We start from the raw sequence: 144,179 nt of genomic DNA, 5'->3' as shown, positions 1-144,179 counted from the left end.
TGCTTCACCACTTTGAGTGTTCTTGCGAAGGACAAAGCCCAAACCTGTGGTGGAATTCACTAACTTTTTGACCACATTTGCCATCGCTTTATTATCGAAAACTATAATGACTTCATCATTCAGTAACTACTTTGTACCGATATTTGTTTATCGACGAACAGCTGTGTTGTTAAATTAACGGAAAGTAAATTGGCTGCGTTAAAAATTACGGAATTAATATTTCTGGCAATTTTAGTTAAAAAAGAAAATCGGAACTTTAATTAAATACTTTCAAACACGAAAAGCTGCTTTATTTATAAATCATATGGCATTTGAGTACTTGGCGTGCGTTTTATGACAAGATGAACATTTCGGTCCACTTTTTGTCGCATTCGGCTTTTCCATGTAGCTTTAAAAACGTAGATCCCGCTAATCCTGAAGTTTCCATTAAATAGTCCACCATCTGACTTAGCTGCTCTGCTATGGTACGGCTTCTTCTTTGAGTGCTATTACTTGTTGACGCCATTCTATTTTAATGTGAGAAATTGGTTATGTCGGGAAATATGAAATTAATACAGCATTTACTTACCTCTTGTTAAATTAGGTAAAAACTTGCACAATAATGACTTTTAAAAGCAGTTAGTATACGAATTTATTTATTTTTGGCATTCCTTTTGTGCTTTTTGCATTTTTTAGATTTCGTTAAGCTGTGCTGCCGCCACCTTTCTACTATTAAAATGAAATTTAAATGTCAACTATTTCGAGTCGTTAAAACTAAGTTAGTGAATAGTACAATCGATAAGGCAAGCGACAAAATCGTTAATTAAATTCTCGACAAATCGCATCGTTATAACTTAGTGAATTCCACTATTCACATATGTAACAGGATCCGTAACGTGTAAGTGATATTCAAACTTAGTTTTTAGGCTATAATCAATGTGATTCACTCCAAGGGACTAGTTGGGATAGGGCCGCCAACTTTAGAAATGTCAAGCTGGGAGACTTGGGCGTTGAAAGAGGAAGTGTGAAAATCAAAATTAACATTCCAGACGCTATTTTAAAGTTTCGCAAATAAACAAAAGATGTTTGAATATAATGCCAAGTGATTTTTCAAACCCTTCTCATATTTACATATATATTTAACTTAAGTATGAGGTGAGAATCATTACAAAGGAGTGTTTAAACCCCTGAAACCACTAAAGAATTTTGCATCACTGAATAGGATATAGAAATTTTTTTAAAAATCGGCACTTAGTAACTTGATAACCTTTTCGACCATATCCGCCCAATTTTCGACATGAACAATAAATGGACTAGACAGTCTTAAATGAGTAGAAAATATAGGAACGCGCCGAACGCCGCCGCCGCGCCGTCATTTTTGACATTCGGCGGCGGCGTGCGAAAAAGGACGAAAATCGGCGGCGTATATCTCTAATACCCAGGACCCTCGGTGTGGTAGGCGGAGCACGCTACCACCACAACACGGCGGCGGCTTTGCTTAAGAGTTATGATTACTTATAGGATATCCAAAAATTTTCTTGTATTTATATTCAAAATAATTTTTTCTTATTCGTCCGGAATATTTTTTGTAAAGCAATTTTTTAGTTGACTTTATTATGTTTTCCATTGGCTTTGTTTTTTTATTAATACTAGCACATAATTTAACAACAAATAGTCCGCACCAATAGGAAAAAAGGTATTTACTTCACTTTATGGACATGGCGAAAAACAAAAAACCGATTGCTTGGCTGTGGTATGGTTATGACTAGTTATGACTATGATCGATTGCATTAATTATACTCAGCGTGCTTTGCACACAGCCTTTATCAACTTTGATTGGATAACGGTTGGTTGTACAGGTATAAAGGAATCGAGATAGATATAGACTTCCATATATCAAAATCATCAGTATCGAAAAAAAATTTGATTGAGCCATTTTCGTCCGTCCGTCTGTCCGTTAACACGATAACCTGAGTATATATTGAGATATCTTCACCAAATTTGGTACACGAGCTTATCTGCACCCAGAATAGATTGGTATTGAAAATGAGCGAAATCGGATTATAACCACACCCACTTTTTATATATATAACATTTTGGAAAACACAATAAACCTGATAATTTAGTAAATAATACACCTAGAATGTTGAAATTTGACGTGAGGACTGATATTGAGACTCTTGATAAAAATTTCAAACTGGGCGTGGCACCGCCCACTTGTGATAAAATCAATTTCACAAATATTATTAATCATAAATTATAAATCGTTAAACCTATGGTAACAAAATTCGGCAGAAAGGTTGCCTTTACTATAAGGAATGCTTTGAAGAAAAATTTACGAAATTGTTAAGGACCACGCCCACTTTTATATAAAATATTTTTAAAAGGGTCATGGACGAATAAAATAAACTATATCTTTGCAAAAAAGAGCTTTATATCAGTGGTATTTCATTTCCCAAGTGGAGTTATAACAATAAAAATTTAAAAGAATGGGCGTGGCACCGCCCCATTTATGACTAAGCAATATTCTATGTTTCGGGATCCACAACTCGAAGAAAAATTAACATATCGTAATGAAATTGTGTACACATATTTTCCTTGTAGAAAAGTAATTTATCTGAAATGAAATGTACAATTGAAGCTCACCCTGAGTATATAATGTTCGGTTACACCCGAATTTACACACCTTTACTTGTTTTCATTTATTTTGGTTATTCTCCGACAGGGTGGACAACTGATGCACATTGGAACGATTTTATGTTATCTCTTCATCAGTGTCATTGTTCTACAATTCAACGTAAAATCGTTTCAATATACATTAATTTCCATAAGGTTGGTTGGATTAGTTGTTCTATATGGGTATAGTGGATATAGCAAGTTTGCCTTTACATACAACATTTGACACACGGCCGTATAAATCTAAATAGCTCAGGTGATAAGCATTTTGGTTACATATATTTATTTATTTAAAAAAAGCTTAATGTTTCTGATTTTTATATTTAAATTTTGTTAAAAATTCTGATAACAGCACGAAAGAAATGATATTATTATATATGTATGAAGCTTTTCTGATTCGTCCGAACTCCAGTCGAAAAAGGTTGAAAGCGCCAACACAACGGTTCTGCGCACAGTGGAGAAAGGTTTTTTAATCAATACTGCCAATGCCTACACAGCTCGCGAGTGGACCTGTCCATACGGCGTATTCGTAATTGATTACCCATTCATTTTGGTAGCTTCAAAAAGAAAATGCTTCTTTCAGAACTGCAACATAAAAAACTCACAGTGCAAGATCCAGAAAAAATAATACTGTCATAAGACACAATCTAGCATAATTTTCTCAAAAGGAAATATAGGTGCAAATTAGATCGATTTTTTCTGTACATATTTAATTTTTTGTGTTTTGTTTGACGGCTGTTAATAATATTCTTATTCATTTGAAACACCCCAAGTGTTGACATTAAGCTTGAAACACAATGCCCTGACGCCGCGAAATAAACGCGACGAACATCGCCTTGTCAAAAATATAATCCCCATAATTATATGAAAGTGAACACAATGAACGCCAAAAGCGAAATTTACGCGACGTCATTTTGCGACGATAGATTTATTTCTATCGACGCACGGCCACCGTGGTGTGATGGGTAGCGTGCTCCGCCTATCACACCGTATGCCCTGGGTTCAACTCCCGGGCAAAGCAACATCAAAATTTTAGAAATAAGATTTTTCAATTAGAAGAAAATTTTTCTAAGCGGGGTCGCCCCTCGGCAGTGTTTGGCAAGCACTCCGGGTGTATTTCTGCCATGAAAAGCTCTCAGTGAAAACTCATCTGCTTTGCAGATGCCGTTCGGAGTCGGCATAAAACATGTAGGTCCCGTCCGGCCAATTTGTAGGGAAAATCAAGAGGAGCACGACGCAAATTGGAAGAGAAGCTCGGCCTTAGATCTCTTCGGAGGTTATCGCGCCTTACATTTATTTTTTTTTTTAATTCAAAGCTTCTCATTCGCAACGAAGAAGAACTTTACAAAAACAAATCTACATGGCATACAAATTAATATAGAGGCAAATGGTCTCAATTGTGTTGTTAGTGTAGAAATGAGAAAAACTGAATTAAGCATGAAAACAAATACCAGCAGGATAGCCTAGTGGTTAAAGGCAACTGTAGTTTCAACCTTCATATCAAACCTTCATAATAAGGCTAGAGGTGTTCTTTCATTCGTGAAACGGTGGTCCAAAGAATTTAGTGCCCCTGATGTACATAAATAAAGTACTTTTCACCACTTTAGTTAGACCAATACTAGAATACGGATCAATAGTCTGGAATCCACAATATCGAGTTCATGCAGATAGACTTGAATCAATACAAAAGCAATTTCTACTTTTCTCTTTAAGGAATTTTCAGTGGGACTCTGCGTAAAATCTTCCCCCTTATACTAGCCGGGTGAAGCTTATCAATCTTCCAACTCTTACATGTCCTAGAGTAATGCGAGGCGTGAAATATATGGCAAAACTACTGAATGGATTCATTTCTAGCCCAATTCTCTTGAACAAAGTAAACTTTAACGTCCAATAAAAAATGTCAAGACATTACAAACCTCTTCTTTTGAGGCAGTGTAGAACTAGTTTCGAATTAAATGAACCTTTTCGGTGTTTGTGTCATGATTTTAACAGTCATTCTAATTCATTTGATATAACGGATTCACTTTTTACCATAAAGAAAACTGTCCTATCCTATCTTACTTCGTAACAAAAACATATAAAAAATGAAAATTTTACGTACTAAAAATGTTCACTTACTTAACAATGTATTATATGTATAATTTCTAACTGTTATGTATAATAATCAGCTGATGATTTTTAATCTGTAACTGAGCAGTCTTAGATCTCGACGCTTAACAAACCTCCGCCTATCAACAACTCGGCAAAAACAAATCCGTGCGTTATGCGGATGCGCCCTCACGGGCGGGCTTTGGAGGGTATTAATCCGTTGGATATTATCTATATATTAATACGCTAACAAAATTTCCATACAATCAATTGACAGGCTGTTTCGCATACTTAGCATACGTAAAATCATATAAAAGTTATATGAATCGATTCGTATTGATCAGCCGCAGTGCATAGGCCTATTTTTGTTAACAAATGCTACTCTATTTGTTTATAATTAATAGAAAAAGTTTTTTGTAAATTCGAACAATTCATACAAATATCGTAATTCATTATCGTGCACAAGCGCGCCATCTTTGGGAACAATTATCTAAGTTTGTTAATGCGAATTTCAAAGACCTAAACCTTTATGCACAAGCGCGCCGTCTTTGGGAACAATTATCTAAGTGTTTAATGTGAATTTCAAATTTTATGTATCCCCGCTAAATTCGAAGGCACAAATGTTTCACCTACATACAAATATGGTTTCCCATTTTGCCACTTACCTATAATAGCCTCTGACAAAATCCTAAAAAATTATTCAAAAATAATTTATAGCGTACCATTGCGTCCATTAGTGTAGTTACCTATAATAGCCTCTAACAAAATCCTAAAAAATTATTCAAAAATAATTTATAGCGTACCAAAAATTTTAAATTGAATTAATTTTTGACCGGCCCATTTTTTGTGGCAAATTTTACCTACACGTAAATACATAAGTCTTTATTTAACAGATTCTTTGTTTTTTATTTTAGTTGTTTTCAAAAAAATATGAAATCACAAATAATGAGTTAACTTTTGTTGAAACTAACTAATTTATTTATAACAATTAATGGCAAATTTGCTCGAAAATGTTGTTGCATTTGCAGATTTAATCCTCATTTTAGATAAAGTACGTCTTATACTGAACAAAAAAGAAAAAGGTACAAAAATATAACATTACATTTTTTATATTGCCTTTTATGCTAATTACGAAACAAAAAAACGTCCCAAAAACTTTTTTGATTTTAGGTCAGAGCGGCAACCGGCATCATAGCGGCCGCCTTGCATAGGCAGTATATTACCCACTATATTTATTATTAGGCTAACTTTGTTGGATTATATATCCATTAATCGGATGCTTAGATCCCAAAACCCTAATTGATTTATGTCGCTTAAAGTTATGAAATCAATTCTATTTTAGTAAATATGATTGCGTGAATAATATCAATGTTTTTGTTTATTTTTCCTTTCTTCCTAATTTATTCAGCTCTGTTATATCTTAGTGTTATATTGTTCACAGACGATATTTTATGGTAGATATGGTCATATATATTCATGAAATGGAGTGTTTACAAATTTAATACAAATTAATTACGTACATAGATCTCAATGGGATCCCAACATTAAATATCCGAATATTAGAATCTTCATATTTCCACAATGATCACATTAAAACCCGGAAAAAAGTATAAGTGCACTTATTGCGTTATTATATGGAACTGTTTGTTCACTTCACTTAATTTTTCGCAATTTAAGTAGTTTATTTTTTTTTTTTCTTTAATTAAACATTTTTTTAGTAAACTCTGCTTCTTTCTCATTACATAATTTTTTTATATTTTTTAATTTTATTTTTATGAAGGTATCCTCTATTTTACTCGAAATTTTTGTTTTGTGTCACACTTACATATTAGATATGTATTTATACCAACTTAAACGGGTGGCGTGAAATAGGCTAAATTCCTTTAGCAAATTTCTTAATTTTTAACTAAAAGTTCGTGTTTTTTGAATTATGACACTATTGACGTAAATGGGCGATATGTGTATATGGGCGATATAGGCCTACTGGGGAACCGAGCTCCCAAAACTAACTTCGGTAGCGCGCCAACGGGGACCTTCCGGGTGGTGTGGAAAAACCTATTTTTCAATTCAATTTCAAGTAATTTCACCATAATTCTATGTCAATTTCATATGATTTTACATAATTTTTATATTTTTGTTTAAGGAGCTCCATACCAAAACGTTATAATTACATGTGAAAAGTTTGTAGAAAATTTAAGAAAATACAATCAAAAAGTACAAAGTCTTAGATCAAATTCAAAATTTTAAAGAAAAAGTTAAGTAAGTTAGACCAGTTTGCTATATTTTCAACACTTGATGCATAGACTGAGTTGAAAAAAATACACCTTGGTCGAATTTCGACCACAGGCGATACTAGTTATTATTATTATCCTAAACTTGTTGCATTAAACCCCACTGTACATGTACTATCTGCCACGATGTACTTATTTTAGTGTTTTCCGCCATTCTTGCTAAACTTCGCTCGATTCGCACCCATCCTTGAATATGTCAAGTTGATTTAGTTTTACGATTAAATTTGCTGCACTAACAAATGTTTCAGAAACGAAAATGACATCTTAATTTCCTAATTGCAAATAATGAATCTCAGTATATGGCTCATAATATTTAACATTTTCATCTTAAATATGAATATTAATTTTATGGCTCAATGTAAGTGAAATGAAATACAAATACTCATAAATGAGTACCCTTCAAAAAATGCTATTAGTGTAGGATAAATTCGGGATGAGTGACAAAAGAGCGTGCGACTGTAGTCTAGGCAGGATTGGCCCCCCTACGAGATAAAAAAGTTGGTTATTATACATCCGACTTTTAAAATTGATGTGTCATAATATTTGCCTTGCGAAGCTCTGTAATTCCTTTTAATGTCCTTTTGTAATCGATTTTTTTATAGTTTGGTGAAGAGAAAATCATACTTAAAGGAGCTACAAGTTGTTTAGCACACAAACGATGACCTCAGAGCTGAAATGGACATATGTAGCAATTATAAGGTTCTCAAGATAAAAATTATGACATATCACATTTGAAAATAAGATGCCTTAAAAACAGGTTACAACAAAAATAATTTCTGCTGTGTTTGCAAGTATACAAAAAAAAAAAAAACTCCGAGACCCTCCCAACATGAGTTTAAAATGTAGGGTCGTAAAGCAGCCAACTTTTTGTGCGGCTGGGCATAAAGAATACCTAATGAGCCGTGATTGCAGCTATTGCAGTACAACCGTATGTTCGTATGCCAAAAACGTCCCTCTTTGGAACCGTCGCCTCTTCGCATAATTCGGCGTGGTGCTCCATATTTCTTATTTTTTAAGAGCCTTCTGTTGTTCCTTCCTCTAGGTAGCGTTTTTATGCTCTGCATATTTGTTGTCATTCTGAGTACTCGTTTGCATCGCCGTAAACATACTTGAGATCTTCTGCCTTTTTATTCTGTAACGCTAATTTTTGTTGTTCCATGCCTCTTAACATCTGTGATTAGTTGCGCTGTCAGCGGTCTTGTGATTTTCATGGTTTGTGGGATTTTGAAGTTTGGTTTAAAACGATGCGATCACTGAATAACATTCGCAACCCAATCGTCAACCTCACCTACGCTAGGCGAATACTATTCCGAATATGAATGTATCATACACATATTAAGCAGCTGAGACTCTGGCGACCCCAAGTTCCTTATGAAACTTGGCGGTGGGGGCGGGATGGCCCAGAAGGTTTAATGTGGTCTTATTAAATCGTTCCCGAGATGAACGGGTTATTACCTTAATGGAGCTTGTTACCGGAACATACCGGATCTATATCCGAAGAAGGGCCATCAACATCGATACCACTCTCCAAAGCCTTCGGGAAGTATCTTTATCGCTACAACAACAACATGAGCAGTAGATAGCATGTTGTTGTGTTAACTTAAAATAGCTTGGACTTGGAATCGCTGCTCCAAGGTGTATTCCTCGTCCAAAGTTACAAGGAGGACAATTCGCTTGGATTTGGAATAACATTTCCGTGCATATTCTACGCTATTAAGGACATCTTAGGGCTGAGCACCTCGCCAACATACTTAATGATCTATCAATCTGGGCAATAGCCCATCAGGACCGACACCAGTAAGATCCTGATTATGGCATATAGTAAGAAACAGAAGGCTTCAGAGCTGGTGAAAGTATCATTCTACCACCTTAGTACGGAAGGTGAGACTTCCCGAAATACCAGGTAAGTTATGCTATAGACGACCCGTCCCCTTAAAACCCTGGCAGGTGTCCAAGACGTTATTAGTCACGTCGCTGTTAGCAAGGCCGTACAAGATCAGTTGAGATATACTCCTGATTAGCACTTGTTCTGGCTCTGTATGCAGGATCACATAAAGACTTGTTTCAATTCTATCGCGGCCTCCCTGGTCGCAAAGATAACCACGGAAAGACAGGGCTTTTCATACTAGGAAATGTAGCGGAACCGGTTATGTCTGGGCCCAATACCAGCATGCCGCAATAATCAGCTTCTACCTGACACCAAGCAATACCATACCGGAGTTTCAACAAACGATATCAAGGACACGGCCCGAGAAATGGACGAATCAGTAATCAAAGCAGGTGGCTTTAACTTCGGAGATAAGGAATTGGGAATGCCAACGACTTAGCCAAGAGGAAGACGGGTATTGCATATAGCTGCTAGACTGGGACTAACAGTCGTAAGCTCTGGCTCATCGACCACCTTCTGGAGACCGGGCTGCGAAACAATACCGGATATCACTATGACATCGGAGAGCATATACATAAGTATGGGGCCATACAAAAGTGGAAAGTGCTTGAAGACTTCACTGGCAGCGATCATCAATATATTTCTTTCCAAGTTGGGTCACAAGAAGCGTCTAGGGTGGACACAATTAGAAGCACCGGCATGTAGCAAATGTATGCCAATGCTACCAAATACAAATCAGACAAAATCGGTTTACTGGTGGACAGGAGAAAAAGCAAGAATAAGACCCGATAAGTTGTAATAATTTAAGGAAAAATTTGTTTGCCTATTGTAAAAAATCCCTCCAAAGTTTATCTTCTGAGGAAGTTTTTTTTTTTGTGTGTATATTTCATATTTGGCACATCGGTAGCTAGTGCTTAACGTATTTTGCTTAGAAAACAGTGAAATGAAAAAAAAAATTCAAACAAAAACTTATTCAAATGTATTTAATTGCCTAAATACAGTCGGAAAATAAAAACAAATACCTCACGAAAATGTATAGAAGACATTTTATGCACATCTCGCCCAAAAAAAAGCAGCGAATACTTCTTAGAAAACATCCAACAAATGGCTGCGAGTAACGGGTGACGTCTCTTATCATAATTTATCCTCTTTGATTCCACCATGATAAAAGTATATAACTTTTTTTATTTTTATACTGAAAGCACTGCTGGGCCGAGCACTGCAATTATCAGAAATTTATTAGAAAGAAAATTGTCTGCCAGAAATCCGCGGAACATAAATTTAAGCGCATTGCTAAAAGCAGTGGCGGATCTAGGATTTGGTACTGGGGGGATTGAAATTTTTTCACTTTCAAGCCCCTAGCCTTTGTTTTTTTTGCCCTCTTTAAAATGCTTGCCCTCTTTTGGCTCCAAATCTATTTGGACAACTCGGATTGTAACACTTGTAATTTGTGTATCAAATGACATCGAAATTCTATTTTATTTTTTTCGTTATGATGATGTGGCAGCTTGGTAATCAGCTGATAATAAAACATTAATCGATTATCAAGTGTCATCACTTACACAACGTAGAAATGAAAAGGTAAGGAAATATTTTGCATAAAACGCCACAAAAAATTTTTTTTATCAGATATTTAATAAAAAATCAAGTGCCAGAAACAGCAGAAAACTTCGAAAATGAAGAAAGCGATGAAAGTGAGTTTTTCTTATATTTGGCGGAACAAAGTAATTACTGCTTATTTAACGTATTTTTATTATTAAAAACTATAAATAGAATTATAACAAGTAAAGACGGGGCTGACAATATGCTGTTAAATTTTTAACGAGTAGAGCCGTATATGCCACTTATTTCCACTTTCAGAGCTTCCTAACCATAAGAAAGTGAGTTTAATTCAATTTCTGTAAAAAATGCGAGATACATTCGGTAAAATATTCACAATTTTTGGCATAAAAAATTTAAAACCATACCGTGTGTCCTCAGTATGCCGTTACGTGCAAATTGCACGTAACTCGCACGTATGATACCTCAACCTTGCACGTAATGACTTACTTCGAACGGAGGGGGGTGGCTTTAGACCCCCCGGAGCACCCCCCTAGATCCGCTACTGGCTAAAAGGATGGACTTTGCCACAGCGCACATTTATTGAATATAACGAAATGACGCAACATTCTGGCCACAGATGGGCGAATGGTATTCTTTGGTACTAATGCACGCCGCGATTTCATATGAAGACCTCTCAATATAGAGTACATACCTTAGAATACTTTAGAAAAAACACTAAATTGAACGAAAACGTCACTCAACAATCTGGGCCCGTATTACATGTTACAATCCGTGATCGAAACTCATTTTTTAAATCACAATAGCTCTGAAAAGGTGAATCGGATTGATGGCATATTTGAACTAGCGACAAACAATAATCGTTAGATCCATTATTTATTAAAATTAATAAAAAAAAGTTTGACAGTTTCATAGTTATAGCCTGAGTGAAAATGGTTTTCAGTCACTGATCGTAACACGTAATACGGGCCCTGATTTTAAAAAATGTATTGCCAAATTTATGATGCAAGCTTTTCATAATTTTGTTGGAGTAAGCAGCTTTTGTTTTTATTAACTTTTAGCAAGGGCGTATGCAGGGGGGAAGGGGGGGCGTTGCCTTCTTCGGAAACTAAAAACACAAAACTGAAAGTTAAACATCAACAACATAAAAGGGTTTTAATTCCTCACCTTTTGTTCAAATTATGAGCTTAATAATATTTATTTATATAAATTTATTAATAACTACATACACATACATGTTGTTGTTGTTGTAGCAATGTTTCGCCCCACCTAATAGCTGCGACCGATCACAAATTGTCATCAATATCCTCTAACGGGAGTCCAAGGAAAATTGCTGTTTCGACAGGGGTGGGCCATAATGAAAGGGGTGTTAGAGGCGTTGGTTCCACATTACAATTAAAGAGATGGTTGGTGTAATGTGGGGACACATTGCAAGCGGGGCATACATTTTGTATGTCGGGGTTGATTCTGGATAGGTAAAAGTTTAACCTGTTACAGTATCCAGAACGAAGTTGAGCCAGAGTGACTTGCGTTTCCCTGGGGAGTATGCGTTCCTCTTCCGCAAGTTTTGGGTATTGTTCACCGAGTACTGGATTCACCGGGCAATTCCCGGCATAAAGGTCCGACGCCTGTTTGTGGAGACCTGCTTGTGTTTTTGCTTCATACGGCTGAGTTCTCAGGTGCCTTATTTCCTCAAAATGCTTACGGAGATGACTCCCTAGGTCCCTAGGCGGTGCTGGCTCATCAATCAGATGTCTTTTGGGATGCGCACATGTATATTTAAGCATATATATGCATACAGTGGCGGCGCAAGACAAAAAATTTATGTGGGCGAGGTACATTTTGCGAGGCCCTATCATGGTGCAACAAAAAGGGAATTCAAAATAAAAAATCACTTGAAATGAGACGGTTTTTATTCGTTCAGAAACAAACATACATTTTTACATACATATAACTTTTTGAAATAATAAAAAAATTAAAAAAAATTTTTTTTTTAAATTAGTATGGTGAAAAAATTAAAGAAACAAACATTTTCTACTTTTGGTCTTACTGAACTCCTCAATGATTGGTTTGTAACTTAGATGCTATATCTACTTCAATAGATAAAACTGCCAAAGCCGAGAGTCTTTCTTGATCCATAGTATTTCTTAAATAATTTTAATTAGTTTCAATTTTGGAAAGCTCCTTTCAGCGGAAGCAGTACTTACAGGTATTGTTAACAATATCCTAATGACAATGTAAACATTTGGGTAAATTGTTCTCTATAATATATTGTAGCAAATGTTTCACGTCTTTAATAGAGTTGGGTAAATTTGGAATCATATTTAGTAACTCCTCATACAACTCATAAGGCTGGAAGTCACTGCTCTCACCTACTTGCAGAACACTGTGTAAATCCTGACAGTTTTTCAGTAGTTGCTCCTTTGGAATTCGTTTTAACTGGCTTAAGTCATATATAAAACCAAAATCTTCAAAATGTTGTCTTAAAGACATAAATCTCGATTCCATGCTACTGATCACAGAATCAATCATGGTATTAAAAAAATTGGTTTCATACCGGCTTTCTGCAGACTTTATAGGTTGATCGCTGCCTTCATAATCAAACATCCTTTTCTTTTTGGCTACTCTTTTATTTTTCAAATCTTTGGGCAAATCGTAACTGCTTTTCTCAATAAACTGACGAGCGTCAGACAAGCATTTTTCGAATCCAGTTTGTCGATATTCTTTTATCCATTCACAAGATGTACGCAAATGTTCAAGAGTAACGCTTAAATGGACTTGTACAGATTGCCACAATTTGCTAATGGTATTGACACGAGTTAATAGCTCATACCAGATATGTAATGATACGATAAATTCCAAACTGAACATTTCGTTCAAAATGGAATCGCAATCAGTGAGTGTGTCCGATTTTTCCTTTTGGCATTTTAAGTATTCTATACATTCAACAACATCATCAAATTGCAATAATACAGCCTTCACCACCTGGATTCTGCTTTCCCACCTTGTGTCTGATAAAGGCTTCATCGTAAGCTTTAATTTAAAAAATAAATAAATGTAAGGCGCGATAACCTCCGAAGAGATCTAAGGCCGAGCTTCTCTTCCAATTTGCGTCGTGCTCCTCTTGATTTTTCCCTACAAATTGGCCGGACGGGACCTACATGTTTTATGCCGACTCCGAACGGCATCTGCAAGGCAGATGAGTTTTCACTGAGAGCTTTTCATGGCAGAAATACAATCGGAGCGCTTGCCAGACACTGCCGAGGGGCGACCCCGCTTAGAAAAATTTTCTTCTAATTGAAAATTCTTATTTCTAAAATTTTTTTTTTTTTGATGTTGCTTTGCCCGGGAGTTGAACCCAGGGCATACGGTGTGATAGGCGGAGCACGCTACCATCACACCACGGTGGCCGCCAGCTTTAATTTATCTTTGATTATTTCCCAGCGTTTGCTGGAACTTGAAAAAAGCAAAGGAATCTTCTGAAGAAAACCAAAAAATGTTTTTGCTGCCACCGAAGAATTGGCTGCGTCGAACAACAAGAGATTCCAGCTATGACAACCTCAAGGTGTGAAAAGTACCCTGGGATTTATATTTAGAATTCGAGTTTTAACTCCATTATATATGCCTACCATATTAGCAGCATTGTCGTATCCTTGGCCATGACAGTTTTGAATATCTAAGCCATTTTTTTCAGTATTGCAATAGCCAAATATTCTCCAGTCGTTTCGGTGACAGCAAGAAATCCAATAAAGTTTTCTTCTATGGTTCCAGTTAATGTATTACAATATCTTAAAATAACCGGCATTTGTTCAACTCTACTAGAGTCTCTAGTGCAGTCGAGTAAAATAGAATAATATTTTGCCTCTTTTATCCTACCAATCACTTCACAGGTATTATTGGTGTACAGGTGTATTTGACACTAATGTAATCAATTCATTTTGAGTATCATGGCTTAGATAGTGGTGTGTAAGTTGTTTATTATTAATGCGGTTTAAGTGTTCTTGTAACGTAGGATCATAAATAGCTATCAATTTAAATAAGTGTACAAAGTTACCAGAATTCTTAGTGTTTTCGTCAGTTTTGAGAGATTCTATGTGACCTCTAAATGCAAATTATGAAAGGCTAAGAAGTTTATGATATCAATTAATCTTAATTTCTTGAGAAATGAAAATTAGAAAAGTGTCTATGATCATCATCTTGAGGATAATGTTCATCAAGATGACTTAACTTCATGACGCTTAGCAGCCGCCATGGGAAACGTCCACAATCCCACGTCAAAACTGGCAAATGTTTGCTCCACTACATCACTGGCTCTACTAGCAGATGGCGAACTTATTTCAATCATGCTCTCTTGATTTCTTTTTCCGAATCTCGTCGTTCGGTATCAATATTTGGTGCATCTGGAGTAATTTCCGAATTGTCGGATACAGACACATGTTGTTGAGAAGTGGAAGCAAGCGATTCAATTGATTCAGTACTACTAGATTCAGCTCGACTGAGAAACTTCATCATACCTGAACTTAAAACATGGTTTGATACAGCTCTTTCAGATTTTGTTTCTTTTTGCTGAACCGGATTCCCATTTTCTCCCTTTATCTCTATCTCTCTTAGTACTTAAGAGTGACATGATTGATAAATTATGAAGAAAGTGCCAATATTGTACCCGTAAAATTAGGCGGATTCTAGCGCAACAAATAAAAGATATAAAACAAATAATAACCTCAATTTTCAATCACATAACGGTTTCTTACCTATCTCAACTTTTTAAACACTTGTTATAGTTTTAAAAATATGTGACGCTATTATTTATTTAAAGGAACGAACAAGACTCCGTCTGAACGCGATTTGTACTTTCATTGGAAATGGCTATGCGTCAAATTTGACAGGTAACATATCATATGCATTTGTTTTGATACACAATGCTTTTTAATAAGGGAAAGTCCCGAGCAATGCTCTTTCTCTTAAAGGGGACTCCCCGCTACAGCAGCTTAACGCCAACTAATGTTGCAAGACTAAATATAAACAAATTGTCAGAAACGGAAGAGATGAGATTTCGAAATAATTGATTTTAACAGAAATATTGATTATTACATAAACATAAATTTGTGGCGCCGAAGATTGGAATATCTTTAAGTTAAAAATTTATTTTAAGTGAGGCGTTCAGTGCAACAACGGACACAATATTAACAATTCTCAACTAATGACATTAATTTAAATTTTAAAGTTTTATACAAAGATGGTGGGAGATTTGACATTCTATAAAGTGAAAAGCAGAAAAAGTCCACACATCTCAAGTTTCTTTTCGATAATTGCCATAAAATCATCTTCGGACTAAGCAAAATTAAGATCGGTCTCTTTAAAAAATTACCAGAGGTCCTTTTTTTAGTTAAAAGTTTTAAAGGTACAATTACGCAGAAAAACGCCTGAGGGGTCAGCTAGCTTATTATAAGAACAGCCTTGTGCCGTGTTCTTAGGTATTTTTCATACTTTTTCAATTATATGTTCGTTGTGGGCCGCGAGGCCCTTATCACCGCGAGGCCGTGGGCGGTGGCCCACACCGCCCACGCCTTACACCGCCTCTGTATGCATACATGTATATTATATTCAATGAATATATAGTTACGAACTTTAATTTATCTACACATTCATACAGATCAACATATGAGTAAATATGTTTACATAGACATATACATATTCTTCATAAATTGCACTAGTCAACAAGAGAAATTACTTTGAAATCTAACTATTTAATTTCGATGTATTATGGCCCCCTAAGTACAAAAACACCCAAAATTTAAAATTCTATGAATACGATTTTTGTTTTTTTTTTTCTAAAATCACGAATTTTCATAGAGGTCTTTCCATGTATTTTATCATATCTTGGAAATTACTTATCTAAATTCGTTGAGAGAAACACCAGTGGATTAACCGCAAAATTTTCTTCAAGTCTTGATAAGAACAGTTTTTTATAGGATCGACGGTTGTGGAGTTATTCACATAAAAATGTAAAAAAAATTTTTTTTTTGCAAAATCAGACTTTTTTTATTTTTCAAAAATTCATAAAAAATCGAAGGTTTTGAAAACTTACCAATTTTATTTCACGGTCTTAAGCACTGTGAAATAAAATTGTTTGCTGATGATACATTGCTGATGATAAGTGGGAACAATATTACTGAAATATATGCTAAGCTACAAGAAGATCTTAACAGCGTATATGGTTGGTTATGCGTAAACAGACTAAAAGTGAATGTCAATAAAACGAAATTTATGGTTATATCTAGACGCAATTTTCAAAACAATGAGCTACAAAACTTAAATATAAATAACGAACTAATTGAAAAAGTCAGCATTATAAAATACTTGGGAATAAAAATAGATGATAAGCTGAATTTCAACGAGCTCGTGGATTATACGGTAGGAAAAATAGCGAAAAAGTTATATTTTACACAACGAACCTGCAAATATTTAAATAGAAGGTATAAAATCATCGTCTACAGATCTATAATCGAACCTAATTTTATTTATTGCCCAACTATATTTTTCATCTTGCGAGATAGTCAGATATACAAGCTACAAAAGCAACAGAACCGCGCTATGAGATTCATTCTCAAAAAACGGTATGACACACCTATCAGAGACATGCTATGCTCTCTTAATTGGCTTAGCATTAGACAGCAACTTTTTTATTATACCATAAAATTTATTAAAAACATAATAGAAGGAACTTTGCCTGCGTATTTGAGGACTAATATAAAATATGTAAAAGATGTGCACTCTGTAAATACTCGTAATAAAAATGATTTTAATCTGCCGGCTTATAAAACTGAAGCAGACAAATGTAATCTGTATTATAAAGGTCTTAAATCATATAATGAACTACCGATTGATATTAAATCATGTCATTCCAATAAATTTAAACAAAAATTGTACAATTATTGCAGAACACTACCAATTTAGTGCTGGACAGGCGGACTTCCATAGCATCGATAGAAGTGCAGCGAAACTATACTGCTGTGTAGCGCCAAGACTTCCAAGCTCTTGTGCGCATACAAAAAAGGTTGCCGAAGCACATACTGAAACGGATCACTCGATTAACTCAGTGCATCGCCGTGCAGATGTTGCCTTCGCGCTTTACTAACATGCGTAAAATGCCTACATACTACATAATCGCAACGCTTTGTTCGCATGATCTGGAAGTCTCCCATCCATAGTACTCCAAGGTAGGACATAGATGTAACTATTCTAGATTGCATAGTCCAGAAGACAATTATAAACATGTAAAATAGATTTAAGTTAGGCTTAGGAAAGCCGTAATAAATAAATACATTACATTAAAACTGCAAACATTGTAAATAATTAAAACCTTATTTCGTAAAAATACATGAATAAATGTTGGTTTTATTGACAATAAAGTGAAAATACCCAATTTAGCGAAAATTTTGCATATCAAGCCTATTATAGTTTTTTACAAACAAATTATTTAAGTACGACATTTTGCGCAACTTTGTGAAATGAGAAAACTCCATAATGACACTCAAGAAATTTTTCCCCGTCAATTTTTCTTAAGGCAAAACGCAGATCATAAGAAAAAATGTCTCATACTCTATGGAAAACTTAAGTTGACAACGCGGGTTTTCGTAAGAAAGAAGTATGAACATATATATTTGTTATCAAATAAATACAACTTTTTCCTTGAGGCATTTCTTGCGATGTTCTTAGAATGCTTAAATCATAAAAACAAAAAAATCAAATTATCACTCCGTCATAGAAACTGTTATACCTACCTACTGAACATCCCAGCCTGCACAGGCCATTTCCCATAGCATATGAAGTTTTATTGAAAACCCCTTTTTTCAAACCCTTTCGTAAGTAGTGGTTAAAAAATTTACAGACTCATTAGATGCCTGCCCTGTATGGTATATTGTCGTCGATTGTGACAAACTTAACGAAAAAAAGATACATACTTTTGAAAATCGAAGTGGCCTGCCACTATTTAAAGTAATTCATTTAGTTCATTCAATGTTATTTAACTAGCATTCCTGATCGCGAAAAGTCAAGTTGTCAACAACTGTAAAAAACTATTAATTGGTTAGTGAATTTTAAAAAAATTAATAATAACAGTAGAAAATTTGTCTGCAAAATTTACCCGAATATATTTTGTTATGTATGTGGTCTTTACACTACAGAAAAAGGGCGGAGAAATTTCACTACAAAATTCATATAAGGATTATTTTAAAATAGATGTTGAGAATTTGAGCCAATATTGGACGCCAAATTCAATTTGTGATAGCTGTATATATATTTTAAAGAAATGGAAATCCTACCCTCAGTAAGCAACAATTACATTTATTAATTAAAAATATTTATGATACTCATTTTTCACAGAGAAAACATGCAAATTGAAAAACCTATGATGTGGAGAGAAACATGTTATCATGATGCTAACTGCTACTTTTGTTTAAGTAAAAAAAAAAGGATTTGGAAAACATATGATTTGGTCTTATCCCACGATTTCAGCTGGTGGTTTTACTCTTCCCGTGCTAGATTCAGATGGAGTTCCACGTCCTGAAAATCAACATGATACGTATACTGACGTTCCTCCATCGCCTATTTCTTCGTCTTCAAAAATCTTCAGCGTATCAGATGGATTTTGCCCAAGGCTTCTGACACAGTCCTTGTTAAACGATCTTATAAGAGACCTAGAGCTTCCAAAAGATAAGTCAGAGCTACTTGCATCCCGTCTAAAAGAAAGACATTTATTAGAAAAACAGGTTACGATAACTACCTATCGTGAGTGACATAAGCCATATGCTTGTTTTTATAGAAATAAAAACAATATATGTTTTTGCTATGATATAACTGGACTTTTTGGAAAGCTTGGCCAAACATATGACGCAAGTGAATGGAGATTATTTATTGGTAGTAACAAAGAAAGCCTTAAAGCAGTTTTATTACACAAGGTGGTTACACAAAACATTGTTGTTTTCTTTGCCTTTGGGATAGCCGAGATCGAGGTTCACATTATGTAAGGAAGGACTGGCCAGCAAGAACCAATCACGAAGTAGGCACACACAATATAAAATATGCTGCTCTAATAAAAAAGGAGAATGTGATTTTTCCGCCATTGCACATCAAGCTTGGATTAGACAAGAATTTTGTTAAGGCCCTAAACAAAAATGAAAAAGCATTCGATTATATTCAAACAATATGTCCAAAATTATCCGCTTCAAAAATTTCTGAAGGTGTTTTTGATGGTCCACAAATCCGAAAACTACTACAGAGCACAACATTCGAGACGTTACTATCACCCGATGAAAAGGCTGCTTGGAACTCATTTAGGCTGATTGTTTCAAATTTTTCAGGAAATAATCGGGGTCCAAATTATAAGGAATTCATTTCTGATTTACTAACCAACTATTCGAAAATCGGTAAGTAGGAATATAATATGATTTTTGTATATTCATCATAATTGTAACCTCTAAATTACATATACATATAAAATTTCAGGTGCAAACATGTCTCTAAAAATGCATTTCTTACACTCCCATTTGGATTTTTTCGCTTCAAATCTTGGTGATGTCAGTGACGAGCATGGAGAACGATTTCACCAGCAACTTAAGTCAATGGAGTAGCGTTATCAAGGATTCTGGAACGAAAATATGATGGGGGATTATACTTGGTTTCTTATACGAGAATCAAATTCAGAAAATCACAGTAGACAAGCAAAAAGCAGAAACTATTTTTAAATATTTCTATTACTAAATTTTGTAGAATTTATTTAATAAAGGTATCTTAAATAGCTAAATAAACAAAAATATTAGAAATACGTATTTTCCCTTCATTCACTTAATTGTTAATACTATTACCGTTTATCCATGGATTTTCATGAAATAAAGCTTGCCTGATTTCGAATTTTCACAATTTTACGATCATCTAATAAAAGTTGTAAGTTTTTATCTCCTTCGATTTTTTACGAATTAAAGAAAAAAAAAATGGAAATTTTTAATACAAAAAATCGATTTTTTATAATGCGATGCAAATAACTCTGAAACCAATAAGTATTTAAAAAAATAGTATTTGAACAATTTTAAGGTAATTTTATTTGCTATTAAATTCTGTTTTCTCCAACAAAATCGGAAGACCCATTCCAGAGATATGATAAAATTAATGGATATCCCTTTTCAAAAAAGGCAAATTTTATAAAACAAAAAAAAACAAAAAAAAAAAACAAAACGTATCCATAGAATTTTAAATTTTGACCATTTTTATAATTAGGGGAATATAGCAAATGAAAAAAAAAATAGTGGTGATCCAGGGTAATGCAAAAAGTTTAATTTTGTAGAGCAGTGTTATTAATATACACATTAATAGACACGTTCACAGATTTATAAAATTTGTTGAAATTTAAACCGATTGCAATCTACGAAAGGTGATTAAAGGTGTGTTTTTTTTATTTTCTGTAAGCAAAAAGCTTGGATAGCATTTTGAGATTCCCGGGCCCCTCCATAGCCCGGGCCTGGGGTTATGACCCCCTCAGCCCCCCGCCCCCCCCCCCCCCCCCCCTTTCGACGGGCCTGTATCAGTGTATTACCAGCGAGCAGTTTTTATACCTTATCTAGACTCCCTAATTTGTTCACTAAGTGAAAGGTTTTCGCATCAAAATAATCCTGCTTTTTGTTTGACTACATTGCATACAAATATTGTCAAAGCCCTTGACTTTTAGCCCTGCCGAGCAATTAAAACTAATTTTTCTTTTTACCACCATGTGCAAAAAGCAGTTTTGATTGAAATGTGTAATTTACTGCGGTCAAGTATCTTGTGTGGCTTAACACCAAAATTTCTTCAAAATCTCTGAACTTATTGATTTGCAGTCGTGATGTGAGCGTTCTCCGCCTACCCCACCGAAGTTTCAGTGTTCAAGTCCCGGGCAAAGCAACATCCGCACCGTTCGGAGTCGGCATAAAACATGAAGGTCCCGCCATGCCAATTCGTGGAAAAAAATTACAAAGGAGCACTATGCAAATTGGAGAAGATCGGTCTAAATCTCCTAAGCGGTAAATCGCAAAAATAAATAAATGCAAGGCGTGACAACCTCCGATAAGTTTAAGGCATAGCTTCTCTTCCTCTTGAATTTTCACTGAGAAGCTTTTCATAGCAGAAATATTCTCGGAGTGTTTACCAAATCACTCCCTAGAGGTGATCCCGCTTAGAAAAATCGTTACCTAATTAAACAAACTTTTTTCTGATTTTTTGATATTGCTTTGACCGGGAGTTGAACCCACGATCTTCGGTACGGTAGGCGGAGACCCTTATTGGAAGAGAAGCTCGGCATAAGGATAGTGTTACATTTCGTCGATATTTTCCTACACAAGTTCTCAATATCTTACGTATGTTGCCTCCAACTTATATAAGTAATGCTATTTTTTCCAAGAGGTCGAATTTCTTATTTAGCAAAAATTGTACTTAAATGACAGAGTAAACAACAAGTTTTATTTAAATAAACTACATCTGGCTTGTTTGTGCCTAAGCGCTGCTATTTTTGTGAATATAACTGTATTACGTATACATTCACTTGAAATACTTCTTGCAGAGGGTTGGCTCATCAAGAAAAATCGGATTCACCAATCAGCAAGTGCCAACGCCATTTTAAATTAGTTGCACTGTTATTATTTAATAGAGCTCCACTGGAATCTTAAAGCTAAGGACATACTAAGCGACAGACATTACACTATGCGGAAAAATATTATTTGCATGTTTTCTTATGGTGAAATTCATAATTAGCAGCAGCAGCACTACGCGACACGGCAAAGAGCGACAATGGGGCCCTGCCGCTACATGCCGCGCCGCGTACAGTACACGCACTTTAATGGCACAAGGTATGTATGGATGTATATTTAACGATAAGGTAGGTGTATAGTAGCATCCTATATGAAAGATTTTCGGATCTCGGAATAGCTGACATAGCGCAGAAACGTTTCATCCATACTCTTTCAAGTGGAAAGGCTGGGAGAGGTTGTAAGCTACCACAGGTTATGTTTCTACTTGGCGAAAAGTTTTGACGACCGAGTTTTTACATCATAAAATTAATCCCCTGACGAAATACTATACACAATCGAACTCGGACAAACGGAGAATAGTAATATCCCGATAAAAAAAAATATAATAAAACGCCGGACACTCAATCACGGATTCGAGTTTTTTACAATCATGCATCAGTTGTTATAGGAAATATGGTGGGAGAAGAAGAAAGTTTTCTCAGCCTAATCAATTTAAAAGGCGTTGCCATAACCACGCCGATTACTAATCAGCCTGCTTAAAATTCTATAACCTGCCCTATAGTTCGAAAGGGGAAAGTCCACTGACAACAAACCAAAAAACCAAAACTAAAAATTTTAGTCTAAATTTTAAACCCCCACTATAGCAGGCACCTTATCGTTGGTGCGAGGGCTTAGCGGAACCCTATAGCGCCCGACTATGGGGCTGAGCGGTTTAGGGGCTGCATCTACGCCGTTTCGCTTCATAGGAGGGCGGCGGTTATGGGGACCGTGCCTATTGGACTATTTGCAGCCAGGGGATTCATTCGGCTGTATTTGAACGGAGCCATCCCAATACCGGGCCATCTCGGGAAGTAATGATGGCCTTACCATAGCAAGTGGCGCTGTTGTGGCGGAAGTTTTTATCCCCCTTTTTAACATTAGACCGCAGAGCCCGCCTTGTGGGCGGGTGGTCGTACGGAAAAGATGAGCTCAAAAACTTTAAGAGCATGTAAGGTTGCGAAGGAAAAGGCGATGGCGTCGCAAGCCGGGGAAGAGGAAATCTCTATCAGCGCTGACTCGAGCGCGGATAGCGATGATAGTATGTAGTCAGTGCGCTCGGTAAAGGAGCGGCATACTAGCCGGGATAAAGAACTAATGTTAGAACGGGAACAACGCGATAGGGAGCTTAAGAGAACCCTCTCAAAATATAGACCTGCATTAAGAATTATGCAGCGCTTGGGCCCATTGGTTCGCCCAACCAACGATGAGAGCGATCGTTTGGCATGGCCCCTTGAGACAGTGGAAGAATGTCGACGGCAGTTCACTGACGAAAACTCTGCTACGAGCAACCCTCAATTTTGCAACCGCATCGAAGAGGAAGAAGCCCCGAGAGGCAAGAGGCAGCGATCGGCTGAACCTGACAAGCCTGCTTTTAAGAGGCAGAAAAGAAAGGGCAAACGCCCCAGTCCAAGAACCAGGAGGAGAGTTTGTCGGAATGATAGGAACCAAACCTCAAAATCTGCAAAGCGGATCGAAGAGGGAAATATAAGTACTCGAAAGCCATGTACCTCAAAAGCTGTAATACAGGAAGAGGATGGCAATAATGACTTAAGAAACAAAGACACATGTGTTCATAAGTTAAAGGGAGATAACAATCAGACTCCAGCTTACTCGATGATACTAAAGGGAGCTAACGCTGAAACTCCGGTTATCAAGGAGAACAAGATGAACGAAGTTGCGAAGCACACCCTGACTGTGGCACTAATAGATTGCAGCGTCCCCATGAGCAGATGTCAGCCGAAAGGTAGAGAGATCCATAGAAGGGGAGCTGATCAGTATAATGATCAAAATGATGCATAATGAACCGAGCAGACCGTTACCAACCTTCGAAACAGCTGGATGGGAAAATGGGGTTAAACTGATGACCTGCACCAATAACGCGACTTTAGAATGGCTGCAGAGAGTTGTTCCAGACCTTCAAAAACAAGAAGGCGCAATTTTGAAGTTGGTGGATAGAGCACTGATCCCTACGATACCAAAGACCAAGGTTTGGATACCCCGAGTGGTGAAGGCGGAAGACACGCTGAACATGCTGCAGCGGCAGAACCCGAATATACCAACACGGAATTGGAAGGTACTCCACGTATCCCGAACCGTGGAGGGGGGCCAGTAGTACATCCTCCAAATTAATCTGGAATCGGAGGATCTGTTGCCCTCACAGCTTGGGAAAATATCCTGTGGTGTAGGTAGTATATTTATGCGCCTTAAAAAGAGGAGTCCTCGTGACAATAATCCCAATACGCTAAAAGCAGGGGAGGTGGAAAACGACCACGAGAACCTGAAAGTAGAGGCAAATGACGGGAGCAACTGCGCAGTGGCAGAGATGCACGAGCAAATAAGTGGAGCTGCAAATCTTAAGAAAACCCAAAACATGCTAAAAGCAGGAGAGGTGGAAAAGGATAACGAGGGCCCGGAAGTAGCAGAGAAAGACAAGGGTATAAGCGTAGAGGCGGAGGTACTGGAAGTGGACAAACAGCTCAATGGTGCTGTGAGTCTAACAAAGACGCTTCGAACAGGGGAGGTAGAAACGGACCTCCAGACTCGGAAAACAGCGGAAAAATGCATTGCGTGAGCGCACTGGCGGAAAATTTGGAGTGAGACAAACAGCTAAATGGCGCTGCGAGTTTTACAGTTAAACCTCCAATATAGTAAAGTGGTATCGATCGAGCTCCTCCTGACTCTTGAGGAGGGTTCGTTTGATGTGTCGCTGATACAGGAGACATGGCTCTCATCTGGAGGAAAGGTTTCTGGACTCAGCGTTCGCGGTTTCAGCGTTTATAACGCAAAGACTGAAAGCAGGTCTTAGAGCTGCAGTCATGGTAAGGAAACACCTATACTCGTGCATTCTATCTAACTTATCCTGCTACATGGCCCATCAGAGGAGTTCAAAAGGCTTGTGGTTCAAGAAGTGTGCAGAGCACGGCTTGTCATAGGCACGGATGTGAATGCGCATCACGGCGTATGAGGGGACGATATTAATGATAGAGGCGAGTTCCTTTTTTGGTACATACTACAGATTAGTATACAGGTGGCAACAGGGGTAGCGTGCCTACATATGCTGGTCCTACGTCAAGCAATGAGCTTAATATCAATTGGAGTTCTGAACATGATATATCGGGGTATGAATGTCAGGTCCTTCACAGGCCATCATTCTCACACCATGCATATATCAGCTTCAAAATCCCCTAAAGAGATTAGAGAAGGCTAAAACCTTTAGAAACCCTATGACAACGGACTGGTACAAATTTCAGAAAGATGTATCAGGAAGACTGGGGCAGCGTAAAGAGGTTGCCACCGTAGAGGAGTTGGAGGAGTGCAACAACTTCTTATCAAAGGCGCTGACAACTGCGTACAACAGGGCTTGTCCTCTGAGAATATTCAAGGGGAAAGCAAAGCCACCATGGTGGAGTAAGGAGCTGAGTCTTCTTAGAGGGCAGGTAAAAAAGAGTTTTAAGCTGGCAAAAGTTGCGGAAAGCGAGGAGTGCTGGGACAAATTCAGAGATCTGTCGAGGATCTATAAACGTGAAATCAACAGGTCAAATCGGGTTTCATGGAAGTATTTCCGTGTCGACATAGAATGCTCCAGCGAAACCGCGAGGCTGAGGAAAGTGCTACCTAAAGGAGATGCAGTACAGGGACTGATAAAAAATGACGACGGGGAATGGTCACACAGTAGTGAAGAGTCCCATGGGGCGCTACTTAACACACACTTCCCATCAGGAGACGATGCGGAAGAGATAAGTACCCACGTCTACAGTCTTAATACGGAGCGGGAGGTACCAGGATTGGTGACAAAGACCAAAATTGAATGGGCAATAAAAACGTTTGCTATGTTCAAGTCGCCGGGCCCAGATGGGATATTTTCTGCTATGCTGCAGATGGGCGGTGGAACGATTATAGAATGGCTAAGAATAATCTTTGAGGGTTGCATAAAACTGAACCACGTCCCGCAATCTTGGAGAACGGCTCGAGTAGTCTTCTTACCGAAAGCGGGAAAGCCAGTCATCAGCACTCGAAAGACTACAGGCGCTATTAGTTTGACATCTTTTCTACTCAAAACCCTAGAGAGATTAATATATGTGCATACAAAATCATAAATGAACGTGGAATTATCCTCTTCAGCAAAACATCCCCACACCAAAGGCAGTCAGTCGATACTGCTTGCATTGGGTGGATATGAATAAAGAGAAGGCCTTGGAACACCAGGAATACGCCCTAGGTGTTTTCTGGACATTGCCGGAGCTTTCAACAATATCTCGAAAAGAGCAATCATGGACAGTCCTGACTCCATTGAAGTTCATCCAGCTTTAGCAAATTTGATCGGCTGCATGTTAAGCTGCAGAATGATCACATCACAATGGGGTCTGTTCGAGACAACGAAATCTGTAAACAGAGGAACGCCAAAGGGTGGGGTTTTATCACCAATGCTGTAGACGCTGGTTATAAACTAATTGCTTAGGCGGTTCGACGGAGGACCAGTCAAACTTACGGCATATGCAGACGACGTTTCTGTCATCATAAGCAGCTGATGCCTAACAACACTCAGCTCTCTGATGGATCAGGCATTTCGGGATGTACATGCCTGGGCATCTGGAGTCGGGTTAACCGCCAACGCGGAAAAAACCGCTCTAGTATTATTTACTAGGAAGTATAAGGTCCTCAATTATTTGCTACGTGAAAACCTAACTCGATTTCCAATTTTTGTTCTGCGTGACATTTAGATTTGACGTTTGCACACATGCTTTACATCAGGGATCGCCACAAGCTTCTTATGGAAGCGTGACCACACCTACTTGGAAATCCAAAAAAAAAAACAAAAATGGCGACGGAGCTAGTAAAAAGTACACTGTAAAAACTTCGAAAATTCATAAAATGATATTATTTTAGAAAGAAAATTATACATTTTGTAATCCTGATAGAAGGTAAATTCATTAGATTTTTTTTTTAATTAAATTTTTTATATTTTTTAAATTTTTTTTATATTTTTAGGTTTTTTAGAAACAAAATAATATAGATAATAATAATTTTGTAATTATGATAAAAGAAAAATTCATTCAGTTATTTTATTTAATCTTTTATATTTTTTGTTTTTATTTTTTGTATATTTATTTTTATATTATATTATATTTTTTATATTTATTTTTAATTTTTTTATTTAATAGTATTTCGGAAAGAAGGATTAAAGTGGAGATATTAACCTACTGTAAACTGTCCGCAATTAATTTTTCTATATCTATTTTTATGTTTGCGGTTGATAATTTCAGAAGCGCTTCTAAATGCTGATTTGTAACTCTATTTCTGTTATTTGTTTTTATTTGCTTAAGGAATGAAAAGGAGCTTTCACAAATTAAGTACTACCAAACATTGAATAAAATTTTAAAACTTCTTGACACAATAAGGGATATTTCTCCTTGCTTACAACTTTCCAAAAATCAATGCCTTTTAAATCTAGTAACTGTACTTCAGAGTCGCATTGTAAGTCGCATTTTTGGGCTCTACGCATTTGCATCGCTTGTCATGGGTATACAAAAATTGGTAAAATTTTCCTGTTGCTGAGAGCTTTAAAGTAATTTTCATTGTGATATTCGCTTTAGTCGCATCAACCTGTCAAAACTGATATATATGTATGCAAGCCGAAATAAAGACATGAATTAATAATACCAACATACCTATTTACATACGTCCAATTCGATTTGCCTGAAATGTGGTATATAAATTTGCCTATATTAGTATTTACGATCCTTTTTTCAGGGAAGTAGACCAGAGACAGACTGGGACTGGGATTAGGACTAGGACTGGGACTGAGACGCGGAGTGGTACTGGGACTGCGAGTCGTAATGGGACTGGAACAAAATACATACCACCCTCTGGGACTGGCAATAAGGGATGTAGAGGAATGAGAAGAACTTGAGAGAAGAGAAAAGAGAAAAGGAGAAGGAGACTGTCATCGGGTTCTGAACTATATTCCAAGTTTCAAGCTTGTAGCTTATCGGGAAGTTACTTAAATTTCGATTACAAAATTCTGTTTGCTACACAGAGTCAAGCTAAATAAAACCGTTTATAAAAACCCGGCTATTATTCATTATATTCTGTTAGATAAAGGAATGATAATCTCAAATTATCTTCCCCGGTTAATAATGGTGAAACAAAGCATGCATGTTTCTCAAACTTATCACTAATATGTATATTCTATATTCAATTTTTAAGTCAAGTGAGACGAAATAAAGTTTTGTCACTGCACGTCTATTCATCATTTTGTTTTCTAAAAAAATAGCTACAACCATTCTGCGAGCAGAAATGGCGCTGGCATGTACACAAACCCAGTCGGACTTGGTAGCTTTCAAAATTAACGCATTGCATTGTTTTCTTGAATGCATTTAAAAATTGAACATGCGTTCAATTCAAATTTAATTTAATTATTAAATAAACCAAACAAAGCTTCATTGTATTCATACAGGTGAAACAAAAATATACCCAAAAATATTACTTCAAAAGTAATTTTACACGAAATTATAGCAGTTGAGTTCCTAATAGGTACAGCAGAATACATTCGGTTGTGGGCGAGAGGATAGAATGCGTGCGAGCGGGGATGTGTGGTGCGCTTGCCTATGCGGTGCGCTTGCCTGAGCGTTTTACAAAAACAATTGCGTGAAAGCGCTTATGTAGTGACGACCCCTGCTTTACATTGTCGCAACGCATGCTTATTTCGGTTAGGGCAAAAAACGGTTGTTTGCGTGCGCTAAAAAAACGCAGTGCGGTTTTATTAGGTTCACATGTTAGGTATCATGATAAATGAACAAAGGGAGACAAGAGCGGCTTCTACGGTGAACGGGCAGATTTGGTTAAGCAGGTAAGGAGATAAATAAAAATGTCTCTCGCCAATCAAAAACTCTTTTCTGTCAGTATGGATCCGAATCATGAACGGTGTGGAAAGAAGATAGCATATTGGGCCTTGGAGTATTTGAATGAAAAGCTCTCTGAAAGATTTACTGAATTTCCATAGTTGGAAATTAGTTGGCACTGCGCTGCTTGGTGCAGGGGGTTGGATGACTTCAACGTTATCCTATCAATTCATTGCCGAGATGATCGGGCTAGTATCTTCATAGTGCTAATTTCCGGAACGTGTCGAATATATGTATATCCGACAAAGAAGCACCGGCATCGATGAAACTCCCCAAAACCTTGACTGAGCAGTGAAAAACATATGTGGCGAGACTTGATCTTCCTTGGTGCTCCTAATTGGCGACAGCAATTACTACAAAGAGACGAATGACGCACTTTGCTGCGCCGTCAAAGACACGGTTGTCAGATCTGAAATGTTCTGCCTCTTTGTCTGATGGCAAAGATATAGACTTCTTTCTCTAAACCAATATTTGTATTTCATTATTTGTGCCGCATAACTACAACAGGGCGGCCACCGTGCTGCGATGGTAGCATAAGGTTTTTGCTTCAAATCCCGGGAAAGGCAACATCAAAATATTAGAAAAGGTTTTTATACTTACGCGGAATTGGCAAACACTCTGACTGTATTTTTGCCGGTAAAAGCTTCTCAGCGGAAATTCGTCTGCTTTGCCTTTGCCGTTCTGAGTCGATGTAAAACAGTGTCCCGCCAATTTCTAGTAAAAATTAAAAAATGGCACGATGCAAACTGGAAGGGAAGATCAGAAGGAGGTCTGCCTAAAAGTATGTCAGAAATGCTCGAGTAGCAATTATCTTAAATAAAAAAAGGATCTTTGATCCTGTAGTCAGCAAATTCATTCTACTTTATGTTGATGAAGTTGATCAACTTCGCCACGGTTCGATATACCTACATACATATGTTTCTATGGGACATCGTACGCGATAAGGGAAAATAGTCGTCTGATTGTAATATAATAATAAATTCATATTTTAGCTGATAGAAATTGTACCGGCAAGTTCGGTGTATGAAGAAATATTCCAAGACCAAGTGCCGACCTGGTAAACGACGTCTCTAACGTGCTAGATAGCAAGGGACGGAATGATCCCTATATCAAAGAACTAAAACGGAGTGAAACAGAAACGGCTTAAAATTAATAAATCGCAAAGGAATCGATGGACTATGCCCGGAGATATTCAAAAACTGAAACGTAAAGTTGGTAAAGACTTTGTCCTACAACGCTTACGGTTCGTAATTTTGTACCTACTCTTAATTTAAAAAATCTAAATACTTGAATTCATTTCCTTCAGATCTGAGTAATATTAGCTCATAAACATGTATACATACATACACAAGTTTCCATTCATGTGCACCCAAATATATTAGGCGAAGGGGGCTTTACTTTTTTCGTTATTTATCTTTTAGTGAATATCTTTTCATCTTGCTAAACGAAATGTTAATTACCGATATTAAATACATTTAGCAACTCATAACAATTCCTTAATTGCGCTACTTGTAGCTCATTAGCCAAAATTCGTAGGTGCATATATGTATAGCTAATACGTAATTATCATAAGGGGGAAAATGTATCTCTTAATTCAGTCCGTGTGCGCAAATGTAAACTCAACGTCACGCCCACCATCGCTACTCAATGGAATCCGTTGTTTGAAGGCAGACCATTTTAATTACACTCAATCGCACATTCTGAACAAATACACAAAACTTAGAATATTTGAGAAATAATCTTGTTGTTGCCGTCCTGCTCTTATTCTGTGATGCTGCGATCTTCGTATTCAGTTTGATCACTGGTGCTCTTTGGTTAGTCCATATAATTAGATTTGTTGCATTACTTCACGAAGGATGCGGATTGCGCATTTCCGCTTATTTATATTACGTTTGGCTTTCGTTTTTAGTCGATTTTCGAAGCTCAAAGCAGTTGGAAGTTAACAAGACCTACTCTCGGAAGAATTTTTATATTTCCAAAATGGATACGCGAACCATCCTGCGTTGTTTTCAAAATAATTTTTCTATTGAGAATATTTTATCGAAACCAAATACCAACAAATGTGATTCATACTTAACGGTATTGAGTGATTCGAACCTCAGTTCTTCAAGAGCTGTGAAAATATGTGAAAAAGTAGAAAATGTTGAAACTGAAAGTGATAATACTGAAACACAAACAAGTATAGATTTGTTAGCATCTAGCCCTTCATCGAGTTGCATGGCAGATGGTCTTGAAGATTCGAAAAGTGAAGCGGCCTCTGATGATGGAAACAGTAAGTCGTTAATTTGGTAGTGAATAAGGTGATTATAAAAAAAATTTTAAATAATTCTGTAGGGTTCATTGAGTAGGCAAGGGTTTTCTTGCATGTGCTCCGGGAAGCATGGTGAAATTGAAGCCGAAATATATTTATCCATCACTCTCCCAATATCCACGAATGTGGCGCGCGGACGCGCGTATCCGTATACTCTGACACACCACTTGCGCTGCCGCTTAGTTCGCTTAAATCCAGTTCATCCCCATCTAAATTACGGCTGCTCATTGCTTCTAGCGCGCTACTACTACTTGCTCTACATTATAGGTGCCTCGTGAAGACAGTCCGCTGATCATCATGAGTTAATGAATTAAACTCACGTAAAACCCACATAAAATGAAATGAAGAACAGCGCCTCCGATGAAAACTATTATTTGAGAGTGTGTTCGGACCGTCTTAAGGGAAAGTACCGCTGCCAGGCAGGTCAATCACCAGATGAATACAAAAGTTAGTGTCACCGCTCGGTGGAAAAGGGGACTCAAGGAACAAAGCATTGAAAAAATCGTGCCTTGCAAAATATACTATTGTGACAAGAAATAGTCATCCCCGTCTGTCAACGACGGCGGTTCGACGGAGGACCAGTCACTTACGGCACATGCAGATGACGTTTCAGTCATCATAAGCGGCAGATGCCTATAAACAATCAGCTCTCTGATGGATCAGGCACTTCGGGATGTACATTAACCTGGGTCGATTTGTATGGACGAAAGTTAATCTATATCGCGACATCGATTTTTCGATAGGATTTGGGCTCAGGAAAAAAAGTTCCACTACGCATACCGAAAAAAATAATTTTGGAGCCTGCAAAAAAAATCGATTTTTCGACCAAAATTCTTCTAAATCTCCATAAAAGAATTTTTTTTTTCAAAAAACTGCATTTACGAATTTTGCATTTGCAAACTGACACGAAAAAAATATATAAAAAATGATTTGGAGCCTTGAAAATGAAAAAATGCATAAAAAATCGAAAAAATCGTTGAAATTTTGCAGGCTCAAAAATTATTTTTTTGGTATGCGTAGTGGAACTTGTTTTCCTGAGCCCAAATCCTATCGAAAAATCGATGACGCGATATAGGTTAATAAACCGACTCAGTCTAATGTACGTGTCTGGGCATCTGGAATTTGGTTAATCACCAACGCGGAAAAAGCCGATCTATTATTTACTTGCACATAAAATATCCCTATTTGGACTTAGCCTAAGCTTGGAGAGGTCGTGGAAACTCTATGTCGTGTCGTGGAAACTCTATGTGGAATAGAGAGCGAAGAAAGCCTCTGCGGGACTGTATGCATGCAAGAAGATGATGTTAGGATGCACGTGGGGCGTATCACCCAAACTCTCTCATTGAGTACTGTTAAACCCATACTTTACTATGAGGTCCTTGTTTGGTGGACAGCCACACAAAAAAGTACGTATACCAACAAGCCAAAGGGGGTATGCAGATTATCATTGATTGGCACAACTGGAGCCCTAAAAACTACCGCGACAGCAGCATTGCATGAAATTCTACACATCCCGCCTGTAGACCTAATGGCCAAAAATATCGCGTTAGCCACTGCAACAAGGCTTAAGGCAGTAGAGCGCTATATAATATCGGGAAAACGGAGTATATGGTCCCGAGCCTGAGCTTCGAACAATTTAGCCGAAGGGTGCAGAAATGGCAGAACATATTTTACACGTGTATGCCGATGGCTCCAAATTAACGGAAGTGGTGGGGTCTGCTGTTTACTGTTTCGATCCAGAAATGAGTAGATCCTACAGGCTGCCTGGTTACTGCAGCGTCTTGCCGGCGGTAATCATAACCGTGAAGAAAGCAGCAGAAATTCTGGAGGTCATAAGCTGCAGTCGTACTTCATCAACAAGTGTCCTGGAATGCAAGGAAGCATTGGTAAAACTTCGCTCAGACCGGACCATACATCTGAACTAGATTCTCGTTCATAAAGGGATAAAAGGCTGCAGAAAGAAATGGTTGAGCACGTTCTGTGTTCGTGTCCTGCGCTTGCCAGGTCAAAGCTCCAGCTAATAGGAGCGGCAGAGTTTCCGGATCTCGAGGCAGTATTTAAGCAAGGTTTTAAAAAACTTCTAGCATTTGCCAAAAGGACAGGTCAGAGGAAACCGAATTCGTAACATCGTGATTGACACTAGGCACAGCACATATACCCTGCGTGGTGCAAATATCACCCCGGACCCTACCAATATTATAAGGTCCCAGTGAGCCCGAAAAACGTGAGAAGTGCCGCGGCGTCACTGCCTACAGTCAAGTTGAATATGGGAGACAGAAGGTTTCAAGACCGGAGAAAATTCCTGCTCGAACTATAATCGCAACCTTGTAACCAATGTACATAACTTACTTAAAGGCCCAAACACATTCGACTTTTGCATCATTTTGTCATTTAACTTGCGTCAACAGCTGTCTTTGAACACATACCTTTTCATTTCCATGTTCCTTATCCACAGACAACGACCACGCCAAAAGAACTCATAAACTTACGTTTAGCTGACGTTGCCTATTAGTTCGTGAAATTTGTAGCCATTGATGAAAAATCTTCAAATATCCCTGGCCATTTAATTTAATTTTAAATATTATTTTGCATTTCTGGTTGGATGGCTGTTTTTAATTTTTCATAATGACAAAATCAAAATATGACTTTTTCTTTTGCATTCATTATGGCAGGCAAACTTTCAACGAGCTTTATTCCAGCAATTTTCAGATAATTTTATCTTCTACCGCCAAGAAGTAACTAATTCGATACGTCTTGCAGTGGGTACACAATCCCGACAATATAATCCTGACAGGCCAAATTCCAGACATAGAAAAATCCCGACATAATGTAATTCCGACAAGGCAATATCCCGACAACTCCAAAAATCAATAACACTCTATCCAGACAAATCAGTGTTGGAGGGTTATTTTTATTATTTTTTTGAAGCGCGGCAGAAAGCCACCTATGCAGAAGAGTATTCTGCGCAGACCTACTTTAGATCGACTAGCCGGTGTTGATTCGGTAAGTGTTGTGCAGAGAAGTCTAAAATAATAGACAATAACGAAGATGTGAACTTTTTATGGCATCTTGTGTGGTTTTCCAATTTGTCGAAATTTTTGTGGGGATTGGTTCATGTTGGGACTATGAATGGTCGGGATTCGGTCCTTTCGGTACAATGAGTTGTAGGGATTTTATATTTCGGGATTTTGTAAGTCGCGATAACTAATTCGTCTCCTGAGGGGCACCGTTCTGTGCAGTTGTCGACATAGGAAATGATGGTAGCTCCTTCAAGTGGAGAAGGCAGCTTTGATATGTAAAAATTAAATAGAAGCGGGGATAGGACACTACCCTGCGGAGAGGCACGTTTGTGTACCAGCCGCATAATATCCATGTTGAGGTTACTGGGTGTGACGATCGATCAGGATCTATATTTTGGTAAGCATGGAAGTTAACACAATATTTTGTGAAGTCCATTCCCACACACTTAGCTTAATATTTTGCGATTCCGTTCCCAAACAATTGTACCGGCAAACCGGTCGCATACTTTGGAATCATATTGCAGCCAAAAATGTAATTACGCTGCACGCGCATCTGCGGTTTCTTAGTTGTTGAAACTAAGCACATTTAGTTAGAGAAACACGCGCAACCGTTTATTCGCTCACCTAATGAAATACTTCAGACGACCGCTACACGCGCAAAACTAATTTTGCTAACCAAGCATCTTTGGTCACTTAGGCAGGCTCAGGATAGGTTAGCTTTTAGAATCATAGATTTAAGTTAGTTTTTGACTCACTCGCGGAACTGAAGGCACATAGTGCCGCTAAATAAAGTTTAGGTTTTATAAACATCTGCAATTGTACCTAAAACCCAGAGCCGCAATAAAATCCTCAAATCTCTTGCCTGCAGCACTTGGGGTAGAGATAAAGGGACGCTCATTACTATTTCCAAAGCAATGGACCGGCCGCTTGCATGCTACGCGTCCGCGATATATGAATTTTGAGGAAATTCAGCACCTGAGCACCCAACCGTGTGTAAAAGAAAACCACAAAGAGGTCCTCAGTGTTATCCACAAAAAGGCATCGGACCTCTATGAGAGGAATCGCCCGGCGAACACCGTTCCCAAATCAATCATTCGCTTTCCGCGAATAAATCACTTCAGCTTCGCCTCCCTTGATGTTGTTGTTGTTGTAGCAGTGCTTCGCGCCATTTAAATGGTGCGACCACTCACGACACGTTCTCAAAGTCTTCTAATGAAACTTACAGTTCCAACAGTGGTGGACCATTGGGAAGTTGGTTCCACATTACAATTTAAAATATGGTTGTTGTCATTTTGGGACATGTTGCAAGCAGGACATGCATTATGTATGTCGGGCTGATTCTAGATACGTAAGAGTTTAACCTTTACAGTACCCAGATCGAAGTTGAGCTAGAGTGACGCGCGTCTCCCTTGGCGGTATACGTTCTTTTTCTGCAAGGGTAGGATATAGTATATTGATAACGAGGTTCACCGGGCACGTCGTAACATAAGAGTTCACCGATTCTGTCATTTTGCCTAGGGCCTCCTTATGCTTGTTTGGACCAAACAGCTGTGTAGGCAGGTGCACAGTGCTTATGGAGATATTTCCTTAACCCTCTTGGAGGCGGGGCTAGATGAAGCAGTTGTTTGCTAGGGTGTCCTAGTTTGTGACAACTAAGCAAAAACTGTCTGTTCAGCATTTCGTTGTGCTCTTTAATGTTGAGCGAGCTATTTGTCCCACTATCTAGGTGATGTTCAGGGGTCATTTAAAAAATAATACTTAGGAAAGGTTTTGTTTATACGTATTTAAGGAAATCGACGTTTTGGCTCCCACGGCAACCGGTTCCATATTCTGAAGTGATGATCTGAGGCTTTTGCCAGGATCACCGGCCGACGCGGTTCAATTTATCGCAAATCGTTCAAAAAAATTCTGGAATAGATTCTTACGGAGGGATTGACCTTCATTCACTTACTCCAGGTAGGCTTCGAACTTAACCCCAGTCCTTGGGACTGGTACTGCTGCGTCTACTGAAAAAACCATACAAATACTTAAAATGGTCACACTTTTGTCTGTGTGTCTCGGTCAAAGCGTAGTTTCACCGAAGGAGATGTTCTGGGCTAACTTCTAATACTCGTCTTTGACGCGATTTCTTCAGATCAAAGGCAACTTACGACCTCTATAATTGGACTATTAGTCGTCATGATTCTCGTAGTACAGTGTATATCATTGTGTAACTCATGTGTGAAAGTCGTATAGTCCTCGGCGCATCTACATAACTTCAATTTTACGAGGACCCTGGATAAAGTTTTAAAAATGTAGGCCAAAATTCGCAGACGTTTGTGCCCTGCCCGAAATATTGATTTCAATAGTCTTCATTAAACCAAAACGATATTTTAAACTGAAATTCGACCAATGTTAAGTTGAAAGATGTTAATGGTTATATGCCCAGTCCACACGTTTCCCCGGCCTTATGATATAAGAGTTCATTGTGGATGATCGCGTATCTTCAGTTTTCCGACTAGGTCGACTGTCCACTACGCTAGGGTAGTTCATTGTGAACAACAGAAGATTCAATATTACGCCAAGAGATTTTTCAAACGCTTCATGCGTACTTACATATATCTTAGACCTAAGGATGAGGTGACAATCATTTCAAAGGGGTATTTAAACCCCATTGAGTCTCCGAGCGAAAACCTGTGGGTTGGCAGCCCAGGTTTGTGTAACTGTAGAAAAATTGTGTCCGAACAGAGATTAATCTGTGGTAACCTTTTTTAAGAAAGAGTTACACAATTTTTGGCAGGAGTGAAACCATACAAATGCAAAATGCTTCCAAATGCGTACTTCGTATTTTGTACGAGGATATGGATCTTTCTTGCATCACCGATTTCGCTTGTTCTTTTAGCTAATTGGGATGTAGAATTTTTGAAAAAATCAACACTTTTTTTGATAACTTGTTTTTTTAAAACTTGAAGAAATTTTTAAAACATGTTGGACTTTGGTCATTTTATTTGAATTCCTTGTTCTTTATTAATTTTATAAAAAAAAAAATGCAAAGTGAGCATTTAAATTTTTTATATAACTTTTCATTTAGTGTTTTGTTTCAATAACTTGCTGAAATCGAAGATGCAAAATCTGTTGACATGTTGAGCTGGCATTGACTGAAAGCACCTATATTTTTAAATAACTTTTGAATGGGTAGAAAAAGTTAAATTTTGCAATTGGATTCTTATAACTAGCAGTGATGGGCACCCGTGATACCCTTTTCGTACATATCGGACAAATTTTCGCCTAGATAGTCTTAAATGAGCAGAAAATATCGTAAAGCGCCGGACGCCGCAGTGTCGATAATTTTGACATTCGTCGACAACGAGCGAAAAACGATATATCTCTACTGGGTAAAGCATTTTGGCAGGCTTGCCGCCTTTTCCAGCGTGTGGTTTTAAGACCACGCGAACAAACTGGCGCGCCGTAGCACATGAGCGGCCGGCCAATTGCTTTGTACGTCGTTACCACATTTCTTTATTTTTTCCCAAGTGCCGCCGGGAAGCGACTTGAGGATTATGTTGCTGCTTTGTACTTTAGACCAAATTTCGGTGGCATGTGTCTCGAAGGTGAGAGTGTTATCGAACGGAAATTGGCAGTCGGTACCTAGCACCATCGACCTGAAGGTCCATTATTTGCGCCATCTGCTTCTTCCACGTCGAAAACAGATTGGCCGTGGATTTGGTCGGCGATAGTACGAGGTCGCGCGAGTTGAAGAAACTAGAATGACTAGGGAGCAGGGTTGAGTAATTTTGAAATGAAACAAATCAAAATAAAAAATAAAAAAATATTCATCATTTTAAATTTTCTAATTGATGAATAAAAAGTTATTTTTTATTCAAGCATTTCTTGAATAATGAATAACATTTTCTCGTTATTCAAAATATTCTGATTGATGATAACCGCTCATTCTTATTTTTGCAAAATTTGAATAAAGAGTTGAGTTATTATTCCTTATTTACAAAATATGGAATAACAATAAAATTTTAGTTTTTATTCAGTTATCCAAAAATAAAAAAATAAACCATCGAGATGCCTTGAAAATATACCCATATGCGTAACCAGTTCGTGTGTAGTTCTGAAGCTTCTTAGGGTAATATTGAGATGATTTTGGAGAGTATTCGTGGGGTTTTTTGGGGGCGGTTTGGGGGTAATTTCTGGGCCACCCTGCGGATCCTCCCGTGGCCTATTGGGGTCCATTCCAGGGGCTCCCTTGCGATCCTTCTAGGGTTTTGGGGTAATTTCGGGATGACTTTTGCGACTCCCTCGAGGTCTTTTGAAGGTCATTTTGGCATGGTTTAGGGGAGTACCACGGGGTCCTCCCGGAGTCATTCCGTGATCTTTTTGGGACTCCCTCGGGGTCATTTGGGGGTCATACCGGGTTGATTTTGGGGGCTTCCTCGGGGTCATTTCGGGATGGTTTTGGGGACTCCCTCGGGGTAATTTCGGGGTCATTCCGGGATGGTTTTGGGGACTCCCTCGGGGTCATTTAGGGTAATTTCGGTATGGTTTTGGGGACTCCCTCGGGGTCATCTCGGGGTCATTCCGGGATGGTTTTGGGGACTCCCCCGGGGTCATTTCGGGGTCATTCCGGGATGGTTTTGGGACTCCCTCGGGGTCATTTCGGGATGGGTTTGGGACTCCCTTGGGGTCATTTCGGTATGGTTTTGGAGACTCCTTCGGGGTCATTTCGGGGTCATTCCGGGATAGTTTTGGGGACTCCCTCGGGGTCATTTCGGGGGCATCCCGGGATGGTTTTGGGGACTCCCTCGGTGTCATTTCGGGGTCATTTCGGTATGGTTTTGGGGACTCCCTCGGGGTCATTTCGGGGTCATTCCGGGATGGTTTTGGAGAGTCCGTCGGGGTCATTTCGGGGTCATTCCGGGATGGGTTTGGGGACTCCCTCGGGGTCATTTCGGGGTCATTCCGGGATGGTTTTTGGGACTCCCTCGGGGTCATTTCGGGGTCATCCCGGGATGGTTTTGGTGACTCCCTCGGGGTCATTTCGGTATGGTTTTGGGGACTCCCTCGGGGTCATTTCCGGGTCATTCCGGGATGGTTTTGGGGACTCCCTCGGGGTCATTTCGGGGTCATTCCGGGATGGTTTTGGGGACTCCCTCGGGGTCATTTCGGGGTCATCCCGGGATGGTTTTGGTGTCTCCCTCGCGGTCATTTCGGTATGGTTTTGGGGACTCCCTCGGGCTCATCTCGGGGTCATTCCGGGATGGTTTTGGGGACTCCCTCGGGGTCATTTCGGGGTCATTCCGGGATGGTTTTGGTGACTCCCTCGGGGTCATTTCGGGATGGTTTTGGGGACTCCCTCGGGGTCATTTCGAGGTCATTTCGGTATGGTTTTGGGGACTCCTTCGGGGTCATTTCGGGGTCATTCCGGGATAGTTTTGGGGACTCCCTCGGGGTCATTTCGAGGGCATCCCGGGATGGTTTTGGGGACTCCCTCGGGGTCATTTCGGGGTCATTTCGGTATGGTTTTGGGGACTCCCTCGGGGTCATTTCGGGGTCATTCCGGGATGGTTTTGGAGACTCCCTCGGGGTCATTCCGGGATGGTTTTAGGACTCCATCGGGGTCATTTCGGGATGGTTTTGGAGACTCCCTCAGGGTCATTTCGGGGTCATTCCGGGATGGTTTTGGGGACTTCCTCGGGGTCATTTCGGGGTCATTCCGGGATGGTTTTGGGGACTCCCTCGGGGTCATTTCGGGGTCATCCCGGGATGGTTTTGGTGACTCCCTCGGGGTCATTCCGGGATGGTTTTGGGGACTCCCTCGGGGTAATTTCGGGTCATTTTGGGATGGCTTTGGGGACTCCCTCGGGTCATTTCGGGGTCATTCCGGGATGATTTTGGGGACTCCCTCGGGGTCATTTCGGGATGGTTTTGGGGACTCCCTCGGGGTCATTCCGGGATGGTTTTGGGGACTCCCTCGGGGTCATTTCGGGGTCATCCCGGGATGGTTTTGGGGACTCCTCCGGGTCATTTCGGGTTCATCCCGGGATGCTTTTGGGGACTCCGTCGGGGTCATTTCGGGGTCATTCCGGGTTGCTTTTGGTGACTCCCTCGGGATCATTTCGGGGTAATTCCGGAATGACTTTGGGGACTCCCTCGTGGTCATTTCGGGGTCATCCCGGGATGGTTCTGGGGACTCCCTCGGGGTCATTTGGGGTCATTCCGGGATGGTTTTGGGGACTCCCTCGGGGTCATTTCGGGGTCATCCCGGGATGGTTTTGGGGACTCCTTCGGGGTCATTTCGGGGTCATTGCGGGATGATTTTGGGGAATCCCTAGGGTTCATTTCGGGGTCATCCCGGGATGGTTTTGGAGACTCCCTCGGGGTCATTCCGGGATGGTTTTGGGGACTCCCTCGGGGTCATTTCGGGGCCATCCCGGGATGGTTTTGGGGACTCCCTCGGGTCATTTCGGGGTCATCCCGGGATGGTTTTGGGGACTCCCTCGGGGTCATTTCGGGGTCATCCCGGGATGGTTTTGGTGACTCCCTCGGGGACATTCCGGGATGGTTTTGGGGACTCCCTCGGGGTCATTTTGGGATGATTTTGGGGACTCCCCCGGGTCATTTCGGGGTCATTCCGGGATGATTTTGGGGACTCCCTCGGATCATTTCGGGGTCATTCCGGGATGATTTTGGGGACTCCCTCGGGGTCATTTCTGGGTCATTTCGGGATGGTTTTGGGGACTCCCTCGGGGTCATTCCGGGATGGTTTTGGGGACTCATTCGGGGTCATTTCGGGGTCATCCCGGGATGGTTTTGGGGACTCCCTTGGGTCATTTCGGGGTCATCCCGGGATGGTTTTGGGGACTCCCTCGGGGTCATTTCGGGGTCATCACGGGATGCTTTTGGGGACTCCCTCGGGGTCATTTGGGGTCATTCCGGGATGGTTTTGGGGACTCCCTCGGGGTCATTTCGGGGTCATTCCGGGATGCTTTTGGTGACTCCCTCGGGATCATTTCGTGGTAATTCCGGAATGACTTTGGGGACTCCCTCGTGGTCATTTCGGGGTCATCCCGGGATGGTTTTGGGGTTTCGGGGGAATGACCCCCAAATGATCCCGAGGGAGTCCCCAAAACCATCCCGGCATGACCCCGAAATGACCCTGAGGGAGTCTCAAAAACCATCCCGAAATGACCCCGAGGGAGTCCTAAAACCATCCCGGAATGACCCCGAAATGACCCCGAGGGAGTCCCCAAAACCATACCGAAATGACCCCGAAATGACCCCGAGGGAGTCCCCAAAAGCATCCCGGAATGGCCCCGAAAAGACCCCGAGGGAGTCCCCAAAACCATTCCGTGAAGACCCCGAAATGACCCCGAGGGAGTCCCCAAAACCATCCCGGGATGACCCCGAAATGACCCCGAGGGAGTCCGCAAAACCATTCCGGAATGACCCCGAGGGAGTCCCCAAAACCATCCCGAAATGACCCCGAGGGAGTCCCCAAAATCATCCCGGAATGACCCCGAAATGACCCGAGGGAGTCTCTAAAACCATCCCAAAATGACCCCGAAATGACCCCGAGGGAGTCCCCAAAACCATCCCGGAATGACCCCGAAATGACCCCGAGGGGTCACCAAAACCATCCCGGGATGACCCCGAAATGACCCCGAGGGAGTCCCCAAAACCATCCCGGAATGACCCCGAAATGACCCCGAGGGAGTCCCCAAAACCATCCCGGAATGACCCCGAAATGACCCCGAGGGAGTCCCCAAAACCATCCCGGAATGACCCCGAAATGACCCTGAGGGAGTCTCAAAAACCATCCCGAAATGACCCCGAGGGAGTCCTAAAACCATCCCGGAATCACCCCGAAATGACCCCGAGGGAGTCCCCAAAACCATACCGAAATGACCCTAAATGACCCCGAGGAAGTCCCCAAAACCATCCCGGAATGACCCCGAGGGAGTCCCCAAAACCATCCCGGAATGACCCCGAAATGACCCTGAGGGAGTCTCAAAAACCATCCCGAAATGACCCCGAGGGAGTCCTAAAACCATCCCGGAATGACCCCGAAATGACCCCGAGGGAGTCCCCAAAACCATACCGAAATGACCCTAAATGACCCCGAGGAAGTCCCCAAAACCATCCCGGGATGCCCCCGAAATGACCCCGAGGGAGTCCCCAAAACCATTCCGAAATGACCCCGAGGAAGCCCCCAAAATCATCCCGGTATGACCCCCAAATGACCCCGAGGGAGTCCCAAAAAGATCACGGAATGACCCCGGGAGGACCCCGTGGTACTCCCCTAAACCATGCCAAAATGACCTCCAAAAGACCTCGAGGGAGTCGCAAAAGTCATCTCGAAATTACCCCAAAACCCTAGAAGGATCGCAAGGGAGCCCCTGGAATGGACCCCAATAGGCCCCGGGAGGATCCACAGGGTGTCCCAGAAATTACCCCCAAACCGCCCCCAAAAAACCCCACGAATACTCCCCAAAATCATCTCAATATTACCCTAAGAAGCTTCAGAACTACACACGAACTGGTTACGCATATGGGTATATTTTCAGGGCATCTCGATGGTTTATTTTTTTATTTTTGGATAACTGAATAAAAACTAAAATTTTATTGTTATTCCATATTTTGTAAATAAGGAATAATAACTCAACTCTTTATTCAAATTTTGCAAAAATAAGAATGAGCGGTTATCATCAATCAGAATATTTTGAATAACGAGAAAATATTATTCATTATTCAAGAAATGCTTGAATAAAAAATAACATGTTATTCATCACTCAAGTTTTCTGGAATAATGAATAAAAATGAATTTTTTATTTTTTTGTCAATGGTTATTCAAATTTGTTGATAACGCCCATCCCTGCTAGGGAGATAGCTGTTTATTCTATAAACTAATTCTTCAATTTGAAGGCCGTCATGTTGATGGGTGGCTAGGTGAAGATTCGCAGTGAGATAAGGGAGTAGGGAGGTTTCCAATATCTTCCCTATTGGCGAAAGGAGTGATATCGGTCGATACGACTCACCTTCTGGTTTTCCAAGCTTTAGTAGTGGAATTATCCTTGCGTTTTTCTATTGTTCGGGAATGATAAAGGACTTCAAGGAAGGATTGAAGGCGTGCGTCAGTTAGCATACTCCCAAGCGTCAAGGTGTTTTAGCATTGGTATGGCTTTTCCCATTGGGTCTATTCATTTAGAGGGCTTGGCCTTTTTAATGGCTTCTTCAGCCTCTGTGGGGGTGATGGTAATGGATTTCACGTCGTGTTTGTGCTTATGTGCCCATCTGTTTGCATGACGCCTGGCCTTGTCTACTGAAGGATGAATTAGAAATTGCCGACAAAAAGAAGTCGCACATTTCCTCGAGTCCGACAGTTATATCGCCTAAGTCTATTGATATTTTATCATTGTATTTTGACGGGTTAGACAAGGGTTTGATGGTTGACCACAGTTTACCGACATTCGCACATGCAGTTTTTTAGATGCTCTTCCCATTTGGCACGTGTGGGTTCATTTGCCAGCCGCATAATGTCCAAGTTGAGATTCTTAATATGAGGCTCTCTAGGGTCGAGTTGTCTCGTCACGAGCTCTTGCTAAGTTTACAGCTTCAGCCGGGAAATAACGCATTATGTCAGGTATTCGACCGGCTGTGACAAAGGGTGCCAAAGCTGAAGCGATGACTTTACTGAACGCGCCCTGTCTGTCTTACCGTACGTGTAGGGAGCAGAAAAATATTGACTTGTGGAGGTTGTATAGTCTTCCCAGTTAGTATTTTGAAGTAAATAAAAAACCGATCTCCACAGGTGATGAAATTAGCTGGTCGCTGTATTGAACGGAGTATGAGCAGGTTTATGAGTCCTGCGCTGATGATGGAAATGTCTGCAGAGCTGTGACAGTTTCCTGGGCATCGCCATTTATTGGGCAGAAATTCATACTGTATATTTGCTGTGCTAGCTGCCTGCCTCTGGTGTCGACTGGCAGGCTGGAATGCCAGAGGTCTCTTCCGAACAAAGTGGCAAGATTTTAAACTCGCACTGAAGAACCAGGCATAAGTCTCCTCGGAGGCGTATCGCGTAAAGTTTTTATATTTTTTACATTCTTTTTTAACAATTTAAAAAAATATGGGCCCCAACCGTTATTCTTAGCCCCCTGAACTCTTAATATAGCCGTGTAAACGTACTAATGTATTTATATACATATCGCTCATTTACTTCAATAGTGTCATAACTAAAAAGCATGACTTTTGAGTTAATAACATTTAAACGTACCCAATAACATGATCTATGTTGTATAAAAAAATCTTTGTGATCCGTTTAAAATTTACCACGTGCTATACAAATGAAAATATGCCTTTATATGCGCAACATATGGCAGTTAAAATCTTTGAATAGCTCTCCTGGAAAATTGTGTTTTTTGAGTTATGACACTATTGATGTAAATGAGCGATATGCTTCGCTGCTAATGAAGAAAGTGTCAACACTGAGTGATTTTTGGCACTTAGTCGATATTTAAATAAATTTGTTAAATCATTTGTTGTGGCAAAAGTGCCGATTGTGTTGAAAATAATGGTCAATTAGACTTTTATTTTTGGCAACGAATACTCGTATATACATAATACATACTTATCGAACATAGGACAGAGAACACTGAACATCTGCAGTCAATCATGGCATGTACAAATGACTTTTATCAATATTTCATTAGTAGAAATAATGAGCTCGATATAATAAAATCTACAAACTGCAATTACATTAACTTTGGACTTTGTGTGCCGTAGTCTGGGCTTGAAAAATAAAATGAAAATTATTTGCATAGTTCTTTAATTCCACTACGGACGATCCGATCTGAGAATAAGCGTAACGAAAAAAGTGTATACCTTGCTATAATTTTTTAAAAAACAAATTTGTTTCGGAAGCCAATATCGTCGGTAGGGTTTAATCTGGGCTCGTATCGTGTTCTACGATCGTAGATCGAAGACCACTTTTAAATCACAATAGGTTTGATATACATAGGATTAATGACGTACATACATCCAGGGTCATTGCTTTAGCGCACAGTGAAAAAGTATACTAAGAAAAATCTGTTTAAAGGACTATAACCAAGTGTGTTCGGCAATAACGTATTTAAAACTTCATTACAAACTATGGCTAGGGTAAATTGAACCCGCCGGTCAATAAAGACTCCGAGCAGATTGAATGTGTTCATAGTGGCACCAGAATTTGTTTTAACACCAAGCGGAAAAGCAACAATTAGGTACCAAAACTTGTGTTATAAAATAACTATGCCCTCTTGGCAAATAGTAGAAGTCTGACAACTCTGCCGCCGCTAGTAGATGGAGCCAGAAGGCACAGTGTACATCATGGGCCTGTTTATTGAGGAATGGCAGGGAATATACTTCGAGAACATATCGCAAACTATCTTTGATTATCCCGAAAGCTGGAATGATGCCGAAATGGTTGTTGTTGTGTTAACAGTGCTTCACCCCATTCTATGGGCACTACCACTCACAAATTGTCACCAAAGTTATCTAACGGCAACCCAAGGAAACTCGCAGTTTTAACAGGAGCAGGTGATATGGAGATTGGCGTTAGAGGCGAAGGTTCCACATTACAATTGAAAAGATGGTTGGTGTCATGTGGGGACAAATCGCATCCAGGACATACATTACGTATGTCGGTGTTGATTCTGGACAAGTAAGAGTTTAACCTGTTACAGTATCCAAAACGAAGTTGGGCCAGGGCATGGTTCAACTATATAGTTGGCTCATCTCTACAGCAACAAGATACCTCTGTTCAGATTGTACAAATCTACGTATTGGTGTTAGGCGAATGGAATGGAAAGAAAACATAAAACTTTGCATATCGTGTGTGTTGTTGGAAAATAATGCGCCGTATTAGAAGCATTTGTTAATAAAATAATTTTAATAAAATATTTACAACCACGGCAATAAATAACTGCCAATGTGTTGGTTACATTTTGCGTTTACCCTCTTCTTTTGACAATCTACGCCAGTGCAATGAAAACAAAAAAAAAATAAAATCAGCTGATGAGATGACCCAATTATATAATTTAGCCATTGGCCAAGGTGACTCCTGTATCCCTTGGTAGTGTGCTTTATTATTCTGCAATAGTAGGATAATATATATTAATAACAGGGTTCACCGGGCGCGTCCTGGTAAGTGCGTTTACCGATTCTGTGTGGATTTTGCTTAGGGCTCCCTAATGCTTGTCTGGATCAAACCGCTGCGTTGGCAAGCGACTTGAGGATTTCGTTGCGGCTTTGTAATTTAGATACAATTTCGGTGGTGAGCTCCTTAAAGGTCAGAGTATTATCGAACGTTACCCTTAAGATCTTTGGGTTACTGACAGTCGGTAGCGTGAGAACATCGACGCGAACGTCCACTAATTGCGTCATCTGTTTCTTCCACGTCGTAAACAGAGTAGATCTCGTCGGTGATAATGCAAGGTTTCGCAAGGTGAAGAAACTAGAAAGATCGGGGAGAAAGCTGTTTATTTTAGAAACTAATTGATCTATTGAAGGGCCAGGTCCCGTTGCTATAGACGTGCAGTCATCGGCATAGGAAATGAATGTAACCCCTACTGGTGGGCAAGAGCGTTTTGATATGTGTTAATTAAACAGAAGCGGAGATAGGACCTCACCCTGGTGTACCCCCTGTTTAATTTTCCTAGGCTTTGAGATTTCGTTCCTAAATTGAACCGACGCTTGCCGACCATTCAGATAATTGCGGTCCATATTTTCAGACAAGGGGGAAGATGTGACCTTGGAGTAGCGTGACGTGGTTGACTGTGTCAAAAGCTTTGACAGGTCAAATGCGACGAGCACCGTCCTGTGATGAGATTTTTCTTGATTTAGGCCTTAATTTATCTTAGTGTTTATGGAGTTTAGCGCGATGGTGGTGCTATGAATTTTGCAAAAGCCATGTTGGTGGGTGTCTAGGCGAAGATTTGCCGTGAAAGGGAGCAAGACGGATGCCAATATCTTCGCTACTGGCGAAAATAGTGATGTCGGTCGATATAACTCGCCTCGTTATTTCGTTTACCAGGCTTTAGTAGTGGAATTATCTTTGCCATTTTCCATTGTTCAGGAATGAAAAAAGACTTTGGCGACAGGTTGAAAACGTGCGTTAGGTAATTTATTCCCTCAGCGCCGAGGTTTTTTTAGCATTGGTACGGCTATTCTGTTTGGGTCTTTTGATTTAGGCGCCTTGGCCTTGTGGATGACTTATTCAACCTCTGTGAGGGTGATGGTAATGGGTGGCACGTCGTGTTTGTATTTATGTGCCCGTCTGTTTCCGCGACGTCTGGCCTTGTCTACTGAAGAATGTCGGCAAAAGGCGCTCGCGCAATTCTTAACTGCCCGTGTAAAAAAAATCTAAAATTTAGCAGTTATAATGTCGTTCTCCGGCTTCTAATGATCTCCGGGCTTCCTAATTCAATACTATCTAACTTTATACTAATCTTAGTATTCCTTTTACTAATCAACGAGATAATATTGTAACCATTTTACTGCAAATCCTCTTATTTGCAACCTTCTGCTAAGTTCGAATCTCTAAACTGTTGAATAAATAACACCACTATTCAGTAATGCAAAATGGTCTTTATTGAAATACTTCACAATAAATAACTCTACTATTGCTCGACAGATAGCGTGCTTAATCAAAACTGACTCTCGCGCCTGTACCGTTGGTGCTTTTATACTCTGTGATTTCCTCGTTGCATCTTCTAGGCGCTTCCAGAATTTACTTAGTTACTGCTATATAATTATAACTACAGATGCACGTGTATAGCTTCTCATATGCACGTGTATTTATGAGCGACACTTCCACAATTACAATTGCATACTTTTGGGAGCATATCAGATAAGATATCTGCAAGTGTTTGTGCATCTCTTCTCCGCTGCGTGTACGTACATATGAGTAGACATAAAGATTGATTCGTTTATGTAGATACATAATGATTGATTTATGGATGTGCATACAAGTCACTCTTAGCATCGGCTTAGAGATGACAGTACCCCTTAGTGTTGCTAATATTCGTAACACTGCCCTCCACTTAAGTCTGATCGTCCCTATCAGACAAATCTCTCGATCTGACCACTGCCAGCCTTTCCAAATGAACCACTTTCATTTTGGTTCGTGGTTTGCCAATGGTTTGTATGCGGTACACTACATCGTTGATCCGCTTTACAACTTTGTATGGGCCTTCCCAATTACACTGCAATTTCGGGGACAAACTTTTTTTTTGTTGTGAGTTGTATAACAGCACCAAATCCCCTTCCTGAAACCCTTCCGAATTAATTGCTTTATCGTACCTCGCTTTCATCTTGTCACTCATAGTATTTGATCGTTGCCTTACAAGATCGTGTATCTCTCTCAGCTCTTCTTCCAAGACACCAGTGGATTTCTTTACATTTCTCTCTGCATCGGCATCTATCCCAAACTTCAGCTGGGAGTCGAAGGTCATTGCCAAAAATTACCTTTCCGTGAGTTTGGCCCGTTGTCTCATGCACTGCCGATCAGTAAGCCATCAAGAATAATGATATATGTGTATCCCACTCCTTATGGTACATGTCTACTACTTTCCATAAATGCTCCTCCAAAGTTCTATTGAATCGTTCTACCATACCATCGGACTGAGGGTGCAATGCAGTTGTCGGTGTTTTTCGAATTCCCAACGATTTTCACATTTCCCGGAATACAGCTGATTCGAAATTCCTGCCTTGGTCAGAATGTAACTCTATTGGTACACCATACCTTGCTACCCAATTGTTTATAAACACTTCTGCTACTGTTTCCGCTTCTTAATTTGGGATTGGGTATACATCTGGCCATTTGCTGAAATAATCCATAATCACCAGTACATATTTGTTTCCGCAGTTGCTAGTAGGAAATTGACCTGCGACATCCATAGCGATCCTTTCAAATGGCGCACCTGAGTTATATTGCTTCATCTGGCGGTGACTTCGGGTTTTGGGCCCTTTTTCTCTGCTGCAAACCTCGCAGTTCGCAATCCACTCAGTGACCCACTGACGGCAACCAACCCAATAGAATCTCTGTTTAATCTTCTCGAGCGTCTTCGTGATTCCAAGATGACCTCCGCTTGGACCATTATGCAGCTCGCTGAGCACGTCAGGAATCCTCTTTCTGGGAACAACTATCAGCTTCTTCTTGCATTGACCATCCTCACTCTCCCATACTCGATGCAAGCAACCCGATATCGACTCTAAGCTGTTCCACTGTGCCCAATATGACTTCGCAATGGGACTATCTGCTGACATCTCCTCTATATTCGGTCTTTCGTTTCGTTCGATCCCTTGCATAACATGTGACAGATCTGTATCTTCTAGCTGACACTTCCGTAGCTGTTCCTTGTCCCATTCATCTGTACATGTTATAGTCATTAGCCGGACATCAATAATATCTGCTTTAGCATCGGCCTTTGAACAGTGATTGCATTCCAAACTACATGGTCTTCGTGACATTGCATTAGCATTTCCATGGGTACTACCTCTTCGATGCTCAATGGAAAAGTCATAGCTTTGTAGTCGCTCGATCCACCGTGCCAATTGTCCTTCCGGATTGCGGAACTGCAGAAGCCATTTCAACGCTGCGTGATCTGTCCTGACGCGGAATCGCTCGCCGTAGAGGTATTTGTGGAAATGTTTAATGCACTCTACCAATGCCAACAGCTCTCTCCGTGTAACGCAATAGTTCCTCTCTGGTTTTCCAATCGAACGGCTGTAATATGGAACTACCTTCTCCTGTCCAGCGACCAGTTGTGATAAAACGCCTCCTATAGCATATCCGCTCGCATCTGTATCTAGAATAAACGTTGCTCCTGGAATCGGATATGCCAACATTGGGGCAGTGCACAAACGCTCTTTCAATGTTTAGAAAGCTACTTCTTGCTCCTTCTTCGATTCAAAAGCTTTATTTTTTCTTGTTAGCTCGTGAAGACTATGGGCTACGCTGGCAAAATTTGGTACAAATCGGCGGTAATATGCGAACAGCCCAAGGAAACTTCTCAATTCATGCAGATTCTGTGGTCTTGGTCAATCCTTCACTGCTTCTATCTTTTCATTCGCGGTGCAGATGCCCTCCGTCGTTACTTTATGACCCAAGTAACTAACTTGCATCTTGAACAGAGAACATTTTTTGGGACTAAGTTTCAGACCAGCACCAGCTATTCTTTGGAAAAGCTCCTCCAAGTTCTTCAGATGTTCTTCGAAGTTCTTTCCCAATACGATGATGTCGTCTAGGTACACTAAGCATGTTTTCCAATGTAGTTCTTTCAGTACCTGATCCATGAGTCTTTCAAAAGTAGCTGGTGCATTACATAGTCCAAAAGGCATCACTGTAAATTGCCAAAGACCATCACCGACACTGAAGGCTGTTTTCTCTTTGTCTTCCTCCTTCACTTCCACTTCCAGTAGCCGCTTTTCAAGTCCAGCGTGGAAAACCATTTCGTACCAGATAGCGAGTTCAAAGTATCGTCAATTCTTGGCAATGGGTAGCTATCCTTTTTCGTTACGTCATTCAAATTCCGGTAGTCCACGCAAAACCTCATTTTTTCCATCTTTCTTCTTTCCAAGTACTACCGGTGAGCTCCATGGACTAGCTAATGGTTCGATGACGCCGCTGTCGCTCATTTCTTGTATGATTTGACTCACAACTTCCCGCTTCGCCAGTGGAACACTACGTGGAGCTTGACGGATCGGCCTCGCATCTCCAGTGTCAATTTGATGTTTCACAACGTTGGTGCGGCCGGGTTTAGAACCATCCTGGTCAAATATGTTCGCGTACTTTAAGAGCAGTTGTTTTGCCTTACTCTGATAGGCTTCCTCTAGCCCCTGCGTCCATGCCGTGATGCCATTTTAAAGATCAGTAGTACTAGATGAAACGTTTTCCTTGAGCTGTTCACAGTTAATGACTATTCAGCCTCTTGGCATCTTCACAAAATAGCTCCTTTGGTCAGTTTGAGTGGTGACTTGAACTCATTGAGTACTCTTACCGGAATACGTCCATCTTGTTTTGTCATAGCCAAGGTTTTTCCTACAAGTATGTTCAGTGCTGATTTGTTTGCTGCTTCGACAACCCACAATTTGTTTGTCCCACAATCTCCATCAACCTTTGCCCAGATGACATCTTCGGATTTTGGTGGTATTTGCTGGCTCTCTTCCACCAGCACTCGTTTACTGCTGTAGCCTCTCTCGTAGCCGAAATTAAGTGCTACATCCATGTTCTTATATCGCATCGTCTTGCTTTGCATATCGATCTTGATGCCTTGGTCGATTAAGAAGTCCACTCCAATTATGATTTCATCAACAATCTCTGCCACTATAAAATTGTGTAGTACCGTGACGTTCCCAATTGCTACTTCACATGCTACTTCTCCAATTACCTGGGTGTCCTCTCCCGTAGCTGTACGTAATCTTGCTCCAAGCAATGGTTTTATCTTCTTCTTGACTAAATCTGATCGAATGATGGAATGGGATGCATCCATCCACATGCCCTCCGACAGTAAGATTGCTTAACCTTCTTCCAATTTGCGAGACAGAGATTATGGGGAATTCAATTGAGGGAGCCAGCTGTCGCCCCTTGCGGCTTGGACTTGGATATTTGCTCATCTCCTTCAGCTCTGCGTTTACGACGACCCACGTTGTTGGAACTGTTAGGGTTGGAGTAGCAATACCGCGCAATGCGCCCTGGCTTTCCACACTTAAAACATTTGACTGCATCATTATTCTTTTGCTGCGTACCCTTCAATGCTTCCAAAATTGTGTCTACCCACTCTGGTCTTTCTACTACCACACGATAAGCCTTATATGCTGGTTTACTCAATAGGGAGGCAGTTTTCTGAGTCAATGCATGTGATACCGTTTCAGTAAATGTTGGCTTTGGGTTTGCGTATGTTGCTCGCTTCGTTTCGACGTCCCGTATGCAATTTATAAAACTCTGAATTTTTACCCTCTCGGTGTATTCCACGGGTGCGTCCGCGTTTGCCAAATGAGCCAACCTTTCAACATCCGAAGCAAACTCTTGCAAAGTCTCATTAGCTTTTTGGTAACGGTTTTGCAACTCTATTTGGTGTATCTGCTTCCTGTGCTCGCTTCCGTATCGCCTCTCTAGAGCACTCATCAATGTTTCGTAGTTGTTCCGTTCCCCCTCGGGAATAGTCTGTAGGATTGCAGCAGCAGATCCTTTCAATGCCACGAATAGTGCAGCAACTTTATCTTTAGCGCTCCAGTTGTTCACTGCTGCGGTCTTCTCAAACTGAATCTTAAACACCTGGAAAGGAACAGAGCTGCCAAAAGATGGAGTTTTTACCTTCGTATTGCTTGCTGAAACAACTGGGCGATTTAGTTGCAACTCCTGTATATGACCTCGCAATGTTTCAATCTCGGCATCGATTTTGTTCTCAAGTTGCAAAATTTTTGTGTCTTGAACCTCCATCTTCGAAGAAATACGTCCTTCTTGCTCTTCCAGTTGTGCAGAGGTCTGCGCTGATATTTGTGCCGACATTTCGGATACTCGTGCCTCTTGTGCTTCAATCTTCGATGTTATACGGTTCTCCTGCAATTCCATCTTGGATGTAATCTGTGTCGACATTTGTGAAATACGCGTTTCTTGTGCTTTAATCTTTGACGTTATGCGGTTCTCCTGCGATTCCATAAATGTCTTCTGTTCTGCCCGTTGAGATGACACTGTCGATGGTTGAGCAGATATTGCAGCTAAAATCATGCTCAAGTCTGTGCTCGTAACTGTCTGCGATGTTTCACTTTTCTCTTCAATTTTTGTTGTCTACTCGCCATCAAGAGGAAAGACATACTCTTCCACATTAATTCCCTCTAGTTCCATTGCCTTTCGTAGTTGTGCCTGAAGTTCGAGTTTATTGCCGGTTGTATTCAATCCGCGGCTCTCCAACTCCTTCTTCAGTTGCTGGATCTTCAATTCACTCCACTTTGCCATGTCCAAGTTGTATTCGAAGTCTTCGGAATTTATTCAACAATTCCTCTTCTGACACCAATTGTAACGATTTTACTGCAAATCCTCTTATTTGCAACCTTCTGCTAAGTTCGAATCACTAAACTGTTGAACAAATAACACCACTATTCAGTAATGCAAAATGGTCTTTATTAAAGTACTTCACAATAAATAACTCTACTATTGCTCGATAGATAGCGTGCTTAATCAAAACTGACTTTCGCGCCTCTACCGTTGGTGCTTTTATACTCTGTGATTTCTTCGTTGCATCTTCTAGGCGCTTCCAGAATTTACTTATTTACTGCCATATAATTATAACTACAGATGCACGTGTATAGCTTCTCATATGCGCGTGTATTTGTGAGCGACACTTCAACAATTACAATTGCTTACTTTTGGCAAAGATTATCGAAAATAAAGATGTTGCAGGGACGAAAAATCGTGTGAAGCAAGCTTCACAAAATTCTAGTAGGTCACATTCACCACTTACCACAGCAGAATTTGTTAAACGACCACTGTCTGTATTTGTTATTTAACAATTATTTGTACACTCTTTATTCAGCTAATGTGTTCAGAATTTTAAATTTTACTCTCTCAAACTCCAATCAGTGCAATTTCTGTGCTTAAATTATATTAAAAATTGTGTTAAAGTTTTTGGTGTGGTGAAATTGACCTACTAGAATTTTGTTACGCTCCGCTGCTTTCCACCGAAGTTTGCGCCTGCAACATCTTTATTTTCGATAATCTTTGCTTTTGGGAGCATCTCAGATAAGATATCTGCATGTGTTTGTGCATCTCTTCTCCGCTGCTTGTACGTACATATGTGTAAATATAATGATTGATTTATGGATGTGCATACAAGACACTCTTAACATCGGCTCAGAGATGACAGTAACCCTAAGTTTTGCTAATATTCGTAACAATATTTTGAATTGCCGTATAGGGGAGGGGCGACTGCCTCACGCTTTCTGAACATTTCAATCTTTTGAGTTGTTAACTGTTTGGATATAAGTGTGCGATATATATATTTTTTTACAAATCTCTCCCTGCTCATAACTAAAAACATAAGTATTTTTAATTTCAGGTATTAATGACGATCGGAAAAAACGACCGCGAACAGCTTTCTCTGCTTCTCAAATCAAATCATTAGAAACAGAGTTCGAGCGCGGCAAATATCTATCTGTAGCTAAACGTACCGCGTTAGCAAAACAACTAAATTTGACAGAAACACAGGTAATATTCTAACATAATTATGAACGAGCTTCTCTTCGAATTTGCGTCGTGCTCCTTTTAAACTACGGTTTTTCATGTTACATATTACATTTTTTTTCGCTGCTGAGAAACTTCAAAAAAATTTAAGTGTGCACGCGGTACTACTTTAAAATTTTTTCAATATGAAAAACCGAAACGTAAATAAAACTACAGTGCAAACAGTTAAGGTTCAAATTTGAGATTAAATAAATCCTAACAGTTAAAGCTGTAGGTGGGAATATGCTATTATCTAATATCTAATCTAATCTAATCTAATATTATCTAATCTAATATCTAATATATATTATAAATGGCAAAGTTTGGATGTGAAGATGTTTGGATGTTTGGATGTTTAGATGTTTGGATGTTTGGATGTTTGGATGTTTGGATGTTTGGATGTTTGTCCAGACGTTTGTCTTTGTGACTCAATCACGCAAGAACGGCTGGACCGATTTGGATGAAATTTTGCACACATATAGCCAATAGTCCAGAAGGATCTACTAGCTATATATTTTTCAAAAGGGGCGTGGCCTCCGCCCCCTAGGAACAGTTATAATTTAATTATTATATTTTTTGGTCTTTGCGACTGAATCACGCCAGAATGGCTACACGGATTTTGATGAAATTTGGGACACAGACAGTAGTATACTAGCGAAATTTTATTCGAACATGGAAAGAGGGGTGGGGTCTCACGACCCCTTCGAGAAATTATTTTTCAATAATTTTTACACATTATAACTTTACGTATACTGGCCTTCACCAATATCACAGACTTAAGGGGTCAAATAAGTTGAGGGCTTACAAAGTAAGCAGTGACACCCTCCGCCCGCCCCCTTTATCTCCCCCTCTGGTGTAAAATCTATAAATTGTTATAACTCAATATAAATTTTCTCCTAAATCAATAATTTTTGATATCTGGTACATACAGAACGAGATCTAGACAATTTTGGAGGAACGATCAGTGGTCCTCTCCTCTACTCCCGCCATCCGCCCTCCATCAATTGTTTTTATTAGCACGCTTTTATTAGCTTTACCTGTATGTTTCTATGTAAATTTTTATTCGCTCCAATGCGCCTGCTGCCTTATTAACATGGTTTTATAATTAGCTTCACCTTATTTGTAATCCCGTAAGGGTCATATCGAGACCCTTCCGGGATGATTTCTGTATGGTTTTCGGGATCGGTCCGGGATTACGCCGGGGTAATTTCGGGACTTTTTCGGGACTATTTGGGGATCATTTTGGGACCCTACCGGGATCATTTCTGTATAGTTTTCGGGATCCGTCCGGGATCCCGTCGGGGTTATTTTGGGACATTTTCGGGACTATTTCGCGATCATTTGGAGACCCTTCCGGCATCATTTCTGGATGGTTTTCGGGATCCGTCCGGGATCCCGTCGGTGTACTTTCGGGATCATTTGCGTAACTTCGAGAGATAAATTCATGATGGTATCCGGGATCATTACGGGACTTTTTCGGGTTTATTTTGGGTCCCTTTAGGCATCATTTCTGGATGGTTTTCGGGATCCCTCCAGGATCTCGTCGGGTCATTTGAGGACTTTTTCGGGATCATTTGGGGGCTCTTCCGGCATCATTTCTGGATGGTTTTCGGGATCCGTCCGGGATCTCGCCGGGGTCATTTGGGGACTTTTTCGGGATCATTTTGGGGCTCTTCCGGCATCATTTCTGGATGGTTTTCGCGATCCGTCCGGGATCTCGTCGGGGTCATTTGGGGACTTTTTCGGGATCATTTGGGGGCTCTTCCGGCACCATTTCTGGATGGTTTTCGGGATCCGTCCGGGATCTCGTCGGGGTCATTTGGGGACTTTTTCGGGATCATTTGGGGGCTCTTCCGGCATCATTTCTGGATGGTTTTCGGGATCCATCCAGGATCTCGTTGGGTCATTTGAGGACTTTTTCGGGATCATTTGGGGGCTCTTCCGGCATCATTTCTGGATGGTTTTCGGGATCTCGCCGGGGTCATTTGGGGACTTTTTCGGGATCATTTTGGGGCTCTTCCGGCATCATTTCTGGATGGTTTTCGGGATCCGTCCGGGATCTCGTCGGGGTCATTTGGGGACTTTTTCGGGATCATTTGGGGGCTCTTCCGGCATCATTTCTGGATGGTTTTCGGGATCCGTCCAGGATCTCGTCGGGTCATTTGGGGACTTTTTCGGGATGTTTTGGGGGCTCTTCCGGCATCATTTCTGGATGGTTTTCGGGATCCGTCCGGGATCTCGCCGGGGTCATTTGGGGACTTTTTCGGGATCATTTGGGGGCTCTTCCGGCACCATTTCTGGATGGTTTTCGGGATCCGTCCGGGATCTCGTCGGGGTCATTTGGGGACTTTTTCGGGATCATTTGGGGGCTCTTCCGGCATCATTTCTGGATGGTTTTCGGGATCCGTCCAGGATCTCGTCGGGTCATTTGGGGACTTTTTCGGGATCATTTGGGGGCTCTTCCGGCATCATTTCTAGATGGTTTTCGTGATCCGTCCGAGATCTCGCCGGGGTCATTTGGGGACTTTTTCGGGATCATTTTGGGGCTCTTCCGGCATCATTTCTGGATGGTTTTCGGGATCCGTAAGGGATCCCGTCGGGGTCATTTCGGGACTTTTTCGCGACTAATACGGGGTCATTTGGGAACCCTTTCGGCATCATTTCTGGATGGTTTTCGGGATACGTCCGGGATCCCGTCGGGGTCATTTCGGGACTTTTTCGCGACTAATACGGGGTCATTTGGGAACCCTTTCGGCATCATTTCTGGATGGTTTTCGGGATACGTCCGGGATCCCATCAGGGTAATTTCGGGACTATTAGGGGATCATTTGGGAACCTTTCCGGCATCATTTCTGGATAATTTTCGGGATCCGTCCGGGATGCCGACGAGGTCATTTCGGGACTATTTCGGGGCTAATACGGGATCATTTGAGGATCCTCTAAGGGTCGTTTCGTGACTTTTTCTATTTTATTTCGGGATCATTTGGGGACCCTTCCGGCATAATTTCTTGATGGTTTGCCGGATGTTGTTGTTGTTGTTGTTGAAGAGATTTACAAGGTTTGCCGGATCCATCAGGGTCATTTCGGGACCATTTTGGGATCATTTGGGGACTCTTCCGAGATCATTTCTGGATCCGTCCGGGATGCCGTAGGAGCCATTTCGGGATTTTTTGTTACTTTTCCGGGATAGTTTTTGGATCCTTCCGGAATCATTTCTGTATGGTTTTCGCGATCCGTCGTTGATTCCCTCGGAGCCATTTCGGAACTTTTTCTAGAGTATGTCGGGGTCATTTGGGGACTTTTTCGGGATAATTTGGGGGCTCTTCCGGCATCATTTCTGTATGGTTTTCGGGATCCTTCCGGGATACCGTCGGGGTCATTTCGGGACTTTTTCTCGACTAATACGGGATCATTTGGGGACCCTTTCGACATCTGGATCCGGACGGGGTCATTTCGGGACTATTTCGGGATCATTTGGGGTACCTACCGGCATAATTTCTGGATGGTTTTCGGTATCCGTCCGGGATCTCGTCGGGGTCATTTGGGGACCTTTTCGGGACATTTGGGGCTCTTCCGGCATCATTTCTGGATGGATTTCGGGATCCGTCCAGGATGCCGTCGGGGTCATTTCGGGACTTTTTCGCGACTAATACGGGATCATTTGGGAACCCTTTCGGCATCATTTCTGGATGGTTTTTGGGATTCGTCCGGCATCCCGTCGGGGTCATTTCGGGACTTTTTCTCGACTAATACGGGATCATTTGCGGGCTCTTTCGGCATCATTTCTAGATAGTTGTCGGGATCCGTTCGGGATCCCGTCAGGGTCTTTTCGGAACTATTGGGAGATCATTTGAGGACCTTTCCGGCATCATTTCTGGTTAGTTTTCGGGATCCTTTCCGGGTCCCATCAGGGTCATTTCGGGACTTTTTCGGGATCATTTTGGGTACCTACCGGCATAATTTCTGGATGGTTTTCGGTATCCGTCCGGGATCCCATCAGGGTAATTTCGGGACTATTAGGGGATCATTTGTGGACCTTTCCGGCATCATTTCTGGATAATTTTCATTATCCGTCCGGGATTCCCACGAGGTCATTTCGGGATTATTTTGGGATCATTTGGAATACCTACCGGCATCATTTCTGGATGGTTATTGAGATTCGTCCGGGATCCCGTCGGGGTTATTTCGGGACTTTTTCTCGACTAATACGAGATCATTTGCGGACCCTTTCGGCATCATTTCTGGATAGTTGTCGGGATCCCGTCACGGTCATTTCGGGACTATTAGGGGATCATTTGAGGACCTTTCCGGCATCATTTCTGGATAGTTTTCGGAATCCTTTCGGGATCTCGTCAGGGTCATTTCGGGGCTTTTTCGGGATCATTTAAGGATGGATTTCGGGATTTGTCCGGAATGCCGTCAGGGTCAATTTGGGACTATTAGGTGAGCATTTGAAGACCTTTCCGGCATCAATTCCTAATGGTTTTCGGTATCCGTTCAGGATCCCGTCGGAATAATTGCGGGACTTTTTCGGGATCATTGTGGTCCCTTCCGACATCATTTCTGGATGGTTTTTGGGATTCGTCCGGCATCCCGTCGGGGTCATTTCGGGACTTTTTCTCAACTAATACGGGATCATTTGCGGGCCCTTTCGGTATCATTTCTGGATAGTTGTCGGGATCCGTTCGGGATCCCGTCAGGGTCTTTTCGGAACTATTGGGAGATCATTTGAGGACCTTTCCGGCATCATTTCTGGTTAGTTTTCGGGATCCTTTCCGGGTCCCGTCAGGGTCATTTCGGGACTTTTTCGGCATCATTTAAGACTGGTTTTCAGGATTCGTCTGAGATCCCGTCAGGGTAATTTCTGGACTTTTCCGAGACTATTTCGGGATAATTTTGGGACCCTGCGAAGATCATTTCTAGATGGATTTCGGGATCTGTACGGGATGCCGTCAGGGTAATTTTGGGACTATTAGGTGATCATTTGAGGACCTTTCCGACATCACTTCTGGATGGTTTTCGGTATCCGTTCAGGATCCCGTCGGAATAATTGCGGTACTTTTTCGGGATCATTTGGTGTCCCTTCCGGCATCATTTCTGGATGGTTTTTGGGATTCGTCCGGCATCCCGTCGGGGTCATTTCGGGACTTTTTCTCGACTAATACGGGATCATTTGCGGGCTCTTTCGGCATCATTTCTAGATAGTTGTCGGGATCCGTTCGGGAGCCCGTCAGGGTCTTTTCGGAACTATTAGGAGATCATTTGAGGACCTTTCCGGCATCATTTCTGGATAGTTTTCGGGATCTTTTCGGGGTCCAGTCAGGGTCATTTCGGGACTTTTTCGGGATCATTTAGAGATGGCTTTCAGGATTCGTCCGGGAACCCGTCAGGGTAATTTCTGAACTTTTCCGATACTATTTCGGGATAATTTTGGGACCTTCCCAAGATCATTTCTGGATGGATTTCGGGATTTGTCCGGGATCCCGTCGGGGTTATTTCGGGAGCTTTTCGGGGCTAATACGGGATCATTTGGGGATCCTTCCGGAATCATTTCTGTATGGTTTTCGCGATCCGTCGTGGATCCCTCGGAGCCATTTCGGAACTTTTTCTGGATTATGTCGGGATAATTTAGGAACCCTTCCTGGATATTTTCTGGATGGTTTTTGAGATCCGCCCGTGAGCCCGTCAGGGTCATTTCGGAACCTTTTCGGGATCATTTTTGAACACCTTCAGGGATCATTTCTGTGTGGTTCTCTGTATACGTCTAGAATCGTGTCGCTGTCATTTTGAGTTTTTTTGGGACTATTCGGGGAACTTTTGGAGACCCTTTCGGGGCATTTCTGGATGGTTTTCGGGATCAGTCCGCGATAGCGTGGGGGTCATTGGGTTGCTTTTTCTGGATAATTTCGGGATCATTTGGGATCCTATCAGGTTATCAGCTCATTTAGTTCTTTTTTTTACTCAATTACAAAAATAAAATGCATTAGACAGAAAACAAAATTTTAAACAGATAATAAGCAGGCTAACGCGAATAGCCCATATATTTAAATTTCTCCTTGCGGACGGGGCCGCTGGTAAAGGCTAGTCTAATATATATTATAAATGGGAAAGTTTGGATGTTAAGATGTTTGGATGTTTGGATGTTTGGATGTTTGGATGTTTGTCCAGACGTTTGTCTTTGTGACTCAATAACGCAAGAACGGCTGGACCGATTTGGATGAAATTTTGCACACATATAGCCAATAGTCTAGAAGGATCTACTAGCTATATATTTTTCAAAAGGGGCGTGGTCCCCGCCCCCTAGGAACAGTTATAATTTAATTATTATATTTTTTCGTCTTTGCGACTGAATCACGCCAGAATGGCTACACGGATTTTGATGAAATTTGGGACACAGACAGTAGTCTACTAGAGAAATTTTTTTCGAGCATGGAAAGAGGGGTGGGGGTCCCACGACCCCTTCGAGAAATTATTTTTCATAATTTTTACACATTATAACTTCACCAATATCACAGATTCAAGGGGTCAAATAAGTCGAGGGCTTACAAAGTAAGCAGTGACACCCTCCGCCCGCCCCCCTTTATCTCCCCCTCTGGTGTAAAATCCATAAATTGTTATAACTCAATCAAAATTTTCTCCTAAATCAATAGTTTTTGGTATCTGGTACATACAGAACGAGATCTAGACAATTTTGGAGGAACGATCAGTGGTCCTCTCCTCTACTCCCGCCATCCGCCCTCCATCAATTGTTTTTATTAGCACGCTTTTATTAGCTTTACCTGTATGTTTCTATCTAACTTTTTATTCGCTCCAATGCGCCTGCTGCCTTATTAACATGGTTTTATAATTAGCTTCACCTTATTTGTAATCCCGTAAGGGTCATATCGAGACCCTTCCGGGATCATTTCTGGATGGTTTTCGGGATCGGTCCGGGATTACGCCGGGGTAATTTCGGGACTTTTTCGGGACTATTTCGGGATCATTTTGGGACCCTTCCGGGATCATTTCTGTATAGTTTACGGGATCCGTCCGGGATCCCGTCGGGGTTATTTTGGAACATTTTCGGGACTATTCCGGAATCATTTCGGGACTATTTCGCGATCATTTGGGGACCCTTCCGGCATCATTTCTGGATGGTTTTCGGGATCCGTGCGCGATCTCGTCGGGGTCATATGGGGACTTTTTCGGGATCATTTGAGGGCTCTTCCGGCATCATTTCTGGATGGTTTTCGGGATCCGTCCGGGATATCGTCGGGGTCATTTGGGGACTTTTTCGGGATCATTTGGGGGCTCTTCCGGCATCATTTCTGGATGGTTTTCGGGATCCGTCCGGGATCTCGTCGGAGTCATTTGGGGACTTTTTCGGGATCATTTTGGGGCTCATCCGGCATCATTTCTGGATGGTTTTCGGGATCCGTCCGGGATCCCGTCGGGGTCATTTCGGGACTTTTTCGCGACTAATACGGGATCATTTGGGAACCCTTTCGGCATCATTTCTGGATGGTTTTCGGGATCCGTCTGGGATCCCGTCGGGGTCATTTCGGGACTTTTGCGCGACTAATACGGGATCATTTGGGAACCCTTTCGGCATCATTTCTGGATGGTTTTCGGGATCCGTCCGGGATCCCATTAGGGTAATTTCGGGAATATTAGGGGATCATTTGGGAACCTTTCCGGCATCATTTCTGGATAATTTTCGGGATCCGTCCGGGATGCCGACGAGGTCATTTCGGGACTATTTCGGGATCATTTGGGATAGCTACCGGCATCATTTCTGGATGGTTTTTGGGATTCGTCCGGCATCCCGTCGTGGTCCTTTCGGGACTTTTTTTCGACTAATACGGGATCATTTGCGGACCCTTTCGGCATCATTTCTGGATAGTTGTCGGGATCCCGTCACGGTCATTTCGGGACTATTAGGGGATCATTTGAGGACCTTTCCGGCATCATTTCTGTATTGTTTTCGGAATCGTTTCGGGATCCCGTCAGGGTCATTTTGGGACTTTTTTGGGGCTAATACGGGATCGTTTGGGGATCCTCTAGGGGTCGTTTCGTGACTTTTTCTGTTTTATTTCGGGATCATTTGGGGACCCTTCCGGCATAATTTCTTGATGGTTTGCCGGATCCATCAGGGTCATTTCGGGACCATTTTGGGATCATTTGGGGACCCTTCCGAGATCATTTCTGGATCCGTCCGGGATGCCGTAGGAGCCATTTCGGGATTTTTTGTTACTTTTCCGGGATAGTTTTTGGACCCTTCCGGGATCATTTCTGGATCTGTGCGGGATCCCATCTGGGTCATTTCCGGACTATTTCGGGATCATTTTGGGATCCTTCCGGAATCATTTCTGTATGGTTTTCGCGATCCGTCGTTGATTCCCTCGGAGCCATTTCGGAACCTTTTCTGGAGTATGTCGGGGTCATTTGGGGACTTTTTCGGGATCATTTGGGGCTCATCCGGCATCATTTCTGGATGGTTTTCGGGATCCGTGCGGGATCTCGTCGGGGTCATTTGGGGGCTCTTCCGGCATCATTTCTGGATGGTTTTCGGGATCCGTCAGGGATATCGTCGGGGTCATTTGGGGACTTTTTAGGGGTCATTTGGGGGCTCTTCCGGCATCATTTCTGGATGGTTTTCGGGATCCGTCCGGGATCCCATCAGGGTAATTTCGGGACTATTAGGGGATCATTTGTGGACCTTTCCGGCATCATATCTGGATAATTTTCGGTATCCGTCCGGGATGCCGTCGAGGTCATTTCGGGATTATTTCGGGATCATTTGGGATACCTACCGGCATCATTTCTGGATGGTTTTTGGGATTCGTCCGGGATCCCGTCGGGGTCATTTCGGGACTTTTTATCGACTAATACGGGATCATTTGCAGACCCTTTCGGCATAATTTCTGGATAGTTGTCGGGATCCGTTCGGGATCCCGTCACGGTCATTTCGGAACTATTAGGGGATCATTTGAGGACCTTTCCGGCATCATTTCTGGATAGTTTTTGGAATCCTTTCAGGATCCCGTCAGGGTCATTTCGGGGCTTTTTCGGGATCATTTAAGGATGGCTTTCAGGATTCGTCCGGGAACCCGTCAGGGTAATTTCTGAACTTTTCCGAGACTATTTCGGGATCATTTTGGGACCTTCCCAAGATCATTTCTGGATGGATTTCGGGATTTGTCCGGGATGCCCTAAGGGTCATTTTGGGACTATTAGGTGAGCATTTGAGGACCTTTTCGGCATCACTTCTGGATGGTTTTCGGTATCCGCTCAGGATCCCGTCGGAATTATTGCGGGACTTTTTCGGGATCATTTGGTGTCCCTTCCGGCATCATTTCTGGATGGTTTTTGGGATTCGTCCGGCATCCCATCGTTTTCATTTCGGGACTTTTTCTCAACTAATACGGGATCATTTCCGGGCCCTTTCGGCATCATTTCTAGATAGTTGTCGGGATCCGTTCGGGATCCCGTCAGGGTCTTTTCGGAACTATTAGGTGATCATTTGAGGACATTTCCGGCATCATTTCTGGATAGTTTTCGGGATCCTTTCGGGGTCCAGTCAGGGTCATTTCGGGACTTTTTCGGGATCGTTTAGAGATGGCTTTCAAGATTCGTCCGGGACCCGTCAGGGTAATTTCTGAACTTTTCCGAGACTATTTCGGGATAATTTTGGGACATTCCCAAGATCATTTCTGGATGGATTTTGGGATCAGTCCGGGATGCCGTCAGGGTCATTTTGGTATTAGGTGATCATTTGAGGACCTTTCCGACATCACTTCTGGATGGATTTGGGGTCCCTCCCAAGATCATTTCTGGATGGATTTCGGGATCTGTCCGGGATCCCGTCAGGGTCATTTAGGGGTGCGTTCGAGATCCCGTCAGGGTCATTTCGGGACTTCTTCAGGACTATATCGGGATCATTTCTGGATGGTTTATGGGATCCGTCCATGACCCCTTAAGGGTCATTTCGGGACTATTAGGTGATCATTTGAGGACCTTTCCGGCATCACTTCTGGATGATTTTCGGTATCCGTTCGGGATCCCGTCGGAATCAATGCGGGACTTTTACGGAATCATTTGGGATTCCTTCCGGCATCATTTCTGGATGGTTTTCGGGATTTGTCCGGGATCCCGTCGGGGTTATTTCGGGACCTTTTCGGGGCTAATACGGGATCATTTGGGGATCCTCTAGGGGTCGTTTCGTGACTTTTTCTGTATTATTTCGGGATCATTTTGGGACCCTTTCAGCATAATTTCTTGATGGTTTGCCGGATCCATCAGGGTCATTTCGGGACCATTTTGGGATCATTTGGGGACCCTTCCGAGATCATTTCTGGATCCGTCCGGGATGCCGTATGAGCCATTTCGGGATTTTTTGTTACTTTTCCGGGATAGTTTTTGCACCCTTCCGGGATCATTTCTGGATCTGTGCGGGATCCCATCTGGGTCAATTCCGGACTATTTCGGGATCATTTTGGAATCCTTCCGGAATCATTTCTGTATGGTTTTCGCGATCCATCGTGGATCCCCTCGGAGCCATTTCGGAACTTTTTCTGGAGTTAGTCGGAATAATTTAGGGACCCTTCCTGGATATTTTCTGGATGGTTTTTGAGATCCGCCCGGGAGCCCGTCAGGGTCATTTCGGAACCTTTTCGGGATCATTTTGGAACACCTTCAGGGATCATTTCTGTGTGGTTCTCTGGATACGTCTAGAATCGTGTCGCTCTCATTTCGGTTTTTTTTGGGACTATTCGGGGAACTTTTGGAGACCCTTTCGGGGCATTTCTGGATGGTTTTCGGGATCCGTCCGCGATAGCGTTGGGGTCATATCGTAGCTTTTTCTGGATAATTTCGGGATCATTTGGGATCCTATCAGGTTATCAGCTCATTTAGTTCTTTTTTTTTCTCAATTACAAAAATAAAATGCATTAGACAGAAAACAAAATTTTAAACAGATAATAAGCAGGCTAACGCGAATAGCCCATATATTTAAAATTTTCCTTGCGGACGGGGCCGCGGGTAAAGGCTAGTATATTATAAATGGGAAAGTTTGGATGTTTGGATGTTTGTCCAGACGTTTGTCTTTGTGACTCAATCACGCAAGAACGGCTGGACCGATTTGGATCAAATTTTGCACACATATAGCCAATAGTCTAGAAGGATCTACTAGCTATATATTTTTCAAAAGGGGCGTGGTTGCCGCCCTCTAGGAACAGTTATAATTTAATTATTATATTTTTTCGTCTTTGCAACTGAATCACGCCAGAATGGCTACACGGATTTTGATGAAATTTGGGACACAGACAGTAGTCTACTAGCGAAATTTTTTTCGAACATGGAAAGAGGGGTGGGGGTCCCACGACCCCTTCGAGCAATTACTTTTTAATAATTTTTACACATTATAACTTTACGTATACTGGCCTTCACCAATACCACAGACTCAAGGGGTCAAATAAGTCGAGGGCTTACAAAGTAAGCAGTGACACCCTCCGAGATCTAAATAATTTGGAAAAACGACCGGTGGTTCTCTCCGTCTCCTTCCGCCATCCGCCCTCCTTCAATTGTTTTCATTAGCACGCTTTTATTAGCTTTACCTGTATGTTTCTTTGTAACTTTTCATTCGCTCCAACGCTCCTGCTGCCTTTTTAACATGGTTTTATAATTACCTTCACCTTATTTGTAATCCCGTTAGGGTCATATCGAGGCCCTTCCGGGATCATTTCTGGATGGTTTTCGGGATCCGTCCGGGATCCCGCCGAGGTAATTTCGGGACTTTTTCGGGAATATTTCGGGATAATTTTGGGACCCTTCCGGGATAATTTCTGTATAGTTTTCGGGCTCCGTCCGGGATCCCGTCGGGGTTATTTTGGGACATTTTCGGGATCATTTCGGGACTATTTTGCGATCATGAGGGGACCCTTCCGGCATCATTTCTGGATGGGTTTCGGGATCCGTCCGGCATCCCGTCGGGGTATTTTCGGGATCATTTGCGTTCCTTTGAGAGATAAATTCTTGATGGGATCATTACGGGACTTTTTCGGGGTTATTGTTGGTCCCTTGCGGCATCATTTCTGAATGGTTTTTGGGATCCGTCCGGGATCCCGTCAGAGCCATTTCGGGACTATTAGGGGATCATTTGAGGACCTTTCGGGCATCATAGTATATAGTTTAAGGGATCCGTCCGGGATGCGGACGGAGTCATTTCAGGACTATTTCGGGATCATTTGGGGTACCTACCGGCATCATTTCTGGATGGTTTTCGGTATCCGTCCGGGATCCCGTCGGGGTCATTTCGGGATTTTTTCTTGATCATTTGGGGTCCCTTCCGGCATCATTTCTGGATGGTTTTCGGGATCCGTCCGGGATCCCTTCGGGGCCATTTCGGGACTTTTTCCTGATCATTTGGGGTCCCTACCGGCATCATTTCTGGATGGTTTTCGGGATCCCCTCGGGGTAATTTCGGGACTTTTTTGCGACTAATACGGGATCATTTGGGGGACCATTTCGCCATCATTTCTTGATGGTTTTCGGGATCCCGTCAGGGTCCTTTCGAGACTATTTGGGAACCTTTCCGGCATCATTTCTGGATAGTTTTCGGGATCCGTCCGGGATACCATCGGGGTCATTTCGGGACTTTTTCGGGACTAATGCGGGATTATTTGGAGACCCTTTCGCCCTCATTTCTGGATGGTTTTCTGCATCCGTCCGGGATCCCATCGGGGTCATTTCGAGACTTTTCCCCTACTAATACGGGATCATTTGGGGACCCTTTCGCCATCATTTCTGGATGGTTTTCGGGATCCGTCCGGGATTCCGTCGTGGTCATTTCGGGACTTTTTCGCGACTAATACGGGATCATTTGGTGTCCCTTCCGGCATAATTTCTGGATGGTTTTCCGGATCCGTCAGGAATCCCGTCGGGGCTATTCCTGTACTTTTTCGGGACTAATACGGGATCATTTAGGGAGCCTTTCGGTATCATTTATGGATGGTTTCCGGTATACGTTTGGTAACCCGTCGGGGCCATTCCTGCACTTTTTCGGGACTAATACGGGATCATTTGGGGAGCCTTTCGGCATCATTTCTGGATGCTTTTCGGGATCCGTTCGGGATCCCACCGGGGTCATTTCGGGACTTTTTCGGGATTATTTGGGGTCCCTTCCGGCATAATTTCTGGATGGTTTTCCGGATCCGTCAGGAATCCCGTCGGCGCTATTCCTGTACTTTTTCGGGACTAATACGGGATCATTTGGGGAGCCTTTCGGTATCATTTCTGGATGGTTTTTGGGATCCGTTCGGGATCCCATCGGGGCCATTTCGGGATTTTTTCGGGATAATTTGGTGTCCATTCCGGCATAATTTCTGGATGGTTTTCAGGATCCGTCAGGAATACCGTCGGGGCTATTCCTGTACTTTTGCGGGATTAATACGGGATCATTTGGGGAGCCTTTCTGTATCATTTCTGGATGGTTTCCGGTATCCGTTTGGGAACCCTTCTGGGACATTCCTGTACTTTTTCGGGACTAATACGGGATCATTTGGGGAGCCTTTCGGCATCATTTCTGTTTGGTTTTCGGGATCCCAGCAGGGTAATTTCGGGACTATTAGGGGATAATTTGGGGACCTTTCCGGCTTCATTTCTGGATAGTTTTCGCAATCCTTTCGGGATCCCGTCGGGGTCATTTCAGGACTTTTTCGGGATCTGGGGTCCCTTCCTGCATCATTTCTGGATGGTTTTCGGGATCCGTCCTTGATCCCATCGGGGTCATTTCGGGACTTTTTCGGGATAATTTGGGGTCCCTTCCGGCATCATTTCTAGATGGTTTCGGGATCCGTCCGGGATCCCGTCGGGATCGTTTCAGGACTTTTTCGGGCTCATTTGGGGTACCTTCCGGCATCATTTCAAGATGGTTTTGGGGATCCGTCCGGAATCCCGTCGTGGTCATTTCGGGACTTTTTCGGGACTAATACGGGATCATTTGGAGACCCTTTCGCCATCATTTCTGGATGGTTTTCGGGATCCGTCCGGGATCCCATCGGGGTCATTTCGGGAATTTTTCGGGATCATTTGGGGTCCCTTCCGGCATCATTTCTGGATGGTTTTCGGGATCCGTCCTTGATCCCATCGGGGTCATTCGGGACTTTTTCGGGATCATGGTTTGGGGTCCCTTCCGGCATCATTTCTGGATGGTTTTCGGGATCCGTCCGGGATCCCGTCGGGATCATTTCAGGACTTTTTCGGGATCATTTGGGGTACTTCCGGCATCATTTCAAGATGGTTTTGGGGATCCGTCCGGGATCCCGTCGTGGTCATTTCGGGACTTTTCGCGACTAATACGGGATCATTTGGAGACCGTTTCGCCATCATTTCTGGATGGTTTTCGGGATCCGTCCGGGATCCCATCGGGGTCATTTCGGGAATTTTTCGGGATCATTTGGGGTCCCTTCCGGCATCATTTCTGGATGGTTTTCGGGATCCGTCCTTGATCCCATCGGGGTCATTTCGGGACTTTTTCGGGATCATTTGGGGTCCCTTCCGGCATCATTTCTGGATGGTTTTCGGGATCCGTCCGGGATCCCGTCGGGATCATTTCAGGACTTTTTCGGGATCATTTGGGGTACCTTCCGGCATCATTTCAAGATGGTTTTCGGGATGCGTCCGGGATCCCGTCGGGGTCATTTCAGGACTTTTTCGGATCATTTGGGGTATCCTCTGGTATCATTTCAAGATGGTTTTGGGATCCGTCCGGGCCATTTCGGGACTTTTCCGGGACTAATACGGGATCATTGGAGACCCTTTCGGCATCATTTCTGGTTGGTTTTCGGGATCCGTCCGGGATCCCGTCGGGGCCATTTCGAGACTTTTCCCCGACTAATACGGGATCATTTGGGGACACTTTCGCCATCATTTCTGGATGGTTTTCGGTATCCGTCCGGGATCCCATCGGGGTCATTTCGTGACTTTTTCGGGATCATTTGGTGTCCCTTCCGGCGTAATTTCTTAATGGTTTTCGGGATCCGTCAGGATTCCCGTCGGGGCCATTCCTGTACATTTTCAGGACTAATACGGGATCACTTGGGGGGCCTTTCGGTATCATTTCTGGATGGTTTCCGGGATCCGTTTGTAAACCCGTTGGGGTCATTTCGGTACTTTTTCGATACTAATACGGAATCGTTTAGCGACCATTTGGGGACCTTTCAGGGGTCACTTCGTGACTTTTTCTGTATTATTACGGGATCATATGGGGACCCTCTCGACATCATTTCGGGATGGGTTTTGGGATCAGTTCGGGATCCCATCAGGGTTATTTCACGACTTTTCGGGACTATTTCGGATTCATTTTGGGACCCCTCCTGTTTAATATCTGGATGATTTCCGGGATCTGTCCTGGAATTTTAGTATCATCTTGGGACCCTTCCGGGATCATTTTAGGTCTCTTCGCAATCGGTAGTTCAGCACACATGCCTTTTTAAATTATGAGCTTTTATGGCCGTAGATTTGCTGCTAATTATTCGTAATTGAAATTCCGTATGTTTTATCTTCAATCTAACACAGCTTTTTCGTTCTATTTTTGAGTTTTTTAAGTGAATCGTGTAACGAATTCTTATAACTATAATTACACTTTTTGTAATATTTTAACCAACTAAATACTCGAAAAAGCAACACTATTTTCATGTAAAAAATTCTCTTTGGTTTTAGCTAATTGGAGTTTCACTCCTTTGTTCTATGAGTAGTAATTCTTTCACCCCTCCCATATCAGTTAATTTAATTTAAAAACAAAATGTATTTTTTTTTAATTCGATTCATGAAAGCGCGCCTTTCAGCTTATCTTCTCACTTAGTTCTTTTTTTTACTGAATTACAAAAATAAAATACATTAGACAAAAATAATTTTTAAACAGATAACTTGATAAGCAGGCTAACGTGAATAGCACATATATTTTATTTTCTCCTTGCGGACGGGGCCGCGAGTAAAGGCTAGTATCTAATATATATATTATAAATGGGAAAGTTTGGATGTTAAGATGTTTGGATGTTTGGATGTTTAGATGTTTGGATGTTTGGATGTTTGGATGTTTGGATGTTTGGATGTTTGGATGTTTGGATGTTTGTCCAGACGTTTGTCTTTGTGACTCAATAACACAAGAACGGCTGGACCGATTTGGATGAAATTTTGCACACATATAGCCAATAGTCTAGAAGGATCTACTAGCTATATATTTTTCAAAAGGGGCGTGGTCCCCGCCCCCTAGGAACAGTTATAATTTAATTATTATATTTTTTCATCTTTGCGACTGAATCACGCCAGAATGGCTACACGGATTATGATGAAATTTGGGACACAGACAGTAGTCTACTAGCGAAATTTTTTTCGAACATGGAAAGAGGGGTGGGGGTCCCACGACCCTTCGAGAAATTATTTTTCCTAATTTTTACACATTATAACTTTACGTATACTGGCCTTCACCAATATCACAGACTCAAAGGGTCAAATAAGTCGAGGGCTTACAAAGTAAGCAGTGACACCCTCCGCCCGCCCCCCTTTATCTCCCCCTCTGGTGTAAAATCCATAAATTGTTATAACTCAATCTAAATTTTCTCCTAAATCAATAGTTTTTGGTATCTGGTACATACAGAACGAGATCTAGACAATTTTGGAGGAACGATCAGTGGTCCTCTCCTCTACTCCCGCCATCCGCCCTCCATCAATTGTTTTTATTAGCACGCTTTTATTAGCTTTACCTGTATGTTTCTATCTAACTTTTTATTCGCTCCAATGCGCCTGCTGCCTTATTAACATGGTTTTATAATTAGCTTCACCTTATTTGTAATCCCGTAAGGGTCATATCGAGACCCTTCCGGGATCATTTCTGGATGGTTTTCGGGATCGGTCCGGGATTACGCCGGGGTAATTTCGGGACTTTTTCGGGACTATTTCGGGATCATTTTGGGACCCTTCCGGGATCATTTCTGTATAGTTTACGGGATCCGTCCGGGATCCCGTCGGGGTTATTTTGGAACATTTTCGGGACTATTCCGGAATCATTTCGGGACTATTTCGCGATCATTTGGGGACCCTTCCGGCATCATTTCTGGATAGTTGTCGGGATCCGTTCGGGATCCCGTCAGGGTCTTTCCGGAACTATTGGGAGATCATTTGAGGACCTTTCCGGCATCATTTCTGGTTAGTTTTCGGGATCCTTTCCGGGTCCCATCAGGGTCATTTCGGGACTTTTTCGGCATCATTTAAGATTGGTTTTCAGGATTCGTCCGGTATCCGTCAGGGTAATTTCTGGACTTTTCCCAGACTATTTCGGGATAATTTTGGGACCCTCCCAAGATCATTTCTGGATGGATTTCGGGATCTGTCCGGGATGCCGTCAGGGTCATTTTGGGACTATTAGGTGATCATTTGAGGACCTTTTCGGCATCACTTCTGGATGGTTTTCGGTATCCGCTCAGGATCCCGTCGGAATTATTGCGGGACTTTTTCGGGATCATTTGGTGTCCCTTCCGGCATCATTTCTGGCTGGTTTTTGGGATTCGTCCGGCATCCCGTCGGGTTCATTTCGGGACTTTTTCTCGACTAATACGGGATCATTTGCGGGCCCTTTCGGCATAATTTCTAGATAGTTGTCGGGATCCGTTCGGGATCCCGTCAAGGTCTTTTCGGAACTATTAGGTGATCATTTGAGGACATTTCCGGCATCATTTCTGGATAGTTTTCGGGATCCTTTCGGGGTCCAGTCAGGGTCATTTCGGGACTTTTTCGGGATCATTTAGAGATGGCTTTCAGGATTCGTCCGGGAACCCGTCAGGGTAATTTCTGAACTTTTCCGAGACTATTTCGGGATAATTTTGGGACCTTCCCAAGATCATTTCTGGATGGATTTTGGGATCAGTCCGGGATGCCGTCAGGGTCATTTTGGTATTAGGTGATCATTTGAGGACCTTTCCGGCATCACTTCTGGATGGTTATCGGTATCCGATCAGGATCCCCTCGGAATCATTGCGGGACTTTTTCGGGATCATTTGGGTCCCTCCCAAGACCATTTCTGGATGGATTTCGGGATCTGTCCGGGATCCCGTCAGGGTCATTTAGGGGTGCGTTCGAGATCCTGTCAGGGTCATTTCGGGACTTCTTCGGGAATATATCGGGATCATTTCTGGATGGTTTATGGGATCCGTCCATGACCCCTTAAGGGTCATTTCGGGACTATTAGGTGATCATTTGAGGACCTTTCCGGCGTCACTTCTGGATGATTTTCGGTATCCGTTCGGAATCCCGTCGGAATCAATGCGGGACTTTTACGGAATCATTTGGGATTCCTTCCGGCATCATTTCTGGATGGTTTTCGGGATTTGTCCGGGATCCCGTCGGGACCTTTTCGGGGCTAATACGGGATCATTTGGGGATCCTCTAGGGGTCGTTTCGTGACTTTTTCTGTATTATTTCGGGATCATTTTGGGACCCTTTCGGCATAACTTCTTGATGGTTTGCCGGATCCATCAGGGTCATTTCGGGACCATTTTGGGATCATTTGGGGACCCTTCCGAGATCATTTCTGGATCCGTCCGGGATGCCGTAGGAGCCGTTTCGGGATTTTTTGTTACTTTTCCGGGATAGTTTTTGCACCCCTCCGGGATCATTTCTGGATCTGTGCGGGATCCCATCTGGGTCAATTCCGGACTATTTCGGGATCAATTTGGAATCCTTCCGGGATCATTTCTGTATGGTTTTCGCGATCCATCGTGGATCCCCTCGGAGCCATTTCGGAACTTTTTCTGGAGTTAGTCGGGATAATTTAGGGACCCTTCCTGGATATTTTCTGGATGGTTTCTGAGATCCGTCCGGGAGCCCGTCAGGGTAATTTCGGAACTTTTTCGGGACTATTTCGGGATCAATTTGGTACCCTTCAGGCATCATTTCTGTGTGGTTATCTGGATAAGTCTAGAATCGTGTCGTTGTCATTTCGGGTTTTTTTGGGACTACTTCGGGAACTTTTGGAAACACTTCCGGGGCGTTTCTGGATGGTTTTCGGGATCCGTCCGCGATAGCGTCGGGGTCATTTCGTGGCTTTTTCTGGATAATTTCGTTATCATTTTGGGATCCTATCAGGTTATCAGCTCATAAAGTTCTTTTTTTTACTCAATTACAAAAATAAAATGCATTAGACAGAAAAAAAATTGTAAACAGATAACTTTATAAGCAGGCTAACGTGAATAGCCCACATATTTCATTTTCTCCTTGCGGACGGGGCCGCGGGTAAAGGCTAGTATATTATAAATGGGAAAGTTTGGATGTTTGGATGTTTGTCCAGACGTTTGTCTTTGTGACTCAATCACGCAAGAACGGCTGAACCGATTTGGATGAAATTTGGCACGCATATAGCCAATAGTCTAGAAGGATCCACTAGCTATATTTTTTTGAAAAAGGGGGAGGTCCCCGTCCTCTAGGAACAGTTATAATTTAATTATTGTATTTTTTCGTCTTTGTGACTGAATCACGCCAGAACGGCTACACGGATTTTGATGAAATTTGGGACACAGACAATAGTCTACTAGCGAAATTTTTTTCGAACATGGAAAGGGGAGTATGGCACCCACGACCCCCTTCGAACAAATACTTCTTAATAATTTTTACAAATTATAACTTTACCTATATTGACGTTCACCAATATTACAAACTCAATGGGTCAAATAAGTCGAGGGCAGTGAGCAGTGACACCCTCCGCTCCCCTCCCCCCTTCACGCTCCTCTGGTGTTAAATCTATAAATTGTTAAAATTCAATATACATTTTCTCCTAAATCAATAGTTTTTGGTATCTGGCACATACAGATCGAGATCTGAACAATTTTGGAAAAACGAGCAGTGGGTCTATCCTTCTCCTCCCGCCATCCGCCATCCGTCCTCCTTCAATTGTTGTTATTAGCACGCTTTTATTAGCTTTACCTGTATGTTTCTTTGTAACTCTTCATTCGCCTCAACGCGCTTGCTGCCTTATTAACATGGTTTTATAATTAGCTTAAAGTTATTTGTAATCCCGTAAGGGTCATATCGAGAATCTTCTGGGATCATTTCTGGATGGTTTTCGGGATACGTCCGGGATCCCGCCGGGGTCATTTCGGGACTTTTTCGGGACTACTTCGGGATCATTTTGGAACCCTTCCGGGATCATTTCTGTATAGTTTTCGGGATCCGACCGGGATCCCGTCGGGGTTATTTTGGGTCATTTTCGGGACTATTTCGGGATAATTTCGGGACTATTTCGCGATCATTTGGGGACGCTTCCGGCATCATTTCTGGATGGTTTTCGAGATCCTTCCGCGATCCCATCAGGGTAAGTTCTTGACTATTAGGGGATCATTTGGGGGTCTTTCCGACATAATTCCTGGATGGTTTCAGGGATCCGTCCGTGACCCGTCAGGGGCATTTCGGGACTATTAGGGGATCATTTGGGGACCTTTCCGACATCATTTGTGGATAGTTTTCGGGATCCGCGCGGGATCCCGACGGGGTAATTTCGGGACTTTTTCAGGACTATTTCGGGATCATTTGTGGTATTTTCCGGCATCATTTCTAGATAGTTTTCAGGATCCAACCGGGATCCCGTCGGGGTCATTCGGGACTTTTTCTCGACTAATACGGGATCATTTGGGGATCCTTTCGGCATCATTTCTGGATGATTTTCGGGATGCATCCGGGATCCCATCAGGGTCATTTCGGTACTATTAGGGGATCATTTGGGGACCTTTCCGGCATCATTTCTGCATAGTTTTCGGGAACCGTCCGGGATCCCGTAGGGGTCATTTCGGGATCATTTGGGGAACCTTCCGGCATCATTTCTAGATGGTTTTCGGGATCCGTCCGGGATCCCCTCAGGGTCATTTCGGGACTATTAGGGGATCACTTGGGGACCTTTCCGGCATCATTTCTGGAAAGTTTTCGGGATCCGTCCATGATCCCGACGGGGTCATTTCGGTACTTTTTCGGGACTATTTCGGGATAATTTGGGGTATTTTCCGGCATCATTTCTGGATGGTTTTCGGGATCCAACCGGGATCCCGTCGAGGTCAATTAGAGAATTTTTCTCGACTAATACGGGATCATTTGGGGACCCTTTCGGCATCATTTCTGGATGGGTTTCGGGATCCGTCCGGGATCCCATCAGGGGCATTTCGGGACTATTAGGGGATCAATTGGGGACCTTTCCGACATCATTTCTGCATAATTTTTGGTATCCTTCCGGGATCCCACCGAGGTAATTTCGGGACTTTTTCGGGCCTATTTCGGGATCATTTGGGGACCCTTTCGGCATCATTTCTGGATGGGTTTCGGGATCCGTCCGGGATCCCATCAGGGGCATTTCGGGACTATTAGGGGATCATTTGGGGACCTTTCCGGCATCATTACTGGAAAGTTTTCGGGATCCGTCCATGATCCCGACGGGGTAATTTCGGGACTTTTTCGGGACTATTTCGGGATAATTTGGGGTATTTTCCGGCATCATTTCTAGATGGTTTTCGGGATCCAACCGGGATCCCGTCGGGGTCATTTCGGGAATTTTTCTCCACTAATACGGGATCATTTGGGGACCCTTTCGGCATCATTTCTGGATGGTTTTCGGGATCCGTTCGGGATCATTTCGGGATTATTAGGGGATCATTTGAAGACCTTTCCGGCATCATTTCTGCATAGTTTGCGGGATCCGTCGGGGATCATGTCGGGACTATTAGGAGCTCATTTGAAAATCTTTCCGGCATCATTTCTGCATAGTTTCCGGGATCCGTCGGGGATCTCGGCGGGGTCATTTCGGTACTATTTCGGGATCATTTCTGCATAGTTTCCGGGGTTCGTCCGAGATACCGTCGGGGACATTTCGGGACTTTTTCTCGACTAATACGGAATCATTTGGGGACCCTTTCGGCATCATTTCTGGATGGATTTCGGTATCCGTCCGGGATCGCGTCAGGGTAATTTCGGAACAATTGGGGGATCATTTGAAGACCCTTCCGGCATCATTTCGGCATAGTTTCCGGGATCCGTCGGGGATTTCGACGGGGTCATTTCGGGACTATTTCGGGATCATTTCTGCATAGTTTCCGGGGTTCGTCCGAGATACCGCCGGGGTCATTTCAGGACTTTTTCTCGACTAATACGGGATCATTTGGGGTCCCCTACAGCATCATTTCTGGATGGATTTCGGTATCCGTCGGGGATCCCGTCTTGGTCATTTCGGGACATTTTCTCTACTAGTACGGGATTTTTTGGGGACCCTTTCGGCATCGTTACTGGATGGTTCTCGGGATCCGTCGGGATCATTTCGGGACTCTTAGGGGATCATTTGAGGACAGCTCCGGCATCGTTTCTGCATAGTTTCCTGGATCCGTCGGGGCTCTCGACGGGGTAATTTCGGGACTATTTCCGGATCATTTGGGGTACCTACCGGGATCACATCTGGATGGTTTTTGGTATCCGTCCGGGATACCGTTGTGATCATTTCGGGACTTTTTCGGGATCGTTTGGGGTCCCTTACGGCATCATTTGTGGATGGTTTTCTGGATCCGTACGGGATCCCGTCGGGGTCATTTTGGGACTTTTTCAGGATCATTTGGGTTCCCCTCCGGCGTCATTTCTGGATGGTTTTCGGGTTTCGTCCGGGATCCCGTCGGGATCATTTTGGAACTTTTTCGGGATCATTTGGGGTACCTTTCGGCATCATTTCTGGATGGTTTTCGGGATCCGTCCGGGATCCCGTCGGGATCATTTCGGGACTTTTTTGGGGTCCCTTCCGGCATCATTTCTGGCTGGTTTTGGGGATACCGTCGGGGTAATTTCGGGACTTCTTCGAGATCATTTGGGGTCCCTTCCGGCATCATTTCTGGATGGTTTTAGGGATCCCTCCGGGATCCCGTTTGGGTAATTTCGGGACTATTTCGGGATCATTTGGTGCACCTTCCGGTATCATTTATACATGGCTCTCGGGATCCGTCCGTTATCCCTTCGGGGTAATTTCGGGACTTTTTCTCGAATAATACGGGATAATTTAGGAACCATTTCGGCATCATTTCTGGATGATTTTCGGACTCCGTCCGGGATCCCGTCAGGGTCATTTCGGGACTATTAGGGGATCATTTGAGGACTTTTCTGGCATCCTATCTGGATGGTTTTCGGTATCCGTCCGGGATCCCGTCAGGGTCATTTCGTGAATTTTTCGGGATCATTTGTGGTCTTTTCCGGCATCATTTCTGGATGGTTTTCGGGATTCGTCCGGGATCCCGTCTGGATAATTTTTGACTTTTTCGGGACCATTGAGGGTACCTTTCGGCATCATTTTTGGATGGTTTTCGGGATCCGTCCGGGATCCCGTCGGAATCATTTCGGGACTTTTTCGGGATCATTTGGGGTATTTTCCGACATCATTTCAGTATGGTTTTCGGGATCCGTCCGGGATCCTGTCGGGGTAATTTTGGGACTTTTTCGGGATCGTTTGGGTTCCCTTCCGGCATAATTTCTGGATGGTTTTCGGGATCCGTCAGGAATCCCGTCGGGGCCATTCCTGTACTTTTTCGGGACTAATACGGGATGATTTGGGGAGCCTTTCGGTATCATTTCTGAATGGTTTTCGGGATCTGTACGGGAGCCCATAAGGGTAATTTCGGGACTTTTTCGGGACTATTTCGGAATTATTTTGGGACCCCTCCTGGTTAATTTCTGGATAATTTTCGGGATCTCTCCTGGAATTTTAGTTTCATCTTGGGACACTTCCGGGATCATTTTAGGTCTCTTCGCAATCGGTAGTTCAGCACACATGCCTTTTTAAATTATGAGCTTTTATGGCCGTGGATTTGCAGCTAATTGTTCATAATTAAAATTCGGTATGTTTTATCTTCAATCTAACACAGCTTTTTCGTTCTATTTTTTGAGTTTTTTAAAGGAATCGTGTAACGAACTGTTATAGCTATAATTACACTTTTTGTAATATTTTTTTTAACCAACTAAATACCCGAAAAAGCAATACTATTCTCATCTAAAAAAATTCTCTTTGGTTTTAGCTAATTGTAGTTTCACTCCTTTGTTCTATGAGTAGTAATTCTTTCACCCCTTTCATATCAGTTAATTTAATTTAAAACAAAATCTATTTTTTTTAATTCGAAAAAACTCTATTGTACTATTCATGAAAGCGTGCCTTTCAGCTTATCTTCTCATTTAGTTCTTTTTTTACTAAATTACAAAAATAAAATACATTAGACAAAAATAATTTTTAAACAGATAAATTGATAAGCAGGCTAACGTGAATAGCACATATATTTTACTTTCTCCTTGCGGACGGGGCCGCGGGTAAAAGCTAGTTATAAATAAATGCCAGGCGCGATAACCTCCGAAGAGATTTAGGTCAAGGTTCTCTTCCAGTTTGCGTCGTGCTCCTTTAAATTTTTCTTTCAAAATCGCGGGACGCGGCCTACATGTTTTATGCCGACTCGGAACGCATCTGCAAGGCAGATGAGTGTTCACTGAGAATCTCTTCATTGCATAAATACAGTCGGCGTGTTTTTGGCATGGAGGGAACACTTCTCTGCTCTCCTAAATGAAGACAGCGATTTACCGCACGGGGATTACAACCCGATTCGGAAATCGAGTACGACGGAATAAATGTCCACCCCCACCCGATTATGAAGAAGTTAAAATAGCAATAACCAGATTAAAAAACAACAAGGCCGTGGGCTCTAATGGATTGCCTGCGGAGCTAATCAAATACGGCGGCGAGGAGTTGGTAAGGCGCATGCATCAGCTTCTTTGTAAAATATGGTCGGACGAGTGCGTGCCCGACAGTTGGAATCTAAGTGTTCTTTGCCCAGTCCACAAAATAGGGGATACAGCAAACTGCGCCAACTATCGCGGAATCAGCTAGCACGAAAAGGAGCTGCCTATATGCTGATATGTCTGAATTTGGTTTGCCCGCAAAACTTATTTGGCTGTGTAAAATGACGTTGAGCAACACCATTAGCTCAGTCAGAACTGGGAAGGACTTTTCCGAGCCGTCCGCATCTAAACGAGGTTTCAGGCAGGGTGACCCCCTATCGTGCGATTTCTTTAATTTGATGCTGGATAAAATTATACTAGCTGCAGAACTTAACCGCTCTGGAACAATCTTAATATATAAAAAACACGTGTCACAACATTTTTGGGCGCGATGGACGCTTAAATTACTGAACTGATTTTGAATTTGTTTTGCACCCCGTGTGTAGTTTGATCTAACTTGAGAGATAGGATAGGCTATATCTCAGTTTATAGTCGCAATATTATTTTATTGCAAATTTTTTTATTTGTTTATACGTAATAATAAAATGTTACGTATACGCATTGGCACTTATATTTTCAGGTGGTGCGGATATACTTCCGTGTAATTGCTTGGTGTTTAATTAAACAACCTGCTTATCAATAAAATATATTGTAGCGAATGATATCAAGTATAGCACATCACCAGGCCCGCCGAGAGGGTGGGGGTGCGGTTTCTGATGGGGCCCGCGATTTAGAGGTACTATGACATCCTTTTTAATTCAGGAGAGTCTTTAGTTGTGTGGAGGGTAATTTTCATACCCCTGGGTGACTAGGGTCTCGAGATATAGGCCAAAACGTGGGCCAGTGAATGCCTAGACAGTGTTTATACAATATGGATATCAAATGGAAGCTGTTGATGAGTACTTTAGTACAGAGTAATATAATATCCAGAGACGGACTGGGATTAGGACTAGGACTGGGACTGATACTCGTAGTGGGACTGGGACTGGGACTTGAATAAAATACATACCACCTTCTGGGACAGGCAATAAGGGATGCAGAAGAATGAGAAGAATTTGAGTGAAGAGAAAAAAGAGGAGGAGAAGGAGATTGAGAAAGAGATAGAATGCGACGAAGATGGAGATAGATGAAGCGAAAAAGACGGAGGGAGGAGTGAATAAAATGATTAGGAAAAAGTGAAGAGGGGGAGGGCAGAGTCAGACGGAAAAAGCTTATTAAAATGTATGCAGATAGGCCAAATTTAGGGCAGGACAACGTCTGCCGGGTCTTCTAGTATTCTATAAAAGCGTGCAATTGCTGGCATATGCTGATGACATCTCTACAAGTCACTTATCGTACCCGGCCTGCTATATGGTGCAGAAGCATGAACAATGACAACATCAGATGAAGCGGCTCTGGGAGTGTTCAAGAGAAATTCTTCGAAAGATTAATGGACCTCTACTCGTTGGCGATGAAGCATACCGAAGAAGATTTAATGATCACTTGTACGAGCTTTACGCAGACATAAACATAGTCGAGCGAACTAAAACGCATTGGCCATGTTATGCGAATGAAAGCTGATGGTCCTGCTAAGAAAGTATTTTTATCGGAACCCGCCTATGGAAGTAGAGGAAGAGGGCGGCCCCACTCCGCTGGAAGAAACAGGTGGAAAACGATTTCAACTTCCTTGGTGTGACCAATTGGTGCCAATTGGTAAATGGAAGAAGCGACTGGCGTGCCTTGTTGGACGATCATAACCGTTTAAACGGTTAAACGCCAATTAAGTAAGTAAGTGTTTACCAAATCACTTTCGAGGGGTAACCCCGCTAAGAAAAACTTGTTTCTAATTGAAAAAACTTGTTTCTAAATTTTCGATGTTGCTTTGCCCGGGAAGTAAACCCAGGATCTTCGGTGTGGTAAGCGGAGCACGCTGCCACCACGTCAAGGCGACCGCCAGAGGTATGATATTAGAGCACAAAACTGTCTTTTCAATGGTAAAAATATAAAGTAATATGCTTTTATATGATTCAACTAATACAAAGGGGGTTTGGCTCCTAACTCCAGATTTTGAGGGTGCGTAGAAATTCCGTTTGCAGTTTTTGTATACTCGACTAGACCTACAACTTGTGATATGTCTCACGAAGGGTATACATACATATTGTGGCGAATATTAGCTTTTCGATACATCACTATGCTGCTAGTAAATAAAGTAAATAGGCAACATCAAAGCAATCAGTCACACATACATACATACATGTAAACATCAAAGCTAAAAACGAAGGGAATATTTCACATGCATACATTTATCAGCAGCTAAGAGTGAAGAAGAAAGAGAAATATTCACACATCATGTAATCATCAGTTCCGAGCGAAGATGACATTACTCACACATATACATGTATACAGCTAAATAAGCAACTATGAGGTACAACTGTTCGAGAAGGCCTTTCGCGAAAAGTTTAGACCCTAGGAGAAATAGGCAAACGAGGAACCTAAGAGTACAAAAGCAATGCGAACTGAGGAATAATCAGTCAGTTTGATTTTAACTCGCTATTAGCGAAGTACGCAAGTATTGTAATTGTGAAGGATTACTACAAAAGTAGTTCTTAATTATAGTTATTTGTTTACAAAACATTTTGCTATACAGAATATTGGAATTATTTATTCGACAGGTCAGAGATTCGAACGTTAACAGAAGTTGCAAAATAATTACAAGTTTCCATAAATTCGTAACAATTGGTGTCAGAAGAGGAATTGTTGAATAAATTCCAAAAGAGCAGAGGACAACAACGGCATGGCCTAGTTTGATGAATTGAAGATACCCCAGCGGGTTAGGGGATCAGAATATACCCGCGGTAGGTATGCCTGCCGTAAGAGGCGACTAAAATACCAGATTCAAGGGGCTGTGTAGCGCAACCTTTCAGGTTGCCAGCGCAATATATAGCTTCTCCAAACCCAATTGTCAACCTCACCTATCCGCGGCGAATCCTGTTTCACTAACAGACGAGGCTCTGGCGACCCCAAGCTCCTCATGGAACTTGGGGGTAGGGAGGGAGGGAATGGCCTGAAGGTTTAATGTGGTCACATAAATCGTTCCCGAGATGGTCGGGCTAGCACCTTAATGGTGCTATGGTACCGGAGCGTGCCGGATTTGTATCCGGCAAAGGACCATCACATCGATAACCCTCCCCAAAGCCTTCGGGGAGCAACCTTATCGCTACAACAACAACAACAACATGAATTGAAGACCCAGCTCCTAAAGAAGCAGTTGGAGGACCGTGGATTGAATACAACCGGCAATAAATAGGAACTTCAAGCACGACTGCGAGAAGGAATGGAGTCGGAAGGAATTAATGTGGAGGAGTATGTCTTTCATCCTCTTGGGGAAGAGGAAACAACAAAAATGGAGGAGAAAAACGAAACACCGCAGACAATGACTCCCTGTTACATGATATTGGCTACAATATCTGCACAAACGTCTACAATAGTATGCCAACTGGAATCGCAGGAGATACGTATAACGTCCATGATGGAAACAAAAGTGGAAGAACAGAAGACATACACGGCATCCCAGCTGGAATCATAGGATACGCGTATTTCAGAAATTACATCTCAACAGGAAGACCAAAAGACATATATGGCATCTCAATTCGATGAACAGAAAACACACATGACGTCAAAGATTGCAGAATAGGTGAAATAACAAGGGACACACATAACATTACAACTCGAATCACAAAAAGAGCATATCTCATCAAAGCTGGATGCACAGGGAACAAAGATCTCATCACAGTTGGAGGCTTTTAGTGAAGTTACAATTGAACCGTCCTATCACTTCCACGTCCACTCTGAAGGTAAAATCTCCAACGTTTGATGGTTCTGTTCCTTTCAAGGTAATTAAGCTCCAATTTGTGAAGACGTTAGCAGCAAACAACTGGAATTCTGAAGGTAAATTTCCTGCATTATTCGTGGCGTTAAAACCACCTGCTGCTGAAATTTTAAAGATCATTCCAGAGGGAGAACGAAACAATTATGAAGCACTGATGGCGCAGTGGAAAGACACTAAGGAAGCCAGCATAGATGATGAAATCTCCAAGTCCACTCAATCGTTAAACTAAAGCGAGTTATCCGCAAGGGGTGAGAGCTGGCCTCCACAATTGAATGCACCATAATCTTTGGAAGATGGTCGGTCAATCTTATTGTCGGAGGGCATGTAGTGGAAAGGAACGTTTCCGGAATGTAGATATGGCCTCATCTCATTCCATCATTCGATCTGGTTTAGTCAACAAGAAGATTACGTCTAGCTACTGGAGAGGACAGCGAAGTCCTGGGAGAAGTAATCTGGGCAAAGGTTGAGGGAGATTATGGGACAAACAAATTGTGGGTAGAGGAAGCGAATAAATGAACACCCAATATTGAAGGAAAAACCCTGGCTATGACAAAACAAGAAATACGTATTCCGGTAAGAGTGCTCAATGAGTTCAAATCACCGCTCAAACTAACCGAAGGAGTAATATTGGAAAGTTGCGAAGTGGTTGAAGTAGTTATTAACTGTGAGCAACTCCAGGAAAACGGCTCAACTACCAAGATTGCTCTTTCAAATGACATCACTGCATGGGCAGAATACTATCAGAGTAAGGCAGGCAAATTCTCCTAAATTTTGGACACAAATTTGACACTGCGAAAAGTTGTGAGTCAAATCATACAAGAAATTAGCGACAGCGGCTTAATCGAACCATCAGCTAGTCAATGGAGCTCACCTGTGGTAGTTGTGAAGAAGAAGGATGGAAAAATGAGGTTTTGCGTGGACTACCGCAAGTTGAACGACGTCACGAAGAAGGACAGCTACCCATTGTCAAGAATTGACGACACTCTGGACTCGCTATCTGGTACGAAATGGTTTTCTACGCTGGACTTGAGGAGGAAGATAAGGAGAAAACAGCCTTCAGTGTCTGTAATGGTCTTTGGCAGTTTACAGTAATGCCCTTTGGACTATGTAATGCACCAGCTGCTTTTGAGAGACTAATGGATCAGGTATTGGAATTACTACATTGGAAAAAATGCTTGGTTTACCTAGACCACATCATCGTATTGGGAAAGAACTTTGATGACATCTTATGAACTTGGAAGAAGTTTTCCAAATAATATCTGGTGCTGGTCTGAAAATTAGTCCCAAAAAGTGGACAGGATTTGCCACGGATAGGTGAGGTTGAAAATTGGGTTGGGGAAGCTATATATTGCGCTGGCAAGCCCTTGAAAGGGTTGCACTACACAACCCCTTGAATCTATTTGGTATTTTAGTCGCCTCTTACGACAAGTAGCTATGTTGTAAGCTTCCTAACTCGCAGCTATACGGACGTTGTGCCGCTTCATGAAATCGACTATCTCCGTCATCTCTCCAGTTAACCAATCACAGTTTAACTGCAGTATTCTGAAGTGTAAGAGGGAAATCTCATCACTCTTAGGGTAGGATACGAGCGATTGTCTAGGTTGTATACAGTTTCAACAGGGTTGGACCAAAGTGAGAGGGGTGCTAAAGGCGTTGGTTCCACATTGCAATTGAAGAGATGCTTGGTGTCATGTGGGGAACAAGTAGGACACACATTATGTATGTCGGGGTTGATTCTGGATAGGTAAGAATTTAACCTGTTACAGTACCCAGATCGAAGTTGAGCTTTAAGAACTGGCATACAGGTCCGACGGCTGTTTGCGGATATTACTGAAGACCTGTTATCCCAGCGGGTTAGGGGGCTTAGAATATACCCGCGGAAGGTATGACTGTCGTAAGAGGCGTATATTCTAAGCTCCCTAACCCGCTTTGTTCCTCCATAATCAAAAGAAGGATTTTGTCGCAACTGGTCGTTGGGCAAGAGAAAGTAGTTGCCTGCTACAGCCTATCAATAGAAAAACCAGAGAGGAAATATTGCGCTACACGGAGGGAGGTGTTGGCATTGGCATAGTGTATTAAACATTTTCACAAGTACCTCTACGGGCACCGATTCCGCGTCAGAACAGATCACGCACATTATAGATGTACGGCTAATGAGAATAACATGCACGGATGAATGAGAAAGGGAACAACTAAGGAAGTGTCATCTAGAAGATATAGATCTGTCACATGTTATGCAAGGGCTCGAATGAAGCGAACGACCAAATAGAGATGAGATGTCGGCAGAGAGTCCTAGCGCTAAGTCATATTGAGCACAGTGGAACAGTTTACAATCGATATCCGGTCGCATGCATCGAATATGGGAGAGTGAGAATGGTCAATGTAATAGGAAGCTGATGATTGTTCCAAAGAGGATGATCCCTTACGTTCTCAGTGAGCTACATAACGGTACAAGTAGAGGTCATGTTAAAATCATGAAAAAGCTGGAAAAAGTAAACAGAAACTCTGCTGGGATGGTTGCCATCAGTAGGTAACTGAAAGAATTGCCAACTGTAAGGTTTGCAGCAGAGCAAAAGAGCCCAAAGCCCGAAGTCATGACCAGATGAATCAATAAACCTCTGGAGCACCATTTGAAAAGATCGCCATGGATGTCGCAGGTTCATTTCCTATTAGTAACCGCGAAAAAAATACGTACTGGTGATAGTGGATTATTTCGGCAAATGGCAAGAAGTATATCCAATCCCAGATTAGGCAGCAGAAGTATTTACAAACAATTGGGTTGCAAGTTGTGGTGTTCCAATAAAGTAACATTCTGACCAACGCAGGTATTTTGAATCAGCTGTTCCAAGAAATGTGTAAGGCATTTGGCATTCGAAAAACTCGAACAGCTGCATTGCATCCTCAGTCTGATGATATAGTGGAACGATTCAATATATCCTTGAGGGAGCACTTAGGGAACGCTTCGGAACTATATACAGGTTCCATAAAGAGCAGGATATAAACATATCTTTGTTCTTGAGGGCTTTCCGACCGGTAGTGGATGAGAAAACGGGCCAAACTCCCGCAAAGGTAATTTTTGGCAATGACCTTCGACTGCCATCTGACTTGAAGTTTGGGATAAATGCCGACGCGGAAAGAAATGCCAGGAAATCCACTGGTGTCTTGGAGGAAGAAATGAGAGAAATACACGATAATAATAATAATACGAACCAGGACTATATGTGGTAAGATGAAAGCCAGATACGATAAAGCAATTAGCTCGGAAGGTTTTCTGGGAGGAGATTTGGTGCTGTTACACGATCCACAACGAAAGAAAGGTTTCTCCCCGAAATTTCAGTGTAACTGGGAGGGCCCATACAAAGTTGTAAAACGGATCAACGATGTTGTTTACCGCATACAAACCATTGACAACCCACGAAACAAAATGAAAGTTGTTTATTTGGAAAGGCTGACAGCGTTTAGATCGGGAAGACTTACGTGGAGGGTATCACTATGCTGCTAGTAAATAAATTCACAACAACATCAAGGCACAAGATATAAACATCGAAGCTAAAAGCGAATAGAATATTTCACATAAATACATGGGTAGCAGTAGCTAACTAAGAGCGAAGAAGAAAGAGAAACATTCACACGTCATGTAATCATCATCTAAGAGCGAAGATGGCATTACTCACACATACACATATATATAGCTAATTAAGTAACTATGAGGTACAACTGGTTGAGAGGTTCGCGAAAAGTCTAGACCCTAGGTGGAATAGGCGAACGAGGCAACTGAGAGTATAAAAGCAGGGCCAGCTGAGGAATAATCAGTCAGTTTGATTTTAACATTGTGAAGTGCGCGAGTATTATAATTGTGAAGTACTACTACCAAAGTAGAGTAAAAAACATTTTGCTGTACTGAATATTTGTGTTATTTATTCGACAGTTCTGAGATTCGAACGTTAAAAGAAACTGCAAAATAACCACAACTTCCCTAAAATTCATAACAATACATTAATCACATTTCTTAAAATTTGCGGACAGATATCTTAAATCAGTTTATTTTGAAGAAAACTGGGGCACTTTAAGGTTAAATCGGCACTTTTTATGCTTTTTCTGATATATCTGGAGTCTAAAAACGGGGTATGCCTCGGAAAGCAGTTTCGTTTATCAGCCCTAAATTTATGTAAATTGTATATGATAAATCAAGCAGGAAGATCGGTGATAGAACGGGCTGCAAAATTCATAAGATGATGTGCAAATCCTACGATTTTATTTAATAATTTTGGGAAAAATTTTGACAAAAGTGACGTCAGGACGGACGAGGCCTCAGCTGTTTCGATTATATCTTGCGAGTCTCTTCAAAGCTTTTCCTACGATTTTTAGACTTACAAAGTTGCTCATATCTCTTAAGAGAGAAGATTTAAGGCTCGCTATGGGAGTACTAACTGGACACTGCCTTCTGTGGTTCATGATTTTAAATTAGGCTTCGCTATTGAGAGCAGATATAGGAAAGTGGTTTGCAGGAGGGATTTTAGAAGAAGCAAATAACACGGGTCCTAGAAAGCTTCTAGTATTTGTCAATAAGGAGGTAATTCACAAAATAGGTCCTGGTTTTGGATAGAGTTTTTAGTTTGGTCGTTGAGCAAGCTTCTGGTAACACTATGAACTCTTTCAGTCTATGTTAGGTCCTCACGGACCGCCCCGTTCAGCTTAACCTAACTATCAGAATACTTGTGATAACTTAGTAATCCAAATAAACTATTCAACTCTCTTATGTATATTTTCAGATAAAAATTTGGTTTCAAAATCGACGCACTAAATGGAAACGGAAGTACACTGCCGATGTTGAAACGCTTGCATCCCATTATTATGCGCAGCTGGGTATAGGTGGACTGGCTCGGCCGATGGTAGTTGGTGATCGTCTTTGGCTTTTCAGTCAAACTGCAACTGGTCCTACACCATTTCAATCGATTATGTTAAATGGCGGTGTAACGACAACTCCAATGACTGCACCATTGCGTCCGTACAACAACAATTTGCCAGCATCCGCATCTTCATCCACTACGCCCCCACTTCTTCCACCATTACCAGTGATAGAGAGTGCGCGTAACGCTATCTTAGCACGAGGTCAACCGTTAAACTTCGCTTTACCATACAGTTTAGCGGTCGCAAATAACGGTAGCACAAATTGCAATGGTACGCCCACACAGCTAACGTCTTCGGCAAAACACTTCAGACATTCGGGTGATTTCGCCGATCGGTTTATGGACTATAACACCCTCCCCTTGATCCCAGGGCCAACTAATAGCAATGGGTATGGCCGGAGTGAAAATTCGTTAATGCACTCTGTGCCGAATGATACTTATTTATCAATAAAATATGGAGCTATGCCTCTTGAAACCGAGACGACAACCTCGAATGGTCTGGCGGAACTTGAACGCGTTTTCGGCGATACAAATACAAATTTTCTACAAAAACGAATCAATAACAATGAAGCTGAAAACGAAAAAAGCGGAAATCGCAAACATCACTTGGCATCGTCAAGATCCGATTCGGATTGTAGCGAAATAGATTGTGAACAAATCGATGATGTTGAAGTTTAGTTGTTCAAATTTGTTTTAATTAAAGTTTAGATATGTACATATATCAATCATTTTAACTAACTTATATTATAATATTTGATATTTAAAAAATATAAGACAAAAGTTATTTATATTTATATTCCTCATAGTACTTATTTATGTATGTGTGTATATACGTGTGTAATTATATCTATATTAATATCGATGTATGGCTTGCTCATCAAGAAATTAATGTGGCACAATAAATTAATTTATTGAATATTTCTATTGAATGTAAAACTTAATCTTCAGACATTTTTTCCAAAAATATAAAAAATATTTAACATCAGCACAAACGCACAAAATCATGGAGGTGGAAAACTTAGGTGCAATAACGGGAAAAAAACAAAATGTCATAATGCAAAAATTCATTTCGATAGAGTATTAAATTTTAGTTGACAATATTGATGCCTTCTAAATCAGCGTTCCCGGAATGGTGCACAAATTTTATACGACATCCAGTTACAGCTAATAATGTTTGAAAATTCTTGTACACTAATGTGTATACAAATTTAATTGCTTTTTCTAATAGCCAAGTAGTTTTGAAACACGTGCAGTTTTGCCTTGTAACAACACGTTACCACATATTTTTGTGGTAGTGTTATTACCCCCAATCAGATTACCAAAAGTTTTTTTTTTTTAATTTTCGTAAACGGTTAGAGAAATTTTGCTACCAGGCTAGATTAAGGGCGTTTCGCTGATTTTATTTTCCCTAACCATATTAGTCAGTTTAAACAAAACATGGCGACTGATTCATCTGTCAAAATATTTTTTAGAAACCCATCGGATAACTTTTACATCATATCCATACCACCACGCTTTCAAAATATATTTTGTTATATACCTACTTATTGTAAGAAGTTATGATAATAATTACTTAAATTTAATATCTTTTGACGTGTTATTTACTCGGTTGAAGTTCGTTTTTTGGCTTTGGGACGCCTTCCCGAAATGATTTTTTAAGCACTTTTCCTAGGAAAAAATTGGATTAGAAATGAATTTAACTAAAATTCTTAAATGCATCAATATAGCAGTTACGTTAAGCAGAAACCGAGATAAATTCTCCACTTCACTGATTATGTACCATAAATAAATGAACTTATGTGCCGGTCTATGAAAAGGTGGCTTATGACTCAAAAAAGAAATTGCGAGAAACAGTAGTTAAAGATAAACAATGCATTTCTTCAGTTTCTTAGTATTTTTTCTTTTCCATTATGAACAGTCATGCCAAAAGGCAAGGCCCAAACCAGTTGCTGACCGATATTTTGGCTCCACTGCCATCGAAAAAAGTGCTACCAAAAAATCTGAGGATGATTCACCAGCAACCAAAGTGGCATCGAAGGAACCAAAGGCTTCATCGTCTTTCATTTGTGCTCTTCTTTCTCTACATTTTTAGTACACTTCTAAGCAGGTTAGGACTTTCTAGTTCTCACCACGTGAAAGAGCGTCTCAAAAACTATCGAAACCAGAAAAAAGGTGGAAACATTTTTTTTAGTCATAAGCCAATTTTTCATAGACCGGGCCACATATACTTATATATATGTATATACATACGTATATATACATTATGGTGGGTAAATTTGTCTGTCGGCGGCCGCCTTGGTGGGGAGATAGGCGTTCTTGAAAAAAGTTCTGGCATAGGGGGTTTTTCAAAACTTTTCTGGGATAGGGCGTTTTTGAAACAGATTCTGATAGTGCATTTTTGAATAAAAAATCAACTTTTGCGTCGTTTTGGCGCTGGCGTCACTTTCAAATAACACACGCTGGAAGTTTACCTGCCACAATGAAAGACAATTTATCAATAAATTAAATTTTAAAATTACAAATTTTTTGCCATGAATATGTAAATATTTTTCAAAATAAAAATAACAGTGAATGGATAATCGCATACAATTTAGGAGATTGGAATAGGGAATTGACAGCGCATGGAAAAACCCAAGCTTTTGAACTCTTTTGATGTTACTTTGGCGTTCCCGTTGCGTTGCCTGTGTTTCAAGGCGAATTCAGTACCTTGTGTTGTTATCCCAACTGCGGATTGCTTCTTCTTGGTTATTTTCCATACAACACCTTGTACAACAATATGCCAGTTAATCGAAATAAATGAAAATTTTCTTTCGACTTGACATTCTTCTGCACGGCGAATTGGTTGAATTCGCTTATGCCATCACCTTGTATGGATTCGCCTTACCTGTGGTTTGAGAACAAATCAAAAAAGACGTGTGTGTTTTTATCGGAACCCGCCTAGGAGGCAGAGGAAGAGTGCGGCCCCCACTTCGCTGGAATGACCAGTTGGTGGTGTGACCGATTGGCGCCAGTTGGCAGAGCGTAGAAGGAACTGGCACGCCTTGTTTGACGGCCATAATCGATTCAACGCTTAAGCGCCAATTAAGTAAGTAAGTAAGTGTTCAAAGCCAGGTGTTGACGCAACGTAAACGCCAAAACAACGCGAAAGTCGAATGTGTTTGGACCTTTTCTTCAATGTGGGGTATACATTGCAGACTTACGGTCCGAAAAGGTATGTTAACGGTCATGGTAATTGCTAGGATAATGTGGGAGTGCTTGTCGAATTGGTTATCTTGATACGGCTAGAACTATTTACAGGACTTATACAAGTATACCCATGTATAGAAAGATCTGTGCAGTAATGAAATATGTACTTGGTAATTGTCATTGGCCAATTACAAATAACTGGTAATTAAACAGTTTAATTAGCAATTACAATTGCAATTACTTGGTACTGAATACATCGGTTTTAATTACGGATCAATTATTTCAATTATTGGCTGATATTAGCATAACGGAATGCTGATTATTTTGAGATGTAAAAATCAGAAAAGAATAGGTCCGTTCCTTACAATAATTACCTTAACCTCTGAAATGATTTTCCAGGTGGCATATTTCACTTTAGTTTTATAGTTTAAAAATACATGTTTTTTATTTAGGCAATTAACAAGGTCTCCTATTCGCTACTATTCTTTAATGAAATTTTATATTGGAACCACGGAAACAACTCAAATCTTAAAATTTTACATGAATACTGATGTGAATTGCCCAAATGAATTAAGATTATGCCGCTTCATACATTCACATTATATAACCTTTGATAATTGAACACCCTACGAAACTAGATAGACAGTTTTTTAGAAATAATGGCAAAACCAGACAATTTTTTTTTTTTTGCGTACAAACTATATGTTAAATTTTCCACTGGATGATACTTTATTATAGTCCAGGAGCTGGAATAGAATAATTGAAAGATTTTCAGAGAATATATTTTTTTCAGAATTGGTTGCATTTTAGTTGTGAAAGCAGTGTCTTAAATCAGAAGTCTCAGTACCGTGACAACTAGCGCGAAGATGCATAATTAGCGGAAAAATAAAACTGTTTTAGGAAGGATGAGCATTGGTATTGGCAAGGCAAATGGTCATGATCAGACTGCTGAGAAGCGCCACATTCGCGGTCAGCGCTTCCTTATAGACCAAAGGGCTAGGCCGTACCGTAAATTTGAAATGGCTCTTTCTTTCACATTACGTTGTAGTTCAGTAATAGAAACTGTGTTATGAGGCTCTCGGTACCACGATATGCCGCATTGACATGATCGCGAAGTTGCCAAATTCAGGTGTTTCGTGAAATTTATTTTGCAAAAGCTGAGTATTGGCACATAGCCTGGGAATATAATGTTGTACGAATATTAGTGACACTAAGTGATACTCACATCACTAGTCTGATGCTAAGTAAATGAAGCCACAACAACAATAAAGCAGCCAGTCACTTGTATCTACATAAACGAATCAGTCATTATGTCTACACATATGCACGTACACGCAGCAGAGAAGAGACGCACAAACACATGCATATATCTTATCTGAGATGCTCCCAAAAGGAGGCAATTATCTGTGGAAGTGTCACTCACATATACACGCGCATATAAGAAGCTATGCACATGCATCTGTAGTTATAATTTTATAGCAGTAACTAAGTAAATTCTGGAAATGCCTAGAAGTATGGAACGAGGAAATCGAAGAGTATAAAAGAGCGCAATCTGAGCAATCAGCAATCAGTTTGATTTAAGTAAGCTATCAGTTGCGAAGTATAAGTGTTATTGTGAAGTACTTTAATAAAGGCCATATTGCATTATTGAATAGTGGAATTACTTATTCAACAGTTAAGTGATTCGAACGTTAGTAGAAGGTTGCAAATAAGCGGAATTGCACTAAAATCGTTACAATATTAAACAAGAATTCCATGATCCAACAGTGGAAAACTGGAAAGTCCCTGTCAGCATCTCTTTGTAATCCAAGAGATCCGTGGTGAGGTGGTAGCGTGCTCCGCCTACCGCACCGAAGGTCCCGGGCAAAGCAACACCAAATATTTCGAGGCACCTTTTTAATTAGAAAACAGGTTTTCTAAGCGGTATCGCCCCTCGGCAGTGGTTCGGCAACAAATATGTAAAATAATGCATTAATTTGCGCATCACTTAATTTTTCGTAAAATGAATGCAGCCCATTTTTTTATCCTTTAACTAAGACTTAAAAAATGAAGTCACCATTCAGACTTCATTTTGTGACTTCGTATTCTTTTTCTTTTAACTTTTTTGTGTTATTCATGTATTGCAATCATAGAATGAGAAGCCTTTTTGAAGTCATTTGCATTCTTTGAAGTCAATTCACATTAGAAAGTATCGAGGCATAAAGTATATGATAATTAAACAATATATATTTAAATGTGTAATATATTCTTAAAATAGAAATTAATTATAGATTTTTTTAACCAACCTTAGTCACAATTTGACCTGCATCATCAATTCGACTTAAAATTTCAAAGCTTTTGTGATTTAAAACCAGTTTTCTATCTGGGTACGGCCCCTGTATTATCTTAATATTAATAATAATATACATAATGCCGCATATTTATTTACTTTTTATGTATCCCCTTCTAAATTCATGCAAAGAATACATTTTTAAACGGTTTTATTTAGTTTGACTTAATTTGTTTGACTTAGCAAGGCTGGCCAACCAGCCAGCCATGGCCGGCACGAATTTTGTAATTGACATTTAAGTAACTTCCCGATAAGCTACAAGCTTGAAACTTGGAATATAGTTCAGAACCCGATGACAATGCAATAATAAGAAAAAAAACTCTGCTAGGTGGCGCATGTAATATTAATACTAAATGCTAGAAAATAATTAGGTAGGTCCTAGGTACTAGTCATCACACTCCCCATTAATCTAGGGCGTTGATCAGACAATTAAATAAAAGCGTTGGACGCGTCAAATTTCTATTGATAGTTATAAGTAAGACCAACTGAACCTCACATTTTTAGAAATTAATAAAACCGTTTACCTTAAATGTTTTCTTTAATTATTATTATTTTTTTCATACAGTTTTCTTACATAAGCGGCTTGCACTTTACAAGACAGTCATTGAGTGCACCGGGTAATACGTAATACGAGGATTGAAGCTTATATTATTCGCCTAATAACAAAAACAGTAAAACAATATAAGAAAATGTGTCTTGAAGAACCCAAGGTTCAATTTGAGCTTCTTGAAGAATCGCAATCGTCTATTGAAGACGAATTTATAGCATATATGATCGATAAGTCCCCAAAGAGAGCCATCTTGCACCGCTATCCTACAATTAAATGGGCGTACATCAAATACAGTGGACCTCTGCTTACTTCAGCCGCCGTGAACAGACTATTTTCGTTTGCTTCAATACGTCGAGGATGTCTATCAGATGGCATCTTCGAAGAGCTGTTGCTGGTGAAAATAATTTCCTAAAAGTTGCCTTTATTTGTAATTTGCTAATAATTCAGGAAATTTTCATGATTGTATGCAATTTGTATACATTTTTTAGCAAATAGTGAGAGAATTTTCAAAATGACTTATAAGTCACACGCTTCCCAAGGCAGCCGGTTCTATGTACCCGAGCGACCCGGGATTTCTCCCGTCCAAAGGCTCTCACTTCAGTATAACCCCATTTAATTTGTTGGCGTCCTTCCCACAAATTGTCATTCTCCCAGCAAATCCTTGCAGCGGGGCTGCGCACATTCTCCTGCTCCGGGAAGGTATCGAACCCAATCCCGGTCCAGAGAAATGGTTTCGCTTCCTTGCACGGTCCACTTTCCTGGATGTTCTGGTCTCAGCGACGGCACAGGTTTCATCGCGCCATGCTTCCACGCCGCAAACCCAACTACACCGGGTACCCCAATGCTTACTCAAGGACGTGTAGTCTCAGCAACACAACAGCACTTGCGCGCTGGCCTCCCTCAACTCAGGCGTAGTCACCCGTCACTTACCCCCACAGTGAGGACGTGTTCCCCGTTGCACTTCAGAATACGCCAGTTAAATTGTAGTGGGTTAACTGGGAAGATCAGTAGCACAACATCCGCATTGCTGCGATCCAAGAGACTAAACTCACGGCAAGAACTGCTTTGCAGACCTGCTCTGGGTATAACGTAAACAGAAAAGATCGCGGCATTGGAAATGGAGGCGCTCTCGCATTTATCACTCACCACTCAGTGCAATATAATCTATTTCATTCCGACATTGGCCGCAGGGACAGTGTACTGGAACGTCAACGTGTATCTGTCCGGCCAGGCGATACAAATTTAGAAATCATCAACATCTACATCTCTCCTGTCACCTGTTGCTCCAGTGGATACTGGCCTGACATCACCGCACTACATTGCCCACCACGACTTGTGGCATTCGGATTTACATGCGGACAGCAGAGGCGAGATGTTGGCGGACCAAATAGAGGAAACGACGTTTCGCACGATAAACGGAGACGCCCCCACTCGTATGATAGGAAGCTGTCACAGTTCGCCAGATATTTCAGTTGTGAGCGCAGGACTCGTAAACTGCGTCAACTGGCAGCCGATGGCAACATTGGCATCCGATCACCTACCAACACTTATTTCGCTCGAGCGTACCACCGACTTCATCATGACCTGACGGAAGGCACGCTCCCCTTGGCGGGCATCAGTCGGGATAGGGAGGGCAGCAAACCGGTTGTCTATAAAGGATTTATATTCTTCCCACTTTCCTTTTTTGAAGTTTATGAAAGTGCGTTTTTCGGTGACGATGAAGTCGGTGGTACGCTCGAGCGAAATAAGTGTGGGCAGGTGGTCGGATGCCAATGTTACCATCGGCTGCCAGTTGACGCAGTTTACGAGTTCTGCGCTCACGATTGAGATATCTGGCGAACTGTGACAGCTTTCTACCATACGTGTGGGCGCGTCTCCGTTTATTGTGCTGAACGTCGTTTCTTCTATTTGATCCGCCAGCATCTTACCCCTACTGTCCGCCCGCAAGTTTGAATGCCATAGATCATGATGGGCATTGAAATCGTCTAAGATAATGCGATTGTTGCCAGTGAGTCAGAGCCTTACTTTATTAGGTATCCACTGGGGCAACAGGTGGCAGGAGGGATGTAGATGTTGATGATTTCTAGGTTTGCATCGCCTGACCGGACAGATAGGCCTTGACGTTCTAAGACATTGTCCCTGCGGTCGATGCCAGGATCAAATATATAATATTGCGCAGAGTGGTGTATGATAAACGCGAGGCCGCCTCCATTTCCGCTCTCGCGGTCTTTACTGTGGACATTATACCCAGAGCAGGTCTGCAATGCAGATTTTGCTGCGATTTTGCGACCTGTCCGATGCAACCATCCCTTGCACGAGACACACTGAACAGAGTATGACCGTCCTAAAAAGATTCTTTTCCGGCAGATGCAGCAAAACCATGTCTCAGGACCGGGGTCAGGAGACGGACCCAGATTGGATTCGATGCCTTCCCGGAGTAAGAGAATATGGAGCAGTCCTGCTGCAAGGAGCTGCTGGGAAGATGACAATTTGTGGGAGGGACGCAACAAATTAAATGGGGTCACACTGAAATGACAGTCCTTGGTCGGGAAAAATTCCGAGTCGCTCCGGTACATAGAACCGACTGCCTTGGGAAGCGGTTTTTCTGCCCTCCCTATCCCGACTCATTCCCTTCAAAGGGAGTGTGCTTTCCGCAAGGTCATTGTATCCGCTTCGGCTGGTTTTATTCCCGCCGGAAGAATCCTGGAAATCCGGCCACATTTTTCAGCGGACGCCCCAACTCTACTGAGAGAACGTGACTTTATAAGACAGCACTACCCCGGCGACGCACAAATACGGGATATAAACCAATGTATCAAATTGCTTGTGGATGAACACAAGAGAAATGGGAAGAGCACTTAAATAATTGCAACCTCTCTGCCAGTGTAGGTAAGCTATGGTCCACCGTAAAGTCCCTATCGAACACGACGGATGAGAAAAAATGCGCGAGCGCTTTCTGCCGACAATATGTAATGCATTCTACGGTTGACAAAGCCAGACGCGGGCCTACAGATGCGCACACAAACATAAACACAGCGCGTCCCCAATTACCATCACCCCCAAAGAGGTTGAAAATGCCAAAGCTCATGCTCCACCATCTAAAGCAGTGGGCCCAGACGGCATAGCAATGGCGATGCTTAAAAAACTTGGAGAAGAGGGATTGAATTATCTTGCGCATGTCTTCAACCTGTCCCTGTCCACCTTCGTCATCCTCGAAAAATGGAAAATGGCCAGGGTGGTACCACTACTAAAGCCTGGGAAACCAGCCAACAAAGGAGAATCTTGTCGACCGATATCTCACCTATCGCCAGTAGCGAAGATACTAGAAGCCATTCTGCTCCCCTATTTCACTACAAATTTGCGTCTTGCCAATCGTCAGCATGGCTTTCGAAAAATGCATAGCACTACCACCGCGTTAAACGTCATTAACACGCTAGACCTATCAAAAGCTTTTGACACGGTCAACCACGGCACGTGACCGCAAGAGTTGGAAGGTCCTCCCCTCCTCAAAGTCTCAAAAGGGCGACCGAAATTTATCTATCTGGTCGGCAAGCATCGGTGCAATTCAGGAACATAAAATCTAAACCCAGAAGAATTAAGCAAGGGGTGCCACACTCATAGAAAAATCGTTCTAAAACGAACGAAGCAAGTTCAAAATTAAGAACATTTGTTGACAAAAGTCTGTTAAGTACGTTTTTTCTTAACTCGTGACCGATGGGCTTCTTTTAAGAACAGTTTTTCCAAGCACACCGTTCCTATTTTTGACCCGTTTGGTATTGATGTGTGAACCTTCTGTGCTCATTTCAAGCACTACTTGGGCTTGATTTAAAATTTTTCGTGCTTCGAGAATGGCTTGTGGTCGATTTAACTGTTTTCGATCTCAATTCAAGAACGGTTCGTGCTTGATCATTGGTAGGAGTGGCAAGGTAATTTTCTCAATTAGTACCCATTTATTTATTTTTTTATTAATAATAATTTTTTTGTCATTAATAAACATAATATGAATTTTTTAATATATTTCTCTTATTGAGAATTTCTTCTAATTTGATGATGCAATCTGAATATATATTTAAAAGATTTCATAACAAGTTTGAGAATTACCTGTGCATATGTGAATGGAACTGAACGAAAAATAAGAGTTTAAAAAATATTAGATAAAAAATTATTTTAAAAAACTTCAGAGTTTGACGGTGATCGAATTCGCGCCACACGATCGCAACCGCAACATCATAGCCGCTGGGCCACTACAACTGCTTGATAGCTTGTGCCAAATGTCGTATTTAACATTGTAGTGCACACGAATTGTACCGCTTCTTTTTTCTTGAACTTAAATTAAGATCATTGTTTTCATTAATAAATGTTCTATTCATAATTTAAGACCAGCCGTTCTCTTTCCAAGAAAATTGTGTCAGTTCAAGAACCAGGTTGTTGTTTCAAGAACAGGTCGTTCGTTTTTCAAGAACAAAAAAGTAAGAACACGAAGAGCTTGAATTGAGTCCGGTGATGCTGTATTTTAGAACGGCGTTTTTCTCTGAGTGTATAGCTTGTAATAAAATAAGCAGCTATCTCCCTCATCTCTCCAGTTTTTTCGTTCGCGAAACCTGACATTGTCACCGACCAACTCATCGGCGACCTTATTTACAACATGGACACGGCTAGTGTCCACCATATTGGCATAATGCTACCGACTGTCTTACACCCAAAAATTCTGAGTGTGACATTCGATCAGGATCTACGTTTTGGAGAGCATGCAATCGCAATTGTACCTAAAATCCGGAGCCGTAATAAAATCCTCAAATCTATTGCCGGTAGCTCTTGGGGTAAAGGCAAAGAAACGCCCATTACCACTTGCAAAGCAATATGCCGGCCGACTGCATGCTACTCGTCCACGATATCGTCTTAAGGTTACTCACTGGAAGAAAATACAGGCCTACCAAAATACTGCCCTCAGAACCGCTGCGGGCTGTCTTCTTATGTCCGCAGAGAACCACCTACACAATGAGGCGAGAGTGATCCTCATTTGGAACAGAAATGAAATCATGAACAAACAGTTCCTGTTGAATATCCAGAAGACTGGGCATCCCAACAGACATCTGATTGATAGGTCACACCTCCCACGGGCTTAAGAGGTCATCTCCGCAAGTATTATGAGAAAATACGGCACCTGAGAACACAGCCGTTTGAAGCAAAAAAGCACTAGCACTGACAAGCTTTTCACTGCCGAGTGGCAACCCCGCTTAGAAAAAATGCCGTTATTAAATTAAAACTAAAAATTATTATTTATATTAGAGCAAAATTACAAAATATGCACAGTGGTTACAAGGACATGTTTCTGAATTTCACTTCTTGATCAGCTGTCTTTTCGGGAGATGAGTTTTGAACTCGAAATCTCCTATAGGATGTATACTATTTACTAAGTCCCCTCAAACTTTATGTGACTTGATGCAGGTAGTATTGCGAGAAGTTTCCCTATGGGCCTCCCGATGTGGACTCAGCGTCAATTCCGATAAATTTGAACTTGTCTTATATACCAAACGATACAAAATACCATCGTTAAACCTACCAGAACTAAATGGGGTGCGCCTAACCTGGCATACAAGGCCAAATTTCTAGGCGTAGTTTTAGATAAAAAGCTGAACTGGAAGGACAACGTCTTTCAGCGACAAAAGAGAGCGTACATTGCATTATATACGCGTAAAAGAGCGATTGCCAAAAAATGGGGACTCAAACCCAACATATGCAGATGGATTTATACTGCGATTATCCGACCCATACTGCTGTATAGGATAGTCTTTTGACCTGCCTTGCGCAAGGCGTCAAACCTAAACTTGTTGGGGAAAGTCCACAGATCCAGCATGATCAGTATTGAAATCGTCACCAATTTTATTAGTTGTTTTAATAAATATTTATTTAACTGAACTTTTTAAGTTGAGAAAATCTTGTAGACTTTTTCGTTTTACAAATTTTTATTAACATATTTTCTAACACCTATTTGATCTGTTTTTATATATTGCAAATATCAAATAAATTAGCAAAGTTTTAACAAACAAAGTGAGTAAAGCCCGGTATATTACCCCCCTCCAAAAAGAAATGGAGTGAAAAATTTATAAATTGAAATCTACCACCTCCTTTTTGTTTTCCGAAAAAATATAAGCTGGCTTTAGCCTATCGATTGAAATATTTATATTACTATTGTTTTTCCGCACCAAGAATGTTTTTCAAAAGCATTTAATCACAGGAAATGGACCTTCATATGGTGGTTCCAAACCTTTTTTTCGTCCTGTCTATTCTAATAAAAACGTGTGAGCAGGACTTTAAATCAGTAGGAACATACGACGTAATTTTAATAGTTTCTTTTTCCTCGGAACGAATATTTTCAAAATAATCACGAATTTTTTAGAAAAATTTAATGGATCACTATTTGTGGAGCTATGTTTGGTTGGAAAAATTGCTCCTGGAACTTTAATATTCTCACCATACAGCATTTCAGCTGGAGTAGCACGACAAATTAATGGTAATTGTTCTGTCCACTTAACACAATTGATAGAACATCGTATTGAAGTCTTTAGTGTCCTATGAAATCGCTCTACCATCCCATTTGCTTGAGGATGGTAGGGTGATGTCCTAGTTCTTATAGCACCTAGAAAACTACAGAGTTCGTGAAACAACTTGGACTCAAACTGAGAACCTTGATCTGCTGTGATACAAGTTGGCACAACAAATCTAGAGACATATTCCCTTACCAAACATTGAGCAACAGTTTTAGCCTCAATGTCCTTTAAAGGACAAGCTTCTGGCCACTTTGAAAAACGATCAATTACTGACAAAATGTATCGGTACTCATTGGATGGTGGTAAAGGTCCAACCAAGTCTATATGTATATGTTCGAAACGACCAGGGGGTATGGAAATCGTTTCTAACTGAGATTTCGTGTGTCTGCCAACTTTACATTTTTGGCATTGTGAACATTGCTTAGACGATTCATTTATCAGTCCTATTCTGCATTTCGACTTGGATTGGAATTTTTTCGATTTGGCAATTTTGGTATTCTGTGTTCCAATCTCTTTCGATCCTAGTTCGAATCGTTCGGTTTTGTGTATTATGCATGTCGATCGTAGTTCCGATTTTTAAGTTGCAAATTTGTTGGCGGAAAAATATTTTATTATTTTTTTTTTATTTTTTTATTAATTTATAACAGAATTTTAACAAAAATGTAAGTAAAACTTGCTAAGAAACGTAGAAGGCTTGATGATGATTGTTTTTTATATGTTCCCAGGTCAAAAACAACATGTCGATGTCGAAGTCCTTGGACGTATTTGTCCCGCAAAAGTATCTAACATATACTTGAAAGCATCCTTATTAAGTCTGAAAGTTTTTTTTGAACCTAAATAAGAAAATAAGTCATTAAACTTTACCACTTTTAAGTTCAGTTTCTTACAATTCGTCACTCATCTCAAATGGATTACACAAATCTCGCAATATTTGCCTTTCCATTCTCGCCTGGCCATTTTCGTATGCGTTGCTTTCCAACTCCACAAATAATGCCGCGGCTATTGATTCCATTATAATAGACAGCTATAATTTGTGTCTGTTCGTTGGGTCCAATTATATGCCAAAGCAAGCTGCCGGAGTAGAGGAAGGTGAAGCGAAAACGTAAACAATCTTTGCGGAAAGAATAAATAAATCTTTATAAAGTATTTTAGGTCAGTGCAATGAAATTAGAAATCATAAAATTCAGAAAATGTTAACTATATTCGTGCAGGAATCCGTTTTAACAAAACTTGGTGGCCACGGCAGGGAATTGGCCAAAATAACGACAAAAACACACATACAATTATGAAAGCACTTCACTCAAAAAAATATAACACTGCGGCAATATATTCTATTGCTTTTTTTGTACAAAATGGCGTGGATAACAAAAAAATTTAAACATTTTTCAGTGTTTTTTACAAATTGTCTTTAATTTATTTTGTTCCAATGTTCACACATTCCGTACAAACAGCTGATTTCGAAAAATCATTTGCTCTTCCTCTTCTCGTTACAATTCCGTCGTAATGCAGAATACCCAACTTCGATTAAAGCGGAGCGTAGAACGGGAACGTAATCGAAATGCAGAATAGGGGTTTATATCTTTATTAATTTTAGGCCAAAAATATAAATGAGTGATTTTCTTCCGAGTCGATCTAATACTAGGGTGAGAAACACCATGAATTAAATTAATTATTTTCTTTTGAAGAGTGGAAGGGACGTAAGGTCGGCATATGCTAGTAGACAAATCACACCAAAGGAGCTTGCCAGGGGAAAATTCTATTTGTCTTAATTGATAAGATGAACTTTCCGATTGATTGGCTGTTAAGTGTTTAAGGCAGGGGCTGAAACTGTTATTCCTTTTATAATATGAGTCCTTGCAAAACTGTTAATTTCGGACTTTAAATATATTTGGATCAAGATAAAAATTATTTTCGGATTTTTTTTTTTTTTTTTAGTCCGATAGAACTAGTTAAACTCGGACTTTTAAAAATAAAAGTCCCGAAATAAAAGTTAAATCAAGACTTTTATTTTTTAAGGCCGAAATAAAAGTCCCGCTTGATAAAAAAGAAATGGCTTATCCGAATTAAAAAAATTTGGTACCAATCGATTCTCCTGGATTCCTAAAATTTAAAACCTTATGGACTTTTGAAAATTTATGTTAATAATACTAGAAATTTATCATAAACAAACTAGATCGATAATCTCGTAGTACAAATGGTGAACTTGCAGTGGATTTTTGCAATAAATTTCGTTCCAATACAACTATTAGAGTGAAAATTGGTAAACCGCATTCTGCTGTGATAGGAAAGTTTTCCAAAAAAAGAAATGTTCGTAATCGGTCAGTAGCCACGCCCCTTTCTGTATATAGAAATTTCCGCACAGAACATGCAATATTTGAGTATCTAAAGAAGCCACGTTATTTGAATTTGGCATGTAAATTACTGATATTGCATGTAGTTGATCCAAATAATTTTTTTGGACAATGGGCGTGGCACTAACTACTTTCCAAATAAAATTTTTTGGACTTTCAAGCGCGATAACTCGTACATACTTTGAGCAATATTTTTGCAAATTGGTAAGCGACCTTCATATTTGTATTTGTACATGCCGACGGAAAAAGTTTTAAAATCGAATTAAAGTCATACCCACTTGTATATAAAAATATCAAAATTGGCTACTTGAATTCATTGCTAAGTACGTCAATATGTCGGAGTTATTTCGGGACTATTGCGGGATCATTTGGGGATCCTTTCGGTATCATTCCTGGATGAATTTCAGGATCCCGTCAGGGTCATTTCGGGGCTTTTTCGGGATCACTTGGGGATCCTTCCGGCATCATTTCTGGATAGTTTTCGAGATCCGTCCGGGATCCGTTCGGGATTCCGTGAGGATTATTTCGAGACTTTTTCGGGCGTATTCCGGGATCATTTATGGATGGTTTTAGGGATCGCGTCGGGTTTATTTCGGTATCATTTGGGGACTCTTCCGGTATAATTTCTGGATGGTTTTCGGGATCCCGTTAGGGTAATTTCGGGACTTTTCCGGGACTATTTCGGGATAATTTTGGGGCCGTTCCGGCATAATTTCTGGATAGTTTTCGGGATTTGTCCGGGATACCGTCGGGATCATTTCGGGACTATTTTCATATCATTTTGGGACCCTTCCAGAATCATTTAAGGACTCTTCGAAACCGGTAGTTCAGCACACATGATTTTTTAAATTATGAGCTTTTATGGCCATGGATTTGCTGCAAATTATTCGTAATTAAAGTTTGGTATGTTTTATTTTTAATATCTAGCACAGCTTTTTCCTTCTATTTTTGATTATTTTAAATGAATCCTGTAACGGACTATATATATATACTATAACTACACTTTTTGTAATATTTTAACCAGATAAACACACGAAAAAGCAACACTATTTTCAATTAAAAAATTCTCTTTGGTTTTAGCTAATTGTAGTTTTACTCCTTTGTTCTATGAATACTAATTCCTTCACCCCTGTCATATCAATCAATTTAACTTAAAAACAAAATTTTAGCTTCTTGGTAAATTATTAAGCTCAAGGCTCAATTTTGTGGTATTATAATTTATATAATTGGTCGATATTTCGGTTTCAATCTGAAACCATCCTCAGGACTAGAAAAACGCAAAATTACGAATAACAAACATTAGGCTTTTGCAGCAAATCTATGCCCATAAAAGCTCATAATTTAAAAAATCATCTGTGCTGAACTACTGGCTTCGAAGAGTCCTTAAATTATTGCGGAAGGGTCCCAAAATGATATTAAAATAGTCCCGAAATGATCCCGACGGGATCCCGGATCTATCCCGAAAACTATCCAGAAATGATGCCGGAAGGATCCCTGTCTAAGATGTTTACGGACTATACTCACGCTGTTAATCCAGTAGAAGTAATCACGAACTTGCTATGTTTTCTTCTCAATTATGTTCTTTAATGAAAAATATGTAGCTATTACAACGTTTGTATTATACAGAGCACACAGAAAACAGAGAAGAAAAGTATATGTAAAGCAAATGTCAATTGCCAAATTGCCGTTTTGTATGTTGCTTTCATGTCAGCGACAACCAGGTATGTTAATGAGAAATGCGAACCAGAGTTGACATTCATCGGGTAGATTTGAGTTTTGTTATGTTTTGAACATTCCGCCCACCTTCGACGGATCGACGGCGAAATTAGCGCGTTGTGCCGCCCACCGTCTTTGGGCCGCACATAGTGATCTCCATCTATGTATGAGTTGGTTGTGTGTCGACAGGTAACACCGAAATTTTTGACAAAGGTCGTTTGATTAGGGTAGTCTTCATCCGTATAGAGACTACACGAACTACTCCGTCTTGACCCACGTGCGTGTCGACTATTCGGCCAAGACTCCAACACATAGGAGGTAACCGTTCATCTCGGACTAAGACGAGTTGACCAATGATGACGTTGGGCTGCAGAATACGCCATTTATTCCGCGTTTGAAGGCTATGCAAATACTCACAAGACCATCTTTGCCAAAAGTTTTGCTGTATTTGTTTCAGTAGTTTCCAGCGTTTTAGTAAACCATTAGTTGCATCAAGAAGATTTTCTTCTGGGAAGGTCAGTAATGCTCTTCCAGTCAAGAAATGGCCAGGGGTAAGCACTGATAGGTCTTGTGGGTCGTCGGATAATGCAGTAATCGGCCGTGAGTTCAAACACGCTTCTATACGTTTCAGAACCGTATAGAACTCTTCAAAAGTTAATGTAGTGGTGTGGACTACGCGTCGGAGGTGGTGCTTCATACTCTTGACACCGGCCTCCCAGATGCCCCCAAAGTTAGGTGCGCCTGGAGGTATAAAGTGTCAGGTCAAGCCCACCGCGGCGCCGAAACTAGTGGCCTGTTGTAGTTGAGATTTGAAGGCATTGATATCTTCTTGTATCAGGTTATTTGCGCCTATGAACGTAGTGCCTTGGTCGCTGTATAAGTCGGAGCAAAGTCCACGGGTTGATGTGAATCGAGTCAGCGCTGCCAGAAAAGCCTCCGTTGTCATATCGCTAACGAGCTCAAGATGTATTGCTCTTGTGGCTAAACACACAAACAGAGCAACATATCCTTTGAAACTACGGTGACCTCGGCCTTTCGTTGTTCTTATGTTGAAGGGGCCAGCAAAATCCACCCCACTGTGCATGAATGGAAACGATATATTACAGCGTGCAGGGGGAAGATCGCCCATGATTTGCGACTGTGGCACGCACTTGTAACGAAAACAGCGTACACAGCTGTTTGTTATACGTTTCACCGTTCTTCGGTCGTCTATAATCCAGTATCGTTGTCGTATAAGTTGAAGAAGGGTACGTTGATGAGCTTGTCTGATAACTAGCGTTGTAAGATAACTGTCTTTTGGTAGAATGATAGGGTGTCGTTCTGAGTATGGAGTACTGGCGTTCCTCAATCGTCCACCAACACAAAGAATACCGTTTGGGTCTAAAATGGGATTAAGCTTTAGAAGTTTGCTTCTTTTCTGGACTGTGTTAGTGTCTTTAAGAGTTGATATATCGCTCCAGAAGGCCACAGCTTGTACACGCTTAATCCAGAATCGCATTGCAGATTCACGTTCCTTCCAAATGCACACCATGCCTTGTTCATGAGCAATGCCTTGCGAGGATTGTATAAATCGGAAGCACCATGCAGTTACAGCTAAGAGTTTATCTAGTGTTGAATAATTTTCTAAAATAAAGGTATCGGATGTGGGTAAGTGTGTTGTTGTAACCTGGATCGGTTTGTATTCCGCAATTTTCTCTGGGGTGCTCACCATGATCTTAGGCCAGTTGGCTTCTGATTGTTGAAGCCAAGAGGGTCCATGCCACCATAGATGATGGTCCAAAAGCTGAGTAATGGTCAATCCTCTCGAGGCGCAATCAGCAGGGTTGTCCCTTGTGTTAACATAACGCCAGTCACTTACATTAGTGATTTCTTGTATTTGGATAACCCGATTTGAAACAAACTCCTTTAGTGCAGCTGGTTCGGATCGTATCCACCATATTGTAGTTGTAGAATCGGACCACATATATGACGTTATAGGTGTTAAATTAAGCGCGTTTCTTACATTTTCCATTAGACGTGCGGCTAGTACCGCAGTACACAACTCAAGGCGCGGTATTGTTACCCTTTTTAGTGGTGCGACACGTGTCTTTGACATAAGTAGGTGAATGTGCACAGAGGATTGTGTTACGACCTTTAAATACACAACAGCGGCGTATGCACTGGTAGATGCATCCGCAAACGTATGCAGCTCATACGCTTTCGCACCCTGATATGTATCAATCCATCGAGATATGCGAACTTCGGAAATGCTCTTAAGTTCGTTTCGAAAGGATATCCATTTTTCATGCAAATCTTCAGGAAGATTATCATTCCAGTTTAAACCGGTCAGCCAGAGCTTTTGGATAAATATTTTACCCCGAATGATTAACGGCGCTAGAAACCCAAGAGGGTCAAAAAGCCTTGCGACGTCGGAAAGTAATTGCCTCTTTGTGAATGTGGTTATTGTGTAGTCAAGCTTGACTGCATAGGTCAAGCAATCATCTCTCACTGCCCAGATCAACCCCAAGGTATTGAACTCACCGTCTAGTTGAAACTCGTGTGCCGATTTTGATTCAAGATCACCGGGATCGATGGACTGCAATACTTGGTTTGAGTTGGAGTTCCACTTTCGAAGGGCAAAACCACCGGTTTGGAGAAGGGCTTGTAGTTCTTCACGTCGTCTGCAAGCATCGGTTATACTATCTGTCCCTGTTAGTACATCATCAACGTAGAATTCCTTGAGTAGGATCTGAGCAGCGTCAGGATAACGGGAGCCTGCGTCACCAGCTAAAGTGTGTAGTACTTTGATGGCTAAATACGGCGCACAATTCATACCGTAGGTGACAGTTTTTAGTCGAAAATGTGTACGTGCTTGCTGCGTTTCTGATTGCCAAACAATGCGTTGCAGATTTGTATCTCTCTCATCGATTAAGATTTGCCTATACATTTTAGGAATGTCACCGGTCAGCGCCACTCGGTATCGACGCCAATTGATTAGAATTGAAGTTAGGTTGTTTTGAAGTTTTGGACCAGAGTATAAGCAATCGTTTAGTGATTTGCCACTGTTACAGCGTCTTGAAGCATTAAAAACAACTCTCAATTTTGTAGTGCTGCTCGATGCCTTCCAGACGCCGTGGTGTGGGAGGTAACAGATGGGCGTCGCTCCAGGGTCTTCCACATTAATTCTTACCATATGCTGCAGCGAAGCATATTCGTCCATGAACTCTTCATACATATCTCGCATATTCGGATCTCGCGACAAGCGTCGATTTAGATGGGCGAGAAGCACAATTGCATCATTTTGTGATGGGGCCAGTTGCGTAAGGTCAACATCTGGTTTGACTGGCAAACGGACAATGTAGCGACCGTCTACCGCTCGCCGTGTAGAGCGGTTGAAATTGTCCTCTACGAAGCGATCCTCTTGCGATAAACCAGGTGCTGAGCTAACTTCTTCCACTTCCCAAAAGCGGCGCAGTGTTTGGTCAAGATCGAGTTGGCTGTTATAGCAGTCAATCACATCTCGCATGGCGTTAGGATATTCACTGTTGGCAGAACTGCCGAATATCACCCAACCTAGTCGTGTACTTTGAGCAATCAAATTACTGATACCACTACGCTGTATTCCACCTAACAAAACAGCGGCGTAATCTCCGGCGTTTAAAATCACATCAATCGGCTGCGGCACGTTCCACGTAGGATCAGCAAGATCCAAACCACTAAAATGTGTAACGTCCTTGGATTTAATGTGTACTGATGGGGTGCGGTTACCAACTCGAGGCAACACTAATGCGATGCAATCAAGTTCGTAGTCAGATTTCAGCGACCGTACATGAAACCGTACTAATCCCTTAGCGGTAGTTACTTTTCCCCCATTGGCGCCATTAATAGGTACCTTTACGTTAGATTTCACCAAATGTAGTAGGTTGACAGCAGGTTCGCTTATGAAAGTTGCTTCTGCCCCACTATCCAATAAAGCTCGCAAAACTACCGTATGTCCAGACTCTGCCCTAACCTCAATAAGTGCTGTGCCGATCAAAACAGGCGGAAATCCGTGAGTGGAATGACTTGCTGAAGATGCATTATGAGAAGCAACGGGGTGCTTACTAACGTTGGTCGTATTATTGGCGAAATATTCATGTAGCATTGTATGGTGTTTGGATTTGCAGGTTTTGCATCGATACTCGGAGGAACAAGTTGATTGCTGGTGACCGCCGTGTAAACAATTAATGCACAGGTTTGCTTGCAGTGCATAGCTATAGCGCTCCTGTGGCGCCCTTTTGCGAAAAGCTTCACAAAACATCAAAATGTGTTTACCGCCGCAAATAGAACAGCGTTCAGATGCAGCGTGATATCCAGAAATACCCGATGTGATGCCCCCTTTCTTTGGAACATGCTCTTTCCCGGGAGGCTTCACTTCGGTAAAGCTTTGAACTATTTCAAGTGATTGGGTTCTTCTTGTAAGAAACTCTGTTAGTTCATTAAAAGTTGGAATATTGTCATTTGATTTAAGGGAAAGCTCCCATGCTTTGCGAGTGGTCGCATCCAATTTGTTGGTTATTGTAAAAACTAACCAATCATCCCAGTGTTCAATTGGCCGACCTAGATTTTTTAGCGCGCGAATGGCCGCAGTCATCGTATCAATCAATTGTCTCAGTGCTGAAGCAGATTCCTTTTGAACAGCTGGCAATTTACTAATCGTTGCTAAATGAGCGCTGATTATTACCCGCTTATTTTCATATTTTGATTGAAGTAGCTCCCAAGCAATTTGAAAATTGGAATCTGTGGTCGTAATATGGTCTAACGCAGTTTTGGCCTCCCCTGAGAGGCTGTCCTTCAAGTACTGCAGTCTCTGCGTATTTGTTAAGGACGTGTTAGACGTAACAATGGAATTAAAAAGATCTTTAAAAGTAAACCATTGCAGAAAATTACCATCGAATGGTGGAATGCGTATGCGGGGTAGTGGTTGAGCAACCACCTGCGTTGACTGGAAAGGCTGTAACATAGAGGTGTTGGTAAGCGAAGGAGTGCCCTCGAAAAGATCGTGTAGCTCGCCCATTGCTTCGGTATAAGCACACTCCACCTCATCGAAGTCTGACGGCGTTGAAATTCCAGCTGCTTCCATATCTTCTACAGTGCCCTCGGTGGTTATCTGTTCGTGAAGGCTGACGAATTTAGCCCAATATTGTGTCAAAAGCTCCTTTCTAGCTTGTAAGAAGCCTTTCGTTTGTTTTGCTTTCGCCGTTTTGCGCGTGTTTGAAGCAAAATTTAGAATCGCTGTTTTGCTAGACAGCAGTTGCTTGATCGTTTTCTCCATTGCTGTGACACAAAGTATTATTCTACGGCCAATTATTTGCTATAACGCTCATGTACTTAAGAAGACAGGTGAAATTTGAGGTTACGTCGCAGGAAAACACATGTGCCGTGTTAAAGCATCCAGCGATTACGTTGTGAAGCAATGGCTTTGCAATAAATTTTTCAGCACAACATATGTAACTGTGCAGAAAACCTTCCGAAGGCCGCAGATTCCCCGCAAGGGATGCCAAAATGTCTAAGATGTTTACGGACTATACTCACGCTGTTAATCCAGTAGAAGTAATCACGAAATTGCTATGTTTTCTTCTCAATTATGTTCTTTAATGAAAAATATGTAGCTATTACAACGTTTGTATTATACAGAGCACACAGAAAACAGAGAAGAAAAGTATATGTAAAGCAAATGTCACTTGCCAAATTGCCGTTTTGTATGTTGCTTTCATGTCAGCGACAACCAGGTATGTTAATGAGAAATGCGAACCAGAGTTGACATTCATCGGGTAGATTTGAGTTTTGTTATGTTTTGAACAATCCCCAAGTGATCCCGAAAAAGTTCCGAAATGACCCTGACGGGATCCCGAAAGTCATCCAGGAATGATACCGGAAGGATCCCCAAATGATCCCGCAATAGTCCCGAAATAACTCCGACATATTGACGTATTTAGCAATGAATTCAAGTAGCCAGTTTTGATATTTTTACATACAAGTGGGTGTGACTTTAATTCGATTTTAAAACTTTTTCCGTCGGCATGTACAAATACAAATATGAAGTTCGCTTACCAATTTACAAAAATATTGCTCAAAGTATGTACGAGTTATCGCACTTGAAAGTCCAAAAAATCTTATTTGGAAAGTAGTTAGTGCCACGCCCATTGTCCAAAAAAATTATGTGGATCAACTACATGCAATATCAGTAATTTACATGCCAAATTCAAATAACGTGGCTTCTTTAGATACTCAAATATTGCATGTTCTGTGCGGAAATTTATATATACAGAAAGAGGAGTGGCTACTGACCGATTACGACCATTTCTTTTTTTGGAAAGCTTTCCTATTATAGCAGAATGCGGTTTACCAATTTTCACTGTAATAGTTGTATTGGAACGAAATTTATTGCAAAAATCCACTGCAAGTTTACCATTTATACTGCGAGATTTTCGATCTAGTTTGTTTATGATAAATTTCTAGTATTATTAACATAAATTTTCAAAAGTCCATAAGGTTTTAAATTTTAGGAATCCAGGAGAATCGATTGGTACCAAATTTTTTTAATTCGGATAAGCCGTTTCTTTGTTATCAAGCGGTACTTTTATTTCGGCCTTAAAAAATAAAAGTCTTGATTTAACTTTTATTTCGGGACTTTTATTTTTAAAAGTCCGAGTTTAACTAGTTCTATCGGACTAAAAAAATAAAAATACAGATTTAACTTTTATATGTGGACTTTTATGGAAAAAGTTCCAAAAATAAAAAGGATGCATGATTCGACATGATATTGCTATAGGGATACCTGGGAACTCCAACATTTTCACCTAGGACAATTTTTTGACCAAAACTTTTTCGACTCCGAAAAAAAAAATTATTATTATTTTCCGTCCCTGGTTTAAGCTGTTCATCGAGTTCTTGCTCTTTAGCTAAAGTTTCAAAGTAAGGAATATCCAATTTAACAGAATCTATTCCTGGTCGCGATAATGAATCTGAAACAATATTATCACTGCCTTTACTGTATCGAATATCTCCAGTGAATTGCGAGATGAAATCCAATTGGTGAGCTTGCCTGGGAGATCGTTCAGTTATTGTGAAAAGAGTTGTTGTAAGCGGTTTATGATCCGTAAGAACAAAAAAATCTCGGCCCTAAACAAAATATTCAAACTGTTTAATTGCTTCGTAAATAGCTAAAAGTTCTTTGTCGAAAGTGGAATACTTTATTTGAGCTGGGTTCAGTTTTTTGCTGAAAAATGGCACAGGCTGCCACTGCTTATTAACATATTTCTGTAAAAACCCCCTAATGCTGTGTTTGAAGCATCAGTGAGTGCTAATAGAAACTGGGGCGTCTGCTTTTGGAAATGCCAATAATGTTGCATTTCACAATGATAACTTTGCAGATTTGAATGCAGTTTCACACTCTTGGGACCATTTAAACTCCTTACCCTTTGTACTTAGCTTCTGTAAATTTGTAAGATGTGTATATAAGGGAGACAACATTTTTGGAAGACTTGGAATGAAACTATGATAGAAATTAACCATTCCTAAAAATCTTTGTAGCTGCTTGATTGATGTAGGAGCTGGAAACTCTGTATTAGCCTGAACTTTTTCTTTAGTAGGTCTAATACCATTAACGGAAATTTTATGACCAAGAAAAATTAGTTCTTGAACTCCAAAAATATACTTAGAAGCCTTAACCCTGAGTCCATATTCAACTAATCGCTTAAAAAGACTACGAAGATGTGACTTGTGTTCCTTATGAGATTTGCTGAAGATCAAAATATCATAAAGATAAACATACACAATGTCAAAACCTCTAACTACTTGGTGCATAAAGCGCTGGAATGTTTGCGCCGAATTTCGCAGACCAAAAGACATAGTCGAAAATTCGAACAAGCCGAAGGGGGTTATGATTGCTGTTTTATGAATGTCCTCTTCTGTTATAGCGACCACCGTGGTGTGATGGTAGCGTGCTCCGCCTACCACACCGTATGCCCTGGGTTCAAACCCCGGGCAAAGCAACATCAAAATTTTAGAAATAAGATTTTTCAATTAGAAGAAAATTTTTCTAAGCAGAGTCGCCCCTCGGCAGTGTTTGGCAAGCGCTCCGGGTGTATTTCTGCCATGAAAAGCTCTCAGTGAAAACTCATCTGCCTTGCAGATGCTGTTCGGAGTCGGCATAAAACATGTAGGTCCCGTCCGGCCAATTTGTAGAGAAAATCAAGAGGAGCACGACGCAAATTGGAAGAGAAGCTCGGCCTTAGATCTCTTCGGAGGTTATCGCGCCTTACATTTATTTTTTTTTTTTTCTTCTGTTATAGGAATGTGATGATAACCGTAACAAATATCTATCTTTGAGAAAATTATACACCCTTCAAGAAAATTTGAAATGTCTTGAATATGGGGAATAGGATATCTGTCTGGAGTTGTTATTGCATTTACTTTCCTATAGTCGCCACAAGGTCTCCAGTAATCGATACCTTTAGGCGCCATGTGCAGACGCGACGAGCATGGTGATGAAGACGGACGACAGATTCCTTTCTGACACATAAAATCTAACTCTTCTTTAGCAATCTTAAGCTTTGCAGGATGAAGTCGTCTAGCTTTGTGGATAGGGAAATGACTCTTTGTTATGATACGATGGACAACATTGTTTTTAACAGGGAGATTGAAATCGATTTCATTGATAAGAGGTGGAAAATCTTTCAATATATCACCCCAGTTAGAACCAATGTTAAAAAAATTTGGCGTAGGAAATTGTTTCTTTGAAAGTACTCCTGAAACTTTTATATTAGTTTTTGGATCAATAAGATTTTGGGATTTGATGTCTATTACAAGACCATATTTGCTTAAGAAATCGGCACCAATGATTGGCTCTGAGATTTCAGCAATGCAAAATAAATGTGGAAAATTACGACGTAAATTTAAAGTTAATGTAAACAGTTTTGATCCAAAAACTTGTGTTGGTTTCTTCGAAACTTTGGAACAAAATGATTTCGGAATGGCGCTAATGTCTGCACCACAATCAACTAAAAATGTTAACTTAGTATTTGGGTCAAAAACAAATAAGCGACTAGAAGGAAAAATGCTACTGTGCATCGCTTTTACAGTAGTATCTACAGGTTTTTTGAGTAACTACAGGGTTGTATACATTTATTGGCCTTTTCCGAAAATTTCTCATGATACCAACACAAACCTGATGATGATAACTGTCTTGGCTTTGACTTAGATCGAGACCTAGACATTGACCGAAATGAAAAATTTTTCTGAATACTAAGTTTTTGTATAGTATCAGTTAATGTTTGAATTTGTTGTTCTAAGCGACTAAGGTGGTCGATTTGCTCACATGTTGATAAAGATATTGCTTGCACATGACCTTGCTTACTTGACAGAATGATTTCATAGATTGAATCTGCCATGTTTAATAATGTGTTTATGTCTGGATTAGGCAATATTTTAAGTGAAACTTGTATTTGTGTTGGTAATTTACGAATCCAAAGTAGTATAATGAGCTTGTCTGAAGTCGAGTCTGACTGTCCCGTTGTTTGTTTAAGTGTGTGATAAGATTCCGATGGTTTTCTATCACCTATGTCTAGATCTGCCAGGAGGGACTCTTAGCCTTGAGATTCACTAAGAGAATTTCTTTCTAAAAGAGCTTCTCTCAGTGTAGAATATGCTGTCGAGGCCGAATTATTCCAATTATCATTAATAGCCTGTATGATATCAAAAACTGTTGCAGTCATATCCTGTGATAGCGATACTATAAGATATTCATACTTGGTAATTTCGCTAGTAATATTTTTAATACGAAATTGAGTCTCAGCTAAAATAAACCATTGGTAAGGATATTTATTATAAAAAAGGGGTAGTTTCAAACCTGAGGAATTTGAGGAGGGGGCGAAGAATTCTTATTTTGCTCTACTAGAGAAATTACCGGTTGTTGATTTTGTTCTAGAGATATGACCGGTTGTTTTGTTCTAGAGAAATTATCGGTTGTTGACTTTGTTCTAAAGACACAACCGGTTGATACAAATTAATTAAACTCCTATTTCTAGTTATAATCGGACTTCGCAAGCATCAATTAGTCGTAAAAAATATAAAGAGGACAATCACAAATAGTATCTAAATAGCCAATAGCTTCTACTTAGATTAGTCGTGCTAGTATTGTATATATACCTATTAATCACTTACAATTTGTAAATTTTACATAAGATCAGGAACGTATGATTATGGATTCACGACGAAAGATGCGGATGTAAATAAATTATTATACTTGCAGTTGATTAAAACTTGAAACATTCATTGATTGAAGATGCGAAGTTCACAATCGTGGATCAGCTATGAATTGCTCATCCAATCACCAGACTTTCTTGTTTAAAATGTTATGTAATTAGCGTAGTACATTAATATGTACATATATTGACCATATAACATATGCTCGTCACAATAAGATCGTATGTATTATGGAAGCAGGGGGTATATATATTTGAAATCGGCAACTATTTTTTTTATACAAAATTATTCTTTGGTCTGGTTAGCTGCTGTACAAATAGGTTTTTTGAATTTGTATCCGTTGGCGTAAATGCAGAAAACGATTAGTTTTTGATGCTAGTGGACGGATTATATATAATAATATAATATTCATTGAATTAGAATCCTGCTGAAGTATGCCATTTTTGCCAGAAAATAGGGTCGTTCCTCCTCTGGAAATGCTTAAGAATGTTCTTTTTATCGGGGTCACCAATTTATTGAAATCGTCACCAATTTTATTAGTTGTTTTAATAAATATTTATTTAACTGAACTTTTTAAGTTGAGAAAATCTTGTAGAAACATATTTTCTAATACCTATTTGATCTCTCTTTATATATTTTAAATATCAATAAATGAACAAAGTTTCAACAAACAAAGTGAGTAAAGCCCGCTACAATCAGCATAAGCGGCGATCTAAGAACAACGGCTAGTGGAGCTCTTGAGGTCATTCTTGACATCCTTCCATTGGATTTAGCTGGTTATAAAGCGGCGGCAACGTCAGCCCTGCGTCTAAGGGAGTTGTCGTGTTGGAACAACAAGACCACAGGACACTTAAGTATACTAACAAATACAGTTTTCTTCCTCCTAGCACGGATCGCTGTGCAACCACAACAGTTGCGGAAATCAACTTTAAGATAAACATTCCCAGCAGGGATGACTGTACGGAGTCGGATAAGTGTCTTGCTATTGACAGCAGCATTTCCATATACACGGACGGCTCCAAGCTAAACGGTAGAGTTGGAGGTGGAGTATACCCAAGCCAGCTTGACCTCCAGCTGTCCTTCAGACTACCCGACCACTGCAGTATATTCCAGTCAGAAACTTCAGCCATCAGCTAGGTTAGAGACACACACTGACGGCAAATAAATCTGTATTTTCATCGACAGCCAAGCTGCCATAAAATCTCTTGGCTCCTACTCGTTCAATTCTGAACTAGTACTAAACTGTCCCCCATCTCTTAAGAGATGGCTCAACAGAACCGTGCACGCCTCACATGGGTCCCTGGACATAGGGGCATCGAGGGAAACTACATTGCAGATGAACTCGCTAGGCAGGGTAAAACCAGGCAGATTATTCCTAGCCAAGACTGCTTAGGTATGCCCCTGCCCACATGCAAGCTAATGCTAAAAGAACACATCCACCGTCAAGCCGACGAAACATGGCTACAAACACCGGTGTGTGGAGCATCGACAGAAACCTCGCCTAAATGGTATCCTAAAAGATCCCGTCACGTGTACAACCTAAGTAGGGATATAATTTGCACACTTGTGGGGGCACTTACAGGCATGCAGAAAGGTTAGAAGCGCCTTATCTTCGATGCTGTAGGAGTTGTAAAAAGGATGATGAGGAGGAAACGGTGGTTCACCTCATTTGCAAGTGCCCGGCACTAAGCGGAGCACGGTAGCGCATTCTGGGTGCTCCATTTCTAGATAATCTGAGCCAGGTTGTGGAGAATGACGTCAAGGACCTGGTGGCTTTTATCAGGTCCTCAAAATGGTTCGAAGAAGAAAGCTAACGGTGTATTTTCGAGGTATCACAACGGGCCTAATACTACTGGCCTAGATGTGCCCTCGGGCAGCGACCACAACCTAACCTAACCTATACTATTGTAACGAATTTACTTGCAAATCCTCTTCTAAGTTCGAATCACTAAACTGTTGAATAAATAACTCCAATTTGTAATAATGCAAAATGGCCTTTATTAAAGTACTTCACAATAACACTCAAACTGTGCAACGAATAGCTTGCTTAATAACCAACTGATTGATAGCTCAAATCAGACTGAATTACAGCGCCTCTACATCTGTCGCCTTTTATACTCTTTGGTTTCCTCGTTCGCATTTTTCTAGAATCTACTAGCATTGTCCATGAGCTCTCAAACTTCTCAGCTATAATTTTATACATCTTTTAGGCGCTTCCAGAATCTACTAGTCCAGTAGCTCTCAAAATTCTCAGATATATGCATGTTTTAGTGCATTGACTCTCCGCTGCTCGTATACGTACATGGTACATATATGTAGACGCAGTTATTGTTTCGTTTATGTAGATACATAATGATTGAATTATTGATGTGCATTCACGTCACTGCTTAGCATCGGCTTAGAGACGATAGCATCGCTCAGTGCTGCTAACATTCGTGACACTGCCCTCCACCTAAGTCTGATCGTCCCGATTAGACAAATCTCTCGATTTAACCGCTGCTAGCCTCTCCAAATGAACCACTTTCATTTTGGTTCGTGGTTTGCCAATGGTTTGTATGCGGTACACTACATCGTTGATCCGTTTTACAACTTTGTATGGGCCTTCCCAGTTACACTGCAATTTCGGGGACAAACCTTTTTTTCGTTGTGGGTTGTATAGCAGCACCAAATCTTCTTCCTGAAACCCTTCCGAATTAATTGCTTTATCGTACCTCGCTTTCATCTTGTCACTCATAATCTTTGCTCGTTGCCTTACCAGATCGTGTATCTCTCTCAGCTCTTCTTCCAAGACACCAGTGGATGTCTTGACATTCCTCTCCGCATCGGCATCTATCCCATACTTCAAATCAACTGGCAGTCGAAGGTCATTGCCAAAAATTACCTTTGCGGGAGTTTGGCCCGTTGTGTCATGTACTGCCGATCGGTAGGCCATCAAGAATAATGATATGTGTGTATCCCAGTCCTTATGGTACTTGTCTACTACTTCCTTAAATGCTCCTCCAATGTTCTATTGAAGCGTTCCACCATACCATCGGACTGAGGATGCAATACGTGTTTTTCGAATACCCAACTTCTTGCACATTTCTTGGAACACAGCTGATTCAAAATTCCTGTCTTGGTCAGAATGTAACTCCATTGGTACACCATACCTTGCAACCCATTCGTTTTTAACCACTTCTGCTACTGTTTCTGCTTCTTGGTTTGGGATTGGGTATACCTCTGGCCATTTACTGAAATAATCCATAACCACCAGTACGTATTTGTTTCCGCGGTTGCTAGTAGGAAATGGACCTGCGACATCCATGGCGATCCTTTCAAATGGTGCACCTGAAATATACTGCTTCATCTGGCCATGACTTCGGGTTTTGGGCCCTTTCGCTCTGTTGCATACCTCGCAGTTGGCAATCCACTCGGTGACCGACTGACGGCAACCAACCCAATAGAATCTCTGCTTAATTTTCTCGAGTGTCTTCGTGATTCCAAGATGACCTCCACTTGGACCATTGTGCAGCTCGCTGAGCACGTCAGGAATCCTCTTCCTGGGAACAACTATCAGTTTCTTCTTGCATTGACCATCCTCACTCTCCCAGACTCGATGCAAGCAACCGGATATCAATTCTAAACTGTTCCACTGTGCCCAATATGACTTCGCAATGGGACTCTCTGCTGACATCTCCTCTCTGCTTGGTCTTTCGTTTCGTTCGAGCCCTTGCATAACATGTGACAGATCTGTATCTTCTAGCTGACACTTTCTTAGTTGTTCCTTATCCCATTCATCCGTACACGTTATAGTCATTAGCCGGACATCTATAATGTCTTCTTTAGCCTCGGCCTTTGAGCAGTGCTTGCATTCCAGACTACATGGTCTTCGTGACATTGCATCAGCATTTCCATGGGTACTACCTTTTCGATGCTCAATGGAAAAGTCATAGCTTTGTAGTCGCTCGATCCACCGTGCCAATCGTCCTTCCGGATTACGGAACTGCAGAAGCCTTTTCAACGCTGCGTGATCTGTCCTGACACGGAATCGCTGGCCGTAGAGGTATTTGTGAAAATGTTTAATGCTCTCTACCAATGCCAACAGCTCTCTCCGTGTAACGCAATAGTTCCTCTCTGGTTTTCCAATTGAACGGCTGTAATATGCAACTACCTTCTCTTGTCCATCGACCAGTTGTGATAAAACGCCTCCTATAGCATATCCGCTCGCATCTGTATCTAGAATAAACGTTGCTCCTGGAATCGGGTATGCCAACATTGGGACTGTGCACAACTGCTCTTTCAATGTTTGGAAAGCTACTTCTTGCTCCTTCTTCCATTCAAAAGCTTTATTTTTTCTTGTTAGCTCGTGGAGACTATGGGCTACGCTGGCAAAATTTGGTACAAATCGGCGGTAATATGTGCACAGCCCAAAGAAACTTCTCTATTCATGCAGATTCTGTGGTCTTGGCCAATCCTTTACTGCCTCTATCTTTTCATTCGCTGTACAGACACCTTCTGTCGTTACCTTGTGGCCCAAATAATTTACTTCCTTTTTAAACAGCGTACACTTTTTGGGACTTAACTTCAGACCAGCGCCAGCTATTCTCTAGAAAACTTCCTCCAAATTCTTAAGATGTTCATCAAAACTCTTGCCCAATACGATGATGTCGTCCAGGTACACCAAGCATGTTTTCCAATGTAGTCCTTTCAGTACCTGGTCCATGAGTCTCTCAAAAGTAGCTGGTGCATTACAAAGTCCAAAAGGCATCACTGTTAATTGCCAAAGACCATCACCGACACTGAAGGCTGTTTTCTCTTTATCTTCCTCCTTCACCTCAACTTGCCAGTAGCCGCTTTTCAAGTCCAGTGTGGAAAACCATTTCGTACCAGATAGCGAGTCCAGAGTGTCGTCAATTCTTGGCAACGGGTAGCTATCCTTTTTCGTAACGTCATTCAACTTCCGGTAGTCCACGCAAAACCTCATTTTTCCATCCTTCTTCTTTACAAGTACTACCGGTGAACTCCATGGACTAGCTGATGGTTCGATGACGCCGCTGTCACTCATTTCTTGTATGATTTGACTCACAACTTCCCGCTTCGCCAGTGGAACACTACGTGGAGCTTGACGGATCGGCCTCGCATCTCCAGTGTCAATTTGATGTTTCACAACATTGGTGCGGCCTGGTTTGGAACCATCCTGGTCAAATATGTTCGCGTGTTTTATGAGCAGTTGTTTTGCCTTACTCTGATAGGCTTCCTCTAGCCCATGCGTCCATGCCGTGATATCATTTGAAAGATCAGTATTACTAGCTGAAACGTGTTCCTGGAGCTGTTCACAGTTAATAACTACTTCGGCCTCTTGGCATCTTCCCAAAGCTCCTTTGGTCAAATTGAATGGTGACTTGAACTCATTGAGTACTCTTACCGGAATACGTATATCGATTTTGATGCCTTGGTTGATTAAGAAGTCCACTCCAATTATGATTTCATCAACAATACCTGCCACTATAAAATTGTGTAGTACCGTGACGTTCCCAATTGCTACTTCACATTCTACTTCTCCAATTACCTGGGTGTCTTCTCCAGTGGCTGTACGCAATATTGCTCCATGCAATGGTCTTATCTTCTTGTTGACTAAATCCGCTCGAATGATGGAATGAGATGCACCCGTATCTACAGTCAGTAAACGTTCCTTTCCATCCACATGTCCTACGACAGTAAAATTGCTCGACCTTCTTCCAATTTGTGAGATAGAGATTATGGGGCATTCAATTAAGGAAGTCAGCTGTCGCCCTTGCTGCTGACTCGCTTTAGTTTAACGATTGATTTGTCTTGGAGATTTGCTCATCTCCTTCTGCTCTGCGTTTACGACCACCCACATTGTTGGAACTGTTAGGGTTGGTGTTGCAATAACGCGCAATATGTCCTGGCTTTCCACACTTAAAGCATTTGACTGCATCATTATTCTTCTGCTGCGTACCCTTCAATGCTTCCAAAATTGCGTCTACCCAGTCTGGCTTTTCCACTTCCACGCGATTAGCTTTGCACGCTGGCTTACTCAAAAGTGAGGCTGTTTCCTGAGTCAGTGCATGCGATACCGTTTCAGCAAACGTTAGTTTTGGATTCGCATATGTAGCCCGCTTCGTTTCCACATCTCGTATGCCATTTATGAAGCTCTGGATTTTTACCCTTTCAGTGTATTCCACGGGTGCGTCCGCATTTGAAAGATGAGCCAATCTTTCAATATCTGAAGCAAACTCCTGCAATGTCTCATTTTATTTTTGGTAGCGGTTTTGCAACTCAATTTGGAATATCTGTTTCCTATGCTCGCTTGCGTAACGTCTCTCTAAAGCGCTCATCAATGTTTCGTAGTGGTTCCGCTCGTACTCTGGGATGGTCTGTAAGATTTCCGCAGCTGGTCCTTTTAAAGCTACGAACAATGCAGCAACTTTATCTTCGGCATTCCAATTGTTCACTGTTGCGGTCTTCTCAAATTGTAGCTTAAAGACCTGGAAAGGAACAGAACCGTCAAAGGATGGTGTGTTTACCTTTGGATTACTCGTTGAAACTGCTGGGCGATTTAGTTGCAACTGCTCGATACGTCCTCTCAAAGCATCCACCTCGGCCTCGATTTTTTCTTCAAACTGTAAAATTTTTGTATCTTGCGCCTCCAACTTCGAGGAAATACGTTCTTCTTGCTCTTCCAGTTGAGCAGAGATCTGCGATGATATCTGTGCTGAAATTTGCGCCGACATTTCGGATATTAGTGCCTCTTGTGCTTCAATCTTCGCTGTTATTTCAGATGACATTTCTGCAATACGTGTCTCCTGTGATTCCATCTTGGATGCCATATATGTCTTCTGTTCTTCTAACTGTGTTTCCATCTTAGATGTTATATCTGTCTTTTGCGATTCCAGTTGAGATGACATGTTGGTGGATATTTGTGATGACATTTCGGACATTTGTGCCGATATTGCAGCCAATATCATGTTCAAGTCTGTGTTCGCCATTGTCTGCGGTGTTTCATTTTTCTCCTCCAATTTTGTTGTCTCATCGCCATCAAGATGAAAGACATACTCTTCCACGTCAATTCCTTCTAATTCCATTGCCTCTCGTAGTCGTGCTTGAAGTTCGATCTTATTGCCAGTTGTATTTAATCCACGGTTCTCCAACTCCTTTTTCAGTTGCTGGATCTTCAATTCACTGAACTTTGCCATGTCCTTGTTGTCTGCTGGAATTTATTCAACAATTCCTCTTCTGACACCAATTGTAACGAATTTAAATGCAAATCCTCTTCTAAGTTCGAATCACTAAACTGTTGAATAAATAACTCCAATTTGTAATAATGCAAAACGGCCTTTATTAAAGTACTTCACAATAACCCTCAAACTGTGCAACGAATAGCTTGCTTAATAACCAACTGATTGATAGCTCAAATCAGACTGAATTACAGCGCCTCTACATCTGTCGCCTTTTATACTCTTTGGTTTCCTTGTTCGCATTTTTCTAGAATCTACTAGCATTGTCCATGAGCTCTCAAACTTCTCAGCTATAACTAAAATTGCACAATTTTATACATCTTTTAGGCGCTTCCAGAATCTACTAGTCCAGTAGCTCTCAAAATTCTCAGATATATGCATGTTTTAGTGCATTGACTCTCCGCTGCTCGTATACGTACATGGTACATATATGTAGACGCAGTTATTGTTTCGTTTATGTAGATACATAATGATTGAATTATTGATGTGCATTCACGTCACTGCTTAGCATCGGCTTAGAGACGATAGCATCGCTCAGTGCTGCTAACATTCGTGACACTATTTATAAGATTTTTTCCGACAACAATATATGTCCCATACGTAAGAAATTGGTGAAATTTTGAGCTTCTAGCTACAAAAATGAAGTGGAAATTACGAAAAACCTGTTATCTGAACCATCGCTTTTATGGGGGATATATGCTGTAGAGGTTCGATCTGTTAGATTCCGAACGTCAAAATTTAACCTAACCCCATAGGCCCTGTGCCAAATGAGTACAAAAATGAAACTTTGACAGACCGAAGGAAAATTTTGACATTTATCGTCGTGAATACGTCTAGGTTAAATTTTGACAACTTCTGATGTGTGTTCATGCATGTAGCAACAAAATGAAAAGGGCGAAAATTTAAGAGGTTTATAAGTGCAACTCCCAGCATCCGCAATCCAATTGTCAACCTCACCTACGCGAGGCGAATCCTGTCACAAATATTAATATATCATACACATATTTAGCAGCCGAGGCTCTGGCGACCACGAGGAACTGGGGGTGGTGGCGGTATGGTCTTGAAGATTCTTTGTAGTCATATTAAACCGTTTCTGAGACGGTCGCGCTTGTGCCTTAATGGAGCTTGTTACCGGAACGTATCGGATTTATATACGCCAAAGGACCATCAGGACAACATCGACTCTCCAAAACCTTTATCGCTACAGCAACAACGAAAATAAATTATAGTAACAAAAAAAGAGTCTCTGTACGGGCTTTTTAAGTTATCTTAATGTCGAAATTAAAATGATACCTATTGGCACACAGCCTAAGTATACAAACTACAACAAACCTACATTTGAAAGAAATTTAAATTGTCTGCATTTTTCTCAGACAACACAATTTCGATAAAATATCCATTTACCACAAGTGTGCACTTACTAATCGATATGTACTAGTTGTAATTTATCAGGATGACGTTAAAAACTTGTTATTGAATACAAACACAAATAAAATCCCTTTGTTAATTTATAAATAGGAAAAGATATAATTAACGATAGTTGTTTTGTTTATAATAGCAAACTTATAATCTATTTAAAATATAAGAATCAATCACACAAAAATAGGACATATATAAATATGCTAAAATTGCATCGTTTGTTAGAGAGCATATTATTTTACAATGTAGCACATTTTCACTGGTTGAGGAAAAAATCCCATAGGAATTCTTAAATTTCAAGTTTATTACAAAGATTAAATGTGTGTGTAATTATTACATGCCGCCAAGAGTAAAGCGTGCAAAGTCTCATTTTCTACAATTATTAAGGGAGTAGAGAATATTGTTCATTTGACGTTGGAAACGTTGATTATTTGCTATTCAATACTGAAAAAAAAACTACGGTTTTACATGTTGCGTTTTTGCAATGACGAAGCATTTTGTTAGTGTAGTGTATAAGATATGCTACGAAAGTTTGCAATGCAATGATGCTAGACTATTTCCACAAAATCCTGAACTCGCATATTCAGCCCAATTCTAAATATTCCCTCGGAATTTTGTTCTCGCGGATTTTTTTATTCCCGCGGAAAAATTCCTCCAATTCTTTTATCCTAGGGAGAACAATAATTGGGGAATAGGAATTTCGAATTTTCGAAGTCAAGTCAATTTTCTGGCGGCCAAGTCGAGTTGAATTCGTATTTCGTCATATACCAAAATCTATTTAAGCCTTCTTAAAAAATCCTTGTGCAATTTCTGGATGGCTGCATCAAATATACCAAGAGCTCTTCCGTTGCTTATGATATACTTTTCGACTTAAAATAAAGAATATTGTGGTAGAATGTACATGATTTAGCACAAATTCTTATAAATAAGTGTTCTTTCTTAAATGAGCGAATTTGATTTAACTATTTTGATGTAATCCATTTAATTTAACAAGTGAAAAAACTCCTAAGAAATGACAGAGAAATCTCCTCTCACTCACATTCATAATACCTACTTTTCTCCCATAACCGGTTTCCGCTTTTTCGAACATTGTTCAAAATAAGAGGAAAGGGAGAAGTGAAAAAACTCACAAGGAATTTTTATTTTGAATACGAGGAATGGGAGAAGGGAAAAAACTCGCACGGAATTTTTGTTTAGAATTGGGCTGATTATCTTTTGATAAAGAAAGGCAAAAAAGGATACATTATTAAAAAAAAGTATCATCTTGGTAATATCAACAACAAATAAAGCAGCTAACCTCAAAGTTAGAAGAACAGCTGCATGTCAAATTGAGCCAAGCATATGACAATATACAAATTTTAGAGTTGTGCTTTTTCGCTCATTTCAGAGATTCGGTTCTTTCGTTCTTTATCTGATGAACGAACAAGTTGTTCTTTTTGTTCATCCGTTCCTTTTTTTCAAGCAAATTTTTTCACTGCTAACCCACAAAAAGTCAACAAGTATAGATGGGGGTGTGTATACAGCAATGCTTTGTGTAGCTATATTTAAATGTGTTATGAATAAATAAGTTAATATATATGTATAATTAACTTCAAAAAAAGTTACAAATTTCGGAAGATCCAGGAAATTGAAAGAGTACAGAGACAAATTGTAAATATGAACTTTTCAAGTTTAATAAATGTAATAATTAGTTTCTTACAAAAGATGTTTTTCATAAATAGTCCATACATATATTGTTGTAGCAGTGCCACACACAAAGATGACCACATATATCTTTAGTGTAAGTGGCATCATCGACATTCGTGCTCACTGTGAATTTCTGCGTATGTATGTATGAAATTACAATGTAGATAAAACGAACTAAAAGAACAAAATAACTAACATAACAAAAGAAAAAAATAGAACCGAAATCGAAGATCTAGTTCACTTGTTCAGTTGACAGACCCGGTCAATTGAACAAGTTCAGAACGAAACGACCAAATTCTAACAAATTTTAATAACCTCTATCATATTTACTGATAAATATACATATAAATATAGTTAGAATTTTGTCTCACCTTTAAGTGGCGATATACATACATTTGTGTATATATTGTCTTATACGCTTGCGTCTTTTAGTGTAATAAAAATTATATGTATGTATAACTAAACGCAACAAATTCAAAGTTTACACTAACACGTAATTAACTTAAATTAGTTTTTGGTTTTGGCTATATATTACATAGTTGTAAATATTAAACATATCTTCAGTTTTAACTTGGCGTGTGTACAAATTGTATATGAGTAAACGAGGATAAACGACATATCAAAATTGGTGTCTGGTACTTTATGATATTATCTAGTAATAATATTAGCTGTCAACATTTTCGTTTCAGTTTAAACTCAAAATGAATATATTATGTTAACTCCATGACAGATCGTAACCTTTCCAGTTAGCATTTGGCGCCAAGTAAATTCGACGTTGTTGGTAAAGGAATGATACTATGCCATGGTATGCAGTACGCGGTACTCCACTCTGTAAAAGATAAACAAATTTATTAATAACTTGTATAAAGATAGAAGTATAAGTTGGGTATTACTTTATATGCCATATTGGGAAAGTAACATTCAGCGAGCCTGTGCATTCTGCGATTATGGTAACGGGACCTGGCCCTTCAATGGATGAACTAGTTTCTAAATTAAACAGCTATCTTCCCGGTCTTTCTAGTTTCTTCACCTAGCGCAACCTCCGACTATCATCGACAAAATCCACGGCCAATCTGTTCCGACTTGGAATTAACAGATGACGCAAATATTGGACGTTCACGTCGATGGTTTTACGCTACCGACTGTCAGTCACCCAAAGTTCTTAGGGGTAATGTTCGATAATACTCTCATCTTCAAGGCGCATGCCACCGAAATTGTATCTAAAGTATAAAGCCGTAACAAAATACTGAAGTGGCTTGCTGGAAGCACTTGGGGAAAATATAAAGAAACGTTGCTAGCCACGTAAAAAGCAATTGGCCGGCTGCTCATGTGCTAGAAGTCACTAGTTTGGTCGCCTGGTCTTAAAAACACACACTGGAAAAGGCTGCAGGACTGTCAAAATGCTGCAAACAGAACTGACACGGGATGTCTCCTTATGAGATCACTGTCTCCTGAACATCACCTACATAGTGAGGCCAAAGAGCTCAACATTAAATAACACAACGAAATGCTGAACAAGCAGTTTTTGCTAAACTGTCACAAACCGTGACACCCTGGCAAACAACTGCTTGATCTTGCCTCTCCTCCAAGGCGGTTAAGGGAACATCTCCATAAGCACTATGATGAGATACGGCACCTGCCAACGCAGCCGCTTGATCCAGACAAGCATAAGAAGGTCCTAGGCAAAATCCACACATAATCGGTAAACGCCTTTGCCAAAACGGGCCCGGTGTACCCTGTTATCAATATACAATATCCTACTTTTGCAGAAGAAGAAACCACACTACCAAGGGAAACACGGATTACCCTGGCCAAACTTCATTCTGGATACTGTTACAGGTTGACCTCTTACTATGTCTCCACATGACACCAACCATCTTTTTAACTGTGATGTGGAACCTACGCCTCTAACACCAACCTCCCTATTGTACGCCTCTGTTGAAACTGCCAGTTTCCTTGGACTTCCCTTAGAGGACTTTAGCGAAAATTAGTGAGTGGTCGCACCCATTGGACGGGGCGAAGCACTGGTAACACAAAAACAACAGCCTCATGCACAAAAATCAATCATTTTCTAAAACTCGAGTCTCGGAGTAAATGTGGGTATATTATTCGCATAGCAAAAACAAACAAGCCACCGTTTACTCAGACACTAGAGTCGGAGCAAATGTTTGTTTCTTATGACTTATCTTAGAAAAGGCAAAACTATTTTGTTTGACATTGATTTAGCCACACTATCTCAGATTATTAAATAATGAATCATTTACATTATAACTAGTTTCGAGTAAATTGACAGTTTATTTTACCATTGATACCAAACGAAAGTTGGTTTGTTTTAATGGCGTAAGTTTGCCTTAATAAGCATATGTGACCTGGAATCATGAAACGACCCTATTGTGCGAAAACAAGTTTTCGAGAAAAAAGCGTTTAAAGTTTTTGCTTAGCTTGACTCTGTGTAGCGGCTGGCCGTTGTGTACGAATTTTGTAATTAAAATTTAATTAACTTCTCAATAAGCTACAAGCTTGAAACTTGTAATATAGTTCAGAACGATGATAAGGCAATAATAATAAGAAAAAAACTCCGATAGGTGGCGTATGGATCGGTGTATTTCAAAAATCGTATTTGTGGTCCGATTTGGCTTTAAATGCGATTTGTAAAAAAACTAAGGATAGAAAATTGCGGGTTGTTCCAATGGAAAGAGCGTTAAATTCCCTATAAGAATAAGAATCACTCAAAAAGTGAAGAACGGTATTTTCGCACAATATGGTCGTTTCAGGATTCCAGGTCACATATAACGAAGAGGTTACATGTACTTTAAATTAATATATCCCTTTAGCCAGTAAAAGCTATTAAAAAGTGTAAATGTTACGTTTAATTGCAACCAGTATCTAAATGTGTCTTTTGAATATGAATCTCCATACAAATAGGAAAAAATAAAATTGTTGCAAAAATTATATAACCTCCAGATTAGCGACCTTGGTAGTTGGCTGATTAATACATTAGTAAAAAAATAGTTTAAATCAATACTTTAAGTGCAAACTTGTTGAAAATAGTCCTACATGATGGTTTCAAGGCAACGTAATGAAGACTTGGTTGCATTTTTTAAATTCTCCATTCGAAAATTCGGTAGATATCTGCAATTGAAAGTTATCTGCATTAGAAGGTAAATTTTTGAAAATACGTTAATGCTGCGTTTTGGTGTGAACCTCCGCATTTGTGCCCCAATATGCGTTTTTTTTTTTTCAAAGCGAAAGTGGTGGCCTAAGAACAACTGATTGTTTGTTCTTGCCATGTTTTTAGTAAGTTTTAGTAATTCTGAAGTTCAGTAAAACGAACATTCACACAGTAAAATGGTTTTGAATTCGCTTTTGTCACCTTGCAGGAATTCGGTTTTTTATTTTATTTAGTTAACAGAATAATTTATTTTAAAACGCACGAATCCTCTGCGTTATTGGGTGTAATTTAACTTGTACAACTACCTAAAATTTTTAAGAAAAGTTCAGTGGGTTTCAGATATTGAAAAAATGAAGTTAACTCAAAATTTTCAAATACGATAAAGCATTCTGAAAAAGTACACTAACAAATTTGCAATATAATTTACGGGAAATTTGACTTAGCTTGATGAAAGCGGAGTACTCAAGCTATAAAGAGTCCAAAAAATCCATAGGGATATTATGCAGATATTTTCTGTTCCAATTGAAAATCGTATTCTGGAAAGTTTTGCTTCGCATGAGTTTTAAATTTGGGCCTTTTTATCGCTTCTCCAAATTACACCTTGCAAAACAATTAAATTACCTTCTTTTAAAAAGGGGCGGTGCCACGCCCGTTGGCCAAAATTTTACTAATTTTCTATTCTGCGTCATAAGGTCAACCCACCTACCAAGTTTCATCGCTTTATCCGTCTTTGGTAATGAATTATCGCACTTTTTCAGTTTTTCGAAATTTTCGATATCGAAAAAGTGGGCGTGGTTATAGTCCGATTTCGTTTATTTGAAATAGCGATCTGAGATGAGTACCCAGGAACTTACATACCAAATTTCATTAAGATACCTCAAAATTTACTCGAGTTATCGTGTTTGCGGACAGACGAACGGACGGACGGACATGGCTAAATGAATTTCTTATTTCGCCCAGATCATTGTGAGATATAGAAGTCTATATCTATCTCGATTACTTTATGCCATTACAGGGTACCGTGATGCGAACAAAATTAATATACTCTGTGAGCTCTGCTCAGCTGAGTTTAATAAATATATGTAAGGCGCGATAACTTCCGAAGAGATTTTAGGCCGAGCTTCTCTTCCAATTTGTGTCGTGCTCCTTTAATTTTTTCCTACAAATTGGCGGGACGGGACCTACTTGTTTTATGTCGATTCTGAACGGCATCTGCAAGGCAGATGGGTTTTCACTGAGAGCTTTTCAAGGCAGAAATACACCCGGAGTGCTTGCCAAACACTGCCGAGGGGCGACCCTGTTTAGAAAAATTGTCTTCTAATTGAAAAAACTTGTTTCTAAGGCTTTGATGTTGCTTTTCCCGGGGCGTGAACCCAGGATCGTCGGTGTGGTAGGCGGAGCACGCTACACCACGGCGGCCGCGATTATAAAGCAACCACAAATTAAGCAACATAGTTCTAGTAGTGCTGTAATCGTACTCTTCAAACTCTGAAAAGATTTGTTTGGTTTCGCATTGTTTAAGAATAATAGGTTTAAAATTATCTTCGTTCAAAAGAAATGGGCTTTAAATCGACTCTTTCAATAGTTTTCAATAATGGGAGACATAAGTATATCGCCCGTTTTATTGTATGCTGATGTAATGCAAAATTTACATTTTTCGAGACTTTAAGTTACCCCACAACAGCCGATTGGTAAGATTATGTTCACATACACAGAATACTTCCAGAGACAAAGATTACCGGCCCAGTGGTCTTTGAATTTAATATTTGTAATGAAACTATGTATATGAAAAAATTATTTGTGTTTTTCGAACAAATTAAAATTTTGCATTACATTTGTTTACAATAAAACGGGCGATATGTAGTGTTGTTCCGATATCACCTTGTAATCGATAACTGTACTCATATAAAGGGATCAAGAAAAGTAATGGATACCAATATTGGTATCGAAGGATAGTACCCGATACCTACTCGTATCGTACTCATTAAAAATATCAGTAAAACTTTCGAAAATTAATAAGTGGCTTATTTATTGAAGCAACTAACTCAATTGCCTCATAACCATGGAAACCTCACAAACGAAAAGATTTTTCATACATATAAGTTTGTTAGCTGTGTAAGGTTATATCGAAACTCGATGGGCACGCGTAGACTTGTGTGTATTTACATGCGTCCACAGTTCGAAACTGCGCGTGGTTGCATTTGGTAACAGACGCGCAGACAAGCATAAACACAGCGCGTCCCCAATTATGATGGCATCGTTCATGCTAAACCATCTAAAGCAGTCGGCCCAGACGCCATAGCCATGCCGATGGCTAAAAAACTTGGCAAAGAGGGATTTATTTATCTAGCTCATGTATTCAACCTGTCCTTGTCCACCTTCGTCATCCCGGAAAATTGGAAAATGGCCAGGGTGGTTCCATCGTAGGAAAATCTTATCATCCGATATCTCTCCTATCGCCAGTAGCCAAGACACTTGAAGTCATTCTGCTTCCCTACTTCACTGCAATCTTGCGTCTTGCCAACCATCAGCATGGCTTTCGAATAATACATAGCACTACCACCGCGCTAAACGCCATTAACACGCAGAGAAATGGCGGATTTAATCAAAAACCCCACCACAGAACAATACTAGTAGCGATAGACCTATCAAAAGCTTTTGATACGGTCTACCACGGCACGTTACTTAAAAACTTGGAAAGGTCCTCCCTTCCTCCAAACCTTCAAAGGTGACCGCAAATAATCTGCCTGATCGGCAAGCATCGCTGCAATTCAAGAACGTAACATCTAAACCCAGGAGAATGAAACAAGTACCACAGGGTGGTGTCCCATCCCCGCTTTTCTGTAAGGAATTTGGCTCGCCACATCCTAGCCTGCTACGTGTACGACAAGTGCAGGAGCACAATAAGTATTTTCCTAAATGGGCGGTACGTTAATTTCACAAGAGGTTGACTATATCTAAAATGAGGTCGCGGCATTTCTTCTTTGCTGCTACTTAAAGAGTGGCGCAAATACTAGTCCAACTCACGATTAAATGATACACCGTGCACTTTTCTCTGATATGACTATATCAAATTTGTTCTGGATATAGGATCAAATCAATTTAAAAGATCAAGCCATAAGAAAGAGTTTATCCTTTTTACGAAGTTGGCCCTCAAAACATAGTTTCGCCTTTTCAAAGTGCCAAATTAGATCTTGCGTAGTTTTTTAGTTAACCTACTGCTAAAAGCAAAAAAAGTAGTCAACTGAATGTTATACTGTTTTCACACAGAAACTTAATGATCTCATTTCACCTGCTAATGAAATCGTAATTTTTTTGCTTTCACACAGAAGTAACTGCTCGATTAGTATGAAGGATGAGACAGACAATCATGGCGGAACGATACAAGGTGGGAGCATGGTGACATACCTACAAACAAAAAAATTCCATATACTTGTAAATTCGATGGACAAATGTCAAAATCGTACTGCGCTGGTAGTTGATGTATCAAATCAAATAAAAAAGGTTATAATCAGCTGTTCGATGCGGCCACCTTGTATCGTTCCGCCATGCAGACAATGACATTTGCTTTGAAAACTAAGAAACGGAGACGGAAGCGGAACGCTGCCAACAGAGTTGCATTGTGCTTTTGACTTCATTAGGCATTCGATTAGCTACTAATGAAATAATAATAGATTCGAATTTTGTAGGGAAGATTGAGCTCAATACGCGTCTTAATGTAGAAAATTGCCTTTATTATTCAATAAGCCTTCTGTGTGAAATTAGTATTATACTTTCTTTCCTTGCAAATTTATATTAATGACGTTGTACTTGACCCCATACTTATTAAAAGCCTTATATTTCGAATGTTTTTAACTGTTTTATGAACTTGAAAAGATAAAAACGTAAGAGAAGAATGCAGAGTTCCCGTATTTTTAGTTTCAAAGCACATACCTAGGTTCGAAGAACTAAGAAATTACTTATTTCACAATATCTTCAAAAAAGTTGGTGTCATAAAATAGCCAGTCGAGTGCTTTACAGTATTATCATGAAAATTTATGGTGTATAATATAATTGTTGTTTGGACTAGTAACAAATATTGTTGGCAAACAAAAAATAATATATATGAGTTAAGCGGGGATTGCCCGTATTGCTTTAAATGTATGAAAACATTTATTTGGAGCAATTTTTCATTTTTATAATTTATTTAATAATCTGGGAAAAATTTAAACAACGTGACATCAGGACGGACAAGGCGACAGCTGTTTCGATTATACCTTGTAAATCTCTTCAAAGCCTTTTCTCCCGGGAGTGGGATTCGAACCCTACGATGGTTGAAAGTGTTACAAACGCATTCAGCCACGTCATGCCTTAGTTGTTGTAAAGTTTTTCCCAATTGCCTTCTTTGCATATTTTATTCTTTTACACACTGCATACTTCGTATGTAATTATGTGTTAAAGTTGTGCTTGTTGGTAAGAGAAAAAGCTTTGAAGAAATTTACAAGTTATAATCGAAACAGCTGTCGCCTTGTCCGTCCTGATGTCACGTTGTTTAAAATTTTCCCATATTATTAAATAAAAAATAATATGATTTGTTTGAGATTATTTGTATTTTTAATAAAATTTACCTTAAAGTCATTCATGAGTCCTAAAATTGATGTAATATATTTATATTGCTCTCTTGTCGTATATTGTATTCGAACTGGTCCATCAGTTTTAATGAGATTTCTACGCAATTCTTCGTATGTTACAATGGGGTAAGAATAAACATCATTCAAAAAAAGTTTATCGTAGTTTTCCTAAAATATTCGCATTTATTGTTACTTTTCTAATAGTCTTCCAAAAGCTTTACTTACTCTTAATAAATAGCTGAGGTTCATTTTAGAAAAATTTACAAAATGGTCACTAAGTTTTATATACTTCAGATGTTTGTCGAAGAATAATCCGCTGCAAAGAAATAGCTGTATTAATTTAATTTCTATTTGAGCTATGAAAAACTCACTTCGAAACGCCAATCTTTCCGAAAGTTCTCGTTCTTGATATTTCCGGTCTTATGCAGGCTCGCTCTTTTCGCTGTTCCGGATGGCGTATCCAATCGTCCCAAAAGCTTTCAAATGATAAGTAATAAAAGTTTACTTTACTTTCAAGATAGCATACAAACATCCCTATGGCTATACAGAGAACAACAAGAACACAGAATTGAATACATCGAGCCATAACCGCAAACCAATTTTTGATTTCCTGTTTTTGATAGAATGTGACAGGCTATTAAGACATGTACGAGCTCCAAAATTTCGAGGCCTTATTAAACATGCCGGTACGAAATTATAGACAAAGCAATTTTGAAACAAGCGCTCGAAAAATTCAGTTTGTTTTTTTGCAGATTTGTTTTTTTTTTTATACTACGTTTCTCCCAAACCAAAAGTTCGTGTTTACCAGTGTTTCATGCAAAATAAGGACTGTTCCGAAAATAAGTACACACCTTTAATTTATTATTTCTCGTAGTGCATGTCCCCTTATGGGTTAAGCAATGCTAGAGAATGTGGTCTATCCTGGTTTTTCTATTGGCTTCTTCACCGATAGATTTGACGGTATCACGAATTGAAGAACAAGAGCATGAAACATAGTGCACAATTTCCTTAGTAAAAATAAATATTTGCAATTAAAAGTAAGTAATTAAAAGCCGCTAAAATTGCACAAGATCATTGTACAAGTGCCAAATAATGATGCATTTTTTTTATTTAGAAATACTTGTAAGCTAAGGTTCTTCCAAAATATGGAGACACATATATAGGATAAAATACGTCAAGGAAGATGGGCACCTAAATGCGTAGAAATTAATCTATATCAGCGCAAAATTTTGCGAAACATAAAGATCCACTGGTACAATAATAAAATTTGCTAATCAATGACATGATTTGAAAAGCAGGGAGTATAAAAACAAAAGGGGAAGCGGTTGCAATTTGGAAGACAAGGCGCACCAATATTTGATGGTAGAAAATGATTAGTGAATTAGAACAGATAATTAAAGCTACATACAAATGGATGAACAAATTTTATCTAGTTCCAGTTTTGCATTAAACCGACGGAGGTTTCTGTATACGTTCCAGTGTCACCAGTTGCCATAACAAAGTTTGGTAAAACAAGTAAGGAAGGCTAAGTTCGGGTGTAACCGAACATTACATACTCAGTTGAGAGCTATGGAGACAAAATAAGGAAAATCACCATGTAGGAAAATGAACCTAGGGTAACCCTGGAATGTGGTTGTATGACATGTGTATCAAATGGAAGGTATTAAAGAGTATTTTAAGAGAGAGTAGCCCATTGTTCTATGGATGGCCGCCATTTAGGGATATCGCCATAAAGGTGGACCAGGGCTGACTCTAGATTATGTTTGTACGATATGAGTATCAAATGAAAGCTGTTAATGAGTATTTTGAAAAGGAGTGATCCTTAGTTCCATAGGTGGACGCCGTTTCGAGATATCGCCATAAAGGTGGACCAGGGGTGTCTCTAGAATGTGTTTGTACGATATGGGAATCAAATGAAAGGTGTTACTGAGCATTTTAAGAGGGAGTGGGCATTAGGTCTATAGGTGGACGCCTTTTCGATATATCGCCATTAGGGTGGGCCAGGGGTGACTCTAGAATGTTTGTACGATATGGGTATCAAACGAAAAGTGTTACTGAGCATTTTAAGAGGGAGTGGGCATTAGGGCTATAGGTGGACGCCTTTTCGAAATGTCGCCATTAGGGTGGGCCAGGGGTGACTCTAGAATGTGTTTGTATGATATGGGTATCAAATGAAAGATGGTAATGAGTATTTTAAAAGGGAGTAATCCTTAGTTCTATAGGTGGACGCCTTTTCGAGATATCGCCATAAAGGTGGACCAAGGGTGACTCTAGAATGTTTGTACGATATGGGTATCAAACGAATGGTGTTACAGAGCATTTTAAGAGGGAGTGGGCATTAGGTCTATAGGTGGACGCCTTTTCGAGATATCGCCATTAGGGTGGGCCAGGGGTGACTCTAGAATGTTTGTACGATATGGGTATCAAACGAAAAGTGTTACTGAGCATTTTAAGAGGGAGTGGGCATTAGGTCTATAGGTGGACACCTTTTCGAGATATCGCCATTAGGGTGGGCCAGGGGTGACTGTAGAATGTTTGTACGATATGGGTATCAAACGAAAGGTGTTACTGAGCATTTTAAGAGGGAGTGGGCATTAGGTCTATAGGTGGACGCCTTTTCGAGATATCGCCATTAGGGTGGGCCAGGGGTGACTCTAGAATGTGTTTGTACGATATGGGTATCAAATGAAAGGTGGTAATGAGTATTTTAAAAGGGAGTAATCCTTAGTTCTATAGGTGGATGCCTTTTCGAGATATCACCATAAAGGTGGGCCAAGGGCGACTCTAGAATGTTTGTACGATATGGGTATCAAACGAAAGGTGTTACTGAACATTTTAAGAGGGAGTGGGCATTAGGTCTATAGGTGGACGCCTTTTCGAGATATCGCCATTAGGATGGGCCAGGGTGACTCTAGAATGTGTTTGTACGATATGGGTATCAAATGAAAGGTGGTAATGAGTATTTTAAAAGGGAGTAATCCTTAGTTCTATAGGTGGACGCCTTTTCGAGATATCGCCATTAGGGTGGGCCAGGGGTGACTCTAGAATGTTTGTACGATATGGGTATCAAACGAAAGGTGTTACTGAGCATTTTAAGAGGGAGTGGGCATTAGGTCTATAGGTGGACGCCTTTTCGAGATATCGCCATTAGGGTGGGCCAGGGGTGACTCTAGAATGTTTGTACGATATGGGTATCAAACGAAAGGTGTTACTGAGCATTTTAAGAGGGAGTGGACATTAGGTCTATAGGTGGATGCCTTTTCGAGATATCGCCATTAGGGTGGGCCAGGGGTGACTGTAGAATGGTTGTACGATATGGGTATCAAACGAAAGGTGTTACTGAGCATTTTAAGAGGGAGTGGGCATTAGGTCTATAGGTGGACGCTTTTTCGAGATATCGCCATTAGGGTGGGCCAGGGTGACTCTAGAATGTGTTTGTACGATATGGATATCAAATTAAAGGTGTTAATGAGGGTTTTAAAAGCGAGTGGCCCTTAGATATATATGTGAAGGCGTTCTCGCGATATCGACCAAAATGTGGACCAGGTGATCCAGAAAATCATCTGACGGGTACTGCTAATTTATTTATATATGCAATACCACTAACAGTATTCCTGCCAAGATTCCAAGGGCTGTTGATTTCGCCTTGTAGAACTTTTTCATTTTCTTCTACTTAATATGGTAGGTGTCACACCCATTTTACAAAGCTTTTTCCAAAGTTATATTTTGCGTCAATAAACCAATCCAGTTACCATGTTTCATCCCTTTTTTCGTATTTGGTATAGAATTATGGCATTTTTTTTCATTTTTCGTAATTTTCGATATCGATAAAGTGGGCGTGGTTATGGTCGGATTTCGGCCATATTTTATACCAAGATAAAGTGAGTTCAGATAAGTACGTGGGCTAAGTTTAGTAAAGATATATCGGTTTTTGCTCAAGTTATTGTGTTAACGGCCGAGCGGAAGGATAGACGGTGGACTGTGTATAAAAACTGGGCGTGGCTTCCACTGATTTCGCCCATTTTCACAGAGAACAGTTACCGTCATAGAATCATGCCCCTACCAAATTTGAGAAGGATTGGTAAATTTTTGTTCGACTTATGGCATTAAAAGTATTCTAGTCAAACTATATGAAAATGGGCGGAGCCACGCCCATTTTGAAATTTTCTTTTATTTTTGTATTTTGTTGCATCATATCATTACTGGAGTTGAATTTTGACTTAATTTACTTATATACAGTAAAGATATTAAATTTTTTGTTAAAATTTGAATTAAAAAAAAATTTTTTTTTAAAATGAGCGTGTTCTTCATCCAATTTCGCTAATTTTTATTTAGCACATATATAGTAATACAGTGGACCCTCGGTTAATGAACGCCCCGCATAACGAACATTTCGCATAACGAATACATTTTTTTGGGAAAAAAGTTTCGCTTTACGAACGAAGTCTCGCATAACAACCTAAACAGGGGAAACCCCGAATTCACATTATTGGGCTGTCTGCGTTTAGCTTTTGCTTCATAGTTCAGAATTTTGTTTTATTTTAGTGCAGAATTGTTCGTAAAATTAACAAGACGTGTTGAAACATACAAATTTTTTATTTTTAATTTTGCTTTTATAAAAATTGCAAAATAACTAACATAAAATGCCCTCAAAAAAAAATTCGGAAAAGGAGAAAAATACAAGGACCAAAATAACTATTGAAATGAAACTCAAGATCATTCAAAAACATAAAGGAGGTTTGGGTGTGGCTGGTTTAGGACGTGCGTTCAACTTGTCGAAATCAACGATTTCTACTATCCTCAAGAATCAGGACAAGCTTGAGGTGCTAAACGCTTCAAAGGGAGTATCAAGAGTTTCTTCGCAACGACCACAAATTCTCGATGATGTTGAAAGATTGCTTTTGATATGGATTAACGAAAAGCAAATGCAAGCTGACACAATTTCGCAGAATATAATTTGTGAGAAGGCTAAAACGATATTCACTACTCTGATTGAAAAGTCGCCAGGAACATCAACAGCAAGAAGGGAAGACTTCAAAGCAAGTAAGGGGTGGTTCGAGAATTTCAAAAAACGTACTGGTATTCATAGCGTTATAAGGCATGGTGAAGCAGCAAGCTCAGACGCTAAGGCTGCCGAGAGTTATGTAGGCGAATTCAAGAAGCTTGTGGATACTGAGGGTTACTTGCCCCAGCAGGTGTTTAATTGCGACGAAACGGGTCTTTTTTGGAAAAAGATGCCCAAGCGAACTTACATAACAGTAGAGGAGAAAGCAATGCCCGGCCATAAGCCAATGAAAGACCGCCTTACTCTGCTTTTTTGTTCCAATGCAAGTGGCGACTTGAAAATAAAACCGCTACTTGTCTATCATTCAGAGAATCCACGTGCCTTCAAAAAGCATAATGTTGACAAGAGTAAGCTAAATGTCATGTGGAAGTCGAACAGTAAAGCTTGGGTGACACGTGTTCTTTTTACTGAGTGGATCAATAATGTTTTTGGCCCCTCTGTGCTGAAATATTTGATTGAGATGGATTTGCCTCTTCGTGTCCTGCTTATTATGGATAACGCTCCTTCACATCCACCAAGTTTACAAGATGAACTCATTGAAGAGTTTAAATTCATTAAAATTCACTTTTTGCCACCTAATACAACCCCATTGCTTCAGCCCATGGATCAGCAAGTGATTTCTAACTTCAAGAAGCTTTACACAAAAGAACTTTTCCAGCATTGCTTTGACGTGACTGAAAAAACAAATCTTACTCTAAAAGAGTTTTGGAAAGATCACTTCCACATTGTTGCCTGTCTCAAAATTATTGATAAGGCATGGAAAGGCGTTACTAAGAGAACTCTCGAATCTTCCTGGAAAAATCTTTGGCCCGACCGCTTTGCCGAATGCACATTTGAAGGACTCGACGCAGTATCTACGGATCCAATAACCAACGAAATAATATTTTTGGCTGACCGTATTGGGCTAGAGGTGGATGGAAATGACATCGCTGAACTTATGGCAGAGCACAGTGAAGATCTGACTACCGACGAGCTTATAGAATTGCAATGTGATTTACAACAAGATGTTAAGAAGCAAACTTTATCAGACGAGGAGATAACCGAAGAACAGCAACCGTCTAGTGCAATCAGAGAAATGCTCAAAGCATGGGAGTTTGTGGCATCATACGTTAAAAAGCATCACCCCAGTCAGACAGCGGCAGTACGTGCAACAGAATTATTCAACGATAATGCTGTGTCCCATTTTGAACAAATTTTGAAGGGACGTCAGAAACAAACGACTCTAGACAGTTTTTTGCTTAATGTAGATTAATAATGCTAGGTACTAGGTTTCTTTCAATAAAAATTCAAATTGAAACATATAAGACTGTATTTTTTTTCGACCTGGAACGCATTATTTTAGTTTACATTGATTCTTATAGGAATAATGGTTTTGCTTAACGAACGTTTTGCATAACGAGCAAGATGCTAGAACCAATTGTGTACGTTAACCGAGGGTCCACTGTAGTAGTAACGTTCCTGCCAAACTTCATCATGATATCTTCAACGACTGCCAAATTACAGCTTGCAAAACTTTTAAATTACCTTCTTGTAAAAGTGGGCGGTGCCACGGCCATTGTCCAAAATCTTACTGATTTTCTATTCTGCGTCATAACGTCAACCCATCTACCAAGTTTCATCGCTTTAACCGCCTTTGGCAATGAATTATCGCATTTTTTCGGTTTTTCGAAATTTTCGATATCGAAAAAGTGGGCGTGGTTATAGTCCGATATCGTTCATTTTAAATAGCGATCTGAGATGAGTGCCCAGGAATCTGCATACCAAATTTCATCAAGATACCTCAAAATTTACTCAAGTTATCGTGTTAACGGCTCAATCAAATTTTTTTCGATACTGATGATTTTGATATATGGAAGTCTATATCTATCTCGATTCCTTTATACCTGTACAACCAACCGTTATCCAATCAAAGTTAATATACTCTGTGAGCTCTGCTCAACTGAGTATAAAAATACTTTCATAGTAAAATATTTGTATTAAGGCTGTATTTGTCACATAAGGGCAATATATCCCAGAAATAAAGTACGAGGAGGATTACAGGTAACGTTTGACACCTTTCTATTGTAAAACATTGTGTCAGCTTTATTTTCCCCAAGTTTGGTCCCTATAAATTTCATCAGATATAAAGCAGGACTGTATAGCAAAAGCTTGATCAGTTAAATAAAAAAAAAGAGAATCTACCAAAATTCCTAAAATTGCGCCCAATAGAACATTACTGGGTTAGTGAGAGCTTGAGTTGTACATACCGTCGCAATATATTATTTACGAAAAACATACATTGGTTACTTCTCTCGAAAAATGTGTGCACATTTTTAACAAAGCTGCTGAAAAGAATTCTCTTTGAAAACTAAGAGATTCATTGAGATGAGTGCCCAGGACCTCCAGCTGGTTAAGGGTTATAATATACCCGCGGTAGGTATGCCTGTCGTAAGAGGCGACTAAAATACCAGATTCAAGGGGTTGTGCAGCGCAACCTTTTCATGCTGCCAGCGCAATATATAGCTTCTCCAAACCCAATTCCTCATGGAACTTGGGGTGGGGAGGGAGGGATGGCTTGAAGGTTTAATGTGGCCATATAAATCTTTCCCGAGATGGTCGGGCTAGCACCTTAATGGAGCTGTGTTACCGGAGCGTACCGGGTCTGTATCCGGCAAAGGACCATCACATCGATAACATTCCCCAAAGCCTTCGGGGAGCAACCTTATCGCTACAAAACAAGAACAACAAGAGTGCCCAGGAACTTACATACCAAATTTCATTAAGATACCTCAAAATTCACTCAAGTTATCGTGTTTATGGACAGACGGACGGACGGGCATGGCTACATGAATTTCTTGTTTCGCCCAGGATCATTTTGATATATAGAAGTCTACATCTATCTCGATTAGTTTATGCCGTTACGGGGTACCGTTATGCGAACAAAATTAATATGCTCTGTGAGCTCTGCTCAGCTTAGTATAATAAAGCGTGCACTTCCTTTTCGGAAAATTTCTTGTCTTTGACAGAAATGATATTTTTGACGTGAAACTCAAAGGGTTGGTATTAACTATGTATATTATTGTTCAAGTTAACTCGCATTAGTTCTGTGCAGCGACACTGATTCTTTCGAGAAACTAGTTGTAAAGGAGACTTCTGCAGCAAGAAGTTTCGGAGATATCTTTTTGCCTTTCACATAAGTAGATATCTCAATTCTTATCGGAGATATCGCCGAAAATCGGACCCAGATAGGCCCAAAATCTACTTATACAATGTTGATACCAAATAAATCTTTCACTTGGGTATCCCAACCAGTTTCAGGGATATCGTTAAAAATGAGGCAGATAGGCCTAGAACCGCGAACCAAACAAAAGGCGCTAATATGAAGTAAAGTTTTCACTTCAATATTGCAGACATAGCTTGGAACTGTCGGGCCATATGTAGGACTTGGTAGGGCCGACATCACAAACAACAGGAGTGCCAGATCACTTCCGTATTTTAATAGGTTTTGATAACATAATAAAATTTGTCAAAAATTCGATTGTATAACCAAAGTTTTAACGATACTTTTAATTTCCAAGTTTCAACCTTTTTTGGAGACAACGATCAAAATGCAAACTCAGGAATGGCCAAATTGTGCTAATGAGAACTGCGGTTAAGGCTGCTTTCGTTTTGAAGTGAATAGAAAATAGAATAATAAAAACTAAAACTACCTTTATAATAATAATATTTATTTAGTCTTGAAATTATTACATTTCTTACAGACTAGTTACAGGTAAAGATAGACTACCAACTATTTTAACAGGTCATTTAGTAGCATTTTAAATCTTTTTTCACAGTAGGAGAAGTCCAAAACTGAAGAATTTTGAAGCAAGTTAAACCCTTTTAGAGCTCTAACAACAGGAGCATTGGCCGCATAATTGGTCCTAGCCAGCCCAACGTAAAATGTAGCATGATTCCTTAAACAAATATTAGGAATAAGAAAGAATATACGTTCAAGTAAAAAGGGGCAGTCAACCACCCAGATATTAAATTAAAAATGAAAGTGAGAGATAGGAAGGTTCTCCTACAGTTTAATGTCTTGAGATCAATAAGCATACATGTAGATTCATACGCCGGAACAGGAAGATCAAAACGAAGGGACGCAGAGCGTACTTTATAAAGACTTTCTGAACTCTCTCCAAACGATTATATGACAGGAATAATACGGACGCCAAATAATAACAGCATATTCAAGTCTCGAGCGCACCAGGGAGGTAAAGAGAGTTTTTAAGGTATACGGATCCGAGAAATCTGAGCTGAAACGTCTGACAAAAGCCAGCATAGAGTAAGACTTAGCTATAATATAATTAAGATGGCTTTGAAACGAGAACTTCGAGTCAAAGGCCACCCCCAGATCAGTGATTTTGGAAACAATGCTTAGTTGTGAGCCTGCAATATAATATGAAGTAGGGGAGCGAGATTTGGAATAGGAGACATGGGAGCATTTTTTAATATTTAAGGGAAGCATATTTTTCTGGCACCAAGCTACAACATTGTCTAGATCACTCTGAAGTTTTACAAGTCAGCGGGACACGTAATATTACTAAAAATCTTCATGTCATCAGCATACAAGAAAAATTTTGAAAATTTAAAACAACTAGTAATATCGTTGATGAAAATCACAAAAAGAATTAGGCCTAAAATGCTACCCTGAGGAACGCCTGAAGAAGCAATGAAAGAGTACGCCGACACCCAGTCAACTACAACTGAACAAGATCGATTTGAGAGATACGATTTGATCCAGCTTAAAAAACTTGAGTGGAAGCCAAACCACCGTAACTTCGATAATAAGATACGATGATTAACTTTATCAAACGCTTTCGAAAAATCAGTATACACGTTGTCAACTTGGGTCCGGTTACTAAAAGCTTCAATGCAGTATTCGGAGAAAACTGCTAAATTAGAGGTAGTTGATCTCCCCGACATGAAACCATGCTGGTCTACCGAGATGAGACGACTAATGGCAAAGAAAATTTTATTTTTTATTATACATTCAAAAAGTTTTGGGATAGTCGAAATTTTAGAAATTGGACGATAATTGGTGATATCATTTTTATTGCCAGATTTAAAAATTGGCGTAATAAAGGAGATTTTCCATGCGTCAATGAAAACACCTTGCCCAAGAGATTTATAAAAAGCAGCCATATTGGGTAGGCGAGGGCTGAACAATTCTTAAAAAGTTTAGACGACAAACCATCAACATCAGTCTGGGACGACAAATTGATTTTACGAATCCTCAGTTCAACATCGTCTAAAGAGATTTCAAGAGCCACAAAGTTTAGCGCGGAACCACTAGCACCAAGGCCACTGTAAAAATCACTCCTACTCAAATTAGAGTCGGCCTCAAACTTCGAGCTGAAAAAATCCGCAAAAAGAATCGCAGCAACTGATGCTGAATCAGCTTGTGTATCCTTGTAAAATACAACAGAGGGAATACTCGAACACGATTTTTTAGACTTCATAAAACGCCAAAAAGCTTTCGGATTCAGTTTAATATCCTCTTCGAATATTCTTATATAGTTATGCTTCAAGACTTTGCTCAATGATTTAAACTCGTTCAAATATTTTATATACATTTCTTTGTAAAAACGAAGCCTTGAATTTTTAAATTTTTTGAAAAACTTGTTTCTCAAATTCTTAAGTTTTTTTCAACTCCTTCGTGAACCAAGGAATTTTGTAAACTTTTTTCTTTACTTTAGGAAT

At 40.7% G+C, this 144,179-nt stretch overlaps 2 protein-coding genes across 5 annotated transcripts in view; one reads left to right on the top strand and one right to left on the bottom strand.

Annotated features, from left to right (window-relative positions):
• Nucleotides 1-31,128: 31,128 nt before the first annotated feature.
• On the top strand, nt 31,129-89,299 carry lms (lateral muscles scarcer). The gene is made up of 3 exons (XM_067773537.1): nt 31,129-31,472; nt 54,613-54,761; nt 88,221-89,299. The coding sequence occupies exons 1-3, from the start codon at nt 31,181-31,183 to the stop codon at nt 89,034-89,036; spliced, it is 1,257 nt and encodes a 418-aa protein (XP_067629638.1). The 5' UTR covers nt 31,129-31,180; the 3' UTR covers nt 89,037-89,299.
• Nucleotides 89,300-125,573: 36,274 nt separating this feature from the next.
• The window catches only part of Mgat1 (alpha-1,3-mannosyl-glycoprotein 2-beta-N-acetylglucosaminyltransferase), a 75,294-nt gene continuing 56,688 nt past the window's right edge, over nt 125,574-144,179 (bottom strand). For all 4 annotated transcript variants that reach the window (XM_067773535.1, XM_067773533.1, XM_067773534.1 and 1 more), the window contains exons 5-8: nt 133,765-133,869; nt 133,619-133,709; nt 133,391-133,561; nt 125,574-126,440 (exon numbers count right to left, since the gene is read on the bottom strand). In XM_067773535.1, coding sequence (XP_067629636.1) covers nt 126,327-126,440; nt 133,391-133,561; nt 133,619-133,709; nt 133,765-133,869 — 481 coding nt within the window. In that variant the 3' untranslated portion in view covers nt 125,574-126,326. The remainder of the gene's footprint in view (nt 126,441-133,390; nt 133,562-133,618; nt 133,710-133,764; nt 133,870-144,179) is intronic.

Source organism: Eurosta solidaginis, chromosome 3, assembly GCF_040869045.1.
Source record: "Eurosta solidaginis isolate ZX-2024a chromosome 3, ASM4086904v1, whole genome shotgun sequence".
Lineage (NCBI taxonomy): Eukaryota > Metazoa > Arthropoda > Insecta > Diptera > Tephritidae > Eurosta > Eurosta solidaginis.
Note: the sequence above shows the minus strand (reverse complement) of the source record. Positions and strands in the feature narration are given on the sequence as shown.

Bases quoted from the DNA above. Each gene is read 5' to 3' on its own strand.
- lms (XM_067773537.1), top strand. From the start codon at position 31,181: ATGGATACGCGAACCATCCTGCGTTGTTTTCAAAATAATTTTTCTATT. The intron at 31,473-54,612 runs GTAAGTCGTTAA...TTTTAATTTCAG, and splicing joins GGCCTCTGATGATGGAAACA to GTATTAATGACGATCGGAAA. The intron at 54,762-88,220 runs GTAATATTCTAA...GTATATTTTCAG, and splicing joins TAAATTTGACAGAAACACAG to ATAAAAATTTGGTTTCAAAA.